Source organism: Rhinatrema bivittatum, chromosome 9, assembly GCF_901001135.1.
Source record: "Rhinatrema bivittatum chromosome 9, aRhiBiv1.1, whole genome shotgun sequence".
Lineage (NCBI taxonomy): Eukaryota > Metazoa > Chordata > Amphibia > Gymnophiona > Rhinatrematidae > Rhinatrema > Rhinatrema bivittatum.
The window spans coordinates 125,286,652-125,413,689 of record NC_042623.1 but is presented as its reverse complement, the minus strand read 5'-3'; the positions used below and the strand labels follow the sequence as shown (position 1 = coordinate 125,413,689).

General features: G+C 42.7%; 1 protein-coding gene across 1 annotated transcript; it reads left to right on the top strand.

The window, feature by feature from the left end:
* Nucleotides 1–7,920: 7,920 nt before the first annotated feature.
* Nucleotides 7,921–126,410, top strand: CREB3L2 (cAMP responsive element binding protein 3 like 2). Its single transcript, XM_029616405.1, has 12 exons — nt 7,921–8,256; nt 25,801–26,017; nt 27,917–28,089; nt 30,392–30,479; nt 39,731–39,912; nt 48,308–48,454; nt 53,663–53,721; nt 61,973–62,041; nt 70,350–70,449; nt 87,077–87,203; nt 87,288–87,501; nt 123,410–126,410. The coding sequence occupies exons 1-12, from the start codon at nt 8,158–8,160 to the stop codon at nt 123,483–123,485; spliced, it is 1,551 nt and encodes a 516-aa protein (XP_029472265.1). The 5' UTR covers nt 7,921–8,157; the 3' UTR covers nt 123,486–126,410.
* The last annotated feature ends 628 nt before the right edge of the window (nt 126,411–127,038 follow it).

Below are 127,038 nucleotides of genomic sequence, written 5' to 3'. Positions count from 1 at the left end.
ATGTCTTTGATTGTTGTCTGAATCCAAATGAAGAAATAGGAAGCAGCATATGCACTGGCAAATTAGATGCAAAGGATTGATAAGGAAGGCAAAGAGAATTTGAAAAGAGGCATGCAATAGAAGTAAAAACATAAGACTTTTACAGGTACATTTGAAGTAAAATGCATGTGTAGGAGTTATTTGGACTATTTGATGATTAAGGGATAAAAGGTCACTTACGGATGATAAAGCCATAGCAGCCAGATTAAATAAATTCTTTGCTTCGGTCTTCACTGAGGAAGATGTAAGAGAGATAGCCAGGCTGGAAATGATATTCAAAGGTGAAGATTCTGAAGAACTGAAACAAATTTCAGTGAACTTAGATGTATTAGGGCAAATTGACAAACTGAAGAATAGCAAATCACCTGGACCAGATGGTACATCCCAGAGTGCTGAAAGAACTGAATAATGAAATTGCGGACCTGCTATTGGTACTTTGTGAACTATCATTAAAATAATCTATGGTGCCTAAAGGCTGGAGGATTGCCAATGTAACACTAATTTTTAAAAAGGGATCAAGGGGTGTTCCAAGAAACTACAGACCAGTGAGTCTGTTGTCTGTGCTAGGACAAATGGAAACTATCATAAAGAAGAAATTGTTGAACTTATAGATACATGGATTTAGCCAAGGGAAGTTTTGCCTCACCAATTTACATTTATTTTGAGGGCGTAAATGTTAAAAGTGAGCTAATTGATATAGTGTATCTAGGTTTCCAGAAAGCATTTGACAAAGTCCCTCATGAGAGACTTTTTAGGAAATTAAAAAGTCGTGGGATAGGGAGCAGTGTCCTATCGTGAATCAGGAACTGGTTACAATATAGAAAACAGAGTAGGGCTAAATGGTAAATTTTCCCAATGCAAAAAAGTGAATAGTGGAGAGTCCTCGTGATCTGTTCTTGGACCATTGCTTTTTAATATATTTATAAACAACCTGGAAATGGAAATGAGTGAGATGATCAAATTTGCTGATGAATCAAAATTATTCAAAGTTGTTAAGTCACAAGACTATTGTAAGAAATTGAAAGAGGACCTTGCAAAACTGGAAGACTGAGCATGCAAATGGGAGATGAAATTTAATGTGAACAAGTGCAAAGTGCTGTACTTGGGGAAAAATAACCCAAATTATAGATGCACAATGCAGGGTTTCACATTAGGAATCACCATTCAGGAAGAGGATCTAGGTGTCATGGTTGATAAAACATTGAAATCTTCTGCTCAGTGTGCAGCAGCAGCAGCCAAGAAAATAAATAGAATGCTAAGAATTATTAGGAAAGGAATGGTGAATAAAACAAAGAGCAACATAATGGCTCTGTTTTGTTCCATGGTGCGATCTCAGCTTGAGTATTGTGTGTCACCACGTGTCAAAAAAGATATATCAGAATCAGTTACAGAGAAGGGCAACCAAAATGATAAAGGGGATGGATGATTTTCCTGTGAGGAACAGCTAAAGAGGTTTGGGCTCTTCAGCTGAGGGGGAGATATGACAGAAGTCTGTAAAATAATGGATCAGTGTTGGAATTGGGGGGGGGGGGGGTGCAGGGGGCCATGCCCCCCCCCCCCAAATAGTAAGCTAGCAAGCATTAGTGTTTCTCCTCTCCTTCTTGTCCATCCTGGAACAAAGAAGACATTGGTAGCAGTGGACCATGCAATCCTCACTCAGCAGTTCATATCATTTTGAAACAGCAGAGCTCTTCCATGGCCTCTTCCCTCCTCCCCTGCCTGCATCTAAATGGTGCACTTTTTGCCAGGTGATTCAAAGCACAGCACTTGGGCCCCAGCAGGGGAGGAAGGAAGAGGAGCTCTTCTCTGTTTCAAACTGATATGAGCTGTTAAGTGAGGGGATGGGGCGGGGGGAGGGGGGCAAGGGAGAGAGTGAACTGAGGATCGCTGTTTGGTGGGGGAAATCAACCAGCATGAATGAAGGGTTTGAGAAGGGGAAGGAGTGAATTGGAGAAAGTGAGGGGTTTGGAAGGGGTGGAGAACTGGGGAAAGTGGGTTGGTAGGGGGAGGGGTGGAACCACTTTGTTGGGAGAGGGAGGGAAAATACCAGGGTGAGTGAGAAGGCAGGTCTCTCCATGCTCCCCACCAGCATCCTACATCTCTCCTCTCCCCTCTCTATCAGCATCCTGCCTCTCTCTCCCAGCCACCACCTCCCTTCAGCCTCTCTCTTCAACTCGTCTCTTCACCCTTGCTCCCTTTGGCTTCCCTTGTTACCCTTCCTTCTTGCCCCTACCCCCACCCCCACCCCACACAAGAAAAACAGCCAAGGCATGGCAGGGCTAACCTAGTAGCATATTATTTTAGGGTTGAAGAGCCTTTGGTTTTCTTGGAGGTGGGCTTCTCTTCATGGCCCCTAGATCTTGCTTTCCTGACGCTCCTTCCTTTTTCTGTTTAGCACCCCACCTATATCCCTATCTCCCTTCTACTTCAGCATCCCACCTTTCCAGTTACAGAGTTAGAATTGTGTTGCCCCTAGGCAGAGTTGGTGCTGTTACCCTCCTTTTCTTCCCCTCTCCCCACTCTCTATTCAGACAGCCTTCTTTGTTCTACTCATTCTGCTCCAAGCTCACCTCCTAAGTCCATGAATGACAGGAAGAGGGGGCAGGATTAGAGAGCAGTGACTTTTCTTGGGTACCTCCTGTTTCCTGCACAGGACATGATAGGAAGGGCTCGAATAGGGGGCAGAGATGTTTTTCTTTGCTCTGCCCCTTCCCACCTCATCCCTTCCTTCCTGTTCTCTGCATTGGAAGTGGAGCAGTTTGGAGCTGGAAACAGGCCATTCTCTGCTGAGTGAGATTCAGCAGAAAGGGGTGGCAACAAATTTTCAGCTGGCCTGCTGACCTAGGCACAGGCTTAGTGTGCCTATTGACAAATGTAGGCCTGCACTACTCTCCTATCCTCTCTCCTTGCTCTCTTCTCATCTTCATCTTCTCCCTTCAGCACCAGAAATCTCTCCCCCATATCCCCTTCCTTACCCACATCCCTTTCCCATCTCCCCTCTTGCTCTTGCCCCTTGTCCCATCCCCCTTCTATTCCTTTGGCCTCCCTCCTCTCTGCTCCCAGTCCTCCTGTTGCTGTCTGTACCTCCTGCTCCCATCCCTACCAACTTCCTCAAATAAACAAAGGCTCAGCAGCTCCAACATAATTACGTGGGCACTATCAAGCCTTTGTCATTTCTCTTGTTGGGGGTGATATTTAAAATAACAGCCATCACCTTTGCTACCTGATGAACTTCTATCCATATCAGTACTAAGTAACTATTCTGTACTGCATTTCTATTACTGATGCTGGCTGTCTCCTCCCGTGTATCTTGTGTGTCTTTGTCCATCCTTGGCATGACTTCCTGATACTGACTTGCTTTGGACTTCACCACATTTGCCTGTGGCCTGGATCTGACATATTGCCTTGCACCTGATTACGCTTGCTTGCCGCCTGCCCCAACCCTTGGCCTGTCCTGATATCTCCAGCCCGCTGCCTATCTTGACCCTGGTGTATCCTTGGACTCTTGTTCTCTATACCACCCTTGGGATATAGCTAAGTTCTACTGGGTGCCAGTACCCAGGGGCTCAACGAGAGGGAGAGGTGGCTGGTGTAGGCGAAGCTCCAGCATGTCCCGCATCAGGGTGTGTTTGCCAGTTGTCGGTGTAGGCCTTGTAGGTTTGCCTATGAAGAAAATTTGTTTTCACTTAACTCATTTAAGCTCTGGAATCTGTTGCCAGAGGATGTGGTTAAGGCAGTTAGTGTAGTCATTTTAAAGAGGTTTGGATAAGGTCCTGGAGGAGAAGTCCATCAACTGTTATTAATCAATAGGGAATAGCTACTGCATGTTGCTGGCATTAGTAGCATTGGTTCTATTTAATGTTTGGAAACTTGTGACTTGGATTGGTTACTGCTGGAGACAGGGCTTGATGGACTCTTGGTCTGATCTAGTATGGCATATCTTATGTTAATACTGATTTTGGCTTTTTCTCCTTTACCACTCTGGATTTTAGTATCAAACACTTATTTTTGTCTGGGAATGAGTAATTATACTCTATGAGGTGGCTGACAAAATAAAAGCTAAAAGAACAGCATTCAAGAAAAATAAAGGATCCCAAAGGGAGGAGCACAAAGAAGAATATCTGGTACAACTGAGGGAGACGAAGAAAGTAATCAAGAAGGCAAAAAGTAAAGCGGAAGAAAGGATTGCCAAAGAGGTAAAGAGAAGTGACAAAACACTTTTCATATACATCAGAGAAAGAAGAAAAGTTCCAAGTGGTATAGTGAAATTGAAAGGTGAAAAGGATCAATGTGTAGAGAAAGATGAAGAAATGGCAGAAATACTAAACAAATACTTCAGTTCAGTTTTCACTATAGAGGACCCAGGAGAAGGACCATCGCTAATTAACAAGAAACTGGAGGGGAGGGGAGTGGAGTAGATGTAAGTCCATTTACAGTGGAGAATGTGTGGGAAGAGCTGGGAAAACTGAAAGTGGACAAAGCCATGGAGCCTGATGAGGTTCATCCCAGGATACTGAGGGAGCTCAGAGTTTTGCTGGCGGGTCCGCTGCGTGACCTGTTCAATGGATCACTAGAAACGGGAGTGGTGCCGAGTGATTGGAGAAGAGCGGTGGTGGCCCGCTTCACAAGAGTGGGAGCAGAGAGGAGGCTAGAAATTACAGGCCTGTTAGCCTCACCTCGGTGGTGGAAAAAGTGATGGAATCACTGCTGAAAGAAAGAATAGTGAACTATCTACAGTCTGAAGACTTGCTGGACCAAAGGCAGCATGGATTCACTAGGGGAAGATCCTGTCAGACAAATCTGATTGACTTTTTCGACTGGGTGACTAGGGAATTGGATCAAGGAAGAGCGCTCGATGTCATCTACTTGGATTTCAGCAAGGCTTTTTGATACGGTCCCTCACAGGAGGCTGGTGAATAAAATGAGAATCTAAGGAGTGAGTGCCAAGGTGGTGGCCTGGATTGCAAACTGGTTGATGGACAGATGACCATGTGTGATGATAAATGGAACTTACTCTGAAGAGAGAGCAGTGTTAAGCGGAGTGCCACAAGGATCTGTGTTGGGACCAGTCCTGTTCAATATCTATGTGAGCGACATAGCAGATGAGTTAGAAGGAAAGGTTTGTCTGTTTGCGGATGACATTAAGATCTGCAAGAGTGGACACGCCGGAAGGAGTGGAGAGAATGAGAAGGGATTTAAGGAAGATGGAAGAGTGGTCGAAGATATGGCAACTGCGATTCAATGCCAAGAAGTGCAGAGTCATGCATATGGGGTGTGGAAATACAAAAGAACTGTGTTCGATGGAGGGTGAAGGGCTGATGTGCATGGAGCAGGAGAGAGACCTAGGGGTGATAGTGTCTAACAATGTGACAAGGCGATAGCTAAAGCCAGAAGAATGCTGGGCTGCATAGAGAGAGGAATATCGAGTAAGAAAAGGGAAGTAATTATCCCCTTGTACAGGTCCTTGGAGGCCTCACCTGGAGTACTGTGCTCAGTTCTGTAGACCGTATCTCCGAAGGGACAGAGACAGGATGGAGGCAGTCCAGAGAAGGGCAACCAAAAAGATGGATGGTCTTCATCGAATGTCTTATGAGGAGAGATTGAAGAATCTAAATATGTACACCCTGGAGGAAAGGAGGAGCAGGGGTGATATGATACAGACTTTCAGATACTTGAAAGGTTTTAATGATCCAAAGTTAACGACAAACCTTTTCCGTCGGAAAAAAATCAGCAGACCCAGGGGTCATGATTTAAAACTCCAGGGAGGAAAGATTCAGAACCAATGTCAGGAAGTATTTCTTCATGGAGAGGGTGGTGGATGCCTGGAATGCCCTTCTGGAGGAAGTGGTGAAGACCAGAACTGTGAAGGACTTCAAAGGGGCGTGGGATAAAAACTGTGGATCCATAAAGTCTAGAGGATGTGAATGAAGTGTGTGTGGCTCGTGGGAACGACGGCTACTACGTGGAGATAATACCCTTATTCAATAAACATACACACGGTTAATGCGACTCCAACATTGCTCTAAGCTTCAACGGCAAGAGGTAATGTGGAAAAAAGCATTTCCATTCACAAAAAAAGTGGGGAGTAGCTTGCTTGTTACGGCGGTTACTACCCCAAACCAAATAAGCCTGATCCTTCACTTTCAATGCATATCCAGCATAACTCTCTGCTTCAATGGCAGGGGGAATGAAGAAAAGTGGATATATAGATATAGATAGATATAGATATATAGAGATATAAACAACAACAACCTCTACATTAATGCCGGGGGTGGAAGGGAAATAGAACCATAAGGTTACTAAGGGCCAAGAGTAACAGATAAGTATGAAAAAAAAAGAATGCGAAAGCTTGCTGGGCAGACTGGATGGGCTGTTTGGTCTTCTTTTGCCGTCATTTCTATGTGAAGAATGATATGTAAGATCAAATGACAAACTGTATATGTAATGTACAAAACTTGGCAGTGGGAATGGGGGTGAAGTTGGAGGTGGAGCTTGGCTTAGACTAATAAGAGAAAATATTTTTTTTACTCAATGTGTAATTAAGCTCTGGTATTTGTTGCCAGAGGGTGTGGTGAAAGCTTTAGTATAATTGCATTTTAAAAGGTTTAGACAAGTTCCTGGAGGAAAAGTCTATAAAATATTATTAAGGTGGAATTGCAGAAAGCCATTGTTTAGCATCTATCTACCCCATGGGATCTTGCTAGGTACCTGTCACCTGGATTGACCACTGTTGGAAACAGGATACAGGACTTGATAGCACTTTGGTCTGACCCAGTATGGCAAGTCTTATGCCAACAATTTCAGATTCATAAGTTAATTCAACTACAGTTGCAGGAGCTATTGTTACCACCTCGGTTCCCTTCTTTAGATGTAAATAATGGCTTTATGCCATCCGAAGAAGGAACCTCTCTGCTTTCAAAAGCTCCTGTACAATATTTTTAGTTGTATATTCATCCACTAAAAGCTTTCAGAATCTGTTTAGAATTGAATGAGTGGAATACATTGAACAATAACACTGAAAATTGTAACATTTAGTTTTGTTATATGGATGTGATGGTGGAAGGTTAATTAATTTTGTGAAAATGAAGAGAATGTCCTACCCATGTGGACCAGAACTAGTGAGAACCCTTTACGAAGCTAGCACCACATCACTAAATCTTGTAAAATTAGCCAGTACTGTGTACTTGGCTCTTCCAGTGGGGGCTGTTGTTGATTTCTTAAATTCTTCGCATTTCCGTAACAGTAGTGGCCTGTGTATTTTAAAGGCCGACTGTGATTCATTTATACCAAACCCTCAGCAGGAGCCTAATCATTTCTAGTCCCATGGACCTGTGCTCCGAGCAAAATATCTGCTATACGAGAAAGAAACTTTAAAAACATTTTAGGCCCAGATGCAATACTGTGCCTTATCTGCCTTTTTCAGTAAATACATTTTACTCAGTGGTGCCTTCCTTGCCCTATGTAGGTAAAGAATCTTCTCCACAGCGGAACTCCCTTTCCCATTATGCACCCTGCACTACAGTCCTAGCAATGTTGTCATTCGAGCCCTCAAACAAATAACTAGGCGGGCTCCTGTTTTCTTTGTAAGTCTTGTCCCTATTCTATTGGATCGCATAGTTGCTGAGGAATACAATTGGCTAACAGCCTCCATCACTCAAAACTGTCTCGGCTACCCAATTCGTTGAGGGCGACGTAAGCGCCAATGTTTTGTCTCTAATGGTCAAAAAGAAACCATTACAAGACGGCTCCATCAGCTGACGAGCGTTTGCCTCCTGTCAAGGGCTGTCACTGATTGGAATGGATTGGGTGAGGTAAATTTCTTTGGCATCGGTGATTGGTTGCTTGTGCTTTGTAGGGGGGTGGAGCTCGACGGAGGGAGTGTGGCCGCGGGCGAGACTCGCAAGCCTAGCTTGGGTGCTCTGCAAGAGGGGGGAGGTTCGGGTTCAGGGCTGCGCCTGAGACCTGGGCGGACCGCTGTGGGGGGACAATGGGCTTCCTTCATTAGTGCCCAGGGCGATAAAAGGCTCACTCTCCAGTTGCGTGTGCTGGGGAGGTGCCATCTCAGCGCGGCTCCGGAGAGGCGAAGCCAGTCTGTTGCCTTCGCTGGCACTGTTCGCCATGGAGGTGCTGGAGAGCGAAGAGCCCGTGCTGCGGTGGGATCGTAAGCTGAGCGAGCTGTCGGAGGCGCCGGACTCGGATTCCCTGCTGTTCAGCACGGTGAGCCTGTGGGTGTAGTTCGGAATGTGAGCCTTTTAGTGACGTCGCGTTTTGGCTCTTGACGACGGGCAGACCCGGGGAACCGTAGCTGGATTCGGACTGGGCGTGCATGTGACGATGTTATAGATGTGAAGGAGGGTGGATAAGTTGACTTGGACTGTAGCCAGGATGGATTGTGTATGGCGTGTGGTAGTTGTTGCCAAGACCATGCTTCAGAAAAATGGGTGTTTTGTTTGCTGTTATTGGTATTACATCAGCTGCATCGGCTGTGGACGTTTCTAGTTGGAAAATTGCATTGAGAGTGGGAGACACACGAAAAGGGTAGAACTAGCACAAGTTTGGAACTTGAGCAGTAGCACCAATCATCAAGGCTCGAACCCTGGCTACTCTTCATTCGTGGATCGTGTGAATGGACAGCAGCCAGGGTTCAGGCCTTGACAATTGGCGCTGCTGCTCACAAATTTCAAACATATTCGAATTCACCCCCCTTTTTGTGTCTGTTACTATGTGTCCAGTGTATGCACACGTACTTTTCATTGGACGTGGGAAAAGGAGCTTTGCTCCCCTGGTGTTTTGCAAGTTTTAAAACTACTACAGGAGTTCATGGGGAGTAAAAAAGATTATAGGAGAGAGTTCCTATGACTCTCACTGAAGCTAAGAAAAGGTATTGAGAGCTGGCCGTGAAATACACATTTGATTCAAAAAAAAGTAAGATGTAATTTTTAGTCAGTCAGGCTTGCATGACTGAGCTTTGTGTTCTCCTTTAGGGTGGTGGGGAATGATTTAAGAGCAAGACTGATGAATAGAACTACAGTGGTGTAGGCAGAAGTAGCTGAACAGATTGTAAGGACTAAATGGTCCTTAACTACATCCCTTATCTTACTCTGGGGCTGATGCAATAGTTGAGTGCAGAAAATGGGCATTCAGTGTTGAGCGCCTGTTTTCCTAACGTGTACCCAGTCACCTCTCCTGGGTGCAATGATCCAATATTTAAATTAGGTGTCACACGAAAAAGGAGGCCCTAGGGAAAATGTTTGCGTCCCTAGCACCTCCTCGGCATCAGGCGCACAGAAGAGGTGGCTGTCAGGCGGGTTGGGAAAACGGATGCTCAATTTACAAGCATCTGTTTTCGCCTGCTACCGGCACAGTCGTGGAAGGTGTATCTTGTGTATGTCCATTGGGTGTCCATAAATTTTTGTTTTTCAAAAACTTTTTTTTTTTTTTTTAATAACTAAATGTGCCTTATTTGATTTCTACTACTTAGTATTGCTATGGTATTACTAAGAGAAATCACAGAAAGCAAGATTTTTCTTTTTCTTTTTTTTCAATGCGCTCTTGAGTGTGGCATACATTTACGCTAGTGCCCATTGCAACGCAGTAAATTTTACTCCAGCCCAGGGCATTGGCCATGCAGAAAACGTTTTGCGTGGCGGGGATTAGCTAATACCCTCATCTACATGAAATTTACATGTGATGAGCGCTATTAGCTATGCTGTGATTTGGATATGTGTTTTGGACGTAGTAATCCCCTTATTGGATCTGGGGTTATGGACACGCATACCATGCATGGTATTGCATTGGCCCATCTGTGTCTTGAAATGCTAGAATTCTGGCATGCATTGATGAGCAAAGTTATAAAGGCTGACAAAAAACAAAAAATATGTAAGGTGATGCCTTTTTATTGGATTAACTTAATACATTTCTTGATTAGCTTTTGAAAACTGACCCAAGGAAGTGAGTCTTAGCTCTCAAAAGCTACTCAAGAAATATATTGGCATCACCTTATATATTTTTTAACCATTATTTCTGTGTATTCAATTGAACTTGCAAGCAAGCCACACTCAGGGGCATTGTTAGTACGGGCACACGGGGCCTGTACCCAAGACTCGGTGGCACCCTCCGCTAACTATTTTTCTTTCCCAGACGTCTCCCCAGCAGGCAGTCTGGCATGTTCCCTCGCTGCCTCTGATTCACCTACAGCTCTGGGTCCCGCTTCTGCGCAGTCTCGAAAGAAAGAATGCCTCTCACATTCTTTTTCTGAGTCTGCGTGAGAGGCAGGACCCAGAGCTGTGGGTGAATTGGTGGCAGCAAGAGAACATGCCAGACTGCCTGCTGGGAAGATGTCTGGGAAAGAGAAAAAAATGATTGGTGGTGTTTGTTTTTCTACTGTTGCACTGGCGAGTCTAGTTTCTTTGAATTTCCAGTTTAGTTTGTGTGTGCATGTTTCTGTTTCTAATTTGTGCTTCCAAATCTTGTATTTGGTGAAGGTTTGTCTGTGTTCTGAATGTGTGACCGAGGTGTACATTCTGCTAGTGTGCATTTTCTGTGTATAGGTCTATAGCAGTCCGACATGTCCTTTTTTTTAATAGGAGGTGTATTGGCCTTCTAGGACCTGATGTAATTGCAGTGTTGTCTTTTCTTAGATAGGGTTATTGGTGTTTTGATTTGGCTTCTGGGAAAAACTGTGTTCTTGGCAGGTTGTTATAGAACAATAAAAGCTATGTAAATATTATCCAAAACTATTGTACATGAGCTATTGAGACAGTATAGGTCCCATGATCTGATTATATGAAAGGGGGATCTATGTAGTTTGAAAACTTTTATACAGTATTTTTACATAACTTTTACTGGATCAGCTTAAGAATTTTCAGATTTACATGACTGAAAACATTTCAGCATGAAAAACATTTTTCAGATACATCAGAGAAAGAAGGGAGGCCCGAAGTGGTAGAGTAAAATTGAAAGGTGACAAAGAGCAATGTGGAGAGACAGACAAAGAAATGGAAGAAGTATTAAACAAATACTTCAGTTTGGTATTCACTAAAAGAAGACCCTGGAGAAGGACTGTTGCTGGTTGACAAGACCATAGATGGGAATGGGGTAGACACAACTCTTACAGAAGAGAATGTATGAGAAGAACTAGGAAAGCTGAAAGTAGACAAGGCCATGGTGCCAGATGAGGTATATCCCAGGAAACTATGGGAGGTCACAGATATGCTAGCGGGTCCACTGAAAGACCTGTACGATAGATCCCTGGAATCGGGAGTGGTGCCGCGTGATTGGAGAAGAGTGATAGCAGTTCTGATTCACAAGAATGGTAGCAAAGAGGAGGCTGGAAAGTACAGACCGGTTAGCCTCACCTCTGTGGTGGGAAAATTAATTAGTGAACTTCTACAATCCAGTGGGTTGCTGGACCTGAGGCAGCATGGATTCATCAGGGGAAGGTTCTGTCAGAAAAATCTGATAGGGAGAGGCGGTGACGTCTCGGTGAGAGATGGCTGCTTGAATAGGGAGCTCCCGGGCACCCTGAGCTAACAATTGAGAGAATCGCCTTCCATCCCCTCCTATAAGTGGAAATTAAAAGACCTGAGACATCCCTTGCTATCCACCTTCATGATGTCTAAAAGAAAAGGCACTGATCTCAGCCATTATTCCTACTTTAAAGGTAGAGCGGACTCAGATGGCCTACTAGAGGGAGAAGAAACAGAGGTGGCGGGCCTACCAGATAGTGATGTGGATACACAATCCGATCCGGATCTTCAATCCTCTTCGGTGCCTATTAGAGACTAATTTCGCCAATGGTTCACTGATCTTCGCAAAGATTTAAAAGCGAATAAGCATGAAATGTTGGAAAAATTGTCGGAGCTTAGAGAAGAAATGGTGGAGATAGGCCGAAGAGTGGATGACTGCGACAAACAGCTGGACGCCCAAGAAGACAAGATTTATAAAATGCAGTCCCAATGCGGTAAGCTGTCTAAATCTGAGGTGGATATGCTTCTTAAAATAGAGGACTTAGAAAATCAAAATCGCAGATGCAACCTGCATTTCCGTGGAGTCCCCGAAACGGAGGCGAATAGCGATTGCCACATGGTGGTCAAGTCTCTCTGTACTTTTTTCCTAGCACAAACAGGAGAGAGGGATACAGCAGACAATAGCCCGCAGATTGAAATCGAAAGGGCGCACCGTACCCTGGGACCCAGACAGGGCAACCAGCCAAGGCATATCAAAGCCTGCTTTCTAAGATACCCAGTTACAGAAAAGGTTCTGTTAGCATTAAGAAAGCAGCAGGCATGGGACATAAGAACATAAGAAATTGCCATGCTGGATCAGACCAAGGGTCCATCAAGCTCAGCATCCTGTTTCCAACAGAGGCCAAACCAGTCCACAAGAACCTGGCAATTACCCAAACACTAAGAACATCCCAAGTTATTGATGCAATTAATAGCAGTGGCTATTCCCTAAGTAAACTTGATTAATAGCAGTTAATGGACTTCTCCTCAAAGAACTTATCCAAACCTTTTTTGAACTCAGCTACACTAACTGCACTAACCACATCCTCTGGCAACAAATTCCAAAGCTTTATTGTGCGTTGAGTGAAAAAGAATTTTCTCCGATTTTAGTCTTAAATGTGCTACTTGCTAACTTCATGGAATGCCTCCTAGTCCTTTCTATTATATGAAAGTGTAAATAACCGAGTCACATCTACTCGTTCAAGACCTTTCATGATCTTAAAGACTTCTATTATATCCCCCCTCAGCCGTCTCTTCTCCAAGCTGAACAGGCCTAACCTCTTCAGCCTTTCCTCATAGGAAAACTGTTCCATCCCCTTTATCATTTTGGTTGCCCTTATCTGTACCTTCTCCATCGCAACTATATCTTTTTTGAGATGCGGCAACCAGAATTGTACACAGTATTCAAGGTGCGGTCTCACCATGGAGCGACATAGAGGCATTATTACATTTTCCGTTGTATTAACCATTCCCTTCCTAATAATTCCTAACATTCTGTTTGCTTTTTTGACTGCTGTAGCACACTGAGCCGACGATTTTAAAGTATTATCCACTATGATGCCTAGATCTTTTTCCTGGGTGGTAGCTCCTAATATGGAACCTAACATCGTGTAACTACAGCAAGGGTTATTTTTCCCTATATGCAATACCTTGCACGTATCCACATTAAATTTCATCTGCCATTTGGATGCCCAATCTTCCAGTCTTGCAAGGTCCTCCTGTAATGTATCACAATCTGCTTGTGATTTAACTACTCTGAATAATTTAGTATCATCTGCAAATTTGATAACCTCACTCATCGTATTCCTTTCCAGATCATTTATATATATATTGAAAAGCACCGGTCCAAGTACAGATCCCTGAGGCACTCCACTGTTTACCCTTTTCCACGGAGAAAATTGACCATTTAATCCTACTCTCTGTTCCTGTCTTTTAACCAGTTTGTAATCCACGCAAGGACATCGCCTCCTATCCCATGACTTTTTAGTTTTCATAGAAGCCTCTCGTGAGGGACTTTGTCAAACGCCTTCTGAAAATCCAAATACACTACATCTACTGGTTCACCTTTATCCACATGTTTATTAAACCCTTCAAAAAATGAAGCAGATTTGTTAGGCAAGACTTCCCTTGGGTAAATCCATGTTGACTGTGTTCCATTAAACCATGTCTTTCTATATGCTCTAAGATTTTGATCTTGAGAATAGTTTCCACTATTTTTCCTGGCACTGAAGTCAGGCTTACTGGTCTATAGTTACCCAGATCGCCCCTGGAGCCTTTTTTAAATATTGGGGTTACATTGGCCACCCTCCAGTCTTCAGGTACAATGGATGATTTTAATGAAAGGTTACAAATTGTAACTAATATCAGAAATTTCATTTTTGAGTTCCTTCAGTACCCCAGGATGCATACAATCCGGTCCAGAAGATTTGCTACTCTTTAGTTTGGCAATCTGGCCTACTACATCTTCCAGGTATCTCCCCAACATCCTCATTAGTAAACACGGAAGCAAAGAATTCATTTAGTCTTTCTGCAATGGCCTTATCTTCCCTAAGAGCCCCTTTAACCCCTTGGTCATCTAATGGTCCAACCGACTCCCTCACAGGTTTCTTTCTTCAGATATATTTAAAAAAGTTTTTATTATGAGTTTTTGCCTCTATGGACAACTTCATTTCAAATTCTCTCTTCGCCTGTCTTAACAATGTTTTACACTTAACTTGACAATGCTTATGTTTTATTCTATTTTCTGCAGAATTTCTTCCAGTTTTTGAAGGATGTTTTTTTTGGCTAAAATAGCCTCTTTCACCTCACCTTTTAACCATGACGGTAATTATTTTTGCTTTCTTTCCACCTGTCTTTGTGTGTGTAATACATATGGACTGTGCCTCTAGGATTGTATTTTTAAACAATGTCCAAGCCTGTTGAACATGTTTAACCTTTGCAGCTGCACCTTTCAGTTTTTTTTTCTTTCTATTTTCCTCATTTTATCAAAGTTTCCCATTTGAAAGTTTTTAGTGTTAGAGCTGCAGATTTACTTATTGTCCCCCTTCCAGTTATTAGTTTAAATTTGATCATGTTATGTTTACTGTTGCCAAGTGGTCCCACCACCGTTACCTCTCTCAACAAATCCTGCATTCCACTAAGAATTAAATCTAAAATCGCTCCCTCACTTGTTTGGTTCCTGAACCAATTGCTCCATGAAGCAGTTATTTATTACATTCAGGAACTTTATGTCTCTAGCAAGTCGTGATGTTACATTTACCCAGTCAATATTGGGGTAATTGAAATCTCTTATTATTATTGCACTGCCAAATTGGTTTGCTTCCCTGATTTCTCTTAGCATTTCATCATCATCATCATCATCATCATCATCCTGACCATTTTGTCCATGTGGACGGTAGTATACTCCTATCACTATACTCTTACCCAACACACATGGGATTTCTACCCATATAGATTCTACTGAGCATTTAGTCTCTTGTATGATCTTTATCCTGTTGGACTCTATACCCTCTGGGACATAAAGTGCCACACCCCCACCAAGTTGATCCTCACTATCATTGCAATATAATTTGTACCCTGATATAGCACTGTCCCATTGGTTATCCTCCTTCTACCAAGTCTCTGTGATGCCAATTATGTCAATCTCATCATTTGCTGCTATAACTCTCCCATCTTACCTCTTAGACTTCTGGCATTGGCATACAGACATTTCAAAGTGTGTTTTTGTTTGTATTAACAAACTGCTTTTCAGTTGTTTGGGATAATTCAGAAATCATTAGCTTCGGGGATTTTTTACATATAGACATATGGACTATGTTTGCTTTTAATGGAACCTCTCTGTTGGGATACCCTAACTCTCTTGTTTCATTCGTATCCTTCAAGGATACATTTCTCCGAACCATGCACTGTTGAGTGACTGTCGGCTTTCCCCCTTGTTCTAGTTTAAAAGCTGCTCTATCTCCTTTTTGAAAGTTAGTGCCAGCAGCTTGGTTCCACTCTGGTTAAGGTGGAGCCCATCCTTTCGGGAAAAGTTTCCCCAGTTCCTTACAAAACTGAATCCCTCTTCCCTGTACCATCGTCTCATCCATGCATTGAAACTCTGGAGCTCTGCCTGCCTCTGGGGACCTGCACGTGGAACAGGAAGCATTTCAGAGAATGCCACCCTGGAGGTTCTGGATTTCAGCTTCCTACCTAAAATCCTAAATTTGGCTTCCAGAACCTCTCCCACATTTTTCCTATGTCGTTGGTGCCGACATGTACCACGACAGCCGGCTCCTCCTCAGCACTGTCTATAATCCTATCTAGGTGACGCGTGAGGTCTGCCACCTTCGCACCAGGCAGGCAAGTTACCAGGTGGTCCTCACGTCCACCAGCCACCCTGCTGTCTACATTTCTAATAATCGAATCACCAACTATGATGGCTGGCCTAACCCTTCCCTCCTGGGCAGTAGCCCTGGGAGACTTGTCCTCAGTGTGAGAGGACAATACATCACCTGGAAAGCAGGTCCTTGCTACAGGATCACTTCCTGCTACACCAGGGTGATGTTCTCCTACTGGGAGACCTTTCTGATCCGAGGCAGCACTGGGGCTGCCAGACTGGATTTGGGACTTGGCTACTATGTCCCTGAAGGTCTCATCAATCTACCTCTCTGTCTGCCTCAGCTCCTCCAAGTCTGCTACTCTAGCCTCCAGAAATCGGACTCATTCCCTGAGAGCCAGGAGCTCTTTGCACAGAGTGCACACACAAAATCTCTCACCGGCGGGTAAAAAATCATACATGTGACACTCGATACAAAAGACTGGAAAGCTCCCCTCTTGCTGCTGGACTGCTGCCTTCATCTTAGTTTTATTCCTAGTTAAGTTTAGGATACTAAGGGCGTTGGAATGAGAGTACTTTAAATTTACAGGTGACTTTATTAATTAATCAGTTAGTGTCCTACAAGTGGATGATTAAACTTTCAATAAGGGCTGATACAATAGTATGATTTAGATAAGACCCTGATTGATTTTTAATGAGAAAGTGTCTCGTGGCTAAAAATCAAGGGTTGAGTGGTGGGAAAGACACATTCAATTTCAGTGTTTGCAGACCTGTCTCTGGGAACTCTCAGGCGCTGCCAGGAATACCAACCTATTACTATGATTCTGAGACAAGAAAACATACGTTACCGATGGATGTTTCCACTAGGGATTTCCATGTCCATCCAGGGAATCACTTCCAAAGCCACCTCTCTCGCCAAAGCAACAGCCATTTTGAAGTCAGAAGGTCTCCAGATTAAGGCTACAGTGCCAGCAGTAGCACGCGACAGACCTAAGATGCCGCGCTGGCAACGCGTTGAGAAGGGAGGTCGGAGGCTTCGTTGGAACACCGAGGCGATTTCACAACTCGCGATGGAAGGCCCTGGGTGATTTGGTAACCAGAGGACAAGACCGCTGTTTATTTTAGCGAACTGGCAGTAATAATACGAAAAAAATGGTTTGACGGAAATACAGTTTGCAGGGAAGGATGTCTCATGAGATCGTTGTTTGTTTGCCATCTATAAGCCAGGGGAATGTCATTAGATACAAGGGGGGGATGGGAGTGCATTATTATGTGCAGTCAGGGGGACCCGGGCGGGGCAGTCAGTTTGTCCTAGGACGCATACCAACCTCCTCTGCTTCAGCAGGAAGGCCGTGGAAACATGGCGATTACAATGGGGAAGAAGGAGGGAGGGACGGGAAATGGGAAGGTGTTAGGTGGGAAGGAAGGATGGGTGGTATATGGTTATCAGCGGTAGGAACAATACTCCACGTGGGCCTCAGTACCACAGCCAAGCGAAGGGGTGGTTGGTCAGGAGTGATGCGGGAGGGGGCTGTGACGGAAAGGTCCACACACGTTTCAATGAGAATGTTATATCACTGGGGAAAGCGCTTTTATTATTCACTGAGGGGCGGATTTTAAATGCCCTGCGCGCGTAAATCCGGCCCTCGCACGCCGGCGCGCCTATTTTGCATAGGCCACCGGTGCGCGCAGAGCCCCGGGACGCACGTAAGTCCTGGGGCGGGGAGGGGGTGTGTCGGGGGCGTTCTCAAAATGACGCTGCGTTTCGGGGGCGGGCCTGGGGGCGTGCTCGAGGCCTCCGGACCAGCCCCCGGGTCGGGTGATGGCGCTGCCAGCAGCCCGCTGGTGCGCGCAGATTTACGTCTGCTTTTAGCAGGCGTAAATCTGCCAACAAAGGTAAGGGGGGGTTTAGATAGGGCTGAGGGGGGTGGGTTAGGTAGGGGAAGGGAGGGGAAGGTGGGGGGAGGGCGAAGGAAAGTTCCCTCCGAGGCCGCACCGAAATCGGAGCGGCCTCGGAGGGAACAGGCAGCGCGCGCTGGGCTCGGGGCGCGCAGGTTGCACAAATGTGCATCCCCTTGCGCGCGCCGACCCCGGATTTTATAAGATACGTGCGGCTACGCGTGTATCTTATAAAATCCAGCGTACTTTTGTTCGCGCCTGGTGCGCGAACAAAAGTACGCAATCGCGCAAAATTTTAAAATCTACCCCTGTACATGTATAATGGGACTATAATTTCTCTCAATGAATGTAAAGGGTCTTTCCTGGCGTGTAGCCAGATGGACTCAGAACGAATGGTATAGTATGCTCGTGCTAGCAGTTGGAGACGGATCTGACGTCAGCACGGGTATATATACCCCCACAGGAAGCGTAGCAACTCAGTAATTTCAGTCTCCAAAGCAGTTTGGAGAGCCTGCACGCTCGCTGAGCGTGTTTTCCAAATCTACTTTCTACTTTCTTTTACTAAATTTCTACAGCACCATCGAGCCCCGCACTCCTGCGGTGATACCCTAAGGTCCCTCCCCCAGTAGAGTTTCCCGGGGTGATTCCCGTGATCCCCCGGAGGTTTAAGACCTCGGTCCGGTGGCCAAATCGCGGCAGGGACGTAGCCCCCGGGCGAGGCTTGGGCATGGCGAGCGAGGCGCCTCGGTCCCGGCGTGGACGAGGCAGCGGGTGCATATCCTCAAACGCGGCGGTGAAGGTACTTGCCCTCTCCCCCCGCAGCCGGAGACCGCCCAGGTTCCAGCCGGGAAGCGCCGAGGATCAGGTAAGGCGTACATCTCTTACTTTTGGTCTCCGAGGAACCGAGGATCGGCGGCGTGGCACGCCGTGGAGGGCGCCATTTTGTGGGCCTTGTTCAGGTATTGAGCGCCCATGATAGGCGCATGTCTATGACTAAGCACATATTATAGCCTTCATTGTGCATATTGAATACCATTGAGCGTATATTGCTAACCGCATATTGCTGTCTTTTGGGAATTCATCACCCAAATAATACAGATAATCATTGGTGAAAGGGTGTTTCTGACTCCCGAGAATGTCCTTTTGAATCTACCTTTGTATGTGTCATCTGAGAAGGGGAAACGTACACTTCTCATAATTATAGCAGCTAGATGTGAGTTAGCACTGTTATGGAGATCTGACACATTGCCCACAGAGATGAGTCTTAGGGCGCGATTGACTAAAGTTTGGTCCTTTCAAACAAGGATTACACAACCTTGGCACTCTAACCAAAGAAATTGGAAACTATGGAACCCCCTACATGTTTGGTTAACACAGAGTGATATGGCAAGGGGAGTGGATGAAGTTAATGTTTGAAGCTTACTGTTCATAAATCGACATGATTAGTCCCATGTTAGATTACATTATTAAATTCCTACTGCTCAATAATAATAGCATTACTCCTTAGGGAGGGAGGGAGGGAGGAGGGGACACTGGGGGTTAATACACAAATGGATGGTCAAGATTACAGCAATGTTATACAAATGTTTATACATAATGTTGCATGTTTCATGTTATCTACTTCAATAAAAATATAAATTACAAAAAAAAAAATCTGATAGGTTTTTTTGATTGGCTGACTGGAGAATTGGATTAAGTAAAAGCGCTCAATGTGATTTGCTTGTATTTCAGCAAAGCTTTTGATATTTATTTATTTATTTATTTATTTATTTAATTTCTTTTCCTATACCGATGCTCAAGACTAGGTCTTATCGTACCGGTTTACAATGTAACTGAGGGGAAACCAATTAACATCAAGGTAGAAAGTAAAGTTACATTAAACAGGGAGCATAAAACCTGGGCAATGGAAGACAGTGCAGAGTTTAAACTAAGAAACAATTAGAGAGAGATAAATATATAAATCAACAAAAACTGTAAGATATCACACACAGAAGGCTTGTGAATAAAATGAGAAGCTTGGGAGTTGGCGCCAAGGTGGTAGTGTGGATTAAAAACTGATTGACTGACAGGCGATATAAGTAATGGTAAATGGAACGTACCCTGAAGCGAGAACAGTATTAAGTGGAGTGTCACAGGGATTAGTTTTGAGACCGGGATTGTTCAATATCTTTGAGTGACCCTGTGGAAGGGATGGAAGGTAAAGTTTGTCTGTGTGCGGGTGATACTAAGATCCACAAAAGAGTAGGCCCATCTGAAGGTATAGAAAGATTGAAAAGTGATTTAAGAAAGCTTGAAGAGTGATCAGAGATTTGGCAGCTAGGATTCAATATCAAGAAGTGCAGTGTCATGCATCTGGGGTGTGGTAATCCAAAAGAGCTGTATGTAATGCGGGGTTAAAGACTACAGGGACTGGGAGAGGGACCTAGGGGTGATGGTGCCTGGCGATCTGAAGGCGCCAAAGCAATGTGACAAGGTAATAGCTGAAGCCAGAAGAATGCTGGGCTGCATAGAGAGGAATAAACAGTAAGAAAAAGGAGGTGATCATGCCCTTGTACAGGTCCTTGATGAAGCCTGTTCAATTCTGGAGTCTGTATCTAAAAAAGGAATAGAGACAGGATAGAGGCAGTCCAGAGAAGGGCGACCAAACTGGTGTGGGGCATGTATGGGAAGACTTATGAGGAGAAACTGAAGGATATGAATATTTATACCCTGGGAGAGAGGAGGTACAAGGGAGATGTGATACAGACCTTCAGATACACGAACGGTTTTAATGATGCACGAACTTCAAACCTTTTCTGTTGGAAAGCAGATAGTAGAACTAGGGGGTCATGAAATGAAACTCAGAGGGAGATGACTCAGAATCAACACCAGGAAATATTTCTTCATGGAGAAGTTGGTGGATGCCTGGCATGTCCTTCCGGAAGAGATGGTGAGGACGAAAACAGTAAAAAAAAAAAAAAAAAAATAAATTCAAAAAGGCATGGGATAAACTGTGGAGCCTTAAAGGCTAGAGCATGGAAATGAAGAAAAGGATGCATGAGGTAACTTGTATGGAGTGGCAGTTATTAACCTTAACGAATTAGCTTTCATGATCCAATTGCAATATCGCTCTCTGCTTCAGTGACGGGGTAAAAGAGGAATTGGATTCAGACGATAACTGATGCTGGGTCCTGATTTTTACAGTCTGGATACTGATACACAGACATTAGGGGAAAAAGTGTAGCACTGCTACTACGGCCATGTCCAAAAGCAAAGCGCGTTCTAGCAGCATTGTCTGAATTATCAAGGCTGCTCACCCTGTAAAAGTGTTGCTAGCAGTAATTTTGTTATAGGTTTGGCAGTTGAAACCTAGAAATGATGGCAGAAAAGGACCAATTGATCCACCCAGTCTGCCCAGCAAGCTTATGCCAGTATCTGCTGAACCGTGCAGGTTACCCCCATGCTTATCAGTTTCCCAGACCGTAAAAGTCAGGGCCCTCGGATGCTGTCCGAATCCAATTTTCCCTAACCCCTGCTGTGGAAGCAGAGAGCAATGATGGATCCACATCAAAAGTATCAGGCTTAATGATTAAGGGTAGTAAAAGGCGCCTCAGCAAGTTACCCCCATGTTTATTTGATCCACAAACTGTAAAAGTTGGGGCCCTCGTTGGTTGAGGTCTGAATCCAATTCCCCTTTTCCCACTGCCATTGAAGCAGAGAGCAATGATGGAGTTGCATTAAGCCTTGATACTGTTATTTGTTAAGGGTAGTAACTGCCACACTAGCAAGTGTGTCATCCTCCCTGGAGTTTCATTTCATGACCTCTAGTTCTATTAACTTCTTTCCAATGGAAAACGTTTGATTGTGCATCATTAAAACCTTTCAGGTATCTGAAGATCTGTACCATATCTCCCCTGCATCTCCTCTCTTCCAGAGTAAACATATTCATATCCTTCAGCTTCTCCTCATAGGTCTTCCAATGCTGACCCCTCTCCAATTTGATTGTTCTTCTTTGGACCGCCTCTATCTTGTCTTAATCCTTTTTGAGATACGGCAATCAGTACTGAACGCAGTTCTCCAGGTGAGGCCTCACCAAGGACCTGTACAAGGGCATTATCACTTATCTTATTGGTTATTCCTTTCTCTATGCAGCCTAGCATTCTTCTCGCTTTAGCTATCGCCTTGTTACATTGCTTCACCAGACATTATCACACCAAGGTCCCTCTCCCAGTCCGTGTGCATTAGTCTTTCACCGCTCATCACATACAGCTCTTTTTTTTTTTTGGATTGACGTACCCCAGATGCATGACTCTGCATGTCTTGGCATTGAATTTCAACTGCCAAATCTTTGAACACTCTTCAAGCTTTCTTAAATGATTTTTCATTCTCTACTCATTCAGGTGTGTCCACCTGTTGCAGATCTTAGTATCATCTGCAAATAGACAAATGTTACCTTCTGTCCCTTCCACCAGGTCGCTCACAAAGATATTGAATAGAACCAGTCCCTTAACCGATCCCTGTGGCACTCCACTTAACACTGTTCTTTCTTCAGAGTAGGTTCCATTTACCATTACATACTGCCTCTTGGCAGTCAACCAGTTTGCAATCCATGTTACTATCTTGGCACCCACTCCCAAGCTTCTCATTTTGTTCACGAGTCTCCTATGTAGGACCGTATCAAAAGCTTTACTAAAATCCAAGTAAATCACATCCAGCATTCTTCCCTGATCCAATTTTCTAGTCACCCAATCAAAAAAAATCTATCAGATTTGTCTGATAGGACCTTTCCCTGGTGAATCCATGTTGCTTCGGGTCAAGCAACCCACTGGATTGTAGATAGTTCACTATCTTTTTCTTCAACAGAGTCTCCATTAATTTTTCCACCACCGATGTGAGGCTAACTGAACTGTAGTTTCCAGCCTCCTCCAGTCCCACTCTTGTGAAGCAGGACCACCACTCCCATTACCAGGGATCTATTGAACAGGTCTTTCAACCGTCCTGCTAGCACATCTCTGAGCTCCCTCAGTATCCTGGGATGTTCCTCATCTGGCCCCATGGCCTTGTCCAATTTGTTTTCCTAGCTCTTCCCATACATTCTCTTCTGTAAACGGAGTATTGTCTATTCCACCCCCATTCACAGTCTTGTCAGCTAGTGACAATCCTTCTCCAAGGTCGTCTTTAATGAACACCGAACTGAAGTATTTGTTTAATATTTGGGCCATTTCTTCGTCTCTCTCTACACATTGATCTTTGTCATCTTTCAATTTCACTATACCACTTTGACCTTTCTCTGATGTATCTGAAAAATGTTTTGTCACCTCACTTTACCTCTTTGGCAATCCTTTCTTCTGCCTGATGTTTTTCTTTCTTGATTTTTCTTCATCACCCTCAATTTCACCAGATATTCTTCTCTATGTTCCTCTTTTTGGGATCCTTTATATTTCTTGAATGCTGCTTTCTTTGCCTTTATTTTATCAGCTACCTCCTTTGAGAACCAGTTTGGTTTCTTATTTCTCTTGCTTTTTGTTTACTTTTCTTACATATAGATTTGTTGCCTTTGTAATTGCTCCTTTTAGTTTGGCTCACTGTTGTTCCACCTCTCTCATTTTCTCTCCGTCTTCTAGTTCTACCTCCAGGTACTTCCCAATTTTGACAAAGTCCGTATTTTTGAAATTCAAAACTCAGGTCTTTGTGTGACCTCTCTCTATCCTATTTGTGATATCAAACCATACTGTTTGATCGCTGGTGCTCAGCTGGACACCCACCTGGACATGAGAAACAGTATCTCCGTTAGTGAGCACTAGGTCGAGTATAACTCTCCTTCATTGAACAGAGCTCTTTGAAGGGCATCCACTATCTCTCTACTTCTGGCAGATTCCACAGAAGGGATTCTCAGTTTACGTCCGGCAGATTAAAATCTCCAACAATCAACACTTCACCGTTCTTTCCCATCTTTTGGATGTCTTCAACCAGATCTCTGTCTAGTTCTTCCGTTTGAGTCGGAAGCCTGTAAACCACTCCAGTAAAAATGGATACACCATCATCTTTTTTAAGGACCGCCCATAATGCTTCTTCTCTACCTCTCATTCCTTGCAGTTCAGTTGCTTGGATATTGTGTTTGACATAAAGAGCTACTCCTCCCCTTTTTCTGTCCTTAACAAGTTATAGCCCGATCTGGCCATATCCCAGTCATGAGACTTGGGGGGAACTAGGTCTCTGTAACAGCAACTATGTCCAAGTCTGCTTCCATCATTAAAGTCTGGGATTTTATTTATTTCCCAGACTACAAGCATTTGTGATCACAGCTTTCCAGCTCATCTCCTTAGGATTGCTGCTCTTCTTAGTCATTTTTTCTGCTATTTTGAGCTGATTGACTTTGTTGTTTTTCTTCTCCCAATTCCAGTCTTGCTTGGGAGTGATATGGCAATTTCATTGGCCACCTCCTGCCACTCCTACCTTCTAGTTTTAAATGCCTCATAGTATATTCTCTGAATTTCTCACTTAGCATCCTTTTCCTGCCAAGGACAAATGTAGACCATCCTTGAAGTATAACCTGTTTATTGTTCCAAGCACTATCCCATCCACCAATGTAACCAAAACCATTTGATTTACACCATGCTTTGAGCCAAATATCAAAGTTATCTATATGGCAGAACCTTTCCTTCCCCTTTCCATTAACAGGTAATACTTCTGAAAAGGCAATGGTCTTTGCCATGTGTCTAATCTTCATCCCTTGGTTTTGGAAATCTTTCTATACTGCAAGGATGCCATGTCTAGCAAGGTCGTTGATCCCCACATGGCTGATAACATTGATTCTGGAGTGTCTACTTTCTTCTGTAATTGCGTTGACTATCTGGTTGGCATTTCTACTAGCTAGGATCCTGGAAGGCATTTAACTGCTGTGTCTCCATCAAAATTATTACCCAAATTGATTCTTCTGATGACTGAGTCTCCCAGCAGAAGAAGCTTCCTTTTATGACCTTTGATAATGTTTAAGGGTTTCTGGGTACACAGGGTGACTACATCCCTTTCAGATATCACCTCATTTTCTATTCCTGGAGCTTCTTCATTGTCCAATGGAGAAAAGGTATTATGTAAGAGTAATGGTGGGAAAAGTGGGTGTCTCTTCATCACAGACCTTATTCTGCCAGAGCCCGCTGCCAGGGAGGAGAGGTTATCTGAAACTTGAGCAATTCCTTTTTCATATGTGTCAACTGCTTTTTCAATATAGACAGCTGAAAGCAAATTGGACAACTCTTAAATCGTCAAAAGTCAGGTCTTGGGGCTAAGCACCACAATTATTACACTGAATTAAAGACATTCTGTTAATACTGACTAATATACAAGTTGTTAGATTAGATTTAAGTACCAAAGTCCTTGGATGAACTATTTAAGAAGAAATCACCCTAGGGATGGGAGGGAAATTCAGAAGATCGCCAAGAAAGCAATCTATATTATGGCTAACTTTACATTTTTCAACTTAACTGGCCACAAGAGCAGGTAGCAATGTGTGTCTCCTTGCAATCAAATCTGACTGTTGCTTAGTTTTGATTGAAAATATTGCTTCCCTTAACACAAGGCTTTAGGGTAACCTGTCTGGAGCAGTAGTCATTACCACAAGAAACTTGCTGGATGGACTGGATGTGCATAAATTAGCTTTTTGAAAATTGCCTTGGAGGTTGTTTGCAAGTACACGCAAAAAATATTTCGCAAATACTTCATCGTGTACTTGAAAGAGGCATTGGAGGTGGGGAAACCATTTATATGCATACTTTGGATTTTTTAAATTATACATGTAAATACGTGCTTACATATTCTCACCTACTCCCAAGCAGGTAGGTTGAAATGTGTGCGGGTACCATATGCATATGCTAATTTTCATAGTGGACTTGTGTGTAAATCTGCTTTGACATTTCGGGCTGAAATCTGTGTGTACTTTAGCCCTCTGTTTATAAAATTATCCTCTACCTGTATTGCTTTGTCAACTCATGTAAAATTGTCTTGCCTCTAAACTAACATGAAACAAACTTCTCTTGTCCTTGTCTTTTGTGTCTGCAGCACTTCGGCGAGCTCCTGGATGAGTTCTCTCAGGATGTCCTTGGCCAGCTCTTGAACGACCCATTCTTGTCAGAGAAAAATGAGATGATGGAAACAGAACTGTCTCCAGCCTCACCTGCACCTTTCATCCAAGCCGAGCACAGTTATTCGTTCTGTGGTGACTCACGCCCACAGTCCCCGCTCACGCATATTTCAACTGATGACAACTTCAGCGAAGGTACTTCTAGGGCTGAGCTAGGGAAGTCAGAGTATTTGGTATGGGATCTGAGATCACACCTTACCTGGTAGCAGGTATGGTAAATGTTCAGTTTCAGTGCCCTCCATATGTAGTGTTGTGTTAGCTTGAAAAGAGATGTGGATGACCAGTTTTGTTTTCCTTTCTATTTTGGGCGATGGAGCAAGAGTATGTGTGCGTTTATGCCACACGTGGTGATGAATGTATATGCTTGAGGGTGTTGTTTGAATTTTCAAAGCCATTTCAGAAACATATTTTCTTGCTTGTGGAAGATGGTAAAGGAATACCGTGGAGAATTTGAAGAAATGTCTTAATAAGGGAAAGAACTTGCTAACAGTGAATGTTCTCTGTCGACAAGCAGGGCTGAATTAGCCATGACATGTGGGTGATGTAATCCGATGGCACCAGACGGACCCATGTATTTAGCTCAGTAGAACATTTGCTGCTGAGCAGGTACAGGAATTTCCACACACATGTTTCCTTGCAAGCCCCTCCATCTTTTTGTCTGCACTTCAGCATGGATTTGTACCTTCTCTCTCTTGTGAAATTGTTGTGTATCTTTGTAAGGCCTCAAGTTTTTTTTCACAATTTTTATCACTGCCTAGGCAGCCTCTATACATTGTTTCATGCTGTTAAAAAAAACCAAACAAACCCATAGTAAATACATAACTCTCTATTTTCTTTTTCTTTATTTTTTTTTATTGTCTTGGATCCGTGTCTGACAGACACTCTCAGATCATACATTTGAGTCAAACAGGAGCTCCTCGCACAAAGCTCCCCTTCCCTGTGGCGCCAAATTCTCCCCACGAGGCAGGCTGTGCAAACATGGAGAGGATTCATATGGTCAAAAGAGCTAGGGAAGCACTGAAAGCCCCACCAGTCTCTCTTCCAGTTTTTAAAACAAAGGAGCTCATCCCAGTGGGCCAGTTTGATTTATTATAGAAGTGCAGGAGAAGGGAGAAGTTTGAATGCTGTGGACAGCTGGCTTGGTTGGTTACTTTGGCTTCCCCATGTGGCTGCCACAGCTCCTCCACTGCTGCTGCTCCTCCCAGCACTCAGGATAAGCCGCAATTAGCCCTCAGTGTATGCTCTCCCTGTCTCCCTCAGCCTAGGGATAAGACAGGCAGAAAGGACTGAAAGAAGTCGTTCGAGGGGGGGGGGGGGGGGAAATGAGGAGATGCTGAATAAAGTGGAGCCCTGCATGCTGCCCATTAACTCCCACGCTCCAGGGTTCATGCATGATTCCAGATGTTCTCAGAAAAGAACTCTGCACGTTTAAGGACCACTACTGATGAGACTCGGTGCTGAGAGTAGAGTCAAAGTGCTAGTTTGGGTTTGAGCCTCAAAGAGTGGTGACCGGCCCATGGTATATCTGATCAGCTCTGAAGGCACACCAGTGTGCCGTGGCTCACTGGTTGGGAAACACTGTAACAGAACATAATGTGGCACCTTTTATGTCTTTTGAAGTAGTCCCTTTCACAAGTCAGCTGTTTTCAACTGCAACCTCTTACTTGTTTGTCTGTGTGGCTTTAGATTGTAAGCTCCATATAGTAGGGACCATCTCTTATGTGTTTTCTGTATGGTGCTGTTTGTCTGGTAACTTTATAAATGGATGGTAGTATAGGGCTGACCTTAGCAACTACCCTGACTCTGCATGTATTACCAATGAAAAACACAATCAGTGTCTTAGAAGGTATTGGAAATGAGGAAGTGAAGCAGAGTCAGAACAAGCAGCCTTTGTGCAACTAGAATGATTTCTGATTAGCTTAAACCGTTCGTCACAGGAAAGCTGTTCTGCAGCCAGGAACCGGCTGCCAGTGGTTCATCCATGAGTACTGGGCATGAAGTGTTCTTGCTAACATCTCATTTTTTTATCAACAGATCTCAATAATGAGGACTGGTGTTTGGCCACAGAATTGACTTCAGCAAAGATAAAGACTGAATTGGCCACATATGAGACCCCCTGTTGCGTCCCTTCTGTTACTCTGATCCTTGCAACAGCACCTGTAATTATGCCCAGTGAAGGAGAACTTGAACTGCCAACTGATGCAATGGTAAAATATATCAATATTTGCCTAAGCTTTATATCATAATCTTATAATGTTACGACCCTTAGTATTGATGAAGGCAATGTGATGTGAGTGACTGATGATGCTTCCTTCTGATGTTATATCCATACTACAGTAACTCTGTAGATGTATTAGGGTGACATCGTAAATATCTAAATCATTAAGATTACTGAAAACATTATCCATTTGTCAATAGCAGTATTTGAAAACTGCTGTATACTGGACTGTAATCATAAGCAAGATGGAAGGTAGTATAGCATTTTTATTTGTGCAGTTAACAGCATATTCCTTTTTTCACTTTTAGCATGCAACCCAGTTAAGTCTCTGCCAGTGATGTCATTGATAACCTGCATTTTATTTCAGTTGAGCTTTAACCTCTTAAAGTTGCTACATTTTGAGTGACTCTGGAAATGCCAAGAGAGGGGTAACACTTAGCAAGCATAGATATAAGAAAAGTCAGCCTTGCTTCACAGATTTCATTTTCATAGCATGAAATGCTGGGCAGATCTGGGACATTTTCCCCCAATGTTTAGCAAATGCTGTTCTCTCCAGTTTGAACACATTTTGTGAAATAAAGACCTTGTAAATTGATTGTCCTTGACAAGTGTAAATCTTTAGTTCCACTTTTCTTGATTTTGAGTTCTGGTCCAATAGTCTTGAATCCTGAGCCATTGTTCTAGTCATTCTTTGATACAGTCAATTTGATTTTTGTTGGCCATTTTATGACAAATGGTCTCATACCTCCTCATAGTAGAGCCAGTACACCAAGCTGAAACATTCAAAAAGTGAAACACGGACTGGACCTATTCTAATGAGACTAAATTAATTTCACTCTTCCTCTTCATCCAATCAGAACCAGGCCAGACAAGTGGGATATGCACACCAACCAGCAGATGGAGACCAAAATCAACAGGCTCTCTGATGTCACTCCTTATATACCTCCATGCTGATACCAGCTTGCCAGTAGGCAAGCATCCCATGTTGTGGATTTAGGCCTGGTTAGGCTGAATGAAGTGAAAAATTGGAGTCGCTCCTGAAGTGAAAGACCAATTCTTCCTCCCTCAGTAGAGCATTGCCCTTGATTGAATGAATTGGCATTGGCAGCTCCTGCAGTGATAGTATAAGGCTGTCTCTAGGGTCAGAGGGCTACTGGCGATATTAAGTCAGAGGTCTCAAAAAAAAAAAAAAAAAGCTGTCCGCTGGCCCGCAGGTTGGAAAATGGATGCTCAATTTTGCCGGTGTTCATTTTCCGAACCCGTGGCTGTCAGCTGTTTCGACAACCGATGCCGGTAAAATTGTTGATTATGTAATTACTGAAATGTTGATTATGTAATTACGAAATGTTATGTTTATATTAATGCTTAATACTGTTCCTATATTTTCTCTCTCCCATTACGCTTTACTACCTATGTTCTTCCCGCTACTCATGCACTTGCTTTCACCTGCCCCCCATCCTCTCCTGCTTTCAATCCTGCTCCCCTTCCTCTCTCCCTGTTATTTGTAATTTTCTCTTTCCTTACTACAAAGTTGATTGTAAACCGGCATGATATGTCCTATGAATGTCGGTATATTTAAAAGCTCTTAAATAAGATAAATAAATAAAATTAAGCATCGGTTGTGGGACCCGCTGACAGCCATGGCTTTCCGCTGCTCCTTATTAGCGCGAGCCCTAAATTAGAGAATCAGGCACTCAGCACGGAGCGCCGGCTCTCCCGCGGGGTTTTTTTGAATCTGCCTGCATGTCTGCACAGTCTGTTCTGTGGAAGTTGATGTGCCACACAACATTTTTTTTTAATGCAGGTATACCTTGGGCTTGAAAAGATTGGGGAACACTGCTGTATAGGAGAGTAAAAAAAAAGCACATATTTGGCAGAAAAAATGAGATGGAAAGAGAGGGAGAAGACTACATTATGGCCAAGCATATCATAATCTGTCTCTGTCTATCAAGTTATGTGCATATCTGTAAGACTGCAAGACAACACTCCTTCGGTATGAGAATGTATTTAAGAGTTGCAGAGTGTGACACAATAGCAAGAAGCTGCATTGAACCTGGTATCATAGTGAGGATAGAATCTGTCCTGTAACTGAATAAGTAAGGAAAGAAGCTGACCAGTGAGTAGAATACCATTGCTGAGAATAGAACCCAGTGCAAGCCTTGCAAGACTAGACAAAGTGGTGAAAGAATTATGGTACTAAATCTTGCAATGGAGATCTATGCGCATTGCGTTCTTATAATTGTCATCTTGATTTATGGTTTTCATGTTTTTGCCCCTCCTTTCTTTTATAGGATAAAACCTTGACACACAAAGTCCTTCCAAAGAAGGAACTGGAACCCCATGAAGTGGATCAATTCCTTAACCTATGTTCTAAAGAAGGTTTGTTTATTTCTTGGCAGAGAGTAGTGTGTTATGAGTGGAGGAGGAAAGGGTTCTCTCCTCTTTTTTTTTTTTCTTTCAGTTCTCATTCCCTCTTTAATTTATTCCCCTAATCTACTTTTCGCCTCAACATTTCACTCTTCATTTTTTGTCACTTCTTGACTATAACTAGAATTATACCTACATAGCTGAAGTCACTCTTGTGTTTCTTGAATGTAAGTCCAGAAAATAAACAATGCAAGCAGTTAGCAAACTTCCTAGAACCTTATTCACTGTTTTTCTGTTTGAAATGGATAGGTTGATATAACAAGACTGTAGTAAAAATTTACAGCAGTAAATGTTTTACTTATATTAAGCAAATGCGATATACAATGCACCATAGTTAAAATTGTGGGCAAAACTGAAAGTACAATTTTTAAACTTTCAGTGGTTAAAGGTGGAAGATAAGTTTAACTCACATCTCTAGAACATAAGGATTGCTATGCTGCATCTGACCAAAGTCCATCAAGCCCAACAGTGGCCAATCCAGGTCGCAAATACCTGGGAGATCCTATAAAATACATCTAATTCCTTTTACTCCCAGGGATAGCAATAGCTTTTAGTCTACCTGGCTAATAATGTGTTATGGACCTTTCCTCCAGGACTTGTCTAAAACATGCTGTGCTAGTTGCCTTGATCATGTCCTCTGGCAATAGATTCAACAGTTTGATAATGTGCTGAGTGTCTACGATTTGTTTTAAATCTGGCGGCTATTAGTTTTATGGAGTGTCTGTTTGTTTTAGTATTATTTGAAAGGGTAAATAACTGTCCTTTTATTTACCCATTCCACTCCACTCATGATTTTATAAATTTCCAAAATGTCCTCCCTTGAAAGTCTCATTTCTTAGCTGAAGAGCCCTAGCTTGTATAGAAGAGATGCACCTTTTCTAGTGCGACTGTCTTTCTTGAGATGGGATGACCAAACTGCACACAGTACTCAAAGTGCTGTCTCACCATGGCTCAAGATAGAGGCAATATGATATTTTTCATTTTATTCTCCATTTCCTTTTGGATCATTCCTAACTTTCTATTTGCCTTTCTGACTGCAGCGCACACTAAGTTGAGGATTTCAACGTTTTGTCCACAAGGACTCCAATGTCCTTTTACTGTGTAGTGACTCCCAATATACAACCCAGCATTGTGTACCTGTAGTTGGGATAATTTTTGCCTATGTGCATCTCTTTGCATTTTTCCACATTAAACTTCATCTGCCATTTAGTTGCCTATTTTCCTAATCTCAAAGGTCCTTTGCAGTTTCTTGCAATCCACTGCTGTTTTAACAGATTTGAATAATTTTGTGTTATCTCAAATATCATTTATGAATATGTTAAACAGCACCGGTCCCAGTACTGATCCTTGTGGCACTCCACTAACTAGCTTTCTCCATTTGGAAAACTGACTACTTAGTTCTTCCCTCTGTTTATGGCCTTTTAACCAGTTACCAATCCACAGTAGAACACAGCCTCCTATCCCATAACCTTGCAGTTTCCTGAGGAGTTTCTCACGGGGAACTTTGTCAAATGTCTTCTAAAAGTCCAAATACACTATATCAACTGGCTCACCTTTATCTACAATTTTATTTACACATTTAAAAAATTCTAAAAGATTGTTTTAGCAAGGGGAATTCTTGTTTTACAATGTCGACTCTTCCCATTAAGCCATGTCTGTCTATATGGCCAGTGATTTTGTTTTTGAATAATGACTTCTACCATTTTGCCTGGCACCAATGTCAGGCTCACCAGTCTATAGTTTCTTGATCACCCCTGGAGTCCTTTTTAAAGATCTGCATCACATTAACCACCTTCCATTCTTCAGGAATTGTGACCATTTTAAATGATAGATTGCAAACCTTTTACTAGTAGTCTGTAATTTCATGGGGTTTTTTTTCCCTTTTAGATCTCTGGGGGTGGATGCCATTCTGTCCTGGTGATTTGTTACTCTTTAGTTTGTCAGTTTGATCTATTATATTCTGTTGTCACAGATATTTGTTTTAGTTGCTCAGAATCTCTGCCATTAAAGAATGTTTCAGGTGTCTGTGTGTTCCCAATATCCTCCTCCATAAAAAGCGAAGTAAAGAATTTTAGTTTTTCTGCGATTTCCTTGTCCTCCCATAGTATCCCTTTTGACCCTCTTGTCATCTAATAGCCCAGCTGACTCTCTCATAAGGTTTTTGCTTCAGATTTACTTGAAAAAGATTTTTTTTTTTTGCCTCACTGGCAAGCTTGTTCTGAAAGTCTTTCTTGGCCTTTCTAACTACTGTTTTTTACATCTAACTTGCTAGTGCTTATGCACTTGCCTATTTCCATCATTTGGGTCTGCTTTCCAAGTTTCGAATGATGCTGTTTTAGCTATAACTGCCACCTTTACCTCACTATTTAACCATGCTGGCAGATCTTTTTAATGAATGGAATACATTTTATATGGGCTTCCAAAACAGTATTTTTAAATAATGTATATGCCTCATGTAAACTTTTAACCTTTGCAACCGCCTCCCTTTAGTTTTTTTTTAACTAATTTCCTCATTCTCTAATAATCTCCCTTTTTAAAGCTATATGCTATTGTAGTAGTTTTACTTGATGTCCCCCTCTAGTGATTGGTAAATTTGATTGCATTATGTTCGCTATTGCTTAGCAGCCCCACTATAGTAACCCCTTGCACCAGGTTGCATGTTCCACTGAGACCTAGATCTAAAGTAGCTGTCCCTTGTCCTTTTCGTCAGTTCTAGGACCCAGCTGTTCCATGAAGCAGTCATTTATCTCATCTAGAAACTTAACCTCTCTAGCATGTTCTGATGAGACATTGACCCAGTTAATACTGGGGTAATTGAAATCTCCTATTATTATTATGTTGCCAAATATAAATGCTAGCTGAAATTGAAAAATCAGTCTGTCTTCATTTTGGCCAGGTGGCCGATGGATACTCCAACTGCTATATTTTTACACATCACAAATGTAATTTCAGTCCATAAGGATTGCACAGTGCATTTTGTTTTCTGCAGGAGTTTTGGCATGCTTGACTGTATCTTTTATGTATAGTCCCATTCTTCCACCAATTCGATCTGCCCTGTCATGTCAGTGTAATTTATACACTTGTATTACGGTGTCCTATTGGATATTCTCATTCCACCATGTCTGAAATGCCTATAATATCTATATCCTTGTATAATGCCATACATTTCTAACTTGCCAATGTTGCTGTTTAGACTTCTGGCATTCTATACAGACATTTTAAAGTGTGTGTTTTTTGTTTTATTTATACTTTCATTTTCTCTTTCTATTCACAACCTGCTTATTAGCAAATGACAGTTAATTTAGAGTCATTTATATCTGGGTGCTCTTGATCTGTCTGGAGTACTTCAGCCTTAATCACAGCTTCTCTACTAGGATATTTTAACTTCCTTGTTTTGCAAGTATCTTTGGAAGATGCATTCCTCTGAGCCATGCGCTTCTGAGTGACTGACTTTCCCCGTAATCTAATTTAAAAGCTGCTCTATCTCCTTTTTAAATCATAGTGCTAGCAGCCTGATACCACTCTTATGGTAGAGCCAGCCCATCGGAATATGCTCCCCCTTTCCCAGAATGCTTCCCAGTTCTTAACAAATCTAAAATCCTTTTTTCTGAATCATCGACTCATCCATGCATTGAGAAACTGGAGCTCAGCCTACTTTTGAGGTTCTCTGTGTGGATCGGAGCACATTCTGAGAATGGAAGCCTGCAGGTTCTGGATTTCAGCTTTCTACCTAAGAGCCTACATTTAGCCTTCAGAACCTCCCTCCTGCAGCTTTCTACGTCATTGGCCCCAGCTCTCTCTCAAATCTTATGTAGGTAGTGATTGATTTTTGCTACCTTTGCACTAGCCAGGCAAGTTATCAAGCAATCCTCATGCCACCCAGCTATCTATATTCCTAGTGATTGAATGACCGACTACAATAGTCATCCTATCCTTTCCCTCCTGGGTCCATGCATCTGGTTAGACATCTTTGGTGTGGGAGAATAAAGCTTCACCTGGAGAGCAAGCCCTAGCTAAAGCATCACTTCCTGCCATACCAAGGTGATGGTCTTCTGCCAGATGACCTTGTTCCTCCAAAGCAGCACAAGAGCTGCTTGATTGGAGTTGGGACTGCACCACTATGTCTCTGAATGTCTCTTCTATTTTCCTCTCTGTCTGCCTCAGCCACTCTAGATCTGCCACTCTTGACTTCCAAAGATTGGACTCATTGTCTGAGATATAGGAAGTCTTTGCATGGGATGCACACACACACAACTTCTCACCAACAGATAGATAATCATAGATGTGGTACTTGATGTAAAAGACCGGATAGCCCCCACTCACTGCTGGACTTCTGTCTGCATCTTAATTTTGTTGAGTTGCTAAAATTAAAGAGTTGGATATGCCTCTCAATTTTAGGATTTTTAAATTATTTGGTGACTTTTATATCTAAGTTTTTTTTAAAATTGATAACTAGGTGACTCATACAAGTTTGCGAATGACCAGCCACAAAACTAAACTTAGTCTTTAAAATCAGGGTTAATTGTGTGGTATTCTAAATCACTTATTGACTCATATTTTGAACATTTTCCTCCTAAGGTGGGGGGGGGAGAGGTTTTTTTTTTTTCCCCTTTTTTAAATTTTTATATAAAGAAAACAGTGACTGGAGTGGGGTGGGGTTTGAATCTCCTTTCAAGGTCTTTAAAGTATGCCAGGGAGATATTTGATTGCCTAGGAGCAATGCACCTCTTATGCTTTGATCTTTTAGAAGCTTTCTCCACATAAGAAAATGCCATACTGGGTCAGACCAAGGGTCCATCAAGCCCAGGATCCTGTTTCCAACAGTGGCCAATCCAGGCCACTGTTGGCCAATCCTTCACAGACTCCGCTTAACCCACTACTTAGAACAGTGGTTCCCAACCCTGTCCTGGGGACCCCCCAGCCAGTCAGGTTTTCAGGATATCCACAATGACTATGCATATGAGAGAATTTGCATGCACTGCCTCCATAACATGCAAATGTTCTTTTGTGCATATTCATTGTGGATATCTTGAAAACCTGGCTGGGGAGGGGGGGGGGCCCCAGGACAGGGTTGGGAACCACTGACTTAGATGATGGGGAGTTGAGGAGATGAAGGGGCTCCCCAGAGTTGGGCCAACAACCATTGAAGACAACTTTTCAAACCTGATCTCTGATTCCTTCTCTCTACTTTAAAGAAAAAAGCATGTCTCACTAATAGGGTAATTCCAGAGAACACAAGAGCATATGCAGCTTTTTAGTATATTTTATAAATGATCTGTAAAGGGAACAGTGAGTGAAATGATCATCTTTGCAGATGAAACAATATATTCAGGGTATTTAAATCACAAATGGATAATGATAAATTGCAGGAGGATCTTGTGAGACTGCAAGATTGGACATCCAAATGGCAGATGAAATTTTAATATGGACAACTGCAAGCTGAGGTATTTAAGGAAAAATAACCCATGTTATTGTTAAATGATGTTAGGTTTCACCTGATGTTAAATGATGTTAGGTTACCACCTGATGTTAAACGATGTTAGGTTTCACCTGATCTTAAATGATGTTAGGTTACCACCCAGGAAAAAGATATAGGTGTCATAGTGGACAATTCATTGAAATTGTTGGCTTAGTGTTGTGTGGCAGTTTAAAAAAAAAAAAAAAAAAAAGCAAATGTTATGAATTATTAAGAAGGAATGGTGAATAAAACATCTCAATGCCTCTGTATCGCTCCATAGTGAGAAGCACCTTGAGTACTGTGTTCAGTTGTGGTCACTGCATCTCTAAAAAGATATAGATGTACTGGAGAAGGTACAGAGAAGGGCTACCAAAATGATAAAGGGGCATTCCATCCCCTTTATGAGGAAAGGCTAAAGAGGTTAGGGCTGTTCAGCCTGGAGAAAAGACAGCTGAAGGGGGGATATAATAAAGGTCTATAAAATCATGAGGACTAGAACAGTTTAATGTAAATCGGCTGTTTACTCTTTTAGATAATACACAAGGACTAGAGGGCACTCCATGAAGATAGCAGGAAGCACGTTTAAAACAAATTGGACAAAATTCTTTTTCACTCAATGCATAATTAAGTTCTGGAATTCATTGCCAGAGGATATGGTTACGGAAGTTTGCTTATCTGGGTTTAAAACAGGTTTGGACAGTTCCTGGAGAAGTCCATAAACTGCTATTAAAGTTTACTTAGGAAATAGCCACTACTTGTTATCAACATTAGTAGCATGGGATTTATTTAATGTTTTTGTGTACTTGCTAGGTACTGGTAAACTTCATTGGGCACTGTTGGAAACAGGATGCTGGGCTTGATGGGACCCTCTGTCTGACCCAGTATGGCATATCTTATCTTAGGTTCTTATAATTGGGTTTGAAATAAGGAACATTGGTATAGATATTCAAAAGATTTAGACTTCAAAGTTAAGAAGTTACCCTATATGCCTAGATCTGGAGAAATGAAAATTTCCTTGTGTGCCAAAATTTAGGCGCTTTAAAAGTAAGCAGAGTCAGCTTGGGGGGAAGGAAGTTAGGTGCTTTATTCATGGTCGCGTTGCTAGGTATGTTTCAACTTTTTGCTTACAGAAAGCTTTATCTCAAAACACAGGCAAAGAGGAACATGTTAACATTTTTTCAAGTGACCTGCAGAAGTCAAGATGCATTTAAATAAATTGTTAGTGGACTTTTTTTTTTTTTTTAGAAAGCTAGCTGCTGGCTTAATTGCTTAGTCAGCAATAAAACATTTAGAGAAGCAAAGACTGTATGTAGCAGAAATTATTATTCATGAGGGTGCAGAAACTGCTAGAAATAGATAACAAGTTACTATTGGACTAAATCAGCGTTTTTACCTTATATGGGAAGATATCATGTTGTAGGTATCTCTACCCAGAAATTCAATGATCCAATTATGAGCTGAATACTAATTTAGTAGTAGTGATTATTAATGAATGATCAAAAATAATACAATGTTCTGTAATTTCTAAAATAGTTTAGCATATAATCTTGCTGATCTCTTTACATGTAAGTAAAAAAGAGAAATATTACCGGAGTTACTGAGTTTGTTTGTCTAATAAACCTAGGCTAAGGGAGGGCTGTGGGGCTCCATGGGAGGGCTCTAATTGTGGCACATTCCAACATTAGTATCAAGAGTCCACGTGTTGATGTAGTGATTGTAGGTACATTCACATTTTTAAACCCTTTTCCAATATTGACAAAAAAAAAAGAGAAAATCTTGAAAGGACCTTCAGAAATACTACACAAGGTATATCATACCAATTATAATCATAGGTTCCCATGTTCTCTCTTTTTATATTTATATTTATATATATATATATATATATATATATATATATATATATATATATATATATATATAGATAGAGATTTCCTAGCATTTAAAATCAAAGGATTACATTTGCATTCCTTTATGTAAACACAGCACCATGTTTCGAGAATACCTCTCTTCATCAGGGGACATTTTCAGCCACTGCCTTTGCTGCTGCTTCTGTACCACTGATGATGGTTCCCTAAAATGTGTGTGTTTCCCTTTCATTTATAAGAATACCAAGAGCAGTGGTATAAATAAAACGAAAATGAGATTGTCCTCAAGCATTTATTAAATAAAGTCTTTATATGGCTGGCTTCGGAAACACATTCCTAATGTATTGTGAATGTGATTGCTGTAAGTTGCCTAGAGATTGTCATCAGGCGTCCAAAAAATAAAACAAATAATAATATAGCAGGTAAACAATGAAATAAGGAGTGCTGAAGCGGCCTTCGGTTTGTGCATATATGTACGTGCGTTTTCCTGCGCCAAGCCCTATACTGGGATGTAATGAGGGTTTTGTGCGGGGGGGGGGGGGGGGGGAAATGCATACGAACGCGCTTACTGACCTGCGTTTTTTTTTTTCTGCGCAAATACATGATAATGGCATATACAAAGGCAATTACCTAATCACGGGCAATGCAGGTAGCTGTGCTAATGCAGTTATTTTTTTTTTTACCGCCACGGCCAGGACACTAGTTAAATGACACTGACGACTCGGGGGGGGGGTGCATTTTATTCCATTGGTGTAGTGTGGTTGTGTGTCCGTGCAGCTCTGGTGTGATTTCGATGATGGAGATTTCTGATTGTGTCCAGCTGTTCCTGATGCTGTGGTATATCCTGCTGCTTCGCCAAAGGATGGCAGGAGAGAGAGGATCCGGAGGAACGGGCGGAGAGGAGGGATTGTGAGCTGCAGGCTGTTCCAGCTAGATTTGTGCTCAGCTAGGTGCCTTTCTGAGCGCCTATCTTGGCACCCGAGCAGCCAGATTCATGCCCAGCTGAGCACCTGTCTCGCTTCCATGCATGTGAATAATTGCCCAGGAAAATATTTGCCACTTTTTTCTGCAGCACAGGGCTATTAGAAATATTAAAAATACATTCCAGGGTCATACTTTCCCTGAATAGGGAGACCCGTTCACTCGCTCGCTTTTATGCATGGATAATCAGTGAAGCTTTTCGGCGTGAATGCGTCTCCTTGTTACATAGGACTTTACTGCGTTTTTCGGTGCAGATTTCTGCGCACAAATCTTTTGCATAATAGTTTTTTACATCCCGGGAGGCGCCAGCTTTAGCCACGTGCAGTGATCAAAACCTGCGCTCATAACTAGCGCCTGTTTTGCCATGGGTCTTATTACATTGGCCCCAATGAAAGATTTCCAAATACCTAGGAAAATGGCCTATTTTTAGAGCCACTTTAGATTTATAATATGTTTTATGATTAGTCAGTTTCATATTGATAAGCAGCACCTGGGAAATAAAATGTTCCATAAGTACTGCTGTCCCACGTGAGTTATTGCCTAGATCTTATCCCAGAAACTGATGCAGAATTTAACGAGACACCAGGTTAGGGTTTAAAATAGTAGATGTTGCATGCATCCTTATATGGAGACTGGGGTAGCACTGAATAAAATAGATACAGTTCTAAAAAGGAGCAGAAAAAATTAGTGAAGTTACCCATGTGAAATTTAAATGGCTTCTTATGAAATATTGATTTTACTTGATATCTTATAGTGCAACCACTGACTTTGACTCATAACCGGTCATTCTGTCTGTTTTGGTAACTATATATAAATGGAAATCTCAAGCAAGAAAAAGGAGTCTGTACTGCATTTAAATGCTTCTTCATCCTCCCCCCCTCTCTCTCTCTCTCTTCTAGCCATGGACAGCCTTCACTTGCCTCCAACTCCTCCCAGTAGCCACAGCAGTGATTCGGAGGGTAGTCAGAGCCCCAGAAGGTTGCTGCCACAATCCAGCTCCATGCATCTGCAGAGTAATGTGAAAACGACAGCCCTCATGGCCTCTGCACTCTCCAGCTCCCCTCTCCTCACCGCACCACATGTGAGTCTATGTGGGGGGATGGACCTCCTTTTATTCTTACAATCCAGCTAAAACTGCCAGCTTGATATGTACTATTGTTGAATATTTAACCCCTTGAGTCTCTGTTGTTTTTATTTTCAGAATGCATTTTAATATTGGAGAAAAGATGGGAGACAGCACTGGATTTACAAGTTAAAAGATCGGGGATATAGATTTAAATCCCAACTTTCTTTTAATCTGTGTGACTTTAGCAACTCACTTTGTCTCCATGTGCCTGTTTTTCACCAGCTGTAATTGAATACTAATTTTAGTGACATTGTTCCCACGACTTTGTGGAATATTCCTGCTGTCTAGATGCCAGAAATTTGCTGTCAGGCTGCTTACTTGAGAGCAGCCTACATATATGTTTCTGGAGTATTAGATTTTAGAGGCTATTCTGATCCTTTGTGTCTCTATATTTTCCTAGTGAAATCTAATGGCACCAACTTGGAGTATTTTCTTGGCTGTTCCACATTTCTAGAAAATTTTACAGTTTCTTAGCGTTTAGACAGGTGGATCCAGAACAAGTGGGTTATGCACCTCAACCAGCAGATGGAAATGGAGCAAAGCTGACATCACAGTATATATACCCCTGCAGTGACATTAGCCCCTCCAGTATTCTCCTTCTCCAGCAGATGGTGGATGTGTATATCCCTTCTGGGGATTGTTTACATTTTTTAGAAGGAGAAAAGAAGAGAGAACATTAATTCTCCTCGCTCTCCTGTGGTGATACTATATGGTCCCTCCCTCAGTTGAGAATTCCTGAGGTGATATATATTGGATTTTCCCTCAGATGAGTGCCTTGGTCTGGTAGCTGGTTTTTAGCTGGCATGGACTTAGCTGTAAAAGACAGCTGAAAGGCAAGCTGGTGCAGGAAGCAGAGTGAGGCGGTGATAGTATATGGCCTGTCCCTGGGTACAGACGTGTCAGAAGGGACGCTTGACTTTGGAACTCCCCTAACTGGTTCGTCAGTGGGGGAAGGTAGTTTAGTGGGCACAGGACAGGTGCCTCCTGGTTTTGGCATGGATCCTTCTGCCTTTTCTTGGGTGGAATTTTTCAAGGATTGTAGTCTTTTTTTTTTTTTTTTTTTTTTTTTTCTTCAGGCGCAGTCCTCTGCCTCAATCAATCTTGCCAGGTCAGAGACTCAGGTGGTGAACTCCTACACGCCTGGTGCTTCAGCTAAGTGTTGAAGTACACCTAGATCGGTGGCCAGTCTTCCCGATAGCGACCTGGATGGCGCGGATGATGAAGCCGATCCTTACTCCCTGGAGGATGGGGAAATTCCTCCAGGATTGGAATCATTGTTGCGGTTCTCTGATAGAGAAGACTTACCGGCTCTGATTTCCCAGCATTAAAGATGCTGGGGCTGAATCCATGTCTGAGCCTGAGAAAGATCCCATTTTGAATTCTTTACGTAAAACCTTTTGATATTTTCCCTGTTATGGAGGCCATTCAAGAATTGATTGATCTTTAGTGGGGCATCCTGGAAGCTAATTTCAAAGGGGTTCGAGTCTTGGAAGGACTGTACTCCCTGGATCCAGCTGCAAGAGAGCAATTATGCTTTCTGAAAGTGGATGCACTTGTGTGTGCCCTCACCAAGTGGATGACTATCCCTGTTGAGGGAGGAGCGGCCTTGAAGAATGCGCATGATAGGAGAATTGAGAATATCTTAAACAAGCATTTGAAGCAGTGGCAATGACTTTGCAGATAGCTTCTTCTTGTTCCCTGGTGTCTCACTCCTGCTTACTTCTCTGTCAGGGGTTGAATTCCAGGTCAGTGTGGTGCCAGCAACTACCTTTTTGGAAGATGCAGGCTGCGATTTGGTCCACACCTCAGCCAGAGGGGTGGCTTCGGTAATAGCAGCCAGGCATTAGTTATGGTTGAGAAGTTGGTCAGTCAATGCAACCTCCAAGTCTAACCTTATGAAGTTACCCTTTAAAGGCTCGCTCTTGTTTGGGAGTGAGTTGGAGAAAATGGCCAATAAGAGGGGTGAGTCCCAAGTTCCCTGGTTGCCGGAGGATAAGAGGCAGATGCTCCTTTAGCATGCGTGATTGCGCAAGGGGATCCAAATATTTTCGACCCTACAGAGGAGCGGCCTTTTAGAGGATTCAACCTTTGGAATGAATGGACTGGGTAGGTCCCAGTCCATTCGTTCCAGACAGCACAGACTGGGTACAGTCTTGGTTAATGGAACCCCCTGAGCCTCCTAATGAAGGTCTGGACTGATCCGAGGTACTTAACGAAAATTAAGTACAGGTAAGAACCTGTGGTACAGGAACGAAAATTAGCAGGTAAGAACCAATTTTCTCTTTCTGATAAAGTGGAATGTGAGATATAGATTACATTTGGATGGCCAATTTTTCCAATATTGGTTCCACAGCAGAAGATGGAGTAGATGTAATGTATTTCATATGCAGCAGATGAAAAGGCAAGATAGGGGAGATATATGAGAGAGACATTTAAATACCTCCAGGATATCAGTGGGCTTCTTTCAATGGCAAAGGAGGCTTTGGAATGAGGGGGTCATGGGATAAAGATGAAAAGGGGTAGACTCAGGAGAAATCTAAGGAAACATTTCTTTACAGAAAGGTTTGTGGATGTATAGAACAGCCTCCCCATGGAGGTAGTGGAGACAAGGACTGTATCTCAGTTCAAGAAAGCATGGGACAAGAACAGGGGATCTCTGAAGGAATGGTAGGAATCATAAAGATAGCAGACAAGATAGATAGTATCTTCTTTTTCTGCCATCACTACCTCAGTGGCTTATCTAAGAGCTGTAGCAATAGATGACATTTGCAAAGATGCAACTTGGTCGTAAGTTCACACTTTCATGGCCCATTACTGTCTGGACAATCTATCAAGGAGTGAAGTAACTTTTTTGGGCGAGCAGTTTTGCGCAGCCTGTTCACCCAGTAGTCCACTCTCCATGATGGGATGTGGGCTGCTTTTTCACTAAGTGCTTTGTTACAGCCCTCAGCTTGGGACTCCCCATGTATCATGGCTAATTCAGCCCTGCTTGTCGGAGAAAGCAAATTTGCTTACTGTAAATTCGCTTTCCATAGACAGCAAATGAATTAGCCATGCTTAATACCCCACCGCTTTCCTAAGAGTCGACTACCTCGCAAAAGCTAAGCTCTGCAGTCAGCAGAAGGTGAAAAATATAAAGGGTGTGACGACTTGTACAAGGTACTATAAATGCATAGGAGGCAGGCCTCTTTCAGTGGAAAAAAGGCTCTGGAATGTAGGGTCATGCATTAATGGTGAAAGATGTAGTAGACTCTGGACTAATTTGAGGAAATATTTTTTACAGAAACATGATAGTAGAAAAAGACTGTATGGCCCATCTAGTCTGCCCATCCATCCAATTAATTTAGCATTATAATTCCCATCACTTCCTTAGAGAGAGTGATGGATGGACACATGGAACGGCCTCCCAGACTATGAGGAGGACAGTATCCGTATCAAGCAAGAATGGGATAAGCTCAGAAGATCTCTGAGGTTTAGGAAGGGTCTATAAAGAAGAGCAGCACATGTGGATGGGAAGATTGGATGGGATGTATGATCATATTTTGGGAGATTGTGGGAAAAGATGAGTAATCATGTTATATTCTCTCTTGTAGTGAATTTGTTCAGATTGAGGCAGATATTATTGTTGAAGGATTGATTATGTATTTGTTTAATATATGATATTTTCCTCTTTAGTTTCTGTGAAACTAAAATATGTATGCTGTATGTTGTCAGTTACATTTTTATTATGTATGTTTTATTATGTATATCGCCTAGGCCTTTCAGTGTTAGGCGATTAATACATTTTATTAAATCAATGAAATGAAATATTTATGGCAGACTTGGATGTGTCTACAGCTGAGAGAAGAAAAAGATTCTTGGGGATGTGCCCACTTTTTTGAAAAGTGCTGGGCTTTTCTATCCCACTTACTGTACATGCAGTTCACATGTAGTAATATATCTCGGTTGTTTTATTGCTGCAATGACTTGCAGAATCTCGTGAATGATTTTGTCATGTCTGTATCTTTGTTTATACCCATTTTCAGAGTCTGACTGAAGCGGCAATCGTTGAAATACATGGATGACTGAAGTGGTTAGGAAGGCACATATACTGTAACACTTTCTTATTCTTCTGTTCATTCCTTATCCCTCTGTTCAGTGGTTTATGCTTTAACGATTTGTTCTTTATTCACTAGCAAAAAAGCAGTTTGTCTCTCACAACTTTAATTTTTCTTGGACAGTGTGTTAATGTGTTTTTCTTTTTCTTTCTTTGTAGCTAACAGTTATAAACATGGACAATTCTTGTAAGAATCTCACTTTCTAGAGATTACTTGGATTAATATTGAGTGGTATAGTAAGGTTGTGGGCTACTTTTAGTAATTTTCTATTTTACAAATTATAAATAAAAAAAATATATATTGTGTGTATGTATGATTGTATAAACAATTTTAAGGTCACTAAAGTGGAATCAGAGTGTGGTTTATAAATCATTGAACAATAATAGGTAAGATTGTATATGCCATTCAGTGTTCTCTTTTACTCATTTTGGGCAAATTGGGAACTCTAGCTTTGGTGTGCACTCTCACTAAAAGGAAATTTTTCTTTTTTTCAAGGATTTGAGATATAAAAGGTATAATTATCTTTTTACTATTGGAAAAATTGCACCTTTTATTTTTTGGACATGAAGTTCCTATTGATTCTAAGGAGTAATGGTGATCTTACTTCCAATATATTCAGTAGTTATATGATTCTTGTGATTATATAGTTGGTACGTTGTCTAATACTTCCCAATTAAAGATCCTGTCACTCAGTCTGAAGAGTCTTAATCATCTTTTAAAACAGAAAAATTCTACATTATGTGAAGAATGCTAAAGCTAGCATATGTAGGTTCAGGAGAATCACTTGTGGGTAAATGAACATTTTCCTGCTACTTTAAGGGAAAAAATGACATCTCTGTTTTCATACATCCTCAGATGCTGAGATTATATCTGTCATCTGATATAGAGGCTTGATGAGTTCTGACTCCTGTTGGGAACAAGCAAATTGTGAGGGCTGTATTCATTCACTATCCAGGTAGCAAAGTTAGCCGGATAAACTTTGGATGTACATTCAGTAGTGCAGCCATACTATTGAATACAGCCAGCTGTCTTAAGTTAGCCGGCTAGAATGTAGCTGGCTAACTTTAGGACAGGTCTGTGGGCCTGCTAGATTTAGCCAGTTAAGTGTTCTGGCTAACTGTGATATTTAGGGTTAGCTAGATAACTTATCTGGCTAACTCAATTCCTCAGTTACCGGAACAAGCCTAACTTAGCCAGCAAATAAAATAGAATTTAAAGGCTAGAATTTAGCTGGATAAGTGCCCAAATCTTCATTTAGCCGGTTAACGTTTTAGTCAGCTAAATGCTTCTGAATATGAATGTCTGTGGAGTTAAATATATATGTACTCTAAATGTAAATTCTGTTGACCCTTTCACGACATAGCTAATTGCATACTTGAAAGGGTGGGGGAGAGAAGAGTGTTCCCATCATTGAAGGTGACTTTAAAAAAAAAAAAAAAAAAAAATATATATATATATATATATATATATATATATATATATATATATTTATTTTTTTTTTTACTCATCATTAACTGGATGTCGTCAGCATAGATGTAGTGTATGATTCCAAGTCCAGCGAGGAGATGGCATAGTGGCAGAAGATATATATTAAACAGCATAGCAGATAGGAGTCCCACAAGGGTCAGCACTGTTTTCAAGGTAATCAGATTACCTTGAAAACAGGAGTCCCACAAGGGTCAGCACTATCTGCTACGCTGTTTAATATATATCTTCTGCCTCTATGCCATCTCCTCGCTGGACTTGGAATCATACACTACATCTACGCTGACGACATCCAGTTAATTCTACCAATTGACGAAACTATTGAAAAAACAATAGGCCTAGCCATGATGTATCTGGACATAATAAAACAACTACTAAACCAAATGTAACTGATAATCAATATTGATAAAACCGAATTTATACACTTAGAAAGGAAAAGCATGAATATTACACAGACTCCAATATTTCTCAATAACAACCAACAAATTGACTTAGCAAAGAAAGTTCGCAATCTTGGAGTAATAATTGACAATGAACTAAACCTCAAACACATATCATTGAAGGTTAAGGAAGGATATGCTAAACTCATGATACTAAGAAAACTGAAACCATTACTATCCTTGCCAAACTTTCGTACTGTACTTCAATCTCTGATATTTGCCAGCACAAACTATTGTAATGCCTTGCTACTAGGCCTACCCAACACTACAATAAGACTTCTACAGATTTTACAAAATACTGCAGCTAGAATTCTCACTGGAAAAAACAAGAGATCACATAACAGATACACTCGCCACCCTACATTGGCTTCCCATAGAACAAAGAATACAGTTCAAAGCACTGTGCTTAATACACAAACTTATCCACGACGATAGAGCAGAATGGCTGAACACAGCACTTAGAGTACATGTCCCACACAGAAATTTAAGGTCAGCAAACAGAGCACTCCTTCCCATTCCTTCTGTGAAAACTGCAAGACTTACCCAAGTGAGGGAGCGAGCTTTGTCTCTAGCCGGTCCCATATTATGGAACTCCATGCCCCTTGACCTTAGACTCCAGAGCAATCATAAACTTTTCAAAACACAGCTCAAAACCTGGCTTTTCACACAAGCCTTCAAGAAAGAAAATGATGCAGGCAATTAAATAAGGATAAGCGGCATAAAGCACCGAATGCCTAATTTAATGCTCCTAACTGAATTAATTCAACCTATTTTTAACTGTAGTCAACCATTAAGACAAATTGCTATGAAACACTCAATCCCCTAAATAAATGCCTTTGGATATAAAACTCCAGTTGTTACCGAAAACTAATGGCACCACCCATGTAATGTACGACCCATATTTTTCTTTGATATAGGTGCCCTATTATAAACCGTTATGGTGGTGAATAACTTAAAGACGGCATATAAAAACTCTTAAATAAATAAACTCTTAAATATATATATCTTAAAATTCAGACCATAGAGCAAATCCTCCAAAGGTTTAAATTAATATTAAAGTAAGGGATAATAAAGAGCCTTGGGGCACACTGTGGATGAGATGTTGACTTTGTGCTGTATTGTTGCCAGTGTACATTTTCTGTGATCTGTTGACTAAAAAAAAAAAAAAGTAAAGCATTTGTACACTCTATCATCAACCCCCATATCTGAAAGGCATCTAAGCAGTATCTTATCTATGATGTCAAAAGCTGCTGAAAGGGCTGGTAACACTATTAATGATTCATTACTCTTTATCAAGTGCTTTTTCAAATAATCTAATAGAGCTTGTAAAATAGATTAAGTGCTATAGCTTTTTCTGAAATCTGAGGTAAGAATGCTGAATAACAAGAGGTGACAACAGGAGGCTCCAAGGGTGAAGACTCAGAAGCAACATCTGAAAATATTTCTTAACGGAAAGGGTAATGAAGGCATGACATGGATTTCCAGTGAGGCTTATGAGAACCCAAACCATAATGAGATTCAAGAAAACATGAGATAAACGCAGAGGATCCTTTAATGTAATGAGGGAAAAGCCAAAGATCAGCTTGGGTCTATTGTATTGCACCTGGAAGGAATTTGAACAGACTAGACTTGTTTGTTATCTATCATCATGTGAGGTAGTAAAGCAGTTGAGAGAGGAATCCCAATAAGCCATAAGACCCCAGGCACTTTCGGGTTTTCAGGCTATCTGTGATGAATATGCATAACATATATATTTGCAAATACTGGGTCTTCAATGTATGCAAATGTTTGTCATGCATTTTTATTTTGGATATCCTGAAAACTCAATGGACTATGGGATCACTGGGACAGGTTTAGGGAGCCCTGGCTTATAATAATTTTTTATTTATATTCTGCCTTTGACACTTCAAAGCAGATTGCATTCAGGAACTGTTAGTATAAATAGCTGGACAATAAGATTATGTAAAGAAAAAAATAGTTTTGTGAAACAAAGTTTCAAGGCATATTTTAACTACCCAGGGTTTCCTGCTGGCCTCCCATCCAACACCAGGCCAACTTTGACTTTGCAGCTTCGGAGTCCTCAATGGATCTGAACCGAATGGGAATGATTCCAGTCATCCATGCATTCAGTGACTAACCCGCTTCCTGATTTAACTCTCAACTTCTGCTTTATATTAGATTATAAATTACCCTCTCTGCTGCACCATCCCTTACAGCATAGCTGCATTTTCAGTTGAACTAAAAATAACTTCATTACATGGATTTGAGCGTTAATGAAAGGGGTTTCTCTCTCTCTCCTTTCCCTTTATATCATATGCTATTTCACAGAAACTGCAAGGTACTGGGCCACTGATGCTAACTGAGGAGGAAAAGAGGACATTAATTGCTGAGGGATATCCCATTCCCACAAAGCTCCCCCTGACCAAAGCTGAGGAAAAAGCCTTGAAGAAGATCCGCAGGAAAATCAAGAACAAGGTGAGGGGAAAACTGGGCTTAGGGCAGGGGTGGTTTGGAAGCTACATGCGGCTCTTTCATGTGCAAAATGCAGCTCTCTTGCTCCTGTCCCATGACAATTGAGCACCACTGCAGAGAAAAGGAGGGGAAGGGGCTGGATTAGGGAGCAACCACAACATAAAAGGGCAGAGACAAACCATTCTACTCCTTGCTCCAACCCCGCCTTGCTTGTCCTCATAGCGCCACATATTGCAGCAGAAACAGGAAGAAGGGGCTAGAGCAAGGAGCAGAGACTTTTGTTTTCCCTGTGTTCCTCCCCTCTTATCTGCAACACTGCAGGAGGGGAGGAAGCGAGGCTGGAGCTGAGAAAGAGCCACTTAGCACTTTGCTCCATCCCCTTTTGTCCACTGATCACCTCACCTACTATCTGGAGTTGTGCTGTCCAGAGGGAAGAAGCTGGTTGAACACTATTCCAGGCCCAGCAGATGACTATTTTCATAAGACTTGGGATTCAGCTAACAGCAGAGGGGGGGAGGGAGTCCTACAGAGCTCCAGTCAGGCCAGAATTATTTCAGCAAGGGAAAGGGGGTGAATTTTTAAAGGGGATAAATGCTTGGGAGAGAGGGGGAGAGAGCCTAAGGTTGTAATGGGGAAGGGTATTCTGCTTCTTGCAATGGGATAATTTTCAAAAAGATTTACATTATTAAAACTGGGTTTACTTGTGTAAGTGGGCTTTTGAAATTTTCTGTAATATATGCCATTGAATTGGCAGTAGGTTTTACATGCACGAGTTTACTTTTAAGTACATACATGTACTTTTAAAAATTGTATGACAGAATGTTTCATTTACATGCATAATTCCTTTAAAAAATTACCGTATTTTTCGCTCCATAAGACGTACTTTTTTTCCCTAAAAGTAGGGGGGAAATGTCTATGCGTCTTATGGAGCGAATATAAAAAAAACCCAAAACCAAAGTAACTACAACCCCCCACCCTCCTGACCCCCCCCCCCATTGGTCGGCCCCTGTGACATAGTAAGGGCAAAGGGCCGTCAGCGCCATTTTGATGGCGCTGCCGGCCCTTTGGAGATCGCTCCCGCACCCCTGCTGGACCACCAGGGACTTTTGGCAGGTCTTGGGGGGGGGGGGTCAGGAGGGTGGGGGGTTGTAGTTAAATTTAAAGGGTTGGGAATGGGTTTTTTGGTTTTGTTTTTTTTCCCCCACAGAAAGAGAACGATAAAAGTTTTCTGATCTGGGGAGTGGACCGAAATGGCCCTCCCCAGACCTGACAACTAAATGGGGACAAAAATTTTATGCACTCCCCTAATTTGCTCCATAAGACGAACAGAGCCGGTTTAGCACACCATTTTTTTTTTTTTTTGTTTTTAATTTTCCCCCTCTGAATCCTAGGTGCGTCTTATGGAGCGAAAAATACGGTACCTCCCCTGTGTGTGAGTGTAATAATGAAATAAGAACACAGGGCCAGAATCCTGCACACTCTCTCTGACAGGATCCGGTACACACAACATGTCACATTACACTCACACATGAAGTCAGCATGACTGTAGATCCCAAGCCAATTAATATATTTATCATAGGTGTTCTGTTATGAAAATCATACCGGAAGAAGTGATATATAAATATAGCAGGAATAATAACAATGCAATGCAATATGTCACTTACATGGCACAGTCTTCTCTGTAGAAGAGCTCAGGGTTGCAGAACGCCTTTCTGTCCTGATTGTTACTGTCTGCTGCATCTTTTATCTTATTTTCGGGCCGATTCAGTAAAGTCCGCGGGAGAGCGGATGAACGCCTGCTCTCCCAGCGCGCGCACAGGCCACTCACCTGTGCGCGCGATTCTGTATTTAAATTAGGTGGTGCGGTAGAAACGGGCAAAAGGAGGCGCTAGGGACACTAGCGCGTCCCTAGTGCCTCCTTTTGACCCGGCGCAGCGGCTGTCAGTGGGTTTGACAGCCGACGTTCAATTTTGCCTGCGTCCGTTCTCGAGCCCCCTGACAGCCATGGGCTCGGAAACCGGATGCCGGCAAAATTGAGCGTCCGGTTTTCGGCCCGACAGCCGCTGGCCCATTTAAAATTTTTTTTTCTCTTTTTGGGACCTCTGAATTAATATCGCCATGATATTAAGTCGGAGGGTGCACAGAAAATTTGATATTAAGTCGGAGGGTGCACAGAAAATTTTTTTTTCTCTCTTTGGGACCTCTGAATTAATATCGCCATGATATTAAGTCGGAGGGTGCACAGAAAAGCAGCTTTTACTGCTTTTCTGTGCACTTTCCCGGTGCCGGCAGAAACTAGCACCTACCTTTGGGTAGGAGCTAATTTCTTAAAGTAAAATGTGCGGCTTGGCTGCACATTTTACTTTCTGTATCGCACGGGCATACCTAATAGGGCCATCAACATGCATTTGCATGTTGAGGGCGCTATTAGGTGCCGCGGGATGGACGCGCGTTTTCCGCCCCTTACTGAATAAGGGGTAAGGGAAAAGGAGCGCACTGTACTGTATCGGCCTGTTTGTGAGGCTTTCTGAGTGCTTGGAGAGGGAGGGGGAAGAATGTATTACACAACATTGATATTGCTTTACGTGCCTAGCTGTGAACCGTTGTGATGGTGTATAACTTAACGACGGTATAGAAAAGATTTTAAATAAAATAAATAAAAATAAATAAATGGAACACCAGCACACAGAGCACCCAGTGCTTTTTCCACTAAGCTAATCTACATATATTTACTCTCTCCCCACCATTCCTGAGAACTGTCTGTCTTTTGTTTCCTTTGCTGAGATACAATTAACAATTAGCTGCTTCTGGCTTGGGACATATATCAGGGGCCTGCTCCTTTCTTTGCAGCTCTGTAAAAGATAAGTTAATCTTGTGTCAGGGAGTAAGAGATGAGCTTAACCCATTTTGAGCTGGCCAGGCTCAGATAAGGTATTCCTTCACAGTGCTAGAGCCAGTAATGGTGTCAGGTGGGGGTGTGGTAGACAGATTGTTGAGGGTGTGTGTGTGTGTGAAAGAGATCCAGAAGCGGCAAAGAGAGGACGGTGACGGAGCCAGAGTTGGTGAAGGATGGGGGAGAGAATAGGTGACAGAGTATATGCAGAGACTCTTTGGGGTCCTAGCTTGGGATACAGTTTAGGAGACAAAAAAGGAGCATATCATGCCTGTCAGCACCGCTTGTGAGGATGCTGGAATTGGCAGCTCTTGTCTGCATAAACTGCAGGCGGGGATAGTGTGTGGTGTGGCATTTGTTAGTTAGCTTTCTGAGGGATAGTATCTTTTCTGTTTTTGGAGGTTCCTGAACCTGTAGCTAGACCCCATGGGGACGAGGCATAGGGGAAGAGGAGGCGGCAAACCCTTATCTGTTTTTTCTTCTCCATTTAGAAGGGAGCAGCCATTTTATAGAGTTGATTTTTTTGGAGCAGTCTTTTTGTGAATCCCTGTTCCTGGCTCTAGAAGGACATGTCCATAGCCTTAAAGGTTAGGATAGAGAAGATCTGCTTCCCTCTTATAACATGTGGAGTAACAGAAGTGACTTGCCACAGGAGAGCCTTGATTTCTAGTGCTGGAATTGTTGGATTTGTCCATTTTTTTTTTTTTTTTGTTTTGGGAGGAAGTTTTGCTCAGCCTTTCTGCCCAGGAGAGAAGAGACAAGATGTCCCCCTGCTGTGCTGAATGTTGTGACTTTTGATCAGAAAGATCCGGTGTAACATCAGAGAGGAGAGTTGGGAGTGCAAAGGAATTTGTCTAGAGACCCCTACCAGAGCCTCTACCCAAGAACAGAGAGAGAACTGGGAGGTTTGGAGTCTGTGAAAACATCTATGACCTCAGGTGTTTTTCCCTTACTGTAGGAAGGGAGACCCATTACTGACAAGGCTACCATACCAGTAGCCTTGGTTCCAAAACCTGAGAGGAGAGGTTATCCCAGTGCCAGTCACCCTGAGGGACACTTATCCAGAGAAAGCAGGGTTGAGATTGTGAACCTATTATGGATGCAATAGAGAAAAAAAATTAGTTTGGTGTCAGATGATAATCATTGAAGACTTGTTCCAGTAAATTTTATTTTTGGAACAGTCCATGTTCGTGTCCAGCATGGTTATTTTGCATAGGGACAGAGACTGTCCAAAGAGACTGTGACTATAACCAGAGAGAAGGTTTGTTGTCCCCCCCTGTGTTTTGGGCTCTGGAGGTTTAGCCTCCCCCCCACCTCCCCATTCGGAGATCCACCCCCAGGGAATTAGCCCTGGGGCAGAGAGTGAACTCTGTTGCCTTGGACATTAACAGAGGCTGCACATAGGTGGGGCGGGGTGGAGCAGGGGTGAAAGAGAGGGCATCAGGATGAGTACTGGTGCTGGGCAAAGAGTAAGGAGAGAGAGTGGGACAGAAGGTGTTAGATTGGGAGCCGCTAAGCCCTCCTCATGCTGCTTTTGGTGGGTTAAGGATGTTATGCTGGGGCTGGAGATAGAGAAAGACAGACACTGGACAGAGCATGGGAGAGAGAGAGAGGAGGGAGATGCTAATCAGAGACTGAGAGGGTAGGATGGTTATAAGGTGAGGGGACAGACAGGGGTTTGAGACAGGGTGCGGGTGTGTAAAGAGAGAGAGATACTGGTAGGGATGAGTGGAAGGGAGATTTCCCCCCCCCCCCCCATTGGTGACTTCCCCTATATAGAGCAGTTGCTGGACAAAACAGCGCACCAGGCGAGCGTTAATTTTGGCACTGCAATCCCCTTTGGGCTTGGGTGCTCACAGATTCACAGACTGACTCAAAAGGGCAGTGAGGTACTCCCCCCGTGTCGTGTCTTGGGAAGTTGCCTTGTTTGCCACCCCTTACCATGGCCCCTCTCTTCTCTTGAAAACCTAGGACTCTTTCGTACTGTGCATTCTGATTCTTTGGCTCTTGTTGCCTGGAAGGTTGGTCACCCTTCCCTGGCTTAGGGTATATAAGAAGGGATTCCACAGGTCCCCTCAATAAATGTTTGAAGAAGGGGTTTTCCTAGAGGGACTGCAACTGTTACTTCTCTATTGCTGCTGTTACCATATTCTGCATTCCTGTGGAAAGAATTGTCTCTTGGGGATGGGTGCAGTGGTGTTTCCTTTGATCTCTGTTTCTGGATAGGATAAGAAAAGGATTCTAAGCTCCTGGGTAATTACTCTTAGGTAGAAGGACCTCCTGGAACCATAATAGACTTTTATTCCTTGTCTTTTCAGATTTCTGCCCAGGAAAGTCGGCGAAAAAAGAAAGAGTACATGGACAGCCTGGAAAAAAAGTAATTTCTTTAGTCTCTCTCTGCTTTCCACCCTTTTTTTTTTTCTTTCTCAGTCAAAGCATTTGTTCAGAATACAGCTGCTGATAGTAGGCCTTGTAAAAATACAAATGTCTCCTAGATTAGAACAAACCATGAGTAACCAAATATTTCAGCAAAGAATTTTCAGCCAAAATTATTCTTTACATACTGAGTATAGTGTTAAGGCAAGGGCACATGTACTCCTTTCTCTCCCATGTGTATGTACCTGTCTTCTTTCCTGTGCTGTTTTAATTTTAGGTAACTTTATTGGCATGACAATTTATCCACGTGCTGCAAAAATAATATATAGGGAGAATAATTTTATAACTCCTCACATAGTGGTATGTACACTGTACACGCAGGGTTTACTGAGGATTTCCAAAGCAAATTTATATGCACAAGTTCACTTTGAAAATTCACAGGTAAGTGGCCAGATACTCAAAGAGATTCACGCATGTTGTGGTGTAGCTGGGAAAAATCGTGGAAACTATATTATAAAGAATAAAATCACAGAACATAGAGAGAGACATGATTTAATGGGACATAGCCAGCATGATTTACCCAAGGGAAGTCTTGCTTCACAAATCTGCTACATTTTTTTTGAAGGGGTGGATAAAGGCGAACTGGTAGATGTGTATTTCGATTTTCTAAAGGTGTTTGACAGAGTCCCTCATGAGAGGCTTCTAAGAAAACAAATGTCATGGGGTAGGATGTCTTTGTGGATTGCAAACTCATTAAAAGACAGGAAACAGAGTAGGATTAAAATCTGTTTTCACTGTGGAAAAAGGTAACAATGGAGGGCCTCAGGGATTTGTACTTGGACTGGTGTTTTTTAATGTTTTTATAAATGATCTGCATGGGGGTGCAATAAATGAGATGATCAAATTTGTAGATGACACAAAATTATTCAGAGTAGTTGAGTCACAGGCGGATTGTGGTAAATTGCATGAGGACCTTGCAAGACTGGTAGATCGGGCATCCATTTGGCAGATGAAATATGTGTACAAGTGCAGGGTAATATATATAGGGAAAAATAACCCATGCTGTAATTACATGATGGTGGGTTCCATATTGAGAGTTACCACCCAGGAAGATGATCTGGCAGTTATAGTTGTTACATTGAAATTCTGTTCAGTGTGCGTGGCGATTTAAAAAAAAAAAAAAAAAAAGACAAACAGTGTTAGGAATTATTAGGAACAGAATGGCAAATAAAATGGAGGATGTCATAATGTCTCTCTCTCTCACTCCATGGTGAGACTGCACCTTAAATACTGTGTGCAATTCTGGTTGCCACATCTCAAAAAAGATAGTTGCATTGGAGAAAATACAAGGAAGTACCAAAATGATAAAGGGGATGGAACGGCTCCCCTATGAGGAAAGACTAAAGACATTAGGGCTGCTCAGCTTGGAGAAGAGATAGCTCGGGGGGTGGTTACGATAGAGGTCTACAAATTCATGAAAGGATAATACAGGGACTAGGGGGCACTCCATGAAGTTAGCAAGCAACACATTTAAAATGAATTGGAGAAAATTCTTTTTCACTCAGTGCACAATTAAGTTCTGGAATTCATTGCCAGAGGATGTGGTTAAGGCAGTTAGTGTAGCCGGGTTTAAAAAAGGTTTGAATAAGTTCCTGGAGGAGAAGTGCATAAACTGCTATTAATCAATAGGTAATAGTTATTGCTTGTTGCCAGTATTAGTAATATGGATCTATTTAATGTTTGGGTACTTACCAAGTACTTGTGACTTGGATTGGTCGCTGTTGCTTTATGGACCCTTGGTCTGACCCAGTATGGCATGTTATTATGTGTGTAAGGGCTGACTCTGCTCTAATTCTCCTCACACCCCTCCCTTGCTCAGTTTGCATAAAAATCTGTAAGAAGCTACTAAAGATTGATTTCTGCCATTTTTAACTTCCATGGTTAATATGTCCTTGCCGGAAGGTCATGTTCCTACTGCTCTTAAAAAAGCTTCCATCATGTTCTACTACTGTCTGGACAACCTATTAAGAAGGGATAATAACATTACATAGTAAATGTTGGCAGAAAACGACCCAATGGTCCATCCAGTGTGTCCAGCAAGAATTCTTTTTTTGTTTGCTTGTTTTTAAACAATAGTAATTACTGCTCTGTGCAGGTTACCCCCATGCCTTCTGATAAGGATTTGTAATCCCCACTCCAGGTTATTGGATCAGTTGAGGAAAAGGGATCACTATAGAGAAAAATAGTTTTCTCAGAGGACCAGAAAGATGGCAGTCCTCACACATGGGTGATGTCATCCAACAGAGCCCAGCATGGAATTTTTATTTCAAAGATTCTATAGCTTTAAGCATGCTCTTCTGAGAATGTACAGTTGTAGTCACCTCCCTGCCTCCCAGGCAAAGCCTTTCAGTCTCTTTTTCCAAAAGCCTGTAAGAGACAGTTTCTTAGCATTCAGACAGGTTAATCCATGACCAGTGGGTTATGCACCTCTACCGGCAGATGGGGACTGAGCAAAGCTGACGTCACAGTATATATACCCTTGCACTGACATCAGCCCGCCAGTATTCTCAGTCTCCAGCAGATGGTGGATGTGCATTTTCCTACTGGGGATTGCTTAAAAAAAAAAGTAAAAGGAGAAAAGAAGGAGGAAATTAATTTGCCTGCTCTACTGTGGTGATACTTTATGGTCCCTCCCTCAGTCGTGTTTTCCTGAGGTAATATCTGCAGATCCCTCCCTCAGAGTGCCTCAGTCCGGTAGCTGGTTTTCCTGCATGGACTTTGCTGTAGAGAGAGAAACAGCTGAGAGGCTAGCAGGTGCAGGAAGCCGAGCACGGTGGTGAAGGCCTTTGACCTCTCCCCTCGCTGCCAGAGACCAACTCTATACTCGGCTGGGACAGGAAGAGCTCAAGTAAAGAGTAAATATAAAAACAAGAGTGAGGGATTCCGTTCCCCTTCTGGTCTCTGAGCCTCTGTGCGCCAATCCGATATCCGTTCCTACCTCCGGGAGAGCTTGGGGAGTTGTCAGCTTGGTGGGTTGAGCAGTCTTTTGGCTAGGCCATGCTTTCAGGCTTTGCTCAGACGCCGTGTGGTAGGCTGCGGTGGTGTTAGCGCAAGTCTGTTGCGAAATTGTCTGACATTGATTTGTGTTTTCACGCTCAGGTGGGCACCTACCTGGACTATGTATTGGGCACCTAAAGTTTGGGCATCCATAGTGTGCACTTATTAGACAGAGCTTTTTTTTGGGTGCCCTGTCCAATCTCGCTTGTGCAGTTGGGCGCACAATTGTTAGACTCCTTTGAGAGCATGCTGCTAGTTGGTGTTTATCCATGGTGCCGGTAGCAAAGAAACCTAGGTACCTTACCCTTTGTGCTTCTTGTCATATTCAGGCATCTTCGCCTTGTGTCCTCTGTAACTCGTGTCAGCGCTGCATGGAGGCTCAGGGAGAGTTGTCTCCGGCTGATTTTGCTGAGCCTGGCCCTTCCCAGCATGATGCGGGAATGGGACCTGTCGGAGGTTTTGCCTGGTTTTGGGGCTCCCCTAACTGGTTTGTCAGTAGGGGTAGGCAATTCAATGGGTGCAGATCCAACGCCCCCTGGTGTTTGGTATGGATCCTTCTGCCCTTTCTTGGGTGTAACTCTTTTTTTTATTTTAAGGGCTAGAGTCTTTTCTTCAGGCACAGTCTGCAGAGCCAGCCAAACCTAAGAGTTTAGGATTGCAGACTGCGGATCCCTGTACGCCTGGTGCTGTGGGTAAGTGTTAGAGTACATTTAGACCTCCTGCGGGTCATGCTGTTAGGGATCCAGATGGCACAGATGATGAAGGTGAACCTTACTTCCCTATAGGTGTGTTGGAGACGTATAGAACAATGTTGCATTTCTTTCATAGAGATGAGTTGCTGGCTCTGATCTCCCATACACTGAAGATGCTGGAGGTGCCAAGTGCTGATTCCGTGTCTGAGCCAAAGGAGACCCCCATTTTAGTTTCTTTGCGAAAAGCATTATGGATGCTATTCAAGAATTGATTGATCTTGAATGGGGCGCTCCAGCAGCTAATTTTAAAGGGGACGAGCCTTGGAAGCGCTGTACCCCCTGGATCCGGTGGCAAGAGAGCAGCTGTGCTTTCTGAAAGTGGGTGCGCTGGTGTGTGCCCGTCACCAAGTGGATATCTACCATTGTAAAGGGGGCAGCGACGTTGAAGGTTGCACAGGATAGGAGAATTGAGGCTATCCTTAAGCAGGTCTTTGAGGCGGTGGCAATGAATTTGCAAATAGCCTCTTGTTGCTCCCTGGTGGCTCGCTCTTGCTTGCTTCTCTCTCAGGAAGTCGAAGAGCCTGGTTTGAATTCCAGGATAGGGATGGAACTGCCAGCTGTTTTTACAGTTGCGGGCTGCGACCTGGTCCATACCTCTGCCAGAGGAGTGACTTCGGTGATAGCAACCAGGCATCAGCTATGGTTGAGAAATTGGTCGGGCAATACAATTTCAAAGTCTAATCTTACGAAATTGCCTTTGAAAGGATCACTCTTGTTTGGGAGTGAGTTGGAAAAAATGGCCAGTAAGTGGAGTGAGTCCCAGATTACTTGGTTACCAGAGGATAAAAAGCAGGCGCTGCGCTTAGACACGAGAGGTCGTGTTAGAGGTTCTCAGTTGGCTTGACCTTTGGGTAGGTCACAGTCATTTGTCCCAGGCAGCCCAGACAGGGTGTGGCTCGAGCAGCAGTGCCCCCCAACCCCCTCAATAAGGGTGTGCCAACTCTCACCCACCTGGGAACAGGAGATGGGTCGCCCATCTCCTTTTTTCTTTTTTTTTTAATCGGAGGTGAGTTGATATCATCTCAGACTAGTGGATTCTGGAGGTGATAAGAGATGGCTTTGCTCGAGTTTCTCAGTGTTCCTTGGGGCGTTTTCTTGATGTTTCCCTGCAGCTGTCCACAGAAGAGACAGGCAGAGGAGTAATGTTGTCAAGGCTCCTTAGCCTGAGGACCATGATCTCAGTGCCCATGTCACAAGAAAACACGGGCCGATATTCCATTTATTTCGTTGTACCTAAGAAGGAGGGTTCCTTTGCCTCATCCTAGATCTCAAGGGTGTCAACCGTTTTTTTTGCAAGTGACTCGTTCCTGCATGGCAACCTTACACTTGGTGATAATGGTAGTACAGTCGGGGGAGTTTCTTAAGTCTCTGGATTTGTCAGAGGCATATTTGCATATTCCCATCTGGCTGGAGCATCAATGGTTTTTTCAATTCGCTGTTTTGGGGCGACATTATCAGTTTCGAGCGCTACCCTTCAGTTTGGCCACTGCGCTGAAAACCTTATCCAAGGTCATGGTGGTGTAGCAGCAGTGTTGAGAGAGGATGTAGAAGGAATTGCAATAATCCAGCACTGGCATAGGAGGCTTGTGAATAAAATGAGAACCTTAGGAGTCGGTGCCAAGTGGAATGGATTACAAACTGGTTGGCTGACAGGACTCAGGAGGTAATGGGAAATGAAACATACTCTGAAGAGAAAACGGTGTTAAATGGAGTGCCACAAGGAATGTATCTTTACTTCCTCGTTCTGTGTGTGTTACACGACTCCATTTACCTTTTAAAAAAAAAATAGTGCTGTTTTTATTGCTCTTGCAAAAGAAGAATCTCTGGCTTGTTTGCTTTCTTTTTTTTTCAGAAGACATATTTCTATCTAAAATAACATTTTATGCTTTAAATCAAAAATAAAAATCTCACACCTAAACTCACTAAATTTCAACAAACATGAAATGCTGAATCAGTGATCATCATATCATATACTGCCCATCAAATATGTGACTAATATCTTAAAGTACATCTAGTTATAATCATGGGTCATATATTTTTTTTGAAATTTTTTATTTATTGAATTTCAAATATTAACAATGCACAAAAAATACTTTGTAGAGAAACAATGAGGACCCAGAAAACAAAAAGACAAAGCAAATTTCCAAGCATTTAAAGAAATCCTATACATATTTTAAAGAAAACTACCCTGAATGAGGCAGAGGGAAAACGTGGGAGACAAATACCAAAGGAAATAACAGTAGCTGGAGGTGTTATGCCCTGTAATATACATGCAAGAATATTAAGATGCCGTGGGAATAGGAGGAGATGATAAAAACAAATTCCTAGCATTCGGAAAAGATTTAAGTTGTTCTGGAGGAAAAAAAAAACAAAGTTCAGAGCGAAATTTAACAACACGTTTACAAGGGAATTATGAAGTAAAAGTTGCTCCTGATTCTAAGGTTTCTTTCATTAGAGCCAAGAACCTCCTTCCCTCCTTCTCTCTTCGGTGTCTCTAGATATATCTGTTAAAAACTCTGATTTTCTGGCCATGAAGAGAAGAATCCAAGCTCTGAAAATATAAAGACATCACAGTACTAATATCAGCATCCATTACAAAGGAAACTGCAAGGGTAGCTCGTTCAATGATTTCAAGGCCACTTGTCTCCAAGAAATCAATCAAATTTAATGAGGCCACATCACCAGGATCTATTTGAACAGGAGAACAAGATGAAGAAAAAAAAGATATTTGGTCACAATTTTTTGATAAGTTTTTTTTTTTTTACCCCCTTTTTTATTTGCATAAACAAAAAGCTCATTAGGAGTATTTTAAAGCCCTGTAAAGGCTCAATAAAGGAGCAGCTTAGCCTCTCTTGCAAGCCGACACTGATCAGGTGTTTTGAAAAAATCAACATTAGGGATACAAGAGAGAACAAGATAAGTTAGCTTTATGGATCACATCAAAGGACACATCATCAAACTAGGCACCTAATGAGGCTCACAGTAGAAGCAAAGCTTGAAACGTTAAAAGTACTGACCAAACTTATTTTACAATTATTAAATTATTTCTCATAAGTTATAAGGCAAGGAGAGTGGAGCAGAGCCACAGCAAGCTGGAATCAGGGTTTCCGCCATTTTAAAAGGTTGCCTGCGTAGCAGTCTCTACCAATCAAAACTGCTGAAAAATGATTTGGTGCAAAAAAAAAATCCCTCTAGAATATCGGAAGTGCTTATTAAAAGGCAGAACAAAGTAAAACATAAGTATGCCAGACAATTTTCTTTGACTTGAAAAGCAATTAAGTATTAAGCTGGGATATGGCATACTCTGTGAAGCTTTTTATGTTTCACTTTGTTCTGCCTTTTAATAAGCACTTCCGATATTCTAGAGAGGGATTTTTTTTCACCAGTTTTTCTGATTGGTGAAGATTGCTACGTAGGTAATCATTTAAATGGTGACAGCTCTGTTTCCAGCTTGCTGTGGGTTTGACAGGAATAGATGCTCCACTCCACACTCCTTGCCTTATAACTTATGAGAAATAATTTTAACAGTTGTAAAGTAAGTTTGGTCAGTACTTTTAATGTTTTCATGTTTTACTTCTACTGTGAGCCTCTTTAGGTGCCTAGTTTGATGTGCCCTTTGTGATCCATAAAGCTGATTTATCTTGTTCTCTCTTGTATCCCTGATGCTGATTTTTTTCGAAAACACCTAATCGGTGTCAGCTTGCAAGAGAGGCTAAGCTCTCTTGTTGAACTTTTAGAAGACTTTTTAAAATGCTCCTAATGAGAAGTTTTATTCCCTTTATTTGCATAAACAATTGATTACAACTCAACGCATTTTAAAATATTATTCACACATTTGATGTGCAATCTGTGCTGTGATGGTCATAGATTCATCATTTCATGTTTGTTTGACGTTTAGGTGTGAGTAGATTTTGGGGAGTTTTTTTTGGGGGAGGGGAGGGGGTTGTTTGCAAGTTTCCTCTCCTAGATCCATTTGTTGTTTTTTTTGTGCTGAAAATCTATACAAAGTACAGTAGTTATGTGTCTGCTCCAAAAGAGCTTGCAATCTACATGGTATGTTCTTCCTTGCTCTATCTTTCCTGGCTGAACTGTTAACATCTTCCCTCAGTCCCTCTTTTCCTGATGAGTACCTTTTATATCTTTCCCCTTCCTTTGTATGACTCTAGGCTTTAGTGGCTTTTGCATAGGAATAATGTGGGTCACCTCTTGTCTGCTGTTGGGGGTTCATTTTCCAAGCTTCGGAGATGGCATGGAAAAAATGTGTGTGAAAAAAACAAATCGCATGTTTGTCACAGCTGTGTAATCTGTAGAGGGAGGGAAGGAGGACAGGGAACAGGAGAGAACCTTCAGTAGTTGGCTGACTGATCTTGGCAAACTTCATTAGTAGGTGTGTAAATAACATCTGCTGGTATGAACTGTCTTTTCCCTTCCATGCCATTGCAGAGTTGAGTCTTGTTCAAGTGAGAACGGCGATCTGCGGAAGAAAATAGAAATTCTGGAGAACTCGAACAGGTGAGAAATTTAGGACAAGATTAAAAATCCATTATCTAAGACCACATGGAATTTCCCCGGTCTTATGGAGAAAAGTGTCAAAGCAAGGATCCCTGAAATCTTTTCTGATTCTAGGAGTTTCACCTTTCTCAACAAAGGCAGTCTTCTTTATAAATAAGTCTGTAAGTTGCAGTAATGTGACATTGCAGTGGGAGTTCATAATCAACAATCTGCAAGCGTGTGGAGACAGAGTAGGCTGCTAGATTGTTTTCTGTTACCCGTATATTTACACAGAATTATGAAATGCAATCCAGATGCATCAAAAGGCCAAAGCTGGGAGTATGTTAATACAGTTATAAAATGTTTCAAGATCAAAATCTAGCTGCAGTCTTTGGGCCCTATTTCCAAAGCATTTTTTCCATAGACACAAAATGAGAGAAAACCTTTTAGTAAATAGGCCCCACTATTTGTAAAATAAAATACATGTTAAGTCAATTAAACTGCATGGTCAGCTGTCTCCTTGGAAATGTCGTTGGAGCTGCTATCCAATTTGGTTATTTTTATGATAAGAGAAATAGAGGAGAGGACTTGGTGATTGGGTATTAATGCTGCAGTCTATAGAGGGTATTTGCAAGAATAAATATGATTTTAGGAACAACAGGAACTGCCAGACCAACCTTAGTGGAGGGATTTGAGAATGTTAGTTGCCAGCTTGATATGGGGGAAATATTGATAAATGTATATTCTTGTAGATCTAGCAATGTAAGATATGAGACATTCAGATACCTCAAAGATACAAACAGTGCACAAGGAAGAAGAACTTATAAAACAAGAGGTCATGGTATGAGGTTTAGAGGGGAGTAGAAAATACTACTTCAGTGAGAGGGTTGTGGATGTATGGAACAGTCTCAGCCGAAGATGAAAGCAGCAGCAGATTGAAGAAAGCATTGAAGATTTCTATTTATTTATTTTTACTTATATACTGAAGTTCAATAATTTATCACATCGGTTTCATAAACTAAAAATTTAAAATACAGTAAGCTCAGGTATAGCACATGAATTTAAAAATAAATACATTAAAACAAAGGAAGTCCAAAACTTAAAATACATGGAAATAAAACAATAGGAAGTATAAATAGACCAAAACAAAAAAATAATTACTTCAGCATAAAGATCTTACCATATTTAAATTATACCTCTTGTCTAATTTAAAGCCGATCAATTTCTCAATTAGTTATTTTCTTTCACCTATTACAGCAGTCACATCACTCGTTTTTTATGAAAAGCTTTTAGAGGTTTTTAAATATTTCTTAAAAACTTAAAAATCTGCCTGCGTTCTTAAGTCAGGTAGCAAAGCGTTCCAAACTTTCGGGCCGGCAATCGAAATAGCTCCGCCTCTGACTTCACAAAGGTGGGCCGGACGGACGGATCAAGGGCCCAGCCAGAGGGGCTTTGTTGGCAGATCTTAAACTTCTTTGGGGGGTATAAAAATGTAATGCTGCATTAAGCCATTGCCATAAATGAATGTATGTAAAAGACACGGAACTGTATATTCAAATCGAAATTTAACAGGAAGCCAGTGAAGGGAAATTAAAATTGGGGTGATGTGTTTGAACGTTTTGCCACCAGTTAAAACTCTAGCTGTTGCATTCTGTAGTAGTTGTTGTAATGGACTAGTAGTGCATCCTGGTAAGCCTGATAGCAGATAATTGCAATAATCCAAGTTAGAGAATATGAGAGGTTGTAATACAGTATGAAAATTGGCTCTTACCCTGCCCTGATGTGCTGACCATAGTGCTGTAGATGGCTATCACTGCTGCAGCAATCCCTGCGGCCAAAAGCATAGCAATGAGAAAAAATCTTGGAGAAGGGACTTGTTCTTCTAAGGGTCCATGTCACTATTTAGTGGGATGTGCACAAAAAGGAGAAGGGAGGATAAAAAGAAATTGTCTAAATACATGTAGCCCATTCATTGTTTTTGACGTCAGGTTGGTATCCAGTTGCTTTCAGTTTTGGTTAGTGGGATGAAGCGGAACATGCATCCAAACCTGGAAACTATGCCAGAAATCATTTTAAGTAATGGGGGTTCCTGGCAGTGAGCTTTATCAGGTTATTTGTTACTAGGTATGGCCCCACGGTTGGAGAATTAGTGTAATCTAAGAAATGTTTGAGGATGTGAGCTAGCTTCTGTTCTTGACTAAGGGTAACCTTGTGAGCGCCTCTTTAGAAGAAAATGGGGAATAGGGGATATCTAGAAGGCTTCAATAAAGTATAAGAAGGTGGCATTTTTTCTGTGGTAAAGGAAACTAGAGGACAAGGAGTTACGATGTAGAGGAAGGATCAGAGGAAATATCAGAAAAATGATTCTTTACTGTGAAAGGGTGGTGGATGCTTGGACCAGCAGAGATGGTAATAGCTGAAACTGTGACAAATTTCAAACATGCTTAGCTGGAAGCCAGGGCTGTCCGGTTAGCATGTTTGTTGTTTGGTGACAGGCTGTAAGGTCGATCCTAATAATGCCAGACAATGCAACAACCGTGGCTTACATCAATCGGCAGGGAGATACCAAGAAGCCAGTAGGTGTTGCTAGAAATAGATCAACTTATGGAATGGGGAAAGGTGCACCTCCAGATGATCTCAGCCTCGCACATTGCAGGCAAAGACAAAGTCAGAGCAGACTTTCTCTGCAGAGAGAATCTGGACCCAGGAACGTGGTCGTGGTTAGACGAGGCATTTCAGCTGATTTGGGATTGTGTCCTTTGATCCCAGTAAATTGGCTAGCAGGCTGTCTCATACACTTGGGTACTTGCTGGCTTATAAATTACAATCTCTGTCAAGGCTCATCAAGCAAGAGCCATGGCAATTTCAGTAGCTCACCTCAAGTCCACTTCTATTGAATACCATTGTAAAGCTGCTACTTGGTCATCTGTGCACACCTTCGCTTCCCATTACTATCTGGATAGCATGTCCTGAGGAGACAGTAACTTTGGACTGATAGTTTTGCACAGCCTGTTTGCTTAGAAGTCCATTCTCCATCTGATGGGGCCAGATTGTCTTAAGTGTTTCTGCTGTACAACCCTCAGCTTCAGATTCCCCATGCCATACCTGTAACCATGGAGAACCATGGTACCCTGTAACCATGGTTCTCCATAGACAGCATAACAAATTAGCCATTTAATACCTGACAGAGTCCTTGGAGAATCGACTATCTAGCTGAAGCTTAAGCTCCAGAAGAGACCGAGGGGCTTACGAGGTAGATTGCATGTGCAGGAATTCCCGTACATGCTCAGTAAAGTCTTGGCTGACCTCTGAGAACTGGGTTTGTATGTGTGCAATGGGATAATGTCACCCATACATAATGGCCAATTCATTCTGTCTACAGAGAACCCTGTTTACAGGTAAGCAAACTTGTTATATGCGGTAGATTTAGAAATAATCACATCAAAATATACAGTACAGTAGCTTAATTATTCGTACATCATATCTGTCTCAAAAAATGTCTTTAGGACCTGATTTTTAAAGTAACTTGTGCACATAAACCCCGTTTTATGCATGTAAGTGGCGCTTTGAAAAATCAACCGGAGTCCAATGCGTGTAGTTTTGCGCAACCTTTTATGCACACTGAGAATAGGAATTCATGATGGTGGAGTTGTGGCTGAGGATATGACTTAAGTGAATGCGTTTGTTATTGAAAGTTATGCATTTAAGTTATCACCACACGTTACCTACCCCCTGTTTGAAGCAGGTGTAACTTTACACGTGGGCAATTCTGTACGTGCCTGGCCGATTAGTGAAAGATTTTCAAAGCAAACTTTGTACATGCAGCTTTGACTGCCAAGCTGGGAATTATCAAACTACCCTCTTAAAGTAAAGCAAGGCTTCAATATTGCAAATGCTTACCATGTTTTAGCTTCTCTTCTGTAATCTTACCTGCCTAGGAAGTGTGCTTCACAGCTTGGGCACAATGGCTGAAAACTCCCGCTCTAGATCTCTGTAGATGATTCTCCTCCTTTGTGGACATTTCAGAGTAGACCCTCTTGTGAGGATCTCAGACCAGTTAGGTGCATATGCAGACATTCTCACATAGTAAATGTCAGCAGAAAAAGACCCAAGTAGTCCATCAAGTCTGCCCAGCAAGGGGTTTATTTATTTATTTATTTATTTTTTTTAGGGTAGTAACTGCCACTCCACACAGGTTACCCCCATGCCTTCTTTTAAGGGTATTAACCAAAGGATAGCCCTTTTCTTCATTTCTGTCCTTTAACTCCTAGGGGACCCTCTGTGTTTATCCCATTCCCTTTTGACTTCCATTACCATTCTTGTCTCCACATCTCTTCTGGGAGGGCATTCTATGTGAAGAAATGTTTCCTGACGTTGTTCCTGAGGCTACACTCCCCGTGGAGCTGCATATCATAGCTCATAGTTCTGTAGCTTTCTTTCCATCGGAAATGGTTTGATTCTTGTGCATCATTAATACCTTTAAGGTATTTAAAAGTCTGTATCATATCTTCCCTCTGTCCTTTCCTTCAGGGTATCCATATTCAAATTCTTTAGTCTCATCTCAAGGCTTTTGATGCAGACCCCAAGCCATTTTGGTTGCCTTTATCTGGACCGCTTCCATCCTGCCTCTATCCCTTTTGAGATGGAGTCTCCAGGTGAGGTCTTGACAAAGACCTTTTTTTTTTTTCCTGCTGGTTGTTTTCTCTCTCTATGCAGCCCAGCATCCCTCTGGCCTTAGACACCGTCTTGCCACACTGCTTTGCCACTTGCAGATAGTGCCAGACAATCACCCTGAGGTCTGTTCCTGGTTCAAGCACATCACATCTTTCGTCCCTATCACGTACAGCTCCACGGATATGATTGCACTTCTTGGCATTGAATACTAGCTGCCAAACCACTGAACCAGAATATTAAGTAAGGCAGCTCTAAAATAATCTTGGAAATGTGGCAGATTTATACCACTGTCTCCCTTAAGTCTTTGTAAAGTTATTTTAAACTAATCTAAGCAATTTTACTCACCCATAATAAGTTGGATACAGTCTTATTTAGAGCACGAAAAAATGTTGGAGGAAAAACAATTGGCAACATTACAAATAAGTGAAGAATTCTTGCTATTCGCTTCGTTCAATCCATGTTTGCGCTACCTAACCAGTTAATAAATAACCTTTTCCATTTGAGAACATCTTCCTTAAACACTTTCAAAAAAGGAGTATAATTCAAGTGATAGAGGTCCTCTGATTGTGCTGATAACCTTATCCCCAAATATTTCAAATCCCCCCAGTAATTTTAAATGGGCAGTTTCCGCCTGCCAAAAAAGTTCCCAGAAGGTGAATGAGTTAAGCACATAATCTGACTTACTAACAATTTTTTATCCTGAAACTTCCCCAGAATTACTCAGCATATCCAGTAAAGCATAAATTAGAGGGACTGAGATCTAACGCAAATAAAATGTCGTCAGCATATAGTGTCACTTTATGCTCCTGCTCCTGAACAATACTGAATATTAGGTGACTGCCTAGTATGCTCTACTAGCGGTTCAATTACCAAAGCAATGGCGAAAGAGGGCATCCTCGTCTAATACCTCCTGAATAACTCAAAATAGCCACAGGAAACCCCCATTTCCTAAAGCTCTCCCCAAATCACCTAGAAACTCCAGTAAACCCTGTCATTTTTAGCATCCAAAGTAATAAAAGCAGAATCTCTTCCCTGACCAGCCTTGATACCTAGAATTCCCAGAGTTTGCAGCAAATTATCACTAAAGTGTCTACCTGCGATAAAGTTGACATGATGTTTATGAATGTTTCCTCAATATCCTATCCAATCTAAATGTCAACATCTTTGCAAACATTTTCATATCTGTACGTAACAAAAAAAAAACTGGACAAAATGGAGCGCGTCCTCCGGTCTCCATTCCTTAGGAATCGCCATTAATAACCTCCTTGATTAGTGACCTGGGAAGTGAACTCCCTACCAGAATATTCTGAAACAGTTGAGCTAAGATGGGAGAGAGTATATCGGGGAACCTTTCATAAGCCACACGCTCCCCTCTCCCCCCTTTAAGAGAATTAATAGCATCAGAGACCTCTATTACTGTGATTAGAGCATCTAATCTAGCTCTGTCCTCTTGTGAAAGTTTGAGGAGGTTAATCTGCACCAACAATGCAAACAGCAAGTAGGGTTACATGTGCATTACTTGTTCCTCTGATAGAGCCAAAAATCATGTCCTGGGCCTTGTAAACCCTTTCTAAGGGGAACCTCCTCCTCTGTTTTCTCTCCTTCCTCAAATGTTGCTTCCTGAGTATCCACACTTTAGTACTACTTATTTTGTCTGTCATTTCACCCCCAGCCACTCACTGCTCAGACACCCCTCCAGCTACACACCCCACACTTGCTCCCCAGTCGCATTCTGCTCCATCATCTGCCCCAGTCAGCTCTGAGTTAACCCTGCTCATTCACCACAAGCATTCCTAAATCCGGTGACAGCTGGAGAAAGGCACCCAAACAAAGTGAGTGAACCTAGAGTCAGACACAGTGATAGACAAGCAGAAAAAACAAGCAAATGAAAGACATGGCAAAGGAATTTAATCGACAAAGACAACTAATTCATATACAGTATAACATCACATACTCTCTCCCAATACTTCTACCAAGCCTCCCTCTTCACTAACTACCAGAATTCAGCATGCCAAGCACCTGGTCTGAAAAGGCAATGAAGTTTTTGAATTTGGCGCATTAAATAGCTGGTGTAAAAACATTTGCACACTCTTGATGACATTCACGTCTACATTGGTTTTAAAATACAGAAGTATGCGTGAATGTGAAACCACATCCCAAGCATGACCACCTTGTATGTGTTTCGTGTCATCATGTGAGTATGCACATACTCGCTTTGGGGGCCAATGCAATAAATGGGCGCCGAAAGCAGGCACCTCTCCTGGGGGCGCCATGCAATATTTAAATTAGGGACTGTGCTGCCAAGGAGGCACTAGTGTCAGTTGGGCACCCCTAGTGCCTCCTTGGCAGCGGGTGCCCAGGAGAGGTCGGCTTTCAGTGGGTTGAGAAAACTGACGCTGAATGGGTTAACTAAGCATCAGTTTCCCTAACCTGACCGCGGCACACCTTTTTTTTTTGCATCTGGTGAGCATAGCTAATAGCCTCGTCAACATACATTTGCATGTGATGAGCGCTATTGGTTTTGCTGTGCATTGGACGTGTGTTGTAGACGTACTAATCCCCCTTATAGCATAAGGGGCTGCGGCCGCACATCAGAAACGTATGTCCAACCACGGATAAAACAGTGTGCTCGGCTGAGTACACTCTATTGCATCGGCCTGTTTGTTTTTAAAATCTTGTGTACACCTGTACATTGAAAATATTCGCATATAAGGTATTTTTTGTTCATTCCAGAGATTGTAAGCCCTCTGGAGATAGGGAAAATATCTACTGTTTCTGAATGTAACTCACCTTGAGCTACCAATGAAAAGGAATGAGCTAAAAAAATAAAAATACTGTGTAAATAAATCAATAGATAAAAATACATTTTCTATTGTATGCATTAAGAAACTGCATGAAGTTTCAGCGCACAGTTTTTAATTCACATCAGGTTCTCGACAGAAAATCTGATAAATGTGTATCTTGGCACTAAGTACTGCTTTTAGAGAAAATAATCCAATCCATGTGTACATGGAAAAATCTAGCAGCAGCAGTAGTGTGAATGGAAACAGCCACTGAGTGAGTAAATACAGGCTGGGTGATCAGTTAGAAAGCTCTGTGCATGGCAGCTGTTCTAAGATTGGACCTATTTTTCTGTTTATGGTATAACTCTGAAGAAAAGACTAACAAATATGTATTTTTTGGCTGACTTTCCAAAGGGAGGGAGGATTATGCTATCACAGTGTGTGTGTATGTGTTTGTGTGCCTTTGCTACAAAATTTCCAGGTCATGTAAGGGGAACCGAAGGGAGTCAGATGTTTGGGTTTTTTCCCCCCAGATCCACATATTTCACGAATATGTGAATGTAATTGTCACCTCATAACTTTCTTTGTTTTGCAATCCATTTTAAATCTGATCTACATGTAGTATGTATACATTCTGCAAAGCAGGCTCCATTAGTTAGTGTGGAACTTCTAGCTTAAAATTTCTAAATAAGATGTATAGGTGGCAGGGTATCACTGCACACATTTGCAGATTTGAGCTGTTAGTTGCTTTTAGCTGCTGACTGTAGAGATATATATTGTGTAATTATATGTATAGTATTTGCAGAAATGACAAGGCTGTGTGGAGTCCATGGCTTCTAAGATCACCTCTGCATTCTTGGTTTCTCCTGCAGGACACTCCTACAGCAATTGCAGAGGCTTCAGGCCCTTGTCTCAGGCAAAGTTTTGCGCTCCTATAAAGCAGCTAGCACACAGACAGGCACATGTCTCATGGTGAGTATAGGCTGAGCCTGAGCATCACACAGCACTACCTTACTGCATCAAACAAAAAACCCATGCCATCGGTTATCCCTTGAGACTTAAAAGGGGCTTGTTCAGCATGTTAGGTACGACCAACATCTGGGATGTCTGCACATGCTTGTGTTCTGTTCGTATGGTTATAGATCATATGTGAACTTAAATATCAATTTGTTTGCACATTTATTTATTCGCATCCATTAAGTATTGGTTGAGGATAAGTTAAATGCTTTCTCTCTTTCTCTTTCTTTTTCTCTTTCTCTCTCTTTCTTTCTTTCTCTTTAAACGCTGCTCTGGAACTGTGCTAAACATCATCTTCAGTCAATTGGTTCTTTGCAGGTTGGATTAGCATTAGAATTATCCAGAGATGTGTGATACAGGTGCTTTCAAGATCCTATTTTAGATGGGCTGGTCACACCTGAAGGGACATCTTAAGTGATCTCAAAGACTCATGTTCTACGATTTTAGATTATTCTTATATTGGTCCAGTAAAATAATCCATGAGGTCCATATTGAGCCATTGGGTGGCTCAGCTAGTTTGCAGGATAAACTTCTCTGGCTAACTTAGCCCATATATTTAGCAGCAATACAAGACCGAACTCGATTGATCCTCATAGCTACAGCTTGGCCCATGCAGATGCGGTTTCCATATCTCATACAATTTTCTAGCAGCTGGAGTAGACCCTGCATTTTTAACTCAAAATAAAGGAACTGTATTTTATCTGAACCTTCTGTCCCTCCACTTGTTGGCTTGCATGACTGCGCTTTTGGCATTGAATCCTAACTGCCATCCTTCAACTACGCTTCAGGCTTCCTTAGATCACTCCTTCGGGGGATCTACTCTATTGCAGATCTTAGTGTCATCTGCAAAAAATACAAAACTTTCCTTTTAACGCTTTCATTATATTGCTCACAAAGATATTGAACAGAAAGGGATCAATTCTTGGGCCCGGAGCACTCCACTAATTGATTTTCTCTCCTCTGTCATCTTTCAGTCAACCAATTTCTAATCCATTTCCCCACTGAGAGACTCACTCCCAGGCTGCCCATTTTATTCATGAGCCTCCTGTAAGGGTGCTTCAAGGGGTTTTCTATGGAGATGGACCAATTAGTGGCGATGAAGAAGCAGAAAACAGTGGAGTGGAGGAGTAACCTAGTGGTTAGAGCAGTGGGGTATGAACCAGGAGACCAGGATTCAAGTCCCACTGTCTCTTTACCCTCCATTACTTCAGGTACAAACTTGGATTGGATTGTAAGCTCTCTGGGGATAGGGAAATTCCAACAGTACCTGAATATAATCCGCTTAGAAGTGCTGAAAAAATATGAAAAGTGGAATATAAAATATAAATAAGTAAATAAATAAAATAGAGGCATAATAAGATTGACTTGATCAGACCTGTGCAACTAGCCAAGGCTGTTGAAATACTAAAGGTTAACCTGAATGTAAAAGTATGTCAAAGGTCTGCATTAATTTTTCTTGTTTTCTGCCTTTTGGGCTCAATTTTCAAGAAATCATATGACTTACAAGAATGCAATCTTATTAACATTTATAAGATATAATAATAATAATACCAACTGTTTGGAATATGTTATGCAAACAAACTAACCCATTGGTGTGTAATTTGGGGGAGGTGATGTATTTAACAGACTGTAACAGCCCAATAACTTTGAACTGGACACTTACTCTACAGTAGCTGCACTGCTTCTAAGATATCTTAGTAAAGACAAAGTTTTTCTTAAATCCAAGTAAAACATATCTAGTGCTTGCCCTTGATCTAATTCTCTATTCATCATCCTCCAGCCAGACCAGTCCAGACACATGATTTATGCTACCCAACCAGCAGATGGAGATAGAGAACAACAGGTTTGGTGACATCACCCATTATAGGGTCCTGTGCTGTGCTCAGCTTGCCAGTATTATCTGTCTATAGCAGATGCTAGGTAAACATCCCGTGCTTTCTTAGGCCGGGTGAAGGCGATGTGGTTTTGGCTGCTTCTATAATGATAGTCCTTGGACTCCCTTCACTGGTTGAGCTGCTCCTGGGGTGACAGTCCATGACTCCTTTCCTCAATTGAGAAATTCCCGGGGTGATAGTACTTTACTCCCATCCTTGGTGGAGTGTTACCAAACTGCCAGGAGGCTTCTGGAGGAATGTTTGCCCTTGTTTTTGTTCTCTTTTTCTCCTTCTCTCCTTAACTGGTCTCTCGCCCTTCTCTCCCCACCCTCCTATTTGCCTGCTCCCTATTTGAGCAGTAAAGTTTAAACAAAACATATGAGAAACTAAGGAATATTATTTTCCTTTAAGATGAGCTGCATAGTGGTGGTTTGGATTCAGAATCAGGGTTCGCCAGGTCAGGTGCCACAGCTCCAGGAGTGACTGGGAATAGCAATTTTGGCTGCTCCTCAGTCCTGGTCAGCTCTATCAGTGGAATTTTTAAAATGCTTGCACTAAGAATTTGACATGGGGGGAGAGAGCTTGGCTCCTTGGAGGGTCCTCCTCCTCTGTCATGTTCTCAGGCAGAAGGCTGGTCTGGTCCTGGTTGAAAGAGGGCCAGAAAAGGGGAAGAGGTCGACAGTATGAAGGATGAGGGGTCTTCAGGTCAGACATTTCTGTTCTGGAATTAAGAAGGCCTAAGGCCAATGATGAGGGGCATACTCTCCCATAGAAGAAGATGAGCCTTCCATGTTTTGGCTCTTCCATAAGAAAGAACTTCCTTCTTTAATTTCACAGTCCTAGAAGGTGCTAAATATTGCCAAGGAAAAGAGTGAAAAAAGATCTGAACTTGGCTGAAGACCCTATTATGGTGAGTCTAAGAAAACCATCCAAGGCCTTTCCTTTGCATCAATCAATATTTCAGTGGAGTGGAACTCCCCATATGCTAATTTCAGAGGAGGAAAGGCTTTGGTTAAGCTGTATCCTTTGACTGCTCAGGAAAGGGAGAAATTTAAAACTTCTAAAGTTGATGCACTTGTTTGTGCTGTCACAGAAGGGCTACTATACCAGAAGAAAGAGGGGCCTTCTTCAAGGAGGCACAGGATAGGAAGATTGAGTCAATACTTAAGCAGGGATTTGAGGCAGCCAGCCTGACTCTTCAGGGAGCTGTTTCAGTGGCATCGTTGGAAGGGTTGGTCTGCATTTATCACAGCATATCCAGGAAAGATCCTTGGAAGGTATTGGAACAATCCTGGATGAAGCAGCCCGGATGGAACTGGGTTTGGCATGCTTGATGGATACTCTTTATTTGGTTTGGCTATGGAAAGGACAATGACCTCTATTGTAGCAGTGTGACATTTGTTGTAGCTTCAGAATTGGTCAGCTGATTCTGTTTCCAAGACTCAGTTGTCAAGTTCACTTTTAAAGAGAAACTCTTGTTTGGAGAGGAGTTGGAAAAAATTGTGAAAACATTAGGGGGAGTCTAAGGCTGCTCAGTTGCCAGAAGATAAGCCCAAAGGGGCACTGAAGTCCTACTGGCTAGGAGTTGGGAGTGGGAGACTAAGTAGGTCTTCAGGTGGACAGCAGCTAACAAGAGAAGTGGAAACTATGATGGAGGTTCTGCCAGTACTGCAGGATCCTGGAATTCTCAATGCAGTCTTCGGAACTCGGGTAGACAGCTATCTGCCTTTATTGGAGAAGGGCCCAAATAACATCAGATCAATGGGTTCTGGAAGTGATCAGTGATGGGTATGCTTTGGAGTTTTCCTGCCTATTTCAGACGCTTCTATGGTATCCCCTTATGCTGCCAGAAAAGGGGAGATGTTTCAAGTAACTCTTGAATGCCTTATATTGTTAGCAGTTGTCCAAGTGCCAGTCTTGCAGAGATGCCAAGGAAGGTATCAATTTATTTCATAGTACCAAAGAAGGAAGGGACTTTTCATCCTATTTTAGACTACAGACAAGTCAACAAAGCTCTGAAAGTGACTCATTTCAAAATGGAGATTTTGAAGTCGATAATGGTAGCAGTACGATGAGGAGATGTCTAACTTCCTTGGCCCTGACAGAAGCCTATCTCCATATCTCAATAAGGGAAGGTGATAAAAAATTTTTGTTTTGCGGTATTAGATCCCTTTTAATTTCAGGCCCTGCCTTTCAGCCTGGCCACCTCTCCAAGAACTTTCTTGAAGTTAATGGGGGTGGTAGCAGCTGCTCTTCGAGATTTTAATTTTTGTTCATCTTTATATGGACAAATGGTTGATCAGGGCAAAGTCCGCTCAAAAGAGTTGGACAGCTGGCGGCTGTGCTGGACTCAAGACCAACCTGGTGAGCAGAGAATCCATCTCGCAGCGTTGCTGCTTTGTTTGAACGCTGCCATTTCCCGCGGACCCAGAGCTCCACCTCCGAGCCCCCTGACGTCAGAGAAAGGGGACGAGGGCCCATAAAATCGGCCTCAGAGGGGAATACAGTGCGGCTGTGCTGGACTCAAGACCAACCTGGTGAGCAGAGAATCCATCTCGCAGCGTTGCTGCTTTGTTTGAACGCTGCCATTTCCCGTGGACCCAGAGCTCCACCTCCGAGCCCCCTGACGTCAGAGAAAAGGGACGAGGGCCCATAAAATCGGCCTCAGAGCGGCGCCCCGTCGACGCCGGCGCGCCGCCAAGCCGCGCGCACACAAGGGGCGCACCAACTTGGTCCGGCTTAGTCCGGATTGGGACGGAGGTACGGAGGGGAAGGACTTGGAAACCAACACAGCTCGTCAGGAGGAGAAAGATAAGCTGGAAGGCAGTGAGTAAAACGTTTTAAAGTACTATCGTGTTAAGTATGCCTCCGAAAAGAAAGGGGAGGGTTCGGGTCCACCCCTCTGAACCAACCCCAATCCCGAATCAACGTTTGATCACAGCATATGCTCCTGCTTTCGAGACTGCAACTGAGGAGACTTCCCCCACTACGGTGGTAGATGTGGGAGCTTTGTCACCGTCTGGGGATGTGACTCTGTCTCCTCCTGATCCTCGGCGCCCAATAATGGTGTCCCCCATTGGCTCCCACGCGTTAACCATTGACCAGAGAGCCGAAGGGGCATTAGGTACAATGGTTGGAGTGGAGCACGGGAGTGAGCCTCCCAGCTTACCAGAATCTCCTGAAGGCGCTGTGGGAGGAGTAGTAGCTGTTGCCCCCACAGCGAGTATGTTATCGACCCCTGAACAGGGGACAGGAGGAAGTAAGGACAAGCTGGTGACGATGGGAGAAAAGCCGGCAGGAAAAACGGGTAAAATTACCCAGTATGTAACACCAATTAAGCCAGCGAATGTAACTCTGGACTCATTATGGGACTTAGTAGCGGGCTTGAGTAAAGCTCTATTTGAGACGAATGCAAATGTTGATAACTTGGATAATAAAATGGTAGCAATAGAAGAAAAAACTGAAAAAAATGATTCTAGATTAAATAAAATTGAAGCTGCTATTGAAAATAATTCCAGCATTCAATTAAAGTTAGTTAAAGATGTTACAATTGCTTCACGGAGAATTGAGTACCTGGAAAATTATTCCAAACATCTCAACCTTAGATTTATTAATTTCCCAAGAGTAGTGGGACAAACAATTGACATGACGTTAAAAAAATATTTCCTTGAAAACTTAAAGTTTAATGAACAAGGATTACCTTGTGTCATAAAACACTATTTCTTAAAAACCCCACAAAAAATTAATATTCAAACTCAAAATCAGGCTGAGATTATGGAAAATTTAACTGGATATCTGGAGGATTCCTCAATGGAATTATGTGATAGAGCAACTCTTCTTGTTACCTTTTCAAATGTACGTGACATGGGTATTGTTATGAAAAATTTCTTCAAAAACATCGCTACTCCATTCTATGGAGCAGGGGTGAGAATTTACCCGGACCTTGCGCGTTCAACGCAGCAAAGGAGAAGGGAATTTTTGAATTTAAGAGCACAGGTTAAGAGTTTAGGTTTTTCTTTTGTATTAAGATATCCTAGTAAATGTATAGTGAAGCGAAAGGAGGAATGTTTTGTATTTTTATATCCAGAGCAACTCAAGTCATTTGTTAATGCTAGGGTGATTTCTGTAATATCCCCTAGTGTACACTAAGAGGGATCTAGAAAATAGACAACAGTCTCTATAGAAATCAGCTGATTATTGTTAGATATTTGAAATACCTATATAAATTACTCCTAGAATTTATCTCCTCAATTTCTTATATTAAGATTAAGCCATGATAGTGATTGTTGTACATGTAAATGTATATAATTACAAATGGCTGTATCTCTTTTCCGTTGTAAGTTTTGTCTTACTAAAATATGTGAAAATCACAATAAAGATATAATTTAAAAAAAAAAAAAAAAAAGAGTTGGACAGCTATGGCCAGGGTTGTGAAGTTTTTGCAGGATTTGGACTGGGTGGTAAATTTCAGACAGAGCAAACTGGTTCCATCTTAGACCTTGGAATATATCTGGGAGTTTTGTTCAACACAAACACTGGTCAGATTTTTATTTTATTTATTTATAAAATGTATACCACCCATCAACATTTCTGGGTGGTTTACAGAATTAGTCATCATACCAAATAACAAAATATAAATACCAATACAAAACAATAAATATATAAAATAAAAACATAAAATACATGCAAACACAAAACAATAGCATTAAATATCCTATTCAGTGCTGCATAGTGGTAGTTGCTGGAAGTTGGGAGTATGTACCTTTCTGGCTGAGCAAAACCAAGGCCTCCTAAAATTTTTCCCTATGGGTTTCAATTCAGGAGTTGGGTCAGGATGCAGCTGACAAGATGGGATTTGGAAGCTGCTGGATCAGATGAGAAAGTTGTTGAGTTCTCGAAGTTCCACAGCATGGAAATATCTTCAGGTGTTGGGGTCTATGCTGGTGATATTGGATTTAGTCTCTTGAGCGAGGACTTAGATGAGACTTTTGCAGAAGGCGTTGCTGTCAACATGGTCCCTTCATTTACAACCTTATTCCATCAGACTACCACTGTTGGACCAAGGCAAAAATAGTTTGAAATGGCAGCTAGTGCTGAAAAAACTGAGAACCGGAGGGATGAACCTAGACACTTCCCTTCATGTCAGTTTCCTTGGTTGGGAGCACACTCTCAAAATCGAGTTGATCAGGGCACTTGGATTTGGGAGGAGGACAGGTGGGCCATCAGTCAGAGAAGAGTTTAATAAAAAAAAAAAAAGCTCTTTAACATTTCAGGGGCAGGTAGTCAAGATCCTCTCAGACAGCACTACAGTGGTGGTGCACATAAATCAAGGGGCACCAAATCTCCACAAGCAGCAGAAGAAGCTGTTATGCTCTCCTCCTCCAGATGGGAGGAGTTAGTAATCTGTTCTGCTTTCTTCTTGAAAGGGGGAGGAGTTAACAATCTGTCATGATCTGCTCTTCCAGAAGGGAGGAGTTAGCTATCTGTAGTGCTTACCCCGCCAGGAGGGTGGAGTTAGTAATCTGTTAGCGAACTGCTGTTAGATGCTCCTGTAAGGGAAGAAGGTAGCAATCTATTCAATGATACTCTTCTGAGGAGAGGAGCTAACAATAGGTATATTGTACTTCACTACTGAGATAGCAATCTACCATGCCTCCGCTATGGAGTAGCAAACTGTTATATATAGGCTACTGGAAAGTCCCATAGAAAGAAGAGTTAGCTATCTATATAATACTTCCGTAAGCGGTGTTGGTGGTCTGTAGTGGTTGGCTCCCACAGAGTGATAGTAGTGTAAGGATTGACCACTTAGAGGAAATGGTGAATCCCTGGGCCGATGGCAGATGACAGTGCCCCCAGGAGGAGATCCTGAGAGGAACCACCGGCTAGGCTGGAATATGAAATAAACACAAATAGTTCTTTATTAGGCTGGAAGCTGAACCACCAGTAGTGAGTCGATGTGTCCGGCAGGGCTGAAGTCCTTCTGATACTGGAATATAATCTCTGGGTTGCTGAGTTGTGGAGAGAGACTAGAAGTAGTGAGTAGACAGGGTATACTGGATACAAGATGGTACACTCACAATAGTATATGTCTGCAATGGTCTCTATGCCACAGAGAGTCTTCAGTACATTCAGGAACAGGAGCCGTAGGCGAGCACTGGTTCCTATAAACAGTCTGTAATAAGAACTCACAATAGCTGTATATGAAATGGCTTCTAGAGTAGAAGAGAGTCTGTAAAGGATTCTAGGAACATGGCCCTCGTGGAGCGAGTACCGGTTCCTATCTGCAACCTTGCCAATATAACTCACGATCTCCGTACTTGCGATAATGCCTTGGACGGAAAGGAGTCTTCAGAGCTATAGGAATGTAGGCCCTAATGGAGCGAGTACCGATTCCTATTTACAATAGAACTCATTGTGTTCACGTCTGCGATCGCTACCAGGCAATGAGGAGTCTTCTGAGTATTCAGGGACATAGGCCCTCGAGGAGCGAGTACCAGATCCTGTCTTAGCAATCTGAAATCAAGAAGAGAGCGGAGCCCCCGTGGAGCGGGTACTCCTGGTAAGTTTGAAAAGGCTGAGCAGTGAAGAATAATTCCCCTGGCTGACTCGGATCGTTGTTGCAAGTAGCGTGGACTGATGAAGCAAGCCCAAATGGAGTTCCTTGCTAACTCACTAGAGGTTAGCAAACAAAGATCTTTTAAAGTGAAAATAGATGATGTCACCACGGGGGAACGCCCCCGAGGTTCGCGCCCTTGCTGGTACAATGTCTAGAGCACGCACGCGCCCGCCCTTACGTCATCAGGAACATGGCGGATCCGTAGCGTCAAGCCAGCCCGGAGACACCGGGACCAAGAGGCAGGGAGAAGCCGCGGCTGCATTTGTCCGTCAGAGCCGAAGGGAGTCGCTCCCAAGGTAGAGAGGGTGGAGCAAGGGCGAGAAGAGGCACGAATGCAACAGAAGCAGAGCAATTGATGATCTGGGCAGAAAACATGTGAAAATACTTTCAGTTGGTATAAAAACAGTGCAAGTAGATTACCTCAGTTGGAATTCCTTGATCCAGGGGAATGGGCCCTTTTGGAAGAGACCTTTGCCATGATAGTGAATAGATGGTGAAGACAAGTGATGAATTTGATGGCTTCTCATGCCAATGCCAACTTGAGCCTGTTTTCAATTAAAGGAAGGGTATCATCAGTTTTGGATCTCTAATTCAGGGTTGGCATTTAGAAAGCCTTCTTTGTGTTTCCACCATGGCCTTTGATAGGTAGGATTTTGCAAAAGAACTCCAGGCATTGGGATCTCATAACTATGTTGGCACCTGATTGGCCAAGGCATTCTTGGTTTGTGGATTTGGTAAGGATGTTGGATGACAATCCTATGCTGTACTGCAGTCAGGGGGGTTGTTAGACCAGAGTATGGTTGTACATGAAGATCCGGCTTGGTTTTGTTCTATGATCTAGCCCTTAAGAAGTACTTAGTCAAGAGGGGATATTCTCAAGGGATGGTGAGTATTCTTACAGGCTAAATGGGCCTCTGCATTTGTAGCATATGATAATTTGGAAAGTTTTTTTGGTGTGCAGGTAAGGGATAGCCAAGAAAGCATTATTGCCATCTGCATTGTGGTTCCAAAAGGAGGACTGAAATAAGGGCTTGGCCCTCTGAAGGTGAAGGAGATAGCTCTAGTTTGTTATAAAGGCCATTTGAAAGGAAAGTTTGTGGCTTGCCACCCAGATGTGTTTAGTTTCCTCGAAGTATAAAGCATATTTAGCCTCATGTTGAGAGATTTAGTTCCTGCCTGGAATCTGAATCTGGTGTTGAGATTCTTCATTGGTCATCGCTCCAGGGGTGATTCAGGAAACTATAGACTAGTGAGCCTGACTTCAGTGCTGGGAAAAATAGTGGAAACTATTCTAAAGATCAGAATCATAGAGCTTATAGAAAGACATGGTTTAATGGAACACAGTCAACATGGATTTACCCAAGGGAAGTCTTGCCTAACAAATCTGCTTCATTTTTTTGAATGTGTTAATAAACATGTGGATAAAGGTGAACTGGTAGATGTAGTGTATTTGGATTTTCAGAAGGCATTTGACAAAGTCCCTCATGAGAGGCTTCTAAGAAAACTAAAAAGTCATGGGAAAGGAGGCGATGTCCTTTCATGGATTACAAACTGGTTAAAAGACAGGAAACAGAGAGTAGGGTTAAATGGTCAATTTTCTCAGTGGAAAAGGGTAAACAGTGGTGTGCCTCAGGGATCTTTATTTGGACCAGTGCTTTTCAATATATTTATAAATGATCTGTAAAGGAATACGACGAGTGAGGTTATCAAATTTGCGGATGATACAAAATTATTCAGAGTAGTTAAATCACAAGCGGATTGTGATACATTACAGGAGGACCTTGCGAGACTGGAAGATTGGGCATCCAAATGGCAGATGAAATTTAATGTGGACAAGTGGAAGGAGTTGCATATAGGGAAAAATAACCCTTGCTGTAGTTACATGATATTAGGTTCCATTTTAGAAGCTACCACCCAGGAAAAAGATCTAGGCATCATAGTGGATAATACTTTGAAATCGGTTCAGTGTGATGCAGCAGTCAAAAAAAAAAAAAGCAACAGAATGTTAGGAATTATTAGGAAGGGAATGGTGAGACCGGACCTTGAATATTGTGTACAATTCTGTCGCCACATCTCAAAATAGATATAGTTGTGATGGAGAAGGTACAGAGAAGGGCAACCAAAATAATAAAGGGGATGGAACAGCTCCCCTATGAGGAAAGGCTGAAGAGGTTAGGGCTATTCAGCTTGGAGAAGAGATGCCTGAGGGGGGATATGATAGAAGTCTGTAAAATCATGAGCGGTCTTGAACGAGTAGATGTGAATTGTTTATTTACCCTTTCAGATAATAGGACTAGGGGGTACTCCATGAAGTTAGCAAGTAGCACATTTAAGACTAATTGGATAAAATTCTTTTTTTGCTCAATGCACAGTTAAGCTCTGGAATTTGTTGCCAGAGGATGTGGTTAGTGCATTTAGTGTAGCTGGGTTTATAAAAGGTTTGGATAAGTTCTTGGAGGAGAAGTCCATTAATTGCTATTAATCAAGTTGACTTAGGGAATGACCTCTGCTATTATTGGCATCAGTAGCATGGGATCTTCTTGGTGTTTGGGTACTTGCCAAATTCTTGTGGCCTGGTTTGGTCTCTGTTGGAAACAGGATGCTGGGCTTGATGGACATTTGATCTGACCCAGCATGGTAATTTCTTATGTTCTTATGATCATCCATTTGAGCCTATGAGGAAGACTTCAGTTAAAATTCTAACTCTAAAGGTGTGTTTGGTGATATGTTCAGCTAGGCATATTTCAGAGAGAGGCTTTTCTGATGAGGCAATGCACATTTGCCCAGTTCCCTTCTTTCTTCACAGGGTAGTTATGGTATTCACCTCTGAATCAAAGATTGTCTGCCCTCCTTTCAGAGTACTCTGACTTCCAGAGAACAAGTTTGAGCTCTGAAAGTAGGAGTGGCAGACCTGGAGGAGCTGAGACAGAGGTATATAGAGGAGACATTCAGGGACATAGTAATGCAGTCCCGACTCCAGTCAAGCAGCTCTTGTGCTCTTGCGAGGAGCATGGTCACCTGGCAGGAAACCATCACCATGATGTAGCTAGAATCTGTCCTATAGGTGCTGCTATATGCTCTCGCACTGAGGATGTTTCTCTAGAGCCATATGCCCATGAGGGAAGGGTTAGGATGGCCATTGTAGTGGGTGATTCGATCATTAGGAAAGTAGGTAGCTGGATAGATGGACATGAGGATCACTTGGTAACTTGCCACATAGACATGGCTTAATGGGGAAGAGTCAACATGGTTTTAGCAAGTAGAAGTCTTTTCTTAACAATCTTTTAGAATGTTTTGAAGGTGTAAATAAACATGTAGATAAAGATGAGCCAGTTCATATAGTGCATTTGGACTTTCAGAAGCCATTTGACAAAATGCCCGCATAAGAAACTTTTCAGGAAATTACAAGTCATGGGATAGGAGGATGTGTTCAATTGTGAATTGCCAACTGGTTAAAAGTCTGGAAACAGAGGGTAGGACTAAATGGGCAGGTTTCCAAGTGGAGAAACGTTTTTAGTGGAGTACCACAGGGATCGGTTCTGGGACTTATGCTGTTTAATATATTTATAAATGATCTGGAAAAGGGAACGATAGAGGTGATCAAATTTGAGATGACACAAAATTATTCAACTTTGTTAAAACAGCAGCAGATTGTGAAGAACTGCTGAAGCACTTTGCAAGACTAGGAGACTAGGCAACTGAATGGCAGGTGAAATTTAATGTAGAAATGTGCAAAGTAATGCATATAGTTAAAAATAATCCAAACTACAGATACACGAAGCTGGGTTCTGTACTGAGAGTTACTACCCAGGAAAAGAACTTTGGATGGTATGTTGAAATCTTCAGCTCAGTGCATGACAGCAGTCAAAAGCAAATAGAATGTTAGGAATGATCCACAAAATAATGGAGAATAAAACAGAAAAGATATTGCCTCTGTATCAAGCCATGGTGAGACTGTGCAGTCCTGGTCTTCTCCTCTCAAGAAAGACATAGCAGAATTAGAAAAGATGCAGAGGAAGGTGACAAAACTAAAGGGATGGAACATCTCTCCTATGATGAGAGGCCATGCAGGTTAGGGCTCTTTATCTTGGATAAGAGACGACTGAGAGGATAGAAGTTGATAAAATCATGAGTGGAATAGAATGGGTAAATAAAGAATGGTTATTTACCCTTTGAAATAATACTAAAACAAAGAATCGCTTGTTTTAAGGGTATTTAAGGGTACAATATTACTACCCTTTTAAGGTTTGGGGATATTGCACGGAGCGGCAGTTATTATCTTTGAGAGAAACATGGAGGTAGCCTGCACTTTGTGACATGTTACCATGAGAAGCTTGCTGGGCAAAGTGGATGGATGATTTGGTCCTTTTCTGCCGACATTACTTAATTTCATGGAGTAACATAGTAACGAACAGCAAGCAGGGTCAAAACAAATAGTGCGCTGAGTGAAAAAGTATTTTCTACTATCAAGTTGTGGAATCTGTTGCCAGAAAACGTGATGAAGGCAACTAACATAGAGTTTAAAAGAGGTTTGGACAAGTTCCTGGAGAAAAAGTCTATAACATATTATTAACCATGTAGACCAGAAAAAGCTATTGCTCTTCCTAGAAGTGAGTAACCAAAATTAGATCTACTTTAAGGGATCTGACAGGGAGTTCAACCTGGACTGGCTACTGTTAGAGACAGTATTCTGGGCTCGATGGACCTGGGTCTGACCCAGCATGACAATTCTTATGTGATTATGAGCTCATGACTTGTTTCTGCTTCTGGATGTAAAAAGAATTTTGCTCCAGTATTGAAGGTGACTAATGATTTTAGGAAGTCAGATGATCTTTGTCCCAGGAAGGGAGAGACAGCCTCTTAAGGCCTCGTTAGCCTGATAGATTAAGGAAACTATAGGTGCAGCCTACGTTGACAAGGCTTTCCCTCTTCCTAAGAGATTGAGCTCACTCTCTACTAGAGCACAGGCGGTATCTTAGGCTGAGTTTCGTTTGGTATCACTGGTGGACATTTGCAAGGCATCAACTTGGTCATCCTTGCATCCCTTTTTCACTCATTACCATCTAGATGTCCCAGCCAGAGAAGAAGCAGCCTTCAGCTCAGGGGTTCACAGAGTCATAAGAGGGATAGCTTGGGTACATTCCATGCAGCTGTACTGATCTGGCTGGATGATGAGGAAGGAGAAATGTATTCATACCTGATAATTTCCTTTCCTTGAGTCCAGCCAGACCAGTCTAGAACCTTCCCTTATTACCAAAGTTTGATCTTTTGTGTGTATTTAGTTTTTGTGTTTCAGTGGCTTATGATAGAGTGTATTGGTCAGTGTCAGTACTAACGGAGCCATGCATATCTTTTATTCAGGTGAGTAATTTGTTCAGTTTTCTCCTATGCCATTCATAACTTTTTGTGCATTACTCTTCTTCTCTGTTTGTTCCCTGGAAGCACTTTGGTGGGGGATGGGGGTGGGGGAATTTGTGGAGGAATTTCTTTTCTTTGTTAGCTTGATACATAGACCAGTGGTAGGCTCAGCACAGCACGTGACCCTATAAGGGTTGATGTTAGTAAACATCTCTCTATTTTCTGGTGGAGGAGATAACCTATGTGTCTGGACTTGTCTGGCTGAACTCAAGGAAAGAAAATTATCAGGTAAGAATACATTTCTCCATCACTAGAATGGAAAAAAATCATTCAGATTGGTTTGCAACAGTCTTCCTGTGGTAAAACCATGCTGCCTCACATCCTGCAACCCCACTGGATTGTAGATAGATCACTATCCATGCCTTCAGCAGAGAATTTTCCTTCCACTGAGGTAAGGCTAACTGGCCTAGAGTTATCAGCCTCTTCTCTGTAAACCACTTTTGTAAAAAGGGACCATAGCCATCCTCCAATCCTGCAGCACTGCTCTGGTTTCCAAGCATCTATTGAACAAGTCTTTCTACAGACCTGCTAGAACCCCTCTGAGTTCCTGTAGTATCCTAGGATGCTCCACACACACATTCTTCCATAAATGGTATGGTATCTACTGCATTCTCTTATGTACCATTATCAACCAGAAGTGGTCCTTCTCCAAAGTCCTCTTCAGTAAATACTGAACAGAAGTATGTTTAGAATTTCTGCTTTTTCCTCATCTTTCTCCACCCAATTGTGCCTTGTGTCCTTTCAATCTTACAGTAAGCCTGTTAGCATTGAATTAAATACTAGCATATGTAAATTGGAGCAATGTGTGACATTTTACTTTTCAATACTTTTTCCATGTGCAAATTATGGTTAAGGGGACTACAAGTAAATAGTGAGATTCTTATACACTGCGAGGTAGCAAGCACAACATTTGATTATCTTATTAAAAAGTACATACAGACACATTCTTGAGCACTTAAAAGCTTTATGGGAGTTTTGATAGCTTGTAGTCTGGGGCTGGCTTGGTAGTTCAGTGGCATGTGAAGGAGTTAGGTTCGATTCCCAGGTCAGATCTTTTATGTACATTAGCATGCAGAAGAGAGCCTTGTAAAGATAGCATGCTATGCAGGAAGGCCTTACCAGGCATGGTAATGGGATATTAACATTTTGTGAGCCCATGAATGCACATTACGGAACATCATATACAAATGAGAGTTTCATGAACCCTTAGCTTTAGCTTGCAAAATGGCCAACTATGACCTGAAGTGAGCAGACCACTTAGCAAGGGTAGATTTCCTCCCTCCCTCTGCAGTAAGCAGCAGCACCTCTCAGAGCTTCCCCATACTATCCTCCCTGCCACTAACAATAGCAGCCACTGGGCAAAGCAACACGGATCCCCCCCCCCCCATCCCCTTCCACAGCAGTAAATTACATTTGCCCCAGTCCCTTCCCCTCTCAGATACACATCGGCTATCCTCAAGTCACAGACACCCCCCCCCCCCCCCACTAAAAAAAAAATCCTTCTCCTCCCCTGAGACACCAATCCTCCTGGCCTAGTCACAGAAATCCCATATCACCCCCCTCCAGAAGGTCTACTTGTTTTTCTGCAGAGTCCCAGGTTTTCAGGAGCAAGAGGGAAGGCAAAGCACTCCTGGCTGCAGATTTCCTTTTCTGTGAATGGCACCAATAATGCCGTTTCACCACTAACTGCTTACATACTATAATGTGATAGTGGTGATGTGTCCTTAGTGGTGCTGTTCGATGAAGAAGAGTAATGCAGGTAGGAGGGTTTTGAAGTCTCTCCTGCCTGTGAAGATCCAGGAAGGGTGAGCACCTTCTGGAAGGGTTTTGGGGAGGGGATCAGGGGGATGTAAGGGTTTCTGTGATTCAGAAGGGCCAGAGACTCAGGAGAGTGGATTGTGTTTTTGAATGGGAGTGGAGTTCTATGATTCGGGAGCCAGAAACACAGGGAGGAGTCTATGTATCTGGAGTGAGGGGTAGGGGTGAGAATCAGGATGTCCTCTGCTGCTAAGGGAAAGAGGGTTTCGATGTTCTGCACAGTTGATTCTTCTAATAGCGGTGGAAGATGTCCCCCCAACAAGGGCTGCTTCTGTCAGCAGCAGGGAGAGAGGAAAGGGGATGTCTTGATGGGTGCTGCTTATTGCCAAAGGAAGTAGAAAATATTCCCCTCTCCCAAGTGGCACTTTAGGACACTTGGCACAGGGTGTAGCAACATGCATGGTTGTTTTTATTTTGGGTGTTGCTTGCATTACGCTTTTGTAGCCACAGTAGTGTGGCCAACGTTTTAACGTGCTGATGCGACATATCTTTGCATAGCCCATTAAGTAGTGATTTTGCAAGCATGTTAGATTTTTTTGTGAGTTCATGCTAAAAACCTTTTAGCAGTTTTATTGCATAGGTCCCAAAATGGAAAAAAAATCTCCAGGCAGTTATGCATGAGCACTCATGGTGCCAGATCCCAGTCTGAGTTTTGATTGAACTGGAAGCCCCAAGGAACAGGAGGAATCTGCTAAGTTCCACCACATCCAAAAAAAAGAGGTTTCTCTTCAGAGAGAGAGTCCACTGCTGCATTCAATAGAATTAGCCAATTTCTGTGTGTTGTGCCACTTGCTTAGCCTAGTAGGTTATAGAGAAAGCAGGATTGGACTAATCTTTGTCCTCGTGTCCTAAACAGGTGTTGGTCTTGTGCTTCGCTGTGATTTTTAGCAGCTGCTCTCACAATTATGGACCATATCCCTCTGCCACAAAGACTGTGCTGGCAAGCCCTCACTCTTCATCTGAGACCTATACCGCTTCCATTGGTAAGGAAATCATGCCTAGGTTACAGGCTGCAACAGATGTGTTCTCCTTCTGTCTCAGATGCTGATGGTGTTCTTTCTTTGTAGTGCGGTCAAGGAACTTGTTAATCTATGAAGAACCTCGCATACTAGAGGAGCAGAGCATTTCCACAGAGCACCACGATGCCTGGAACAGACAGACAAATCGCGCCTTGTATGCAGTGGATTCCAGTGACAGCATCCATGCTGAAGTCTCACGCATCACAATATCAAATGAAACAAGACTGGAGAAATCAGTACTTCTAGATCTGCAGCAACATAGGTGAGAATGGAAGTATAATGCAGGGCATGTGGGTTGTGGTAGAGAATGGGTACGCAGCACATGGCATAAGGTCTGGGTAGAAAGCAGGCATTGTGGGCTGTGATGGAGATCAAATAATGCAGCACAGGGCATGTGAACAGCCATAGAGAGCGGAAAACACAGGACAGAAGGGATAACCAGCAACAGTCGTGTATGTATATATATGACTTTTGCTGGTTATATATATAGAAACATTGCTAAGAAAGCATAAATACCAAAATGAAACTCCACCACACGAAGGTGAGGTGATAACTAAATAGTACTAGAAAAACTCACACCGTCAAATATGCCAAAAACATTTTTTACCCTTTTTTTTATTTTTAATTTTTACTAATACTTTTCATATAAAAAATGAATTTGATATGAAAAAGTTTGTTAAAAATTACTGAGAAATTGTTATGAAAGGGGTGGTTGGTTTCATATCTGGTCAATTACCACCCGGTAATGAGCTTCAGCACATCTTTGTAATGTTCAACCGCCCAACCTCCTTCCAATTATGCTGATGTTACTAATTGTTCCAAAAAATTGGTGTTAGTGATCTCATGTGGTGGAGTTTCATTTTGGTATATTACGTGCAACATCACTGTTTTTATGTTTGACCGTATGGAAACAAATCTTTAGTTTTACTGAAGAACAGATAGCTGATGTTAAGAAAGAACAGTCCCTTTTTTTTCTGAGGTGGGTGCCGTCAACAAAGACTGCTCGGGAGGAATAGGTGCGGTTAAATAAGAAATACATACGTGCAGAGTTACATGGGGCGACATTGGTGGAGTATATTAAACAGCAGATTATTCTGCGGGGATTATGGATTCAAAAAGAACCCATGTTATTCAATGACTATATCGAGTTCACTAACACAAATTTTTTTTTTTTGAACAATTAGTAACATCAGCATAATTGGAAGGAGGTTGGCGGTTGATTCTTACAAAGAGGTGATGAAGCTCATTAAAGGGTAGTAATTGACCAGATATGAAACAAAACAACCCCTTTCATAACATTTTCTCAGTAATTTTTAACAAACCTTTTCATATCAAATGTATTTTTATATGAAAAATATTAGTAAAAATAAAAAAAGAGTAAGAAAGCATAAAGGCAGAAAGACAGTAAAATAAGAATTCAGCGTGGGAGTGGTGCATCTCCACCACTCTTTAGTATCTAGACTAGATCACAGCTAGTCTAGATACTAAATTGGATGCAGCCATGAATAACTTATCCCAGCTGGTAGCAAAGGTTCAAGAAAATGCTATCAGGCTTGATGATGCAGAGGTCAGAATGAAAGACATTGAAGATACTTTAACAATGAATGGTGGGGGTTAGAGGGGGGGCCCTGGAGGCAGGCCTGGGATTTTCATATGGGGAACTTTGGGTCACTATGGCTTGCACCATTTCATTCTTTTGGGAGAGGGTGACGGGTGCTGTGCCCCAACACACATTTATTTATTTATTTATTTATTTATTTACAGAGGAAGGGATGTGGCCTGCTGGCCCAGAAGGATATTTTTTTTCCTCGAATGGCTAGATGTTAAATATAGCTAGTTAAGATTAAAGTTATCCAGGTACATGCACTTGGATAACTTTAAACCTAACTGGTTGTATTCATATATAGCCGGTTAGGTATAAAGTTATCCGGGTAAACTTACCCAGATAACTTGAAGAGAGTATATTCAGTGAGAGAATTGTCCCGCTGAATATACATCACAAGTTATCCACTGACTGGCTTACTGAATATGGACTTGAAAAAATTTGTCACCAATGAATATCAGGGTTGTTAATTTTCCATGATTTAATTCCATATCTGTTTTAGGAATATTTAAGAATTACTCAGTAGAATATAGAAAATCTGTCTCCAATTGCCAAAGCTTTTTATGTATAATATGAACTTATTTTTTTGTAAGTTTATCATTCTTTATATACTGCCTTTCATAAAATTCAAAGTGGTTCTCATAAAAAATGTTTCTCTGAGGATGAGCAGGATGGTAGTCCTCACACATGGGTGGCATCATCAGATGGAGTCCCAATGCCCAAAACTTATGTCAAAGTTTCTAGAACTTTGACTAGGCAAACTGAGCATGCCCAGCATGCCCTGTACTACACATCCAAGCAGGGTCCTTCTCCAGTCTCTCTTTTTTTTTTGTGGAGCTGTAAGCCTCGTGGTATGAATGAGCTCACTTGGACTGTTTTTTGGCCTTGTGTAAAACTTTGTTTTTCTTGTGCTTTTCACGTTTTTGTTTTTTTGTCTTTGTTCCATTGCCGGGTCCCTCTCTGTGCCCTGCCATAGTACCTCCTATTCAGGGTTTTCAGAGATTCTGGTAAGTTTCCTTTCCACTCTATTCCCCCATGGTGGCACTGCATCGGTGCCTACTGGCCCATGTCTATTATGGATCTGCATGAGACATGTGTCCTCTGCCTAGGGGCATCGCATGATGTCCGGGGTTGCTGCTTATGTGTCCAAATGACCCCGAAGGGACATAGACTTCGATTTGACAAGATGGAGTAGTTCTTTAGGTTGAACAGGCCGAGCCATCCGCATCTGCATTGGTAGTATCGGGATTGAAGGACCAAGGAACCACACCGATGTACACTGAACTGTCAACATAGGTGGGACTGTCCGTTCCATTGATGTCGCTGGCGGACAGGGGCACTGGAGACAGACTATGGTTGATCTCCTCCAGGCTGAGGATGTTGGGTTCCTAGTCATTGGCCTCACCACCGGGGAAAGACTGGGCTGAGTATCGAGGGAACATTCGAACATAAGAAATTACCATACTGGGTCAGACCAAGGGTCCATCAGGCCCAGGATCCTGTTTCCAACACTGGCCAATCCAGGCTACAAGTACTTGGCAAGTACCCAAACACTCAGTAGTTCCTATGCCAGTAATTGCAGTGGCTATTCCCTAAGTCAACTTGATTAATAGCAGTTAATGGACTTCTCCTCCAAGAACTTATTCAAACCTTTTTTAAACCCAGCTACGCTAATTGCACTAACCTCATCCTCTGGCAACAAATTCCAGAGCTTAATTGTGTTGGAGTGAGAGAATTTTCTCTGATTAATTTTAAATGTGCTACTTGTTAATTTCATGGAGTGTGCCCCCTAGTTCTGCTATTATCCGAAAGAGTAAATAACTGATACACATTTACCCATTCTACACCTCTCATGATTTTAAAGACCGCTATCATATCCCACCTCAGCCATCTCTTCTCCAAGTTGAACAGCCTAACCTCATAGAGGAGCTGCTTTATCCCCTTTATCATTTTGGTCACCCTTCTCTGTACTTTCTCCAGTGCAACTATATCTTTTTTGAGATGTGGTGACCAGAATTGTACACAGTACTCAAGGTGCGGTCTCATTATGATTTTTCATTTTATTCACCATTCCTTTCCTAATAATTCCTAACATTCTGTTTGCTTTTTTGACTGCCACAGCACATTAAGCTGACAATTTCAATGTATTATCCACTATGACACCTAGATCTTTTTCCTGGGTGGTAGCTCCTAATATGGAACCTAACATCATGTAACTACAGCATAGGTTATTTTGTATCACCTTGAACTTGTCCACATTAAATTTCATCTGCCATTTGGATGCCCAATCTTCCAGTCTCACAAGGTCCTCCTGTAATGTATCACAATCTGCTTGTGAATTAACTACCCTGAATAATTTTGTATCATCTGCAAATTTGATTACCTTACTCACCGTATTCCTTTACAGATCATTTATAAATATATTGAAAAGCACCAGTCCTTGGAAAGAATCTCTTGAAGCTTCGCGAGGACAGAGGGACTATTCTCATAACCCCTCATTGGCTGAGACAGGTCTGGTTTCAACTCTTTTAGGAGTTGTCCATCTGGAGACTGATCGTTGTGGGGACTTCCCCCAGATCTCATCAAGCAGGATCAGGGCAGGCTGCGGCATCCCGTCATTCGCAGCCTGGATGTTGAAAGGTTAATTCTGCAGCTGCTCGATCTTTCGGAAGATGTGTCTTGGGTCCTGGTGGCTTCTAGAAAGTCCTATGGACTGAAGTGGAGGAGGTTTTCTGTATGGTATGAGCAGAAAGTCCTAGATCCGTTCTCCTGCCCCACACAAAAACTGCTTGATTACCTTCTACACCTGTCAGAGGCTGGTTTAAAGACCGCCTCCGTTAGGGTCCATCTTAATGTGATTGGCACTTACCACTGCGGTATAGATGGTACGCCCATCTCTGTACAGCCTATAGTATGTTTCATGTGGTATTTGCTTCAGTTGAAGCCTCACATAAGGCCTCCTGCTGTGTCTTTGGACTTCAATGTGATTTTAGCTCAGCTGATGGAAGCTCCTTTTGAGCCGTTGCGCATCTGTGATCTGAAGTACCTGACCTGGAAGGTCATATTTTTGGTGGTGGTCACTTCAGCATGCAGGGTTTATGCTCCCCTGCCAGCAGATGGAGACGGGGCAAGCTGATGTCATCGTATATATAGTTCTGCAGAGACCCCAGTCTGCCAGTATTGTCTGTCTCCAGCAGATGGTGGACATGCATCTCCCTTTGGGGATTGCTTCGAGTTTTTTGGAAGGAGAAATTTGAAATCTGAATTAAGGAAAAGGAAGCCCCGCTCTCCTGCAGTGATACCTATAGGTCCCTCCCCCCAGTTGAGAATTCCTGAGGTGATTTCCGTGGTCCCTCCGAGGTGTGCCTTGTCTGGTAACTGGTTTTGCTGGCATGGACTTAGCTGCTTGAGTGGCTGAAAGGCAGCGGGTGCAGGAAGCTGAGCATGGAGGTGACTTCAATTGCCCTCTTCCCCCACAGCCAGAGACAGTCTCTGTGCTGAGCCAGGTAAGGCTGAGCTCTGGTAAGTTTCAGGGGCCTGGTGAGTGGTGTTTCATTGTCGTCTCATCCTGATGTGGCCCGTTTTTGTGTGAAAGAGTGAAGCATCTTCGGCCTCCCTTGAGGTTACTAGTTCCCTTATGGAGTCTTAACTTGGTGCTGGATTTTTTTGGTGGGCCCTACGTTCTGACTGCTGCATAGCCTTTCCTTGCAGTTCTTTACTTTGAAGACTGTTCCTGGTGGTTGTATGTTCAACTCATCGAATTTCTAAGCTGCAGGCCTTGTCTTATCGGGAGCAGTTCCTTCGGGTGACTCCGGGGGCTTTACAGCTGTGAACTGTGCCATCCTTCTTGCCCAAGGTAGTCTCGGACTTTCATTTGAATCAGTCCGTTTCTTTTCCATCCCTGGATAAGGTCAGGGATGCGGAGGAATATCACCTCTGGCATTCCTTGGATGTCTAGAGACTTATCGTGCGGTATCTGGAGGTTTCTGAACCTTTCGAAAGACAGATTGCCTGTTTGTTCTCCATGACGGGAGTATGCAGGGTGCTTCAGCTTCGTGGGCTATCGTAGCTTGCTGGATTAAGGAGGTAGTCATGGCTGCGTTTGTAGATACTGGAAAGCTGTTGCCTACACAGGTTTGGGTTTGTTCCACTAGGGATCAGGCAATGTTAGATTGTCATCTCCCGTCGATATCTGCTGAGCTGCAGCGTGGTCCTCCTTATATACTTTTTCCAGGTTTTCTCACCTGGATGTGCAAGCCTGGGAGGATGCAGCCTTTGCATTTGTGGTCTTGATCTGACCGCAGGCAGCCTCCCACTCAGTTTGAGAGTAGCTTTGGTACATCTCACAGGTCCCGAGACCATCTATGTACATGCTAGGAAATGGAGAAATGAGTTACCTGATAATTTTGTTTCCCTTAGTGTAGACAGAATGACAGCTTCCTGTCCTCTGCTGCCGCATGAGTGTGTCTATAGTCCTCTTGTGGTGATACTGATGCCAAGGGCTTCCTGCTAAGTGTTCATCCAGTCCCTAGCTTGGGGTACCTAGAATCTTATGCGAGTTCAGTTTTTCTTGTTGGTTGAGTACGGTTATGTGCCTGTTTTTAATCATGTTTTAATCAAGTGTTTTGCTAGTCTGTTCACAGTTGCTTTTGAAGACAATAGTGGCAGGCTAGGGTCACTGCAGGACTATATATACTGTGATGTCAGCTTGCTCAGTCTCCATCTGCTGGCAGGGGAGCATAAATCCACTGGTCCTGCGTCCATCTGTCTACACTAAGGAAAACAAAATTATCAGGTAAGTAATTTCTCCAATATAAATACTGAGCAAATGATCATCCCGAGAGGCTTTAAATAGACATTAGAGTAATACAATTGAGTCCTGTGCAAGAGCCCATGGGGAGGACAAGACATCACAGGACACATGTTGGGATTTCCTTACCAGAAATTACCTCAAATAGTCTCATGCTAAATTCCCAATATTCATATGCTTTAAACAGGATATTTTATTTTGTCTGTCACATTTATATGCTGAACTGTGTAAAATGCAGCTGAAAGATCTAATAAAACCGTAAGGGTTGAATTACTCATATCCAACATAGTCTAACCAAGTCAGTAAAATCATTTCAATCCCAAAGCTGGTTCTAAAACCAGATTTTAAGAAATCTAATGCATTTGATTTATCTAAAACACTTTGAAGCTGAGTAGCAACAACCTGCTCGATGATCTTACCCAAAAAAGGAATGTTGGAAACAGGTCTATAATTCTCAAACTTATTTCAAGATTAGACCTTTTTTAATAGGGTATGGATCACTGCCACTTTAAAACTCCAGGTAAAATTCCTTTTTTAAACAAGGTGTTAATTGTAATAACAATCTAGGTCAGCAGACCCTTTCTAGTGGACTTAAGTCATGATGGAAAAAGGTCCAGATGACACACTGTTCTCAATTTACTTAAAATATTATCATTCTCACAGGTGGCCTGGGGGAACTGGTTCAGGAGTTCCAGAGACCCATATGCATCCAGTTTCCTACAAATAGCATTTATTTTCCAGAGAGAAAAAAAAATCAGAGCAGTCTAGATCTGTTGTTAACCACTACAGACTGGCATGCCTCAGTTTTATTTATTTATTTATATCTTCAACACAGTGGCATACCTAAAGTATTTGACACCCCTCCCCCCCCCCCCCCCCCCCCAGTGATCTCCGGTTCCCCTCTCCCTCACACAGGTACCCTCCATTTGTCTCTCTCACATATACACACCTTTGCACATAGTCTCCCCCCATTTGTCTCTCTCTCTCTCTCTCACACACACACACACAGCCCTTCACACAGGCTCCCTCTCTCACATACAAACACGGACCCTGACTCCCATATACATACACACACATTCACACAGACATGCTGACACACACATACACACACAAACATGCTTTCTCACACACACACACACTCTCTCTCACTTCCTACGCTCCCCATCAGAAGCTCAGCAGCAGCTTCCTCCTTTAGTCCCTGCAACAGACAGGGACTCTTCATTTTTCTTGAGGCCATGGGGGCTGGTGCAGCTCTGCTTCCTGCACCTACAGTAGGGAGAGGAGGGCAGTGCTGTTGTTTCTCCACGTGCACTCAAAAGCCGATGCTGCCTCTTCCTGCGATAACCCTGGACACGCGCTGATGTTCCTCCTACTTCAGGCAGCGACTGCATAGTCTTTCCTTTTTCCACCCACGTGGACCCACCACTTCTTCTTCCTGGCCGTGCAGGTGGTAAGAAGAAAAGGCTATGCAGTTGCTGGCTTCAGACCTGTGTCTCTCTAGATGGTCGCCTAGTGCTTCCACTGACCCTGCTTCCACCATTCACGGCCCGGCAGCCTTCCTCTTCTGCTGCGAGTGGGATGGGCTCTGCTCGTGGCTGCTGACCTCCCCTTAGTATGCCACTGCTTCAACTTATGTACCGCCCATTCATAACGACTCCTAGACTGGTTTACAAAAACAGTAAACATAAAAAGCATAGTAAACATGCATCATAAATGGTTACCTACATGAACTAGAACTTTGGAAGAGCTCTATGTTGTAGTATTAAGGACAGAAAAATAGCCCTGTTTCAGTTATGATTTTATGATAAAGAGCTAGATGTGTCCTACAGTGAGTTCTGTATGAATCCAAGTTTGATTTCCTCCATCTTCTTTCTAATTGTCATCCTAAGTGCTTCATTACTCTGAGCTCCTCTGTGAACCGGGGGGGGAGGGGGGTGCAAATTTGCGAACTATAGATGGTTGAATGTTTTCTGGTCATTTATAGGTTACTCAATAAATCTGCCTGCATGTCACCCAGTGCAGTTAACAAACTGTACCCTGACATTTTATCCCTTGATCAAAATGTCTTGAATTTTGTGACTCTGTCTTATAGTGAATGGGTCTACCTTTTAGCTTGACGCTTTCCTGAAAAAAGAAATCTTGATGTTCACATAACATAGGTTTATAATGTCATCCGAAGAAAAAGATTCAAGTCATACTTTGTTTCATGGCACATGTGGTCTTTTGACCACCATAATACTCTGACCAGTAAACACCCCTTGCCTCACTGTCTTCAGTCAAATTTATCTTGAACTTATGTAAGATGTCACATCACTGAAATGCAGATCACTGTGACAGCATTCAGAAAAAAAAACCAAGCAAAAATATTAAAATGTTCATCATGTCTGTCTCCCTGTGATGGCTTCTCTCAGGCTTTATGCCAGCACCATTTTTTTTTTTTAGCATTTTATTTTCAAGATATTTGTTTATTTTATTTATTTCTGTAATTTATATGCCACCCGATTACCATACTTCTGTTCTAGGTGGCTCACAGCTTATCACAAAACACAGTACAAATTATAATTTTGATAAAACCTATACAAAATCAGTACTTATAAAACAGTAAAGCTTCTCTAAAAAAAAAAAAAAAAAAAAAGTAGGTCTTCAAAGCTTTATGGAAATCTTTATAATCGAATAACTGGTGCAGCTCAAGTGGAAGGCCTTATTAGTTGCCTGGTGCCAGGCTTTAAGTGATGTATAAAACAAATGTACATAATAAAATTAGAGACTAGCCGAGACCAAAACAGAAACATTTTTCATCTAAACTTAAAGCAGTCCAAGCAACAGAAGCTAATCACATCACCAAGCTAAAAAATAAAAAACCGCCTACTGAAAAAGGTTTTAAGCATTGACCTGAAAGTTTTCATACAAATCATAAGCTACACAGCACATATAAATCAACAGGACAACATCTGATAGAAAAGTAATTATCTAGAAAGAAAGAAAGGAAAAAGAGAACAATTTCCCAATACATATACATTGTCCTAGTATAGTACATGAAACAGGGAGGAGGAATAGCCTAGTGGTTAGAGCAGTGGACTATGAACCAGGAGACCAGGGTTCGAGTCCTGCTGTCGCTCCTTGTGACCTTGGGCAAGTCACTTTACCCTCCATTGCCTCAGGTACAAAAACTTAGATTGTAAGCCCTCTGGGGATAGAGAAATACCTACAGTACCTGAATGTAAACCGGTGTGATATCTCAATTGAGATCGAATGTCGGTATATAAAAATAATAAATAAATAAATAATCTACCACCACCATAATAGTGAGAAATACCTGAAATAATAGGCAATTGCATCAATTCCAATAATATTTAAGAAAATAAAAAATAAAAAGCTTTACTCAGCTCTCCTGATAAAGCAGAACTAATTTCACTCAGAGTGGATAAGTGATTTCTCCCCCCCCCCTCCAAAAAAAACCCTCAGACCCAAGGTAGCTTCCAGTTTAGCTATCCCTGGTGTAGGGGCCAGAAAGTTCTTGGCCTGTCATTTATTTCTGGGAAATATCCAGAAACACTCATGCTGCTGTGCTCCACTCCACTAAGCGTTTGCCCTGCCTTCCCTGACAGTTGTAATTTCCTGGCCCATCTCATCATCTGCCTAATAGAAATATCTATATTAAAAAAAGTTGTTATCCAAATCCAGTTACCCACCTGTGAGGGATAGTGGCAGTATTTTAATATGGCAATTGTTTATCATCAGATCTGATGGAAACCTGCCTGGATCTAAAGGGAGCTTCTTGTTTCATTTTCATGTTTGGATAAGGGAATTGAGACACGTGCTGTATTAGCGATAGCCTCATCGGCTGATTTTTTTTTTTTTTTGGTTCTTTCGCTTTTCCAGCTTGCATTGTGCGAGGCTGCTTAAGTAAGGGTAGCCTGGAACTGCAAAGGAGGCGGCGTGCTTGCAGCGCTGCGGAAATGATACGCAAAATAACAGTAGTAACACCAAGAATGGTGATGGCTGCATGGGATGGTCTCCAAAACCAGTTATAGAATTCAAAAAAGCATGGAATGGGCATAGGGATGTAGAGTGGAGGTAGCTGGGATAAAAGCAGAAACCAGGTAAGCTCTGTAGTATAGGCAGTGATTTTTTTTTTTTTCTAGAAAAAAGATGCCCGTATTCAGATGTAAGGCCATCCTGGGAGGGTTTTTAGAAGGCGAAATCAGGCTGACCACCCAGAGCCCCACATTTTGTGGCCCTGTTACCCCTGTGGTAGCTCCACTCCCTGCAACCAGTTGCAGATTTCAACCACAGTACAACCCTCCTCCTTCCAATCCTTCCTCCCACCGATAGGTGGCACTTCTCATATTTGCTGATGTCTCCTCTGCTGCTGTCGCGGCATAAGAAAAGCAGTTTGGGGGGGGGGGCAGAGGAGGATGGGGGAAGAGAAAGCAACAGGGAAGTGAAGGGGATGAGAAGTTGAGACATCAATGAAACTTTTCTCTCTCTCTCTCTCTCACTCCCCCTACCCACAATACACACACTGATGCCTTCCTGCCTTTACCTCCCATGATTTTCTCTTTATTCGCCCTCCCCTCCACGCTGGTGTATCTATCTCCTCCACAATTCACTTCCCCCACCATTCACCCCTTATCACCCCATCCGCTCTCTGCTGGCAGCCCAGTTCTGAATCCAAGGAGTACAGAGAGCTGTGGGCCTGCTGCTGTGTCTACTTTAGCCTGTCCTCGCTCCCAAATCAAAAAGGGGGAGAGGAAAGACAAGAGCAGCATGGCTTGACTAGGGAGCAGAGGGACGTTCTCTGTTAAGTGACCTTTGGGGCACTGGCTAAGAGCAGGGGCATGAGCCCTCTGTGTCCGTACCGAGGTTTGTAAATGCAGAGCTCATGTCCCAGCTCTCTTTTCCAGTGCCTCCATCAGTAGAGCAGGTGCTCTCACCCCATTTCTTGTGACACACCTAACCAGTCAGGTTATTTGAGGATATCCACAATGAATATGCATGGGATAAATGTGCATACATTTGCTCCACTGTATGCAAATCTTATCTCATGCATTTTCATTGTAGATATCTTGGAAACCTGAATGTATGTCCTGAGGACTGGGTTGAAAACCACTGCGGTAGAGAGCAACCCTTTGCTTCCTCCCCTCCCAGGTAGCTGCAGGGAACAGGAGGGGGGGGGGTGAAGTTAGAGGGGCAAATCAAAGGAGAGAGCTACCCAGTTTCCTTTCCTGTCATTTTCTAGGGGCTGATGCAGTAGAAAATGTACTCAGTACCAGCAAGTACAGACAGAAAAAAGCCTCTGGGTGTTGGAGCAGCAAGAGAAAATGGGCAGATTAAAACAAGCCTTGTGGTTTTTTTTTATACTGTAATTCTGTTTTAGAAATGTTATCTGAGTCTGCTTATTTGGGATGTAGGACAATATTCTGACTGCTTAATGGGATGTACAGAGAAAGGGGAGCCGAAGAAAATCACGATTTATAATTGTACCAGGGTTAATTTTGCACATACCTTGACAGGAATGAACCTCACTTATAAGGCAGGGTCTTTTGAGTCCGATATCACTCAAATTTGTATTTATTTATTTTGCATTTCTTATATTCCTCAAGTTTCCAAGATATGTTCAATGAGGAGTATTTGAAACATTCGTAATAAAATACAGAAACAAAAAACAAACAAATCACAATCTTTCTAAAATATAACTAAAAATGTAAAAAAGAAATTAAAATAATTATTGTAAAAACTCACATTTCAATCAAATGCTTCCTTAAAATACAATGCCTTTATTTTTCCTAAAATGTTTAATATCTTTCTCGGCATGCAATTTTGATTGGCAAATTGTTCTACAAAGATGAGGCAATACAAGAAAATGCCCTAGCCCATGTAGTCTTAAGCTTACATTCACGAATGGATGTTATAGCCTAAAGATATCAGATAACCTTAATAAACACCCTGAAATGTACCTAACTAAATTGATCACAAGAGAGCACAGATTTGCATTTTTTAACAATTTAAATATGATCACAAGAATTTTAAACTGTTCTCCATTTCACAGGAAGCCAGTGGAGATTATGTAAAACAGACATATATTCAGTATGTTTTACTCCTGACAGAATACTGGCTGCTGCATGTTGCAATAATTGTAAGGCTCTAATATATTCTTTAGGTAGACCAACAAGCAGACTATTACAGTAGTCCGTCCATATGTCCAAATATAGCTTGTATTACAGACCTAAAAAGGTCTTGTTAATAAACGCTTGAGGAATTAACAATTTAAGCTTAAAAAACCCTGCATTACAGTTCACCTGATCTGCAATCTAAAAGTCAGTCTTGAGTCTATTAAGACTCCTAAATTTCTAACTAGCAATCTGCAGCTGGACATTTCCAGACTTATGTTGAGATCTGTTTATTATGTTAATAATAAAGAACAGTACATGTAACCATTCCGTAGGAACTACCTGCAGGCTCGTATTTCCTATCCATCGGGCTGATACAGTAAAGTCTGCGGGAGAGCGGGCGCGATGCAGTATTTAAATTAGGCCCGGTGGTAGATCCGGGCAAAAGGAGGTGCTAGGGACACTAGCGCGTCCCTAGCACCTCCTTTTTGACAGGAGCGGCGGCTTTCAGCGGGTTTGACAGCCGACGCTCAATTTTGCCGGCGTCTGTTCTCGAGCCTGCTGACAGCCACGGGCTCGGAAACCGGACGCCGGCAAAATTGAGCATCCGGTTTTCGGCCCGACAGCCGCGGGCCAAATTCAAATTTTTTTTTTTTTTTTTACTTTACTCTTCGGGACCTCCGACTTAATATCGCCATGATATTAAGTCGGAGGGTGCACAGAAAAGCAGTTTTTACTGCTTTTCTGTGCACTTTCCCGGTGCCGGAAGAAATTAGCGCCGACCTTTCTGATACAATGATGTAATAGTGTTTACACAATTTCCAGTGGATGAGCCAGGCCATTTTATTACTCCTTTCTGTATTATAGGCCTTTAGACATCAGTACTTGATATCCAGCAACAAGGTGTGCAACCGTTTCTAGTTTTGTTTTACAGAATCTTCATTTTCTCTGAGGATAGTGGGTGACATCATCCAATGGAGCCTGGCCAAGAATTTTTTTAGAACTTTGACTGTTCCTCACGGGGCAAGTCCAGCATGCCATTATGCCATGCATCCAATCAGGGGCCCCTTCAGTCTCTTCTGTGGAGCCCACCAGTCACGGTTCATCACTTTCCTGCTTTGGCTGTTTTTTTATTTTTTTAGCAAAGTTGGCAGGGTCATTTGTAGCTGGGTCCCCGCAGTCTTGTTCATTCCCCTCTTAGTGTCTTAGGTAGGGTTTTTTTGGTTGTTTTTCTAAGTTTTCTTTCTTATCCTCACGCCCAGCTGATTCACAGACTGGCACCAGCTGTTCGCCGTTATCGAGTTCAACTTTGCTTATCCACAACCAGATGAAAAACAAGGGAAGCAAACTAGTGGCTTTCAACAATGCCTCCATGCAGCAGCGTTATTTTTATTATCAAGCCCCGAGATAGATGTATCTTGTGTCTGGGGCCCAGGGTTGTCGCCTGTGCTTGCCCATAATCCCAAAAGGGATGATCGTTCCATCTAGAGGTGATGGAAAAGCACTTCGTGTTCTGGAGCTAATGGAGAAGTACTTTGGCATCAGAGGCATTGATGTCGAAGGACCCTGGAGTTGCACCAGACTTTGGTGGTGATTCGACATCGAGGGAGCATCGTTCTTCCTTGGCATTAAACATTGGTAAGGACCAGGGAGACAGGCTGTTCCCTAACTCTTCCCTCTCGAAGACAGTGATGGGTTTTGCCTCTTTGATTTCAGCATTATGCGAAGGCAAAGGAGCATTGACATCTGTGCGTGGTGCTGGGAGTGGGAATATTCTGACTGTGGCCGTCAGTCCCCTGAAGTGGCCTCTTGGAAATGAGATCTCCGCTTCAAAGTAGTTCAGGTGTCAGCCATAGATACACATCCAGTTTCCAAAGAAGAAGTGGTCACTCCTGCCTCCCAGTTGATGTTGGCATTGGCAGTTTCCAGGAAGAAATGGATAAGAATATTCTGTAGTCCTTGGACTTGGTGATCTGGCATTGAGACAGATTCATACCGATGTTCAGCTACTGCTCAAGCCCATCCAGCTGCCTGGCAGCCCAGTACTGGTGCTGATGCCAATACGCAAATTTGATAGCAACTGCCCCATTGGTGATCTCCAGCTCATCGGGGGAGGAATCTTTCCTGAGACACAGGAGTTCCTGTGGTTCCCAGATCTAACAGATGAGGGCTCCTCTCTTTTTTAGGCCTTGTTTGTGTCTTCATCACCGATGTACTAGTCTGAGTTTGTCCCAGAGTACTCCTGGGGGTACGGCTACAGATCTGGCAATGTCTGTGAAAAGAGGGTTTTATGATTCCTGCTCGCAGAGCTACTCCCCGCGAGCAGGCTTCTCACCTCCTGTACTGCCCTTCCCGATGCGGCTGGACGCCACCGACATCGGGCCTTCATTGCGGCAGGAGCCGCGGACTTGCTTGTTTCCCAAGCGGCCTGGAGGCTGCCGCGGCCCGGACTGCTGTGGACTTGTTCCTCTTCTGTGGCATGGAGCCGCGAGTTAGCTGGGGTCTTCACATGGCAGGGAGGTCGTCCCTACCAGTGCCTGCTCCCATCCTGCTGCCTGTCTTCAGCAGCATGGAGCGCCATTGCTGGAGCCTGTTCTGCGGCCTGGGGCCGCCCCTGAGCTCTCCCTCACGGCTGGAGCCGCCTTCGATCCTTCCTACAGCGGTAGGAGCCGCTGCAAAGGTCGGGGCCTGCTCCTCTGCCCAGCCTTGCTTCTTGGTCGTCTGCGTCTGTGCAGGGCCGCTGACCATGGTCCTGTACAGCTTCCTGTTTCCTGCTCCTAAGGCGCGGGCCGCACCTCTTCACAAGATTTAAAGGGCCTGCGGCTGGATATGCCCTGGGCCCACCTAATGACTGTTTCCTGGTTCAGCCCTATAAAAGGGCTTCTGCACTCCTGTGTTGCCTTGCATTGGAGTTTCCTGTCTCTGGAAGTCTTGTCTTCCAGCACTCAGTCAGGTCTTCGTTTGAGCTGCATGTTTCGTCTTGCTTCCTGAGTCTTCGTTGCTTCCTGTGGTTTCCTGATGTTCCATGTCTTCATGTTTCGAGGTTCCCAGTCCAGGCTTCCTGATGTTCCGAGGTTCCGCTCCTCCTTCACTTGTTTTGAGTCCTCCGGACTCTCCAGCTCCTGTGGTTCTCCAGATGACACCGTACCTCGTCACTGGAGTTTCGTCTCAGCTGGATTCCCTTCCTGCGCTTGTCCCGCGCTCCGTGTGGTCCGTGATCAGCCTCTTCAGGTTGTGTAGGGCACGCAGTGGGACAGGGTGGTCCGTGACCAGCCCATTGGGTCCGCCCGTGTAGGTGGGCTGTGTTGGGCACCCTGAGAGACAGTGCCTATGTCCGAACCTCCTAAGGTCTTCCAGGTTCCTGGTGCACATCCAGAGTCTTCTCGTCTTCAGTCTTCTGTGTCACAAGACCTCCATCTGCCCTCATCCTCAGTCCAGCCTGCTGCTTCTTGCTGATACCTAGCGGCAGGTCCGAAAGGGCTGGGAATGGTTGGAGGACTGTTCAATAACCAACATAATGTTGTTGGCTTCCAGAAGCATGCAAGTCTGGCAGAGGGTCAGACTTTGTCTTCACCCATGCTGGGACACACCTCGCCAACCCTCTGTGCTGTCTTGGATTCAGTTTGGGGTCGTGCCGAGGTCCATGGGCACACAATCCCCTCAAGTTGGGATCGCTCTCCTAGCGTCCTCCAACACAACAGAGGGATTGACAGATCTCCTCTCTGACCCCTTTCCTCCAGAGGACTTCTCCTTTACCAGTTTTATTTGGAGAATGGTAGAGGCTATAGAATTTGTGTGGATAACATAATTCTTCATCCATGTCCAGTTTATTTGTGTTTATCCTCAGTTAAATGTTGGCTCTTTCATAATAAGCTTGTGTCTAACCTTACAAAAGCAGAGGTGATTATGATACATTGCCCTAGTGCTGAACCTGTACCAATATCAATCGTCATTGAGAATGTCAAGTTGCCAGTTATTCCCTATGTTAAGAGACTTGGGGTTTGGAGTAACTCAAATTTAACATTTCATCAGCATATCAAAACAGTTTTAAGAACAGGTTTTTTTAAGCTGCGGGTTCTTGCAGCTGACTCTGCTGATTTCCATTCAGTGGTACAAATATTAATTCTTCCCTTACTAGTTACTGTAATTCCATTTACATTGGTCTCCCTACCACATCAGTGAAAGCATTGCAGTTGTTGCAGAATTAACTGTTCATCGTCTGACCTTCATTGGTTTCCAGTACAGTGGTGTATTCAGTTTAAGATGGGAATGCTGGTTTACAGTGTACTGAGGTTTGATTCCTTTCCATGGGCAAATGCCTTGTTATGGGTGTATAAAGCAACCCGTGCTCTCTGGTCTTCCCAGAGAGGTTTGCTAGACATTACACCCCCCTCCCCCCCCCCAGTGCGACTTGCTGAAACAAAGGAAATGGCTTTGTCTATGGAACTCTCTGCCGGAAAATGTGTACTTTAAGTCTTTGTTGAAAACATTCTTGTTTTAGCAGGCTATATTTAGTTCTCTTCCTACCGGTTGTTTTTTACCTTGACATCCTGCATGCTGATTTTTAATTTGTTCTATGATTGGTCAGTTATTGTATGTATCTTGTTGTTTGCACAAAGGAAGGATAACTTTAAAATACACGTGCCTGTATACATGCTCGTGTGTTTTATATTGTGCGCGCAAATTTGTGTATTTTCAACATAGCCGGATAAGCAGCGTAACACTTATCCGGTTATATTGCTTAGCTGGATAAGTTGCAGTTACCCCTCACTTACCTAGAGAAGAAAAAATGTATCCAGATAAGTGGCACAAATCTTCTAATCGCGACTATTTGTCCTCCTAATTTTAATCACTTACACGTGGAGATTTAACTCGCATATTTTCCTTCGCACTTATTGGCTTTTATGCTCATCACATCATCAAATTTTGTAACGTGTACATAAAGGAAATTACCAGTTTTACCAATTAGTCCACCAGTTTGGCCAGTCTATCTCTAAAGCATTAATACCCTCCTGGTTTTTTAGCCTGAACTCCCCCTAGTTTACCCTGACACCTCACCAATCAGTATTTGGCTATGAAGATAATTAGCAAATGTAAATATATGCAGGTAACATAGATACACAATTTCACAGGTTATAAAATTGTAATATGTAAATGTTGGCCCCACCTTGGAATGCCCTTGACCCATCCCTTTTTTATATGAGCAAATTTATTTATGCATCATTATTTGCGTATGTATGTTAGAGGGCTTATAGCATAATATTTATGCAAATACTAGCTGTGCCCGGCCACGCGTTGCAGTGGCAGAGTCAGGTTCTTTTCCCCCCCTCCCCCTTGCTCATATACCTCAGTCACACATAGTCTTCCTCCTTGGTCACTAACCCCCCCCTTTCCTCCCCTGTCCCCACTCCAGCTCTCTCCCCTCACACTCACCTCTCCCCTCTGTGTCTCTCCACTGACACTCACTGCCCCCTTCATTCACCCTCCCCGCCTACTCCCTACCCTTTTGTCAGTGACACCGCACCCTCTCTCAATCTCATTCCCTGATTCTGATCCCCTCCGGCTCGCAATGCCCTCCCAGCTGCCCCCCCCCCCCCCCGTCCCTCTCCCTCTTGTGCAGTTCTGCGTGGCCCGCTCCCGAAGGCGCGAGGTCAGCGAGGATCCCTCCCTGTCGTGCACGTGAGCCGTACCAGATCGCCGCCGCAGCTCCTCCCAGGTGTCGAATTTCGGCCGGCCGACACCACCATGCCCATGTGTGAAATGCATGGCTTCCCAATGTAGCAGCCAGGAATTCGTGTTTTGGGAGGGTGGGTGAAGTAAGTGACATTGGCAGGCGTGTGGGTGGGGGTGTGTGGTGTGATGAGTGTGGATTTCTGTGTGTTATGAGGGAGTGTGAACGAAAGACAATAGCCCTGTGTGGGGGTGGGGTGTGGTGTGTGAGTGTGTGTGAAAGGTGTAAGAGGTTGCGCTTGCGCTGACGGCCACCAGATGTCGCTGTTTTGTGTAAGCAATTTTTAAACTTGTATTACCTGTCACAGGTGTGACCTATATGTAATGTAAGTGTATAAGATCCTTCCCATATGGGAAGTGAATGTTGTGTGCAAATTTGAACGTATTCGGTTAAGCGGTTGGCGAGATTAGTGACGACGTACAAACTATTTAACATTTTTATTTATATAGATGTGCTATTTGCATGTGCATCTACTAAATTGTGTGCAGGCAACTCTTTGAAAATTGACCTTTAAGTGTACTTCGTAATTTGTTTGATATTTTTGTCTTATGTCTGATGTTACTTTTATGTTAAATGTACTTTCATAATTACGTATGTATGTTTGTATATAGTCTTGCACTTTGGTTGTAGGCTATTCATAAATTCACAATAAAATTGCAAGATAAAGGCCATTCCTTTGCTGACGGAGGATGAAACCAGGAGTAAAATGCTTGATATCCTCCAATTCATAGAGCTTACCAAGGAGGTCATGGCAGTCCTAATTCATGAAATCCTTCAGGAGGTGCAGAAGAGGATGTGAAAGAATCCTCTCCCTGTAAATAAGAAGGTGGGTGTGATTTATCTTATCAGAAACGCTACCGGATTCGAAGAGGCAGCTACTGCACCAATCTGTGGTGGTTGAATCTGTTCTCTAGAGCAGCGGTTCTCAACCGGTGTGTCGCGTACTCCCGGTCTCTCCCGCTGCTCTTTCTTCCCTGCTGCCGTTGCCGCCGGACTATCAGCACGTTCAAGCCTAGTGGGAACGGCAGCAGTGCTAAAAGAAGCTGTGGTACCCGTGGTTGGCCTTTTCTTCTTCCTGCGCCTGCATTCCCCCCCCCCCCCCCCCCGGACCCGTAACAGGAAGTGATACGCGGTGTGCGGGAAGGAGAAAGACCGTGCCGCGTGATAAAGTAGCAGTGGCGGCTGCAGCAGCGGCCCCCAAGCAATTGAAGCAGCCGGTAATCGGGAAAGGAGACAGCAGCATGAGCCTCCCGCGGTCGATGGGATTCTTCCTTCTTGGCCTGCGGGGGCTGGAGGAGGCTGCTGCAGCTACCATTTGTGCTCGGGGGGGGGGGGGGGGGGAGAGGAAGTGAGTGAGAGAAAGAGAGAGAAGCAGCCAGCCAGCCAGTGTGTAAGTGAGAGAATGTGTGTGTGATTGAGAGCCTGTGTGTAAGTGAGAGAATGTATTTGATTGAGAGCATGTGTGTGATTGAGAGAAACTGGTCAGAGAGCTGATGTGTGTGTGTGTGTGTGTGTGTGTGTGTATATGTGAGAGACAGTGAAAGTGACTGCTCAGGGAGATGACTGATGTGTATGTGAGTGTGAGACATTGGTCAGGGAGGTGACTGATGTGTGTGTGTGAGAGAGAGAAAAAGCATGGAAGTGAGAAATCTGGGTATGTGAGAAAGCATGGGAGTAAGAAGCCTGGTGTTGTGGGGGTGTATGTGAAAGAAAGCATGGGAGTGAGAAGCCTGATTATGTGAGAGAGAGAGAGCATGGGAGTGGGAAGCCTGGTGTTGTGGGGGTGTATGTGAAAGAAAGCATGGGAGTGAGAAGCCTGATTATGTGAGAGAGAGAGAGCATGGGAGTGGGAAGCCTGTGTGTGTGTGCATGTATGAGAGAGAGACTGGTTGGTAAGGTGACTGTGTGACTGGTGTGTATGTGAATGTGAGAGAGAGAGAATGTGATTCAGGGAATGAGAAGCCTGTGCACGTGGAGAGCGAGCATGGAAATGAGAGAGAGACAGGTGTGGGTGTGTGTGTATGTGTGTAACAGAGAGAAAGTGATTATGGGAATGAGAAGCCTGTGCATGTGAAGAGAGTGAGCATGGGAGTGAGAACCTGGGTGTATGTGAGACACAGCATGGAAGGGAGAAGCCTGTATATGTAAGACAGAACATGGAAGTGGGAAGCCTGTGTGTGTGTGTGTGTATGCATGAGAGAGATCAGGTGACTGGTGTGTGTGTGAAAGAGAGAGAAAGTGATTATGGGAATGAGAAGCCTGTGCATGTGAAGAGTGAGCATGGGAGTGAGAAACCTGGGTGTGTGCGAGACACAGCATGGGAGTGGGAAGCCTGTGTGTGTGTATGCATGAGAGAGGTCAGGTGACTGGTGCGTGTGTTTGTGTATGTGTGTGAGAGAAAGAAAGTGATTATGGGAATGAGAGAAGCCTGTGCATGTGGAGAGAACAAGCATGGGAGTGAGAGACTGGTGAGTGTGTGTGAGAGAGAGAAAGTGATTATGAGACTGAGAAGCCCATATATGTAAGTGGAACACAGGAGTGGGAAGCCTGTGTGTGTGTATGGCATGAGAGAAACTGTTCAGGAAGGTGACTGGTGTGTTTGTCAAAGACTGTTTGGGAGATGATTGATGTGTGAGAGACTGAAACTGGTCATGGGGGTATGACTGATATGGTGTGTGTGTGAGAGACATGGGCCCTAAGGAAGAGGACCATGAGTATAGAGCTTAGCCTCTACTGCTGCTTCTGGTGTGTGCTACAGCCTGCATGGAAGAGGAGTAGGAGAGCTGCTGGAGGGGGTAAGTAAAGGTGGCTTTTTAAGTTTATTTTTCTTGATTGCCATTTTAATTATTTAATATTATGTGATGTGTCTGCTTTTTTTGAAATATTTTATTGGTGTTTGGAGAATTTTTATGCGTTTTTATGAGTTTTTAATTGTTGGATGTTATTCTGTTCATAGTTGTTGTGAAACATTTATTCTGCTTATTAGTATAGTTTTACAATTATTTCTGTGTGGGGATCTATAGCTGCTTGCTAGTTCTGTTTTCCTAATACGAGGTGTATTGGTTTTTAGGACCTGATTTAATATTTATAGTGTTGCCTTTTCATAGATAGGGTTGCTCCTGTTTGAGTGTATTCCATAATACAGGTGTAACTGTGTGCGGATTAGTTTGTGCATTACTACAGATCCTGGGAGTATGTTAGGTCGGTTCTGTGTCTGTTACCGAGATATTTTACTAGCATGTAAGTGTTTGTATCAGTCTTATTTGTTATGTTTTCTCAAGAGGACATGCATTGGTGGTAAACTGCTGTCTTTTCATAAGTAGGGCTATTGAGCCTGAAAGTAGAAGGAGTTTGAGTTGCTGTTACTGAGATGACACCAGAACCAGAATATCTTTTTTGTAGGGTGAGTTGTATGGGGAATGTCATAATTCTGCTTTACATCCATTATTGTGGGTCAGGGGGGTTCCCGTGGATGCAAACTGTACTTTTACATCTAGCCCTGTGACGATCATGGGTCAGTGTGTCACGCATGTGAGAACCATCTGTCAGGTGTGTCCCGACAGAAAAAAGGTTGAGAACCACTGCTCTAGTAGAGGGCCAAGAGAAATGGGACTCCTTCCTCGGTACCGTCAGGAGAGGATTTTGGAAACTTGAATACTCTTGGGAGGACAGTGTTTCAAGGAGGCATGCTCAATGCCCGCATAGCCACCTACCAGCTCTTCATGGGCCACTATATGTAGAACATACTGAAACATATATGGGAGGTAACCAAGCAGCTTCCTCAAATACTGTTGTGCCCATTAGCACTTGTTTTCCCCTTTTTTCGTTCAGGGCAGTCTGTAGCTAGGGATTCCCCATGTGTGAGGGCTGCCATCCTGCTTGTTCTCTGAGAAGGCAGAGTTGCTTACCTGTAATAGGTGTTCTCCAAGGACAACAGGATGTGATTCCTCACAAACCTGCTTGCCTCTCCTTGGAGTTAGCTTCATTTCTGTATGCTAAGGTATAAGGGGCCCCCATCTGGATGCATGGTATGCTAGCATATATGGGAATGCTCAGTGAGATATAGTCCAAGTTCTAGAAACTTTGACATAAAAGTACTGTGCAGGGCTTCATCAGATGATTTCACCCTATGTGTGAGGACTGACATCCTGCTATCCTCTCAGAACACCTTACACAGGTAAGCAACTCTGCTATATTTTTTGCTATGCAGTGACCAGAATTGCCCATGGTAGTCTAGGTGCACTCTCACCCTGGAGCAATACAGAGGTATTATGATATTCTATTTTTATTCTTCATTCTTTTCCTAATAATTGCTAACATTGTTTGCATTTTTGACCGCCACCCACATTGATCTAAGCATTTCAACATATTGTCCAGAATGACGCTTAGATCCTTTTTTGGGTGGAGACTACTAATATGGAACTTATCATGCAACTAAGGTTTGGATTATTTTTCCTTGTGTGCAAGCCTTTTGCACTGGTCACATTTAAATTTCAACTGCCATTTGGATGTCCAGTCTCCTAGTCTCGCAAGGTCCTGCAGTTTCTCGCAATCTGCTTGTAATTTAACAACTTAGATTAATTTGTGTTATCTGCAAATGTGATTTCCTCACTCGTTTCCTTTTCCACATCATTTATAAATATATTAAAAAGCACTGGTTCCAGTATAAATCCTTGGGGCACTCCATTATTTACTTTCCTCCATTGAAAAAATGACCATTTAGTCCTACTCTCTGTAGTCTTTTAACCAGTTCACAATCCACAATAGGACACTGCCTCCTATTCCATGACTTTTATTTCCTGCTGAGTGTCTCATGAGGAACTTTGTCAAACGCCTTCTGAAAATTCAGAAACACTATATCCACCAGTTGACCATTATCCACATGTTTATTAACTCCTTCAAAAAATGTAGAAGGTTGTTGGAGCAAGGCTTCCCTTAGATAAGTCCATGTTGGTTGTGTCACATTAAACCATGTTTGTTTGTAAGTTCTGTCATTTTATTCTTTAGAACAGCTCCTAGGATTTTTCATGGTACTGACATCCATTTCACTGATCTATTTTTTTCTCAGATCAGACCTGAGCCATTTTTAAAGATTATCATTACATTGGGCACCCTCCAATCGTCAGGTACAATAGTCCATTTTAATGATAGGTTATGAATCACTAGTAATAGGTCTGCAGTTTCATTTTTTTAGTTCTTTCAGAACTCTGGGGTGTACACCATCTAGTCCAGGTGATTGCTACTCTTTAGTTTGTCACTTTGCTCTATTACATCTTTGTTTCAGTTCTTCTGAGTCTTCACCATTAAGTACCATTTTTGTCATAGGTATCTCCCCAACATCATCTTCAATAAACACTGAATCGAAGAATTCATTTCGTCTTTCTGCTATGGCCTTGTCTGTCTTAAGTTCCCCTTTTACTTCTCCATCATCTAACAGTCCAAACATCTCCCTCGTAGGCTTCTGGCTTCTGATGTATATGAAAAAGTTTTTATTATTATTTCTACGGCAAGCTACTTTCCAAATTCTTTGTCTGCTTTTTTTAATGTTTTGCATCTAACTGCCAGTGCTTATGCTTTCCTATTTTCTTCCTTTGGACCCTCGTTCCATTTTTTGAAAGAAGTTCTTTTGGCTATAATAACTTTACCTTTTAGCTATGCCAGCAATCATTTGGCTTTCTTTCTGCCTTTTTAATGTGGAATAGGTCTGTTGTGGGCTCCTAAGATGGTATTTTTAAATCATGTCCATGCTTTGTGTAAACTGTTAACTTTTGCTTCTGTACCTTTTAGTATTTTTCTATTTCACTTTCAAAAGAAAATGCTAGAGCAGTAGTTTTCCTTAATGTCCTTCCTCCAGTTAAGTCAAATTTGATTGTGTTATGATCACTATTGGCCTCACTACCATTATCTCTTGCACCAAATTCTGTATTCCACTAATGATTAAGTCTAAAATAGTTCCCTCTCCCGTCTCCAGCTGTTCCATGAAGCAGTCATTTATTTCATTTAGAGACACTTCCTCCCTAGCGTTTTCTGATATGACATTTATCCAGTTGGTTTTGGGAAATTGAAATTTCCCATTATTACTGTGTTGTCAAATTTTTTAGCTTCCCTGATTTTTGTTAGCATTTCAGTTTGGCCAGGTAGATCAGTGTTTCTCAACCTTTTATCTGTCTGTACACACCTTACAGATGCTTCTCACATGCATGACATACTGAACACATGATCGTCATGGGGCTAAATGTCAACTTATACTCTGTATTTACAGGAACTGCCCTGACCCCCTAACAATTGATACAAAACTGAACTAGGTCATTCCCCGTTCAATTTACCATACAAAAAAAATGTCTGGGGTCATCTCGGTAACAGCAACATAAACTCTCTCCTACCAGGTGCAATAGCCCTCCTTATGAGCAAACAGTAACTTACCATCAATGCATGTTCTGTTGAGAAAACACAACAAATAATATTGATACAAATGCCTACATGCTAGTAAAATACTTCACCTCGGTCACACACAGAGAATTGACCTTCACCAAGAACAGGAAGACCATAAAGAACAAATAAGAAGACAGAAACTGGAATGGAAACCCAAAAAAGCCACTCTGCATTCAGTGCAAAACAGAAATATAACCTCTAACAGACTCCCAGGATCTGCAATAATGTATACAAACTAGAGATGTGAATCGGAACTGATATCAGATCCTATTCTGGTTCCGATTCACATCTATAGAGATGTGAATCGGAACTGAAATTGGATCCGATTCTGGTTCCGATTCACATCTCTAATACAAACTACTAATGCGCAAAAAGTTACATCTGAATTATGGAACTCAGTCAAACAGTAACAAACCCTACCTATGAAATGGCAACACTACAAAAATTTAGCCAGGCCCTAAACACCAATACACCTCCTATTAGGAAAACAGAACAAGCCAAGCTGCTATAGATCCCTACACAGAAACTACAAGCTTGCAGAATACCCTTACCTGGGTTACACACACACAGAACACAGACAGACCCTCACCAAATACAAAATAAAGTGGCCATCAAATTAATGTTTTTGTTTTTCCATTGTTACATTGCATACACTCAATCTGGTTTCTTGCTGTTTCCAGTTTTTTTTTTTCCATATTTCTATTTATACATTTTTCAAGTAATATAAAATAATAATTCTAAAACTAGACTAATAAATTTAATAAGTTTCAAAGCAACTGATAAATAGAATAACATCCAATCATTAAAAACTTACAAAATTAAAAATTCTCTAAACACCAATAAAATATTTCAAATAGCAGACACATCACATAATATCCAATAATTTAAATGGCAGCCAATCAAGAAAGATAAACTTAAAATGCCACCTTTACTTACCCTCTCCAGCAACTCTCCTACATTTTTCCCCTTATAGGCTAATACCACACACCAGAAGCAGCAATGGCTGCTGAAGCTCTGTCCTCGTGCTCCTCTTCCTTAGCGCCCATGACTAGTCTATCATACATACACTCACACTTTCTCTCACTCTCACACAGACACAGAGAGACACACACACACACACCAGTCACTTCTCTGACCGATGTCTCTCTCTCTCTCTCTCTCACACACAAACACGTCACCTCCCTGCATACTGGCTGGCTTGTGCTCGGGGGTGGGGGGTGAGTGAGTCAGCAAGTGTGTAAGTGTATGGGAGAATGTGTGTGATTGAGACTGTGTGTGTAAGTATGAGAAAACGTGTGTGAGAGCAAGAGACATTGGTCAGGGAGGTGACGTGTGAGAGAGAAAAAGAGACATTGGTCAGGGAGGTGACTGGACCCGGACTCGGGGCAGCTAATGGACAGATTTCCTCAACAGCCGCGTGGCAGGAAATCCCGGCAGGCACATTCCCAGCTGACTGCTCTATGCCATGATGATCGCAGCACAGGCAAACAGCTGAGTGCTGCCTTCTTATTGCTGCAGGGCTGGGGGGAGCCTTGGGACACAATTTCTGCAGCGGCAGCAGCAGGATGGTCTCGTCTTCTTCCTGCATGCCTGGTAAACATCACTTCCTCTTCTGGGCCACAAGAGCAGGAAGAAGAAAAGGTCATGTTCTTGTTGCCAGCTTCCACAAACACTGCTGCCGTTCCCCTCTGGGCTTGATTGTGCTGATAGCCCGGGCAGGAAGAGCAGCAGTTTTTGTCTCACTGAGGTGAGGAGAGGGGGGGGGGGGGGGGGAATAGTGGGTGCACAAGATACCGGTTGAGAACCGCTGAGGTAGATGGTAGTATACACTCACAGCTAAATTCTTCCCCATCATAACTGGAATTTCTATCCATAAAGATTCCACTGTGCATTTAATCTCCTGCAGGATCTTCATTCTGTTTGACTCTATACAATCCTTAACATACAACGCCGACCCCCCCCACACACACACAGACACCACCACCATCATCAAGCAGTTATATTGACAAAGATACTTTTTTTTTTTTTTTTGTGCAGCCCTCTGCTTGGGAATCCCCACTTGTGTGACTGAATTAGTCCTGCTTGACCAAGGAGAAAGCAAAGTTACTTGCCTGAAACAAGTATTCTCCATAGAGAGGTCAACTCACTTACAGAATCCCACCCTCCTCCCCTTAGGCGTCGAAGCTTAGTTTGTTAAATGACTGAAGATACTCATGTGGCAGTGGCTAATTACCTGCATTTGCTTAGAAAGGCCTAGAACCTACCAAATCCGTTACCGCATCCGGGAGCTCAGAACCAGTTCCCAGCACATCTAGCATTGCTCTGATGAGCTACACTGTACATGTTAGGAGCTGCACAATAATTACAAGCTCCCGGACATGGTAAGGGATTGGGGGATTCTAGGTGGGGCAGGAGGGATCGTGTTGGGTTGATGGGCTAGTAGAAGGGAGGAGGGGGAGGTTGGCTTGATCTAAGGGGCCTTTCTAATTATTTTATTTGGCCAATTCCGGGTTGTGGAGCTTTTTGTGCCTATAGACTCCCAACGATTTATAACTATTCTTGGGAGGGGGACATGGTCTCAGCTGTATAGCCAACATTTGTTTCATTGGGTTGAGGAGGGTTGGAGATCAGGCCAGTAAGCCACTTTTATTTATTTATTTATACATACATACATACATACATACATACATACCAGGAATCACTACTTAACCAGCTATACGCTTTGAATATAGCTGGCTAAAGTTAAAATGATCTACAAACATGTTCCCAGACAGTTTTAACCCTGCTGTTTGCCACATTCTGAGTTAACTGAATAAGTTGTTCAAATAGCTGAATTAGCCAAATAAGTTGTTTGGCTAAATCAGCTCCAACCTAGAATGTCCCAAAAATGCCTCTCACTTATCTGGGTAAATTTTATCCAGATTCGTGCTGACCATATTCAAAATTTGGCATTTATCTGGATAGCTCAAATGTTATCTGGATAAATCTTTTAAATATTGACCTCTTGTGTGCAGTCACCTCCCTGCTTATCCTGAAAGTAAAAGAGTGGCCAATACAGCAGCAAAGATCTCCCTATCTAGTTGACCTTCTAAGTGGATTGTAATAGTGCAAACTGAATGCCTTTTTTTGATTGGCGGGGGGGTGGGGATCCCAAGCTAATTAAACTCTGCCTTGTTCCCACCCTCTCCTTCTGCTGAATCACACCCCTCTCTAACTTTTTATTTTCTCCCTCTTCCTTCCCCCACTGATTAGGAGCAAGAGGAGGAGAACGGTGGTGCCTTGTGCCATGTCCTCCTCCTTTGCTACCTGGCTCAACTGCTGTTTTGAACTGCATGGCTGTACAGAGTCCTGTGTGGTTCAAAGCAGCCGTCTGACCCCCAAGAGCCGTAGAGATGGAGAGAAATGAAACAGCTGTGCTCGCCTTGAGCACCGTTGACCAAAGTCTCCATCAAATGAGCCAAAATGTCGGTATTGTCAGAGGTAAACAGCATACAGGGCTTTGATCAATAAAGCAAAAAAAGCATTATTATTCTTTTCATATTCGCTCTGTAGGAAATAGTACTGCTGGACGTTTTAAAGTTGTAAAATCATTGACATCAAGTTCTTCTTTATTATGTCCTTCAAGTGCCTTGTTACACACGTAACGAATTTGCCATTTTCTTCATCAATAAAATCACTAGTATCAGTTGTAATTTTGATTCAGGTTCTATAGCTCCTTTGTCAAATGATATTCAGTCTGGGATTCTTTTCAACTAGTCTCTAAATCAGAAATTATACATATCCTAGGTAAGCAGTTCTGCATCTTGCCCATTAAATCCTTGCCCCGCATTTCTGCTTAAGTTATTGAAAGATGAAATTGCTGATGTAATTGCTGATAATTGTGAATGTCTCCTTGTCATCTAGCCAACTTCCAACTTCCCTTAAGCAAGCCTCTGTTTGGCCATTGTTGAAAAAATCAACAGCTAATCCCAGTATCTTGGCAAATTACAGGCTGATTTCATCTGTCCTATTCCTAGCTAAAATAATTGAAAATGTAGTGCTTACGGCAGCTGGAACCGGATTGAAAGACTCTGGGTGAGATTCTCCCTAAGTGATACCATCTCTTTTCTCCCTCCGTTTCGCCCCGACAACGTCATCAGGAGGGGCCACGCGCCATAAAAGCGGCGCGAGAGCGTTGTTTCATTGCAGCTGGAACCGGATTGAAAGACTCTGGGTAAGATTCTCCCTAAGTGATACCATCTCTTTTCTCCCTCCGTTTCGCCCCGACAACGTCATCAGGAGGGGCCACGCGCCATAAAAGCGGCGCGAGAGAGGCGCGCCAAAGCCGCGCGTGCGGCTTTGTCCGGCTTTGTCCGGAGTAGACGGAAAAACGTCTGATCCATCTAGCTGCCATAGAGGAGAGATATATAAATATACAAGCCATACTGTTTGCAGAGGATCGGCTTGCCTGAGGACCTCAGCGGGTGGCTCAACATCAATGCCTCCAAAGAGGAAAGGTCGGGTGAGGGTGTATCCCTAACACCCTCTCTACCACCCGGGCAAAAAACTATCCCCGAACTTGCTGCCATTTACCATGGAGGAGGAGCCAAAATCCCAGCTGATGAAGCGCTGATGGGAGCATCGCGATTGTCTGGGGACATTACACTGAGCCCTCCCGATCTGAGGACGCCATTTGCTCCAGGTCAGTCTCCACCATTTGTGACCACCAATTTGAACACAGTACCAGTGAGTCCAGTGAACAAATTGGAGGGAGTGGACACAGTGTATCAGGAACTGGGTACATCTAGGGAGAATGGAAGTTTAGAAATGCAGCTAGTGGAAGGAAATAAAGAAGGAGAAGAGCTGGTAGGGGCACAAGGAGGAGCTGCAGTTTCTGAATTAATTAAGGCCCGGTGACCCTAGAATCTCTTTGGGAACTAGTAGCCTCATATGGCCCACGCTTTCAAGGGCTGACGAGGCAACTGAACTCAATATCTGGGAAATTGGATAAAGTGTCCCAGGAACACGATGCTAAAATTGGTGAAAATTCAAGCAAAATTATGGAATTACAAACTGCAGTACAATCGTCTCAGAATATGTGTCAAGTGTTAATTCAAGATAAATTAGTTACTAATAGAAGAGTGGAATTTATTGAAAATAGTCTTCGTAGACTGAATTTAAGATTTTTGAACTTTCCAAAAGTTATAGGGGAATCTCCCCGGATGACATTGAGGAGATATATGTTAGAAAGTCTGAAAATGCCAACTGATCAGCTTCCGTGTATAAATAAGATTTACTTTCTTCCATTTAATAGGAATAGAGAAAGTAATCCACCACAAGTAAATTTTAGTAACTTGACAGAAATGTTAGAATCTTCTATTGAAATTCATGAAAGGGCGACTTTACTGATTTCTTTGATTTCAGAAATGGATGTTAGCTTGTTAATGAAGTGTTATTTTCAAAATATTAATGAGAGTTTTATGGGCCAGAAAGTCCAAATATTCCTAGATTTATCTAAAACAATCCAGGAGAGGAGGAAGGCTTTCCTTTCTATGAGACAGGAAGTGAATCAACTCGGGGCAAAGTTTCTTCTAAGATACTCCTGCAAAGGGGTTGTTACCTATAATAGAGACGTATATATCTTTTATGCCCCGGAACAACTCAGAGTATTCATAGACTCTAGAAGGGGAGCCTTCACCACCTCCTCTCCAAATCAGGAACCGGGCTGATTTATTCAGATCATAAAGGAAGGAGGTAAATTAATTAAGTATGGCTTAAATTTCTTGATAGATGTATTTGCATTTCCTTTTGGAACTCCCAAGGTTTTCTTTTCTCCTCTATTTAATTTTTATTATTTTCTAAAATGCTTGTGGTCTAACAAACAGATGATGTTTCGAGGATATGATATAAATATATATGGAACAATGTTACAAAATTTCTGTGCAAAGTTTTCTTTGTAATGTTTTGAAAAAACCAATAAAGAATAAATTAAAAAAAAGAAAAAAAGAAAATGTAGTGCTTACCCAGCTAACTGAGACCTAGATCCATTAAGCTGTGAGATTTTTTCACGGAAGGGTTCCCACTTTCATGACGGGATGTGGCTGTAGTAGTGGGCCCCTCCCCTGAAAAAACATTGCGGATGTATTGCAGCATTGTTTTGTCTCATGGCAAAACACTGCAAGGCAAAACACATCGGCTCTTTAGGCGCAGTGGCGGCCCCAACTTCATCAGCCTGCTATAGACTTAAAGAGCCATGCCACTAAATCGCCACAAGGCTGCCACTCAGTGACCTCAACAACCACATTTATTTATTTGAAAAGTTTTATATACCGTTATTCGGAAAAGCCATCATAACGGTTTACATAGTGCAAACATATCCAAGGAAATTTGAAATATTATAACAAAGTGAACATTACAGTAAAAACATGAGTTAGATAGTAAATTATAGTTCTTAGTTCATATGAGAGGTGGTATGAGCAGATTATTGGGGGTCCGTGAAAAATTTGCGAAACAGTAAAGTTTTGAGGTCTTTTTTGAAGGTTTTTATGTTGTGTTGAGTTCTCAGGTCTTCAGGTAGAGTGTTCCAAAGATTGGGGGCTGCGATGGAGAAAGCTCTCTCTCTTGTTGATGTTAGATGAGCATCTTTGATGGTGGGGATTAATAGGTAGTTTGAGTTATTGGATCGTAGATTTCTTGAGGAGTTTTGAAGAGTTATGTTAAGGGTGTTTAGGCCTTAACATAACATATTAAAAGTATTCACGTGACGATGGTTTCTCCCCCCCCCCCCCCCACCCTCTCAGCATAAAATAAAGTATGTCTTCCACCCTCTTTCCTTACAAATATGTGCCAGCGTGGTCCCCTCCCCATGGTAAACCAAAATTGTTGGAGTGTAGGGAACTCCCCCTGCCCCCATTCCCCAATTGTTTAAAAAAGAAAAAAATCATTGGTTTCTAGTGTAAACCAAATCAAAGTGCCTAAATTGCTCCAGCATTGGAGCTCGGGGTGCCCCCGGGTCTAATCAGTGCCAATTTGAAAAATGGCACCAACCTGAACTTACCTCAGTCACATGATTGGGGCAAAGTCAGGTCGGTGCTATTTTGAAAAATGGTGCCGGCCAGTCCCGTGGCTAGGGGGTGCCCCCTGGCCGCAATGCTGGAACAATTTGGCACTTTTGAGGTTAGTGAGTAGTGATTCGGGGAGGTGAGGGGTTAGATTTACACTGGAAACTATTGATTTATTTTTTTTAACCCTTGGGGAGGGGAAGGTATTGTGTGTCCCTATATCCCAATGATTGTGTATTACCATGGGGGGAGGGACCATCTTGGCACATATCTATAAGGAAAGTGGGGTGGGTGGGGAACATACTTTATTCTATGCTGACAGGATGGGGGAACTCATCATCATGTAACTACTTTAAAAGATTTTTTGGATTGGGTTGCCGGAGCCACCTTGAGTGGTGGTGCCAGAGTGAGCAGGGGGGTCAGTTTTGGCCCTTTTCCTTTATTGTGTGGGATTTTTTTTAAATGTTTGCATTTATATTTAACATGGGAGCCATAGGACCCACATTAGATTTAACATTTCCTCCAGAGGTGGTGGTAACTTATCTTGGCTGACAACTTTCTAAGTCAGCTATGATAAGCTGTTAACATCTAATTGCCTATTAATGGACTGCTTTGCCTCCCTTGGGAGTTGGTTTTTCCATGTCTTAACTGTTATCATGGATTAAAGGACTCTGCCTGGGAGGCAGGGAAGTGATAACAGCTATGCATACTCAGTAGAGCAAGCTGAAAGCTCTAGAATCTTTGAAGTCAGAATGCTGTGCCGGGCTCCACCAGGTGACATAGCCCATGTGTGAGGAATGACATCCTGATGTCCTTGGAGAACACCTGTTTACAGGTAAGCAACTCTGCTATATTAGATTTATCTATTTTATTTATTTGGGTGTTTTTGTATACCGGGATACGTTGGGAACATCATCTCGGTTTACAGATAACTTAAAAATAGCAACAAGCTTTACAAAGAACAAGGAATAGAGTGTAGGTTAATAATAAAAGTAACAAAGAAATTCCAACAGGTAACACAACAGGTATTGTAACAAGCTATTTACAAAGTGTACATTAAAGTGAGGTCATCGTGACTGAATGGAATAGGTATCAGAATGAGTATTGCAGTGAACATATTGTTGCGAGTGAGTTAAGGAAGTTAACATGAATGTAACAGGCGGCACATGAAAATCAGGTTATTAAAGGTGGTAAAAGGGAGATTGTGCGGGGGGGGGGGGGGGGGGGAATTAGGTGAATGCCTGTTTAAAGAGCCAGGTCTTTAGGTTCTGTTTGAATCTTTTATGACAAGATTCTAGGCGAAGGTTTGGAGGCATTCTGTTCCAGAGGGTGGGTCCGGCTAGGGAGATGGCACGTCCCCTGGTGGATTTAAGTTTGGACAGCTTTGGAGAGGGGGTGTGCATTGTGGCAAGGTGTTGAGCCCTGGTGGGTCTGCTATGGGTACGGATTCGGAGTTGATCTTTGAACCAGGACATGTCATGCACTATTGACCGAGTATCTGTGTGAGGTATTTCTACAAACTTAGTACATGATTCACTTAGGATTTTTCCCATAGACTCAAAATGGGATAAAAGCATTAATCTGACCCTTAGGGGTAGATTTTTAAAGTTATGAAACATAGAAATGAAATGACGGCAGAAGAAGACCAACCGGTCCATCCAGTCTGCCCAGCAAGCTTCACACATTTGTTCTCATACTTAACTGTTTCTCTTGGCTCTTAGTAACCTTATGTTCTAATTCCCTTTTCACCCCCACCATTAATGTAGAGAGCAGTGCTGGAGCTGCTTCCAAGTGAAATATTAAGTTTGATTAGTTGGGTAAGCGGCAGCATAGCTCTCTGCCATGAAGCAGAGGGCAATGCTGGAAATGTGTGAAGTATCAGTTTTTCTTTTCCCCTGTCATTGAAGCAAGGAGTCATGCCGGACATGCACCGAAAGTGAAGAATGCCTTGAAAGTCACATTAACTATCATCAAATATTGAAAAGCCTAATAATTGGTAATACCTATAAGCCCATGAACCCATCCCTGTTTTTTTTTCTTTTTTTCTTTTCTTTTTTTAATTGGGAGATGGATGCCCTTCATCCTTCTACTCTGTGAAGGTGGACACCTACCACCGGCCACTGGCATCCCGCTCCGTTAATGCCTCTGTGGCTACTGCCGCTCCATGCAGTGTTTTACTACCTGCTCTTTATATGCGTCCTCTAGAACTGATGGATCCCATCCCTGGGTTTTTTTATTATTTATTTAATTGGGAGATGACAGCCCTCCATCCTTCCGCTCCGTGAAGGTGGACACCTACCACTGGCCACTGGCATCCCGCTCCGTGAATGCCTCTGTGGCTACTGCCGCTCTGTGCAGTATTTTACTACCTGCTCTTTATATGGACACCTACCACTGGCCACTGGCATCCCGCTCCGTGAATGCCTCTGTGGCTACTGCCGCTCCGTGCAGTATTTTACTACCTGCTCTTTATATGTGTCCTCTAGACCTGATGGATCCCATCCCTGTTTTGTTTTTTGTTTTTGTTTTTTATTTAATTGGGAGATGACAGCCCTACATCCTTCCGCTCCATGAAGGTGGACACCTACCACTGGCCACTGGCATCCCGCTCCGTGAATGCCTCTGTGGCTACTGCCGCTCCGTGCAGTATTTTACTACCTGCTCTTTATATGCGTCCTCTGGACCTGTGGCATGGGCATACACCCGATTTTATAACATGCGCGCATGTTATAAAATCCAGGGTTGGTGCGTGCAGGGGGTGCACAATTGTGCAACCTGAGCGCGCCAAGCAGTCTGCCTCCGTTCCCTCCGAGGTAACTTTTTTCCGCCTCCCCCCCCCAACTTACCCTCCCTTCCCCTACCTAACCCAACCCCCAGCCCTAACTAAATTCCCTCCCAACTTTGTTCAGAAAGTTACGCCTGCCCAAGCCAGCTAACTGCCGGCGCGTCATTCCCCAGCCCAGGGGCTGGTTCGGAGACTTCGGCCACGCCCCCAGAACGCCCCAGGGCCGGCACCATGCCCAAGGCCCCGCCCCCGAATGCCACGCCGCCCTGACACGCCCCCCAAGCAAAGCCCCGGGACTTACGCGCGTCCCGGGGCTTTGTGCGCGCCGGCGACCTATGCAACATAGGCGCGTAAATCCAGCTGGATTTACGCTCGCAGGGCTTTTAAAATCTGCCCCTTAGTGTCCTAAACATGAGAGAGTGTAGATGTAGATATAAACAGTTAGAGGGTAATTGTCAAAGCCTTTTCCATGGGTAAAATAGTTTTTTACCTGCAGAAATGGGCTATTTAAAAATTGCAAGTAGAGCCTCTGTGCATGTGCTTTTACCTGCAGTGAGCAGAGGTGTTATCGTGGGGGGGGAGGAATCTGAAATTATGTGCATAGTTTTCAATTTTCAAAAGTATATACCATATTTTTCGCTCCATAAGACGCAGAGCGGGAAAATAAAAAAAAAAGAAATGGTGTGCTAAACCGGCTCTGTTCCCAGGCGTCTGTGTGTCTTATGGAGCAAATTAGGGGAGGGCATAAAATGTTTTTTGTTTTTTTTTGTCCCCATTCCCCATCCCAATCCTTTAAATGTAATTAACTACAAAACCCCCCCCCCCCCCCAAAGACTTGCCAAAAGTCTCTGGTGATCCAGCGGGGGTCCGGGAGCGATCTCCTGCACTCGGCTCGTCTGCTGCCAGTATTCAAAATGGTGCCGATAGCCTTTGCCCTTACTATGTCACAGGGGCTACCGGTGCCATTGGTCGGCCCCTGTCACATGGTAGGAGCACAAGATGGCCCCGGCCGTCCATTGCTCCTACCATGTGATGGGGCGACCAATGGCACCGGTAGCCCCTGTGACATAGTAAGGGCAAAGGCTATTGGCGCCATTTTGAATACTGGCATCCGACGGCCCAAGTGCAGGAGACCGCTCCCGGACCCCCGCTGGACCACCAGGGACTTTTGGCAAGTCTTGGGGGGTCAGGAGGGTGGGGAGTTGTAGTTTTTTTGTTTGTTTTAAATATTCGCTCCATAAGACGTACAGACATTTTCCCCCCACTTCTGGGGGAAAAAAATGCGTCTTATGGAGCGAAAAATATGGCACTTATTTTTTTTCTCCAAAAAGAGGTATTTTTAAAACTGGCCATAGTGAGATAAGGGCGGCATGTTTTTTACTCATGGGCTTTGCACCAATTCTCAAAGTGAACTTTTATCCAAATTAAGAGTGGGCAATTTTCAGACAGCTGATCTACATGGGTAAAACACTACCCACGGAAACTGCTTTGAAAAATTAGCTTCTGGGGAGTCTGTTTACCAAAGGTTTTCTCCCATTCTATTTCTATGGGAAAAATGCTTAGTAAATGGCACGCTACGTTTGTAATATCTTCTTTTGTTGCTCACAAAGTCATCATACATATGTCTAATTACAGCTTTTTTTCCCTGTTTTCTAGGTTAGGGCCCAAGCGGGGTGCCAACGAGACAGTGAAAATGATTGAAATTGACAGAAGAATTAATGCTACCTTTTAAGAGAGGGAAAGGACAAGCCATCTGCCTCCCCATCCTTGGACCAAATGGCAAGAGATAATGGCAGCCGACTTGCTGTAAGGGAAGAGGGATTGTGACTTTGTTTCTCTCCTCCCTCACTGTTGCCATAAATTCTTCCTTCCGTGGGAGATGCCTCATGGAGTGATCACTGACAGCATGTGCCAGAAATATGTGAAGCTCTGTGGACACAGACAAAGCTTAGCTTCTCCTACCCATCCTCAGCAGGTATCTAAGAGACAATACCGATAACAAAACTGCTCTAGGAATCAGTTTCCTGCAGCCAGGCATTTCTTCAAAGGATTCGGCTCATTCCTTTGAATCGAAAATAAGTCGTGGTATTCGATGCAAAACCAAACAAAACCCTCCACTGTTAACTATGATAATTTATACACGATGTGAACATAGCTGAGTTTCTGAATCAAAGAGGGAAAGACATCAGAATGAAGTATGCACTTGGGGCTGGATTCTTTAAGGCTTTACACTCATTTATGGCTCTGCGAAAAACCCTTAGTGAATCAGGTACTTGATGTGAAGCTGTTGAGCATACAAATGTATAATCATCGGTCAAAAAAACCCACCCAATCCATCTGCATTTCATTCAAAAATTTCAAATTTTCATGCTTTTTAATTTTTTTTTTACTTTATTACTGCAATCAAATGCTAATATCCAGAAATATTAATTATAACAAATGATTTTTTTTTCCAAAAATTGACAAATAATTAGCATTTAAATTAGTCTACTAGATGGAAGAATCCACAGGTTCTAAACCAAAACGAGGAAAAACAACAAATAGACATCTCACTGAAGAAAGGCAAGCAGGTATTATTCCTATATAGCAGAAAAACAAGGAACAATCATCTACATTTTTTTGAGGTGGTTTCTTTGAGTTCAAAAAAAGGTATGCAGCTGTTCAGGTTCAAAGAAAATATACTTAACATTTCAAAATATAATAAATATTCACATGAAAAACGAATCAAACAAACAGCCCCCAAGGCAATACCCTCAGGGCGCATTGCTAGAAATTTCTTCTTGCGAGCCTGAGTTACCCTGGACAAATCCATATTTTGTGGCCAAAAAATAGAGCAGATATGTTCCTGAAATAGAATTTTTAGAACAGTATTTTGATCTTGAGAAAAAGAAAAAACCCCAGTAGTGTCCCTCTAAAAGATATATCACCATCTCAGCTTATATTTCTAAATATTCAGATTTAAATTAAAAAGCCTGATTTGATCTTTCATCCACATTTAATGATAAGAAAGCCTTTACAATAGGAGGCAGAGGTTCAGGAGAAATTAACAAAACCTTCAAAAGATATTTTTTGAAGGTATCAATAAGGGCACCCAGACCCACCTTAGGAAAACTGAGCACACATACATTTAAATATTTAAAAGCGTTCTCCAAATGTTCAAATCTTCACAGGGTGGATACATTCACTTGAAGCAAATCTGTTTGGACAGTCTCAGTAACTTCAGACCATTACTCCAAGGCACCAGTATTAGCTTGGCAAACGTCTAGGGAACTCTGGTTAGATTGCAAAGTAGTATGAATCCCAGCAGTGACTGAGATTAAAGAAGAAATAAAGGATTCAAGAGAAACCAATGCATTCCACAATCCAGTGTTATATTTGTTTTCAGTAAGAGACAGTGTATAATCTGGCCAGGAATAGATTGCATTGTTTCACTCCCAGAAGGCAGACTTGCCGCACCAGCAACTCCCGTCGAAGTCTGCAACATTGACATGTGCTGCAAAGGTGAGGTCTTCTCGCAGGGCATCAATCCACTGCAATTATCTGGGGATACCACGGAGAAGGGCCCTCTAGCTGTCGTGAACACTGATGCTATCACTGGTGTCAAAGCCAGCGAGGTGCATCTCCTCCACTATCCCTAGGAAACGGGCACTGCTATAGCTCTCAGAATCAAAGATGCTTCAGTGCTGGAATGGGGGCCAATTTAAATCCCTCCATTCAAGGACAAGTTACCGGGAGCAACTGGGCCCACTTGAGCTAGGGATGCGACAATAGTCTGCTGCCCCATAAGGGTCCCACCGGCATGGCTGGAGGAAGAGCCTGGGGTCTTACATTTTTCTTCATATCGAAAAGAAAGGAAAATGGTAAGCAGCAGAGCGCTCCCTTCACGTCCTCCCTTCAAGGCTCCATCTTGTATTCTCCAGTTCTTTTTTTTGTTTTGGTTTTAATTATTTGATTAAAAACACTTATCTTGGAAAGGTAATTCTTTAGATGGTCAATTGATGTATCATGCTCCATGAAAGTCACTTTTAAAAAGGAACAGCCACTGATGTTGACCAGAGTTTCACCTACAGCTGCTTTTTGCAGCTGTACCTTTTTTTTTTTTTTTTTTTTTAAAGTGACTTTCATGGAGCACAGATTGATACAGCTAAATTGACCATCTAAAGGGTGATCTTTCTAAGATAATTGTTTTTAATTAAAAATTTAAAAAAGCATGAAAATTTGAAATTTTTGAATAAAATGTGGATGGATTTTTGAACGATTTATTTTACTTCTCAGTCATCTAGAGGCACAGCCGATTCTCACTGGCTTTTTCTTCAGATGTTCTTGAAAATGCTTTTTAGTTTTGCCTTTCTGGCAAGCTTCTCAGATTCTCTCTTGTCCTGTCAAACTATTTTACATTTAACTTGCCAGTACTTATACTCTTCATATTTTCTTCCTTTGAGTCTGCTTTATATATTTTTTTAAATATTCCCTTTTGGCTTTAACTGCCTCTTTCAACTAACCTTTAAACTATTATGGCTGTCCTTTGGTCTTCTTTTGACCTTTTTTAATGCATGCAGTACATTATATCTGGGCGTCCAAGATGGTATTTTTAAACAGTGTCCCCACATTTATGCAAGCTTTTAACCTTTGCAACTAGTTTTTTTTTCCTACCTAATTGCCTATTTCTATAATAGTCTCCCTTTTTAAAGTTATATACTACTGTAGTAGTTGTACTTAATGTCCTCCCTCCAGTGATTACCATATTTTTCGCTCCATAAGACGCACCTGACCTTAAGACGCACCTAGGATTCAGAGGGGGGAAAAATAAAAAAATAAAAAAATGGTGTGCTAAACCGTCTCTATTCCTGGGTGTCTGTGCATCTTATGGAGCAAATTAGGGAGTGCATAACTTTTTTTTTTTTTTTTTGTCCCCATTTCGTTTTCGGATCTGGGGAGGGCCATTTTGGTCCACTCCCCAGATCAGAAAACTTTTATTGTTCTCTTTCTGTGGGAAACAAAAAAAAAACACCCCATCCCAACCCTTTAAATTTAATTAACTACAACCCCCCACCCTCCTGACCCCCCCCCCCCAAGACCTGCCAAAAATCCCTGGTGGTCCGGCCATTGGTTGGCCCCTGTGACATAGTAAGGGCAAAGGGCCGTCGGCACCATTTTGATTACTGGCAGCCGACTCCCCAAGTGCAGGAGACCGCTCCCGGACTCCCGCCGGACCGTCAGGGATTTTTGGCAGGTCTTGGGGGGGGGGGGGGCAGGGGGGTGGGGGGTTGTAGTTAGGTTTTGGG

Bases quoted from the DNA above. Each gene is read 5' to 3' on its own strand.
- CREB3L2 (XM_029616405.1), top strand. From the start codon at position 8,158: ATGGAGGTGCTGGAGAGCGAAGAGCCCGTGCTGCGGTGGGATCGTAAG. The intron at 30,480-39,730 runs GTTTGTTTATTT...TCTCTCTTCTAG, and splicing joins TAACCTATGTTCTAAAGAAG to CCATGGACAGCCTTCACTTG. The intron at 39,913-48,307 runs GTGAGTCTATGT...GCTATTTCACAG, and splicing joins CTCTCCTCACCGCACCACAT to AAACTGCAAGGTACTGGGCC.